The sequence below is a fragment of the Diprion similis genome, chromosome 2 (assembly GCF_021155765.1).
Source record: "Diprion similis isolate iyDipSimi1 chromosome 2, iyDipSimi1.1, whole genome shotgun sequence".
Lineage (NCBI taxonomy): Eukaryota > Metazoa > Arthropoda > Insecta > Hymenoptera > Diprionidae > Diprion > Diprion similis.
The window spans coordinates 18,033,452-18,153,871 of NC_060106.1; the positions used below are offsets into that span (position 1 = coordinate 18,033,452).

Below are 120,420 nucleotides of genomic sequence, written 5' to 3' on the forward strand. Positions count from 1 at the left end.
TAGAAATAAATCGGGTTTACCGTAAGAAGCTATGACAGAGTTCAGAAGAGAAATGTCGTCTGGCGAACGAGTGAAATTTGTTGAAATCCTTCGGTCCCTGGATCGGACGAGGCATTCGGAGTAACTCGAGCATTTCGGGGCGATCATGACTCCGCATGGACCGGATGGAATGAGATTACGCATGTATACGTCGAGTGACGTGACAGGACGCGTATCGGCCGATACTTTTAAGATATTCGTTAATTAAACGTCTCGACAGAAACACCGCTAAGCCTGCGGCCGTCGGTATCGGTTCCCATCAATCGGTTGGCCGTTTGGTATCTCCTTCGTATCCTATCTCTCCTCGCTGACGATGTCGTTACCGCTGCGCGGGATTCGAGATCTTCCGTCGCCGCGACGTCTTACAGAAACGTAACGAACCGATCTGCTCGGGACGCGGAAGCTCGAAGCTCGAAGCTCGAGCATCCTCTAATCCTCCGAGTACAACCCGGATAATGACGTCCATCCCGGTTCACCGCTCGTTTCAACCCACCCGGTTAACGTCTAAGGGCGTAATCTTGAACCTCGGTTTTGGACTCGATGAAAAGCTCCCCTTCTATTCCGGTTTAGAAAATTCACTTTTCTTCAGCAATTTCTTTTTCTTCAATTTTTTCTATCTCCGTTTTTTCGCACGTCGAAATCATGACGAATTCATAATAGATGGTACCGATTGGAGAGGAGGGTTAAAAAGGGCTGCGAATACTTGCAACCAAGAATTTAGAAAAAAAAAAAAAAAATGAAAAAAGTTGTTTTTTCTTCGCTGTATATGGAGTCATTTATCGCTTGAATCCGATTTATTTTTATTTCAATTTCAATTACACTTACAATCTTTTTTCATTGCCCCCTTTTTCCCGAAAATTTATAATATATAATATTATAATAATAATTTGAACGAAATACACGTTTGAAAATTAAACTGAAACCTACATTTCTCCATTTTTTGTTCCTTTTTTTTTTATCTCTTCTCATCAAAGTAATGCACATCATTTTTTACAACAGAAATAACGTAATGATACGCGTCTTTTGTTCTATACAGTATAATTTAAGATCAGCTTTGTAAAATTCAGTGTATCAAGAAATTAAAGCGTTTCGAATTAGTGAATCAAACGAACAACGAAATAGAAACTTTATGCATGAGTATAATTTTGGAGTTGTCGAATGGAGAAAAAATAGTTGTATTTCAGCGTACCGTTACGTAATTTCAAATCGCTGAAATACTTCACACAGTTTCAAGTACTTGTAATAGACGGTGTCAGGAAAAAGTCGGAATTTGAGATAAGAGAACACAGAATTAAATTTTTCCAGAAGATGCATAAATTTCGTCGGACACGATGCGGGTTTAAAGTATTATTATACATACTTTATAGATTTCACGGCAGATCCTGAACCGTGTGAAACGTGTTTCTGCGTAAATTTAAAGATCTTTGTCTGAAAGATCCACGAGATATGTAATAATCTTACAGAAATCGCTTTCAAAACCGTCAGAATTTACAGGATAACCATTTTTCCCACAAATTTTTTATGCATTTGTCATTCCAAATCTGAAGACTTAATAAGATTCGAAATATTAGAAAAAAAAAATCATCCGAAAGCTTTAATTCATTTATTTATTCAATCACGTATCACATCATTGTCGAGAGTGTGAAAAATTCCGAATCTCGATAACGAAACACAAAAATTCTTCTCAACAAAAACGTTAGGAACAATAAAAAAAAAAATGTGCTCGAAAATTGCGACGCAATAGTTTAAACAAACAAATAAACCGTTTAAGTGTCATCAAAGTTAAACAGATATTTCGTGCATAACATAGTTTTTCAATTAAATATACCAGATGAAAAAGGAGCTTATTTTTCAGCACCGATTACTGACCTTACAAGCAAGAAGCTTGATACTTAATTCATAATTCAATTATCGTATAACGAAAATCTGAAAAAAGCTTGCAAAAATTCTGTCAACTGAACTACGGATCAAAAATTAAAAAAAAAAAAAAAAAAAAAAAAGCCGAAAATCGATGAGTTTTGGGGAAAAGTAAAAATTCCAGGCAGCCTCCCCCGAGGGAACGGGTAAAGTTCGTGCCCGTTCGTCAAAGATCGAGTTTCCTCGGGATTGGTCGGACTCGTTTCTGGTTGGACAGCGGCGCGCGCCTCGCGTTCGTCGGATCGCGTCAGTTTCGGCCGTGCAGCCTGTACGAGCTAACGTGTTTCTTTCTGTCCGCGGTGAAATCCGAGAGGCTGATGTGAGAGGCTGGATCCGAGCCCTTGTCGAGAGTGCATTACGCAAAGTACGCACGTTTTTTTTTTGGAAAACCGAGGAAACCGAGAAAAAAACAGAAAAAAAAAGAATATATAAATATATATATACATATATATGTATATGTATAAATATAAATATGTATGTATGTATATACACTGGACGATGAAAAATGAAGTATGAAAAGTTAGAAGGTTAAACAAAGTTTTCAATCGAACGAAACGCGGAGCGGTTTTTTTTTTCAAATCGGAAATTAATACGCATTACACACGCGGGGACAATTTCGAATTCGTAACGCTCCCGAGATTTCAACGTGAAGGAATAATTGAACGTCGTTTATAGGAATTATTGGAGCGATTATTGTATATTACAATATTATATATAAATATATGTGATAATTCGTTGAGTATAGAGAAGCGGAATGTTTGATTAACTTTGATGAAAGAAGAACTGCAAATATAACTGTAACTAGCTGAAAAAACTGCGCAGTGCGATAAATTATATTAATTGTGACAAGAAAAAAGTTGCTCTTTACAAGTCAACAAGATAATTAACTATAGATTGTATATAATATACGCGATACGTGTATAAATCGTCTGATAATTAGACGCTTATGAAGATGAATGTATATGTATAGTTGTTGAAGTTTTTCAAGTTTTGATAATCTACACATACGCGCAAATAGAATAAAAGGTACAGACACAAGAATATTTTGCAATTCAAATCGAACAATATCATATATTACAGTATATAAATAAAATCTTTCGCGCTATTTATATGGTCGAATAAATTTCTGCCTGACGCGAGATCAGTCTTTACGCAAAACAAGTATGACGGGAGAAAAAAAAAAACGAGATAACGAAAGTATCGCTAAATAATTACAGATCGCGGATCCAAACGAGGAGGTGAAAACTTCTTCAGTCAATCGAGGAGATCCAAGCGTATTATATATATGTACTATGCGGGATTGCTGAATGCAGATCAGCAAAACCCGTCTTACTCCTGAAATAAATTCTTTCTTTAACTTCTTCGCGCTCGTCTCGATTCCATTGACATATATCGAACCGCGATATAATATCGCGTTGCGATGCATAATTGGCGGCAATTCGAGTATTCAAAATAATTTCATCCGCAATTACAGCGGAATCCTTTTTCTGGCTGGCTGTTATAAGTTTATTATTATATATCCGTGACGACGCTCAATGGCTCGAGCTCGATATTGCAAAATTGCGGATTCGCCACGGGATCATTAACGCCGGTTCAAGCTTTTACACGGAATGCTTCATTTTAAACGAATTCGCACTGATAAATAAATTCCAATTTCATTTTTTATCAATGTGTAATTTGAAAAAAATCCATGCCTTCCATCTTCTACCTCGTATTCCAGAAATAAAATTATACACGTTCGAACTTTAATTTTGAAATACTCAAAATCAGAGGAAAAATGGAAGATCGCGTCGTTGTTTTCGGTTTTTTTTTTTCTGTATTCCTCGTTTTCTTTTTTTTTTTTTTTTTTATATGAGAAAAACAACTGACCGGAGAATTGTGCACAGAAGGTGTCTTTAATTTTGCACAAAAGTAATTAAAAATTATCTTACCATTGCAGTTATCTTACTAGTGTAAAAAGGTGTAGGATATCGAAGAAGAAAATGAAAGCAAGAAAAATGTGATAAAAAGAAATGAAAGAGAGTGGTAGGGACGGTAAAATTTTATTCCGCGATTATTTAGTCTCGCGAACAAGCGGCGCTGAGCTTTTTTCCCCGAGTATAATACTACGTAATATTATAACGACTCCATTCATGGCCTTATATTCAACTTTTTCCGCAGGCTTTATTCACCCCAATATCACTCGCAATTTTTACAACGTACGATAACAATAATTATTTTAATAATAATAATAATAATAATAATATATTCCAAAATTTTACTTAACAATAATTGTACATAAATATACATAAAATTTTTTTATCGTTGTTATTTTTAACACAAAAATTCTATATCGAACGAAGGATCGTTATTCTACTCGTGAAATTTGTGTTCATCGTGAACGAGTAAATTATAACGGATAAAATCGCATAAATCCTGCTGCAACGATCGTTCGTTAGCGATATATATATATATGTATATATGTATATATTTTACAATGCGGATCAGTTATATGTATCGGCAGAATGCCATGCGTCAAACTTGCAGCACATACGGGGTGGTTGTATTGTTGTTGTTGTTGTTGTTGTCTTTTTTTTTCTCCTTCTGTTCCACCCGCGCAAGATTTATGAGGTTCAAATAAATACGTCACCTACCTACCGGATAAACGCGTTACGTACGTACGTACGTAGACGAGCGTATATAAAGCAGGTATTATTCCTGGCTCGGAATAAAGACGAAAAAGAAGAAGAATGGGAAAAAGGCGCGACTGGATTCTTTGAAAGCAGATTAAACGCCGTTCGTATACCGGGGGCGAGGATATGGCGATATCTTTGGGGGTTGCTCGTAATAACAAACAAGAGACCGAGACTCCTTCGCACCCCAAACATTCACTCGCGTAATTATAGAACCGGAAAATCTCATCGCTGATCTTCTCTCTTCACTTTTCTTTTATCACTCTTTTTCTATCCCACCCCTTTTACATCTGCTCTGCGCAAATCTCTCTCTCTCTCTCTCTCTCTCTCTCTATTTCTCTTGCAATCAATCAATTATTTGGGAAATTAATAATGCAGGATTCGACGAAATCGTTGAAAATTTTTGAGAAAACAGAAAGAAAAAGAAATCTAAAATATATACAGTTTCACGTAATTGTCGGGGTTGAAAGTTCGGATCTCTCGCAGGGATCGGAATGAAAACATTATATCTTCGTAAAGAATTTATCTATAAAAAATGAAAATTTTTGATAAATACGATAACAAATCAAATGAAAATTAATAGGATACTGTGGTAGAAAAATTCGGTATTTCGGGGTCTCCGACTCGTCACGGGGGTTGGTTAAATCGGTTAAGAATCGGGGTCCCGAGGGCATCGATGATAAAACTGAAAATTAGAGACTGTAAAAAATAGAATGTGGAAGGAGAAGGCCGAGGAAAAGGAAGGGCGGGGAGTCTGAAAGGGGGTTGAAATGTGTCTGTAATCGGGCTGATCTTCACTCTCGGCGTTTCCATTGTCGGTCGGACCGACGGACGTGATATCCATTAGTCTTTATCCGTCTTGGACGAGGATGATTTCGGGGCGATCTTAAAGCAGCGGGAGAACTTGGACTCACAATTAGCTGGATAAAGGCCGAAACCAAGGATCCATCGCGATATTATCAACGCGTCAAAGAATTAGAATTAGGAATTTGCGGGACTGCAGGATCGCGAGGATTTAACGCGGGCATTAATTAGGGTTCGCACTTCGCAACGCAGCTGCCGCGCGTTAATTATATTGATACAGGTATATGGGGGGTGGAGGGGGTGGATTTCTTGTGCTTGATGCGGGCAGCTCGAGTTGCGTTTTGTGTGTGTGATCCGAACGCGGTTCACAGCCGCCGGTTCGTGTATCCAATATCAAGGTGGATGATAAGCTCGTAAAGCTACTTGCTGCAGGATCACGAAGATGGAGAGAGAAAGACAGAGAGAGAGAGAGAGAGAGAGAGAGAGAGAAGTTAAGACCGACTATCGATCGACTCTGCATCAAATTCGCGTATAGAGAAAACAGCTTGGGTGCTTTGCCGGGTGGAAGGGTAGAAGGGTGGAAAAGCGGAGGGTGGAAACAGCCGCAGAAATCCTTGAGATTTTCCCTCATGCCGAGGATATGCGACACGGAATTAAACTCTAGAAACGTCTTACAGATATTCGATCTGCTGGTGAAGCGAGTCGTCGTGATTGTGACGATCTTGAAAGAATTATGACGTCAATCGACTTGTTCGAAGATAGTTTAATTCGTCGGAGAAATCTTTCTCTCTGGTGTATCGTGGGAAAGAAAAAATTTGTTAGAGTCTCAGTTTTACAGATTTTACAACGATTTCGTGCTTTTTTTTGATGAGATTGATTCTCCAAGGTTCGGTAAAATCATTTTTCCGTACAGCAGGCAGTAGATATTGTTCGAATTGAATCGAGTGTAACATTTTGAACCCTTTACTTGATCCCAACCACCTAATATATCCTCTAAAATAGTATCGAACGTGAATTTTCCCCAGTGAGGAACGAGAGCTGCCGGGAGAATCGCTGGTGTAGGAGAAACGAGCCGATAAACAATAATAAAAAAGCTCAGGGAATGCCTGGTGATTTGGTTAAAGCCGGTCTTATTACCGATGCGATTCGCCCGATTTCCTCGGCGACGTCGTGCTGATCGAATGATGAAATGACCAAATAAGATCCGATGCGTCGGGCGATTCCTCGTCGTTAGATCGAAAGAGGGTTGAAAAAGCGGAAGACTCGGAAAAAGCTTTGAGGAACTTGAACGAAATTGCGATTTAAACGCGATGATCGTGCAGTGAGTGATCGACCGATTTGACAACTGACCTGTGCGACGTAAATAAAAATTGTGATTAAGTGGAGAGATGATAAGAGAGTCAAGTGAAGTGATCCAGTGCTTGATTCCTGACGTTGAAAACCAGGGAAGGAAAAAAGCGTCACAAGGAACGATGGGGAGAAGAGACGCCGATCGCGTCGGGACGCCGCTTTTTGTCGCCGTCTCGACGATCGTCCTCTTCGTTGCACTTCGGCCCTGCCACGCGACGATCACCAATCAGGAAATAGGTGAGTCAGTTTCACCGAATTCTTTCCCTTCTTTATGATATTCTTAAGAAGATTTATTCCAGCGCAATTTTTGTGAAAAAAAGATAAAGATCATTGTATTGTGATCTAAAAATTCGTCTGTTGTTACAAAAATACAATATCTTGACCGATTTTACTCCTGAATTAGACGCATTGATCCTTCTGAATTTGACACTCGCCGCGAGCTTTTCCCCTTTAATTTCGCACGGAGTAAGTCGGCTTATGCAAATTGATGATTTTATTTTTTTCAACTTTCTCTCGATGTGATTCATTGAGAACGATGACGTATCGCGGCGGCTGATTTATTACCCGGCGGTGTAAAATGAGGATATTTCATTAGCCCTGGGAGCTTTTAATCGTGGAAATAACCTGAGAGAGAATGATGATGAGAAGAGTTCTACGCGCTTTTTTTTTAAGCCCTTGGAATCCGGAGCGCAATGTTCCGTGCCAGTTTTCGCAGAGCACCGAGAGTTCCTGCAGGTTTAGCATGAAATTATAATAATTGCTCTGTCCGCTATTATTCACCCCGTGTAATGTGATATCCTTAATATTATAATATTTCGTGTCAGGCTGATAATACGATACGATAATACGCAAATTCCGGGGCCAGGCTTATACAGATTTACCTATAAAGCGGATTAACCCGCCGTTTTTGATGTCTGTACACTTTTTCACCCTCTCGATATAGCTACCGAGTCTTTTTCATCCCCGCACTCAGAATTACCCTATTTCGGAGAAAAATCCCTCAACGAATCGTTTTGAAGAAATTTAATAGTCTGATATTCGGTGGCAAAAATAACTTGTTGTAATCTGGTAGAAATTAAGAGTTAATTTTTGTTAACAAATACAGAGTTATGCGCAAATTTCGTTTTTGTTTTTCGATTTGTTTCGCTGAATTCTTGTCTAAATTACTCTACTGAAGTCAAATTCATCCTCTGCAAAAAGAAAGACTCGTGTTTCTGATCCTGTTCACGATTTTCCTGCAATCTTACCGTGGCGGAAAGTGACTTCCGCTTGAATACTTCGGCTGTGTGTAGTACGTGTGTGCGAAATAAGCTCAATAATGCGAAACTTTCTTCACGAGGCTCAAGTCCGTTTGTCTTTGATCTTACACGGGAGGGTCCAGGATGTTGGAAGCTGTGCGAGTCTACGTTTAAATTTCCAGGCCTGGGAAATGATTATTCAGACATTGAAAATTGCGGGGCTTTTCTCTCCCCGCGGTCGTGGACACAAAAGCTTCCGCTATATCCATGGTGAAAAAAGAAAACCGCAGGGTGTGCAGAGGGGAGAAATCTCGTTTCAGAGATTGCTGGCATCAGCAACCTTGTGCGAGTATCTCGAAAGTTCGACGTATGCTCCACGCACACTAGCTTTGTATGTACACAGATATATCCATAATAATTCCTGATATTCGGCTAATGAACAGGACGCGTCGGATCAATCGATGCTAAACCATTTCGTCCGGAAATTCCTACCGGAACGATTGGCATGAATTCAGCCCGCAGAATTCACTCAACGCACTAATTTCGTTCGAAGGATTAACGTTATACAGAGACAATCTTTAGACAGATTAGCTCCGTATTTTTTTCTATCTTCTAATTACTTTCTTCATTTTTTATTCACGATACTTTATACGGAAGAAGCTTCTTATCAGTGTCTCAAAAACAGGGCCCGAAACAAAGAGGATTAAATTTTTTTAGCTAAGAAATTTCGGGAAATTTTAGCCACGTTAAATCGTAATTACTTACGTTGATGAATATTGTTGCAGAATTATATTTGTGAAAGAAAAACTTTTCTAAAAAATTTAATTTCTATAAGAATTTTTTCAAAGGTTAAATAAAATCATAAAAATATAAAACAATACACCCAAATCAGACGTCAGTCGAATCGACATGGAATTTTTCCAACTCTCACACACACAGACACACACAGTTTACATACGCATATATTGTTCTTACGCAATTACTTCCCGTCCGTTTTGCAGAATGATGATTATCACCGGTTGAGTACAGGGGAAGAGAAATGGGGCGGCGAAAAACTTTGAGAATGATGCGATCCGATTTCGAGAAAGATTTCCTTCCCTCGCGTATTTCCCCGCGGTATTATTATATGCCTTTCTCTTTTCGTTCTGTTTTTCCTAATTCTTCCGAACAATTGGGTTCGCGGGACGGACGTTTTGCAAAACGGTCCGCGACGTTTGTCGAGCTTGAAAAAATCGAGTCTATAATAAAAGAAGAAACGCAATAGGCGATTCCCTTCGCATTTCCCCCCCTGAACCTGCATCCCTCTAGATGAAAAGCTCGCGTGATAGCTCGCACGAATTTTCCTTCATTTTGAGAAAAACAAAAAGGAAGAAAATGAATAGATAAAAAAGCCAAACCCGGATCGCATAAAAAGAAACATTTCGGCGTGATTTCGTCGCTTCTATCGGCAAATATCTCCTTGAATTGTCGGGAAATTCACCCGCGCAGAATAACGTCCAAGCGAGACCGATTTGGACACCAGCTTTGTCTCCGGCTGGCATATTTGCGCCCAGAAACCCATCTTCCAGGCGATGAGGTATCATTATGCAAATTTCCTAGTGCTGGCCGATAGTGACGGCAGGCTTCGCTGCCGTTGGTGGTTTGGCTTGCAGCGACAGAAACACCACCACCACCAATACCACCACCTACTAATATGGATGACTAGAAACACGTGTTACGGATCGTTAGTATAGCTTGAGTTAAATTAGACGTGTTCTCGACCCGGCCAATCGCACGCCGATTAGTGGAATTAGAGTGACTTATTCGCTACCCGGTTTATACCCACCCTTGACTGTTTCCGCTTCTCTCACCCTCCAATTTCTGCAACCCTGATCCGGAACACGTCTCTCTAAGCCTGATCTCGAAAGCCTTTGGGAGCCACGCGCCTTCGCCTAACTAACGGATTTCGTTGCTTAACGAGGTTCGTCTTCCAAAAATCTAAGCGTTTATCAATTTTCATTCGTGCAAAAATAAAAAATCATTTCATGTGAAATCGCTTCAAGATTGGTAAAAGAAAGGAAAAAGAAAAGTTAACGGTAAGATAGATTTCGATCGTTAGAAATTTCAATCTACGACGATTCATTTGATTTGGAAGAATCTTAGTTCAATGAAATTTAACGAATTTATTTTATTTTCAAGGATTACGAAGTGACTTGAAGTGAAACATCGATATCTAAGCTTCTATTCGGAATTTCGGTAATTTCCTTTTTTTTTCACTTATCTAGAGATCTTTGCAGTTCACGAATGTAATAACTTGATAAATAACTTAACCGCTGCCTATCTTGTAATGAAATTAATAAATCTGAGTATCGATTTTTGGCCAACTCCAAGCTTTTTAAGAAAAAGTAAGCGCAAAATGAAACTCAATCAGAGAGAGAAAAACACTTGCCGCTTTTCTTCGTTACGTATAGCTAACCGCATACCGGTCAGCAAAATCCCTTGCGGATTGCTCTAGGTAGAAGAAAAAATTCGCTTTTTCCGGTCATTAGAGAAAATCGCGGAAGTTCATTTGGGAATTTATGGATGGGTTGGATTATAGATCATGGAAACGAGTTCCGTAAATTAGTTCTTCATTCCGTTGTATAAAGTTCCCTGATTTCTTCTTAGCCCCGGCACGTTTTTTTTTTTTTTTTGCATATTTCAAGCTGATTTCAAATTTCTTGTTCCGCATTTTGCCGTCGTTCAATGATCAACCTGGCGAGTCTGAAAATAATGAGCAATTTAAAGTGAACACCTTGGACAAATTACGGTTGTTGTAATTTTCTCGACTGAATTATGCTGCACAGTGATGATTATCGTTGAATATTTGCGTTTCGTCAACAAAGGATATTTAATTACACCTACTATGTTCCATGCTATTTATTCATTATCGCTCTCACAGTAAACGTATATATGCATACATGCATATACGTATATGTATATACGTCGAATATACCCAGAGTTATAATTATAGCTGCATCGAGTATGCGAACGTCGTTTAAAAATCGTGGCTATAATTACGGCAATCAATTAAAGCTAGGACAACAGGTGATCGATATTATAATTATTTCAGTATGAATAATACATTTAATATAGCGACACCGATTCATTCCCGCTTCGGTAGGTTTCCATTTACATTAAGTAAAAGAAAAGTATATTTTCGCCTCTGCGTATAATACCTAATTCCTTTCTCCAACAATCAGCTATAACACTCTTCTCTAATTTACATTCGCTATATTATTCCGCGAATAAATGCAGCGAACTGACGGTTAGCAGCTACGTTATATTCTTTATTGGAGAATTCTCTTACAGAATACCTAGATTGGCGGTTTGTTATACGTTATATACGGTACCTATAGGTATACATGGTTGTCAATTCAGCGAAGCAGCGAAGCTGCGAAGCTCTGGATGCACATGCATTTTAATTTATCGGGCTGCTCTATTATTGCGCAATCGATAAGAACTGCGGTAAAGAAAACTACACAATGAATAAACTTTCCACGTTTTTTTACGGATCGGAGTTTAAAAATCGAGGAAAAACACATCCAATTCACTCGAAATTCGCGATTGGATCGCCTCTCGTTTTTTAGCCTCCAATTATATTCTTAATTAAACGTAATTTATCTTCAAGTAAAGTGCAATTGTATGCAGAAACGACAGTGGAATGAGGAGGAGGAGAAAATTAAAGTTGATCAACGAATTGGAACACTTTGTGTGATCATGACTCAATTTAAAGTCGAGCCGTGTATCGGACACAAAGTGGCTGAAAACTGGCGCCTCGCCGCAACGTGCAACTGCATAATACTGCCTTGTTCGTAAAACTTTTCATCACGATTATACGGGAAATTAATCGTAATTGCCCCCCAAAGCCGCACATTTTCATCGTCAATTTACTTTTCGAATGAATATGGAAAATTATCAGAATTTTGTTTTGGGGATGATAAACGTGAATTGAATTATTAGGTGCCTTGGATTTTATTGAATTAATTTTTTAATATTAAGAATAAATTGTTGAAATCAAAAAATATAAGAAGAACAAAATACGTTAAAATGAATTTCCCGAAATGTCATTTAAGCCAGTAATTGCGAACCTGAATGAAACAACATTTTTACTAGGTGATAAGAATGAATCTGAGTGAATTCGAATAATTAGAGCTACGATATTAATAGTTTTAAAAGAGTTTTTTTTTTTTTTTTAGTACGTTCGGAATAATCAAAATTCCGGTATTTTCATTCAATTCTGTTCGATATTTTCGGCCTAATTTTTCTCGCTGACTTGAAAAACGTTGTAATACGATGTAATCCTTTCTCTGTTTTTTTTTCAACCGAGTTTAACAATCTCGAACGTTCAAATGTTAAATAATTTTCGCTTCAAATTATTGATATCTTAGCTTGGTGTTATCTGAAATTTGATCAGATTCGTTTTCATCGTACAGTAGACAGTTTCCCGCGTTATTTTATTCCTCTTAAATATCATTCGTGTTAATAACATTCCTGCCTGAACATTTATCTATTCTTCATTCACCGAGAAAAAATAATTTTCCAGGTCAACAGACAATCGCACATTTTCCTAAATAGACTCTCGCGTTTATTGTATAAATTGTATTCTCGCAACGTACCAACAATATTCCGTTTCATTGTATCCATCATACATCAATCAGACTCGCGGACACACGGACGGATTCCGAAAACACGCGCTCCTCCGCACTGCGGTTTCGCTGCATGAAATATTATTCTTTTTCTCCCCCACGAATCCCGCAGCAGGTTCCAAGGGGGATGAGGACCTTCTTTGAGCAGGTGCGACTGTGAGGCGGGATGAAGGGGACGGCATTCTATTGAATCCAGAAACAGAATTTAAGAGTCATCCGAACGGCGGGAAGATCGGAGCTGGGGGAAAGGTGGAAGGGGAAGGGGGAGGGGGGGGGAGGGAGAATGCGGGTTCCGTGGAGTCTGCATGCATCAGCTCGTGGACCGCGATGAGGATGAGATGAAGAAAGAGAGAAGAAGGAGGAGGGGGGGGGGGGGGAGAGCAATGAGAAGAAAAGAGGGTTCTCGCACGATCACCCAGCAGAGATTGTTTCCTTGAGATTTCTGATCCTTCCACCCCCATCGCGGTTTTACAGTCCTGTATTAGAGGGTATTTCAGAAAAAATTGTGCTCGATTTTTTATCATAGCACTCCGTATAAAGTTTATTTAGGTTAAAAGAAAGATTTTGTCAAAAGATGAGCGTTTTAGGTTATGTGGAATATCATGTTTAATTGATTTTTCAATTTTATACATTTTTTTAAAATTTATGAAGTATCGTGAATATGATTTTTTTTTCTTTTTTCTTCCTTTTTTTAATGGTTACATCGATCGTATTATCAATTAAAATCACAAAGAAGACTCACGCTTGTAATATCAAGTATTCAGTTGATGTTTGAATAGTTTATGTGACGACCTCTTCGTTATTAATTCAATCTCATTAAATAGTTATAGTTTGACACACGAACTTTTAATTTAGGAGAATCAAATTCTCCCAGGTGATATATCGTTTTGTTACGGATCGTAATCTTTGGGATGAATATAAATGTGAGGAAAGAAAAAAATTGAAGTATTATAACGTGTTTCTTTACAAATTCAAAAAAAAGTGGAGAAAAGTGAAAAATCAAATGAACATGATCTTCCGCGTAACGTGGAACTCTCATCTTTTGACAGAATCTTTCTTTTGACCTAAACAAACTCTTTAGGGGAATCCGTGGATGGAAAATCTTAAATTATTAATTTCTGAAACCCCTAGGATGTATGTCTATATATATATATATATATATATATCAGAGACTGTACGAACCCTTTTGACAACTGAGATCTCGGTTCAGCAATTTTGATAAGACCAAGATATATTTATAACTGACGGTATATATATCGAATCACATTAAAACTCTCTTCTTCTTTTTCTCCCTTTTTAAACAGCTAGGAGTTCAATTATTATTCATTTGCCGTATCCGGGCGCCCATAATAATGCAGCGCTAAAGGCAACTGAATTTTTTCGGCGTATTGTGTACAAATCTAATGGAAATCGAGTGACGGCGAATCAATTAGATTCAATTTAACGAAATTTTTCACATCGGACGAGTCGGACTAACTTTTGGTAAACTGTAAGCATAAATTTGTAGAACTTGGGAAAAAAAGAAAAGAATTCGATTGATTGGTGTAAACATTTATTCATAGCTGTTAGATTAATGTACCTTATACAGCTAGAATTTATTTGCCTTGAAACGATTTCGAAAAATTGACTTTTAATTTGAACTTTCCCAAATATTTTTACACATATAAACATTTCTAAATTAGCCGATAAATTATTTTTTCCAGATCGAATCTAAAGCGTTTCTTTTTACAATTTATACCATAATTTCAGTACTCTGTTATATATAGTAATTCATTAACGAGACGCAAGCCTTGCTAGTGGCTATAAAATATCAAATCGACTATGAAATTCATTAAATTAATTCCACTAAACAAATTTTCAACAAAGTGTGGATATACGCTGAGGTTGTCTAATTAAAACGAAGAAAACAAATTTAGCTCAAGCCATCGAAGGGGAGACTCTCTCTCTCTAAACTTTGGTTTTCTTCCCACATTAAAAGCCACCAAATTTGCCTCCAAGGCGCGTTTATTCTACGCGCAAGGTAAACTCTGTTTACGATAGAAACTACGCTGCGCTAAGGAACCCAGCTACTGAAAATTTCAGCCGATTAACGCGCGCGTCGAGTAGGTACCCAACTACTTAGATAGCTAGTTCTCGTGTTACCAAGTCTTCCTTTTACAATAGAAGCCTATTCCATATAATACTTTACATATATGACATAATTACAAAGAAAAAAGTACGGACTCAAAACTTGGAATATTATTTTTTTAAGACAATTTTACAATTAGACACGAAGTGTGAACTTTGCTGATTTTCCGATTAAATTATATTACGTAACTGTGCTTCAATATTATTTATTGTTACTCGATCAATCAGTCGAAAAATAAATAAAAATAAAATATGAAAATAATTTTTCTCTTCATCTGAAAATAAAAAAAAAAAAAAAAAAACTCAATTTCACGTTTCCTGCACTTTTCAACTCTGTCACTTGACTTTACACTCGTTTTTCCTCCGGCCTGAACACGTCGCGGTCGCTGAGGCGGCCATTCACGTTGAACAAACTCGTGTTACCGCTCTGGATAATCGGGGTCTCGTTTCTCCAGGGATATCTCGCATGTCTGCGAGCTCATACACGCGGCGATGTATATCAACCCTGTTGCGACCAGGGTGAGTACATAAAAGGCGGACACGTGATAGTGGATCTCATAAAGACTTGAAAATTGCACGTTTTTCCTACAACCAGCTCTTTCGCAGTTCCTTATTGTTGTTTCACTCTTTATATATATATATATATATATATTTTTTTTTTTTATCATTACCTACTTCTTTTTCCTTCTCACCAACGACACAATTCTTCTTCTTTCTTTCTTTCACCTGCTTGAATTTTCAGTCTGCATTTGTCAAATGCTTTTTCTATTTCTCGTGGAATAATAATAATAATAATTTCTATAACTCGTTGAATAATTACACTCGCAGTCATACACTGCGGTTAAACCCAGTATAAATCGGCTGTAAGACTGATTCGTTGCAATTTTTTACCCTGAAAGAATATCTAGTAAGCCATGCGAGTTTTATACACCTGCAAGAAGAAAACTACTGGTGGGATAATATTTGTCCGTGAGAAAAATTATCGGAAATAGAGGAAAGGGAAGAAGAAAGGAGCAGAACTAAAAATTATTTAGATGTTTTTTTTTATTTCTTCTACACCTCATTGTTGGTTGATATAATTTGTGATACAGGTTAAAATGTGAAATATATCAGCGTCACGAACGTGTCAATATTTTTAGTTCATTCAGGATTAACGAACAGAGTTTTTTTCCTCCAGACTCGTTTCTTTTTTTTCTTTTACTTTCTCACACTTTTTTTTCCCTCCTTTTTTTCTTTCAATCTTGGCCATCATCCGAAGAAGAAGGCTCGTTTCACTCCTTAATTAAATTCGCTCTACGCAAGCTTCTTCACCGCGACATCCTCATCCTTCGACTACACCTGATCCTTGATCCTCCAGGACCTCCTACTCGACGAACACGACTCGATCTATCCAGCCCGAATCCGTGGTTTAAGCTAAGCAAAATAATATCCCTCGGTGAGCAATTTGCCAGGAAAAAAAAACTTTAGGAATTTACTTATCACATTTTCCGCTGTATAAATATTTTGCATCGATGTCGCACGCGTGAAAATTGTCTTTATCAATTTTTTCCTGCTCTTGTTCTTCTTTCTTTCATATTTTTTTCTTTTTTCTTTTCATATATTTTGTTTTTGTTTTTCCTTTTTTTTTTCCGTAAAAAGACTGTCGGGCTGATAACTTTGTCACGTGAGACGTGACTGGCGTACAGATTTCCTCAAAATAAGCTAAGGATAACGCGTTATTCACGGCAGTTCACCGTCGTTAAATTCTCTCCGATGCTGCTGCCGCTACTTTTCTCTGCTGCCCGGACCCACGACGTCGTTAAATAGATTTACGAACGAGTACCTGTACTGCATCGTATAACAAAGACCTTATGAAAAACGAGCCCTTATATACAATCCTTAATTTATAGCTTTATTATTTATAAATACATTATTTATAATCATGTAATTTTGTATATCGTAACAAGAATTGTTGGATCTTGAATCTTGATAACAAATTCGAAAAAAAAAAAATAGTTTTATCAATGCAAAAATGTTACAATAATTTTTATTACATTATGCGGTAAGAATAAAAGGAAAATTTTCCTACCTTCGGGGAAATACTTTTGGCGAAATACAGGGTATCGAATGGCTCAATAACGAAGTAAGATGAGAGGGAGATGGGGAGAAGTGGATCATCCTCTTCCGAGGGTGTTAATGTCGCTTGAGGTGTTAATCCTTGACATAATTATCCCGGTAATACGCCGAAGGTTGTTCACGAGCTGATGAATACATGTTGGGAGTGGCAGAGGAGGAGGGCTTCAATTATGCACGTTAGAGTATAATTTCACCCGATATACGCAGGTTCAATACCTACCCTTAATATACGTGTCGAGTGATACCTGCCGCCAGCTATCGTGAACAATAAATCATGCATATCCTGCCGTACGAATTCAAGTTGAAGATTCGCCGAGTCTGGAATTTGCCTGGAGTTTTTCCTCCCGATTATCGCGCTTTCCTCGAATTACAAAGAAAATAGAAAAAAAAAATAAAAAAATAAACAATCTGATTTTTTAGAATTTTTTTAATATTAAGAAACTGATTTACTCGCCTGTCTGATCGGGTTTTTCGATATTTTGTTTAGTGCGTTTTTCTCACGTGTATTCTAAAAGCTTTGCATTATCTTCAATGGAATTCATTCGGGTTATTTTAACCCCGTTGATCTGAAGACACAATTTATAAGCAATAACTGACACACCTTTCCTCAAGTTGACGTACAATAACAGAGGGAAAACCCGTGCGGGAATATTAAGAACACGCGAAAGAGTAGAGAGGAGACGGAAACGAGTTCTGTACCCCAGGAATACCTTCTTTCTCCCGTAGGAGGAATTTTCCTTTGACACCTGTCGCGTCACGGGAGTATTTCATATATTTCCTTTTAAGACGTTGAATGGAGGAGGGGGAGGAGACATCGCGAAATACCTATCCCTCACTTATATATATATATATATATATATATATATAAAATATAATATAATATAATATATATATATATATATAGGTATAGAGAGAGAGAAACGAGTCACATAAGACTTGCATATATACATATATATGTATACAGATGTAGCTGAATTCCCGTCGAACCGTTCGTGAGCAAGTAGGGCTTTAGATCGCTGAGAGAAAAATGGGAATTTCGCCGTTTTCCTTTCACTATTTTTCTTTTTTTTCTAGGTTTTGATATTCTTATTTTTATTTATTCGTCCTGTTTTATCCTGTCCTTTTCGCTCCTTACCTACCGTTCCTCTTTTTCTTTTTTGCCACTTTGAAAGATGGATGAATAACCTATATGTATATATATATATATATATATATATATAACAGATTGTTACCCGAACTCCGGACGCGGCTGTCGCGTATATATGAGAAATCTGAACGTCAAAATTGAAAATAGTACGATTTAGATACGGGAGGCGATTTATCATCGACGAGATGATATATAGAAACTTATCTTCGTATACACTCGCGAGATATCGTCTGTCGCTCCGAAACCCTTGTATCACACATGGATCTTACACGCCTGTACCTAAGATCCGATGTATGCTTAATCAAAACTGTGTAACACAGTTTACTTCGGACGATTTCAAAATACCTATACGTTAATTGATATTAACTCGGAAAAAAAATTTAAAAAAAATTTTTTTTTAAAAAATTAAAAATGAATAACTTAAACTATCCAAAAAGAGAATATTTTTTTGACAAGCTCTCTTTTCCTAACTACTTTGCATCTTGTTCTTCTTTTTTTTTTTCTTCTTTTATTATTATTCTTTTTACACGGAGATTTTGGATTCTTGAGAAAAAAAAAAAAAAAACGAAAACCACGCGTGATATAAAAAACGACTTCGAGTTTAGATGTATCAGCGGAAATTGGCGGTCAGAGAAGAGAGGGAAAAATAAATAAATAGAAGAATGGAAAACGGAAATGGAAGTAAGAAGGAAAAAGCTTCTTCTTTTTACGGTAGCAGCCGGAATATATATATATATATATGTATACATATAACCGCAAATATTTCCTACAGAGGTAGAAGAAGATATCGCGGTCGGCCAATATTGTCTGCACTCTTGTGTTACACATATATATATATATATATATATATACTTTCACAGGGTCGGTCACTAACCTGTCTTCCCTGAACGATTTCCCTCGTCTATTTCCCTGAGTATACCCGCCAAGTTTTGTCCCTGCATTGTATAACGTCTACAGATCTCGATTTGTATTCTTTTACACCTACCTGTACTGAAGATTATTTCTCTTTCTCTGTAAGAAAAAGTAAAAACGGGATCCCAGAAACGGAGTAATTAAAAATGAAATAAATAAAACAAAAAAAAAAAAAAAAAAAAAAAAGAACGGTGCGAAAACAAATTGAAATTTCGAAGGTATATAATTAAAGGAGAATTTATGAAATTACTTCGCAGAAATTCTTATAAATTATATCCTGCTGTAGGAGTCTGCAGGCGAATTCTAAGAAGAATCGTAACGTGGGAGGAAATGAGCTACTAATTATGAGCAATTTTCACGCATGTAGGTACAACATGTAGACAAGCGCGACGAAATTTTATATCTTTTGATACCGAAGAACGAGAACTCCCAGAGCGATTGACAACTCCTGCAACGGCCAGGGTATCCAGAAATCAGGAAATCCTTAGGGAATTTTATATCACCTGGAAAATAGCTGGAAGTCTCAGGGAATTTCATGTCGTATTTCGAATATTCTAATTTTCATCCTGGGTTCATAAAAGATTTAGCCATTGGGTGAAAAAGAAAAAAATTTTTTTTCAACTTTCAGGCAATGGTCATGAACCAGGTCCTGATTTCTTGAAAATTGTACCTGCTAGCGAATTCTTACAAATTCATTTCACAATGAGCTTTGCTCTAGTCAAATATTGAATATTCTTGCTCGTTTGACTATTGTATTTTTGATTTATTGTGTACGTGAGAACAGCCTGGATAAATAATGATTCTTGTCTGGAAAACCTGGAATTGTCAGGGAATTACGTTTTCACAAATAACTGGACACCCTGAACGACGGCGCTGCAGGATTTCGCTTGTAAGGATCGCCGGGAGCTGCATTTTACGATGTAAACTGAAAATTCAGAAAGTCGCAGTTGAGTTGAGAGTTCGGTAGAGGCGAACTGCTTTATTATTAACGAATAGACGGGAGCTTTTCACCCCGGCAAGGCGTGCAGCTTAGTCTGCAGAATCTTGTTACCCGGAATAGCGAGCAATCAACATGCGACCTGGCCTCTAACGCCTTCGAATTAAGGAGAGGCTCGCAACGTGTTGCTGACCTGTAGATACGTGGAGTTGATTAAATCGCTATGGGTTTTTTCGGGGTGGTTATATGAGAGAGAGAGAGAGAGAGAGAGAGAGAGAAGGGTGGTTGAAAAATACGCAATTACACGCTTTCTGGAAATCCGCAATTGACGAAACGGACCCAAGAAACGACGCAGGAATTGCACGATACAGTTTTACGTAATAAGTCTTCCTAAAAGTTTTTGTAATCGACTATACTTTTACAAACTACTTTGGTAACTTAATTGACTTGGAAAATTAGACAGAGATGCAGTTTTTTTGAGTAGAATAATATGCGTGGTACTCTAATCAACATATAGAATAAAAATTTACTGTAGAGAGAAAAGAAATTATTAAGGATCGGTTGATTTTTCTCCCTTGCAATTATTATTATTTCAATTTGTGAAAAATCGAGGAACGATTCAAGCAGATTCATCATTTTCAACTTTTCTGCTGTGCGCGTCTACGAATTCCAATTAATAATAAGTGCAGCAGACCCTTATTGAGAACTTTGAACAGATGTCGTTATATTAACAACGGTTTAATGAGCAGGTGTTGAGAGCATGCACTGCGAGTCATTAAACGTCGTCGGTGATTTCTACGCCACGTTAAAAACACACTGATTACGAATTATTATCGCTGAAAAATCGGGAAAAATAAAAAAGGGATATTCTAAAGCTGATGGGTTTGGTAAATTTCTTTTTTTTTTAAAGGAAAAACGACCTTACAATTGAGTAAAAATATTTTCTCCACTCCACACACACACACACACATTGTTTTACAAATGATTTCATATTTCAGGCTGTACAAAATTGTATTCGCTGCGAGGATCAATATATATGCGTAAAAAAATACTCCGAAACTCTGAAAGTATCCCGAAATAAAAACAAACGTTTTCGCGAGTTGTAATTAGTCTGTATAATTAAATAGCGATTTCTGTACCTACCCAGGATTTTTCGAATTTATCGTTTTTGTCTCGTTGACTTTGTTTACTTACAGAAAACGTTCTTCACCAAAAAATCGAGGCTTGATTACGTTAGTGTAAAAGAAATTGAATGAATTCAAGCTACAAAAAATACAGAAGCAAAAAGCACTGTTCCGAAAAATAAACACCCCAAGATATTCTCTGCAATGGATATTATTATCGAGTTCCGGGCAATCGGAGAGGCTTATGTTGCACATAAAATAATAATATACCTACCCTGACGGTAGTTTTCTTCGGATTTATTCTTCCCCTCGTGGAAAACTTGGGGCTGTTTATTATAACCGCATTACGAGCTGCCAGGCAGATAGCATAACACAACTTCGGGACGGAAAGCTGTTTTTAATAACGGTCGATCCAGGGTTGCTGCTGCTGCTGCTGGTCTCGCAGCGAAGAAGGGGGCTTTCGTTCCTTTTTAGAATAATTAATGGCCCCGCGGGTCTTCCCGGGAAATTGATATTACCCCGGAATTCGGGCCGCTTCGCTCGCGCGAATTCGCTTCACAAAAAAAAAAAAAAGGAGAAAAGTCCGTGCAGGCCCTCCAGAAAGGGGGTGAAAACTCTGATCCATCGCTGTCGCTATTAGCACTCCGGATTTCAACGCCCGTCCTACGATACTTGGATCAATTTTCCCCCTTCTCTCCTCTGCCCCGGCATTTTTCCTCCACGCTTACCCTGATCCCCTTCATTTTCTCGACTACATCCACCTACTTTATCCGTACATCGCATGACGAGGGTCAGGGATCACCTCTCTGTCGCTCTTCGCAGCTGCAGGGGTGACTCTTGTTCACAACTAAGCACCCGAAGTACTCGACGACGCGAGTCGTGTGTTGATACTCTATAATATTTGCGGGGTACTAAGTTTTTTAGTTTTTTTGGTTATTTTTTGTTAACTTATATCTTACGCAAAATTTTATCGCTTCGTCTTTGAAGCTTTTTTTATTATCGTATATGGTGAAATTTTTTTTTTTTTTTTTTTGTTTGTTTCTTCAGTGAATACAATCACGTGCACAAAAATGATCGAAGGGATAAATGAAAGGTAGACTAACAGTCAGAATTATTTATTTGTCTTATACTTGTGTATTTTATTAATTCGTCACTTGATTTTTCTTCTTTACTTAAATCCTCACGACTAGATTTCTTTAGCGTTTTAAGGCAATCGCGAAAGTTCAATTTTCCTGAAACGTTGTTACAACATCGTAAGATCGCGTTTGGTGAGTGATTTGATTCTGGTTCACCGACCTTATCGTCGGCTTCGTTATGGGGGAATTTAATTGGTATGATTAATTAAGCTCACTGACGAGTTATGGAACAACGCAAATGCCCGAGTGATGCGGGGTATTCAACCCTAGGCCAATTGAGCTAACTTATTATCAAGTATCAAGACAGCAATCAATTTAGCTCAAGGCTAGGTGGTGGAGGTATCGCGATCGTCGTCATGTAGGTATAAGGTACAGGTATTCGATCTTTCTCTCTCTGCGAAAGTTTTCTCGACTTGAATTCTCTATTAAAATTTGGTTAGACAAGAAAATTCTGTAGACTGGTTAAAATTAATTACTTAAGGTACCATTCGAGTCAAAGGTCAGGCTTTAATTCCACTGTTCACAAAATTGACCATTTATATGAAGCCAGCGTGTGTCTAATAATTTAGTATCTCGTACCTCCTGTGCGGCAGCCTTTTACCCACAACCCATCAACCAATAAAACCTCATTCATCCCGAGTTCCTCGAACGAATGACAAAGCCGCGTTTGCCCGGTTTACAATGATTAAAACAGCTCGGTGTATTTCTCGCAGCGACTCGTCGTCCAGTAGCGAAAGACTCACTCGTGTCGTCTACACGTGTATCCACCTACACATCTGATGCTGGAAAATCCCCGAGGGCGGAATCATTTTCCCTATGGAAACGCCGTGTTTTATAGCTCAGGCTCATTCTCGCTGACGGGATTAGCTCGAATCTCCTCAACTCCAACTTACTTCAGGCTAGTTAGCGAATATATACATACCCGAGGCCAGGAGAGAAGAAGACGAAAACGAAGACGAAGACGCGGTGGAGATTTGTCCGACGATTTAGTGTCGCGAGGCGAGGAGAAGTTCAGTTTAATTCTGAGAGAGAAAGAGAGAGAGAGAGAGAAAGAGAGCCGCTTTTCACCAGGGGGTGGAGGCGTACGACTTACGTACCGTTGATTGTTCTTAATTGCGTGCAATTACTTCGAATGGGAAATAACAAGATGTTCGTGAAGGAGCAGCTTTTTCAAGCCCCGGTTATGACTCGAGCGGGGGTCACTGAATTTATACCAATTACCGGAATCTCTGACCCCCTCACCCCCTCCCAGTTTCTCACCCACGACCTCCCCTTCTCTTTCTCTTTCGTCGCGACGCGCTTATCCAACGACTCGTTGACAATTTCTGAATGCCCTCGTCACTTTCATGTCGCCGCACTTCTTTTTCATTCAAGACCTGAAAGTGATACCTACCCGGATTAATTAAACGCTGTATATCTATATATGTACTAATTTGGATGAGTAGAATTGGGAAGGAAATTGAGTATAATTTACGTACAAGAGTAATCACCTTTCGTATCTAATCGAAATTAATTCTAAACCGATATCAGATAATGTATATATCTTTATCTAATTCGAAACCGGCGAAAACTTGAAAATTAACGGTTTCCAATTTCCTTGTTTGGAATTTGGATTGCTCGTTGTTAAGTTTGACGAAATTTTAAATGCCCAAAAAGTTGAAGAAGTCCTGGAAGAAACAGGCGGGTTCATTAAAAATCTAATTCTGATAATATTTCACGTAATCCGACAAGATTCTAAACGATATTCGACAAATGTCTGTTACAAAATCACGGGGTGAAAGTAATTAAATTCTATGTTGGAACGTGTAATTAAATTCTACGAAATTTAATGAAATTGAAAAGCACGTCGCAGTGTGATAAATTAAATTTCGTCAAGGTTTGATGTAACCCCGTCATAACTGATACAATTTGACGAAACACGTGAAGCTGACACGCACCTAGCTGCAAAATTTGACGTTCACTAATCCGGCGATTATGGCCAGGAGTGTCACCCCGAAATAAAAACATCCCCGGCTCTCCCGGGGGTCTCTAAAATTCAAATTAAGTCTTTTGAGAACCGTGTAAAAAAATCAGAACCGTGAATCCGGCCCCCCAGGTCATTTCGCGACTAAGTATAATCGTCATTTGATACATTGTGCAGGCAATTATAAAGTCGTATCCCAACCGGCTAATCCGAGCAGCCGCAACCCCATTTTTTCCACTTTCTTCTTTATTTTTCCGGCAGGATGATTCGGGACGAACAAACGACCCTTTTCACCTTACAGAGAGTGCACACGCCGTGTTTCCAAACGGTGAACATCCGGTCCGGGAACTTTCGTCGCTTCCGGTAATGAGCCAAAAATCGCGTTTACGCTCATAACTTTTGCTTCCTGCGGTGTATATAGCTTTTTTCCCTTTTTATTTATTTTTTATCTTTTTCTTCTTTACCTTGCCTGCGACAAAAAAATTCCATCCTGAAAAACGGGCGACAAGCTTGACCCCCGCGTCAAAACCCAAGATCGTCGCTTTGCCGCGTCTTGATTCCCGCACGCGGATTGCGTTTCGCAGAAATTTATACGGTCGCGGGGCTTCTGGGCCGCCGTCGCCACTTCCGTTGTTATGCCCGAAATTTCTTTTTCCCTGTCTTTTTCTCTCGCACTCCGACACACGCGAGTAACTTCCGCAGCAACGAATAACGTCCGCTCTTTTCGTCGGGTCAGGATTTCCGCAGGGAAATCTACCCGCAGAAATTCCGCGGACGAAGGTTTGATCAGCAACGCTCACCGTCCGAACGTAAAAAAGACAAAAAAGAAAAAAAAAAAAAACAACATCAACAAAGGATAAATTTATTTTAAAAGAGGGGAAACCAGCGAAGACGTACTAATTGCTTCCCGCGTAAGTTTAACTTATAATTATCCTGCCCCGTGAACCTCGCGATATCCTCGCACAGGGATTTCGTAACCAAACCATCGTCCCACTAATCTCAATTTATTTTTCCTCGCTCGCTGAGCAGCCCTTGCCTGAAAGGAATAAAAATGGTGAGAGGATTTACTTTCCGGTAATAAATAAATTTCCCCGTGGAAATTTTCACTCGAAAGACGCGATTCCAATTTAGAAACGGATGCGCTCATTCTGATTTAACGGAATCTAGACATTCGGTTGAATAGTGCTTGCGAATTACAGGCGAGGTGCAAGTAACACTTGTAACGTTATTCTAACGAAGAAATTTTCAGAAAAACTCCTCGCCGAGCAATTTCGGAATTTTTTACTCTCGACAAATCTTAACCCAGAATCAGAAGAGCAAGTATTTTTAAAATTCAACTCTTGAAAGTTATTCCGAAGTTGGAAGGTGGGAATTTTTATTTCACCATTTCCTTACGTCAACGCGTTACTGACTTCGTTCTCGCGTGCGATTGCAGTTCCACTTTTACCCTTCACGGATATTTTATGCACCCTGCAACCGCGAGAAACGCGCTTATTTCCTTCAGCTACTCTAGCTACTTCAGCACTTAGTTGGCTAGTCAACTCTCTCACTCCAATTCTCTACTTTTCCTTCTCCTTCCTTCTCCTTCTCCTTTTCTCTCAGCTATTTCTCCGGCTTCTCGCGTACGTCGCTCGACACTGTCTCTTTTACTGCGTCGACGTGACGTGTTCCGGTGAAAGGAGCTCGCGGTGTAAAGGGTGACGGTAAGAAATCGCGAGTCGATTCTGCAGAGGAGCTTGGAAAATTCTACCACCAAGTCCACCTCCTTCGCATTCGTATTACGCATTGGCCCAACGCTTCATGTAAACGTGAAAGAGAATTTGCTCCACAAATTTCAGGCCTCGATTTTGCGTTACGAATCACCTGTCAACCATTGCGAATTGCATCTTGCGTCGGAAATTCCCAGTCACAGTTGCTTATATCAGAATTCTACAAGCCTACAGGAAAAGTATAGAAGTCGCCACTTCGTTGAACAGCTGAGCCCACTTCCGACACGACAAACTACTACTGATCGTGGATAGGTTTTCTTTTTCTTCGTTTCCCCTTTTCTTCAACAGTATAAATCAACCCACCTATATATGTATATAGAGAGAAAATTTTTCAACCCTTGTGAGAGAAAACGTGCCCTGTTTATCAGCCACCGGCTTAGTAGCCCTGAAGTCTGTCGCTCGCTTGGCAAGACGACAACTGTGTTCGCCTCAAGTCACTTCGAGTCGTTTGAAGTGATGAAGTTTTTATTTTATTAATCGAAGATAATCGCAGTCCTGAATTCATGACTCATTTTTGACAAAGACGATCGAGTCACCGAATGGTAGTTATTAATTAACTTTAAACGACGGTTGCTGGATCTCCATCACGAAGTAACCAGACATCCATCAACCGATTTTCTTATTTTTCCCGGACAGCGTCTGGTTGTTAGAAAAAGAAAAGTTGATGCGAGCAGCATCGAAAGCGGGTATCTTGAATCGTCAATTGGGTTGATTAAATGCTACAGCGAAAAACAATGGGAAACGTTAACCGTGCCATCATAGCGAATTAATTGCAGTCCGATCCATTAACCCCCCTCCCATGAACCCCATAGTCAACGTCTCTTTCAATGACTACCGTGTTTCTCAGTCGCGTGTGTCCTCCAATACCATCCGAACTCGTTTCCTCCCGCATGGTGTCAACGTCACTTGAAATTCTGATCCCCTAAACGCTCATCGACTTTTTATACCTGTGAATTAGTCGACGTCGCCAGTTCTCACGAACTGCAGTTCATTGAATGAAATTCGAGAAGAACCGGGCCTGGAATTCTCCATCTATCGATCGGCGGTTGAACTCGGTATTATACGTATGCTGCATAATTGAACTAACTGTGGACTAATTACTACCGACTTCAATTCATTAATTATCTCCCACAAGACGTGCATGTGTGGCCTAATTGGCAGCGACAGGCTAGCCATTTGGCGGCTGGTGCATCGGAAGATGACCTCGAGGTCAGCGAGCTCAATGATCGGAGGTAATTGATCGACTCCTTGAAATGGACTCGAAACCGGCATTATCGTCGTTACGATCCTTGTCCAAAAACTAAGCTTGGCTGCAGCTGACGGCTGCAGTTTTGAGAGTCCTTTCATAAATGCATCGTTGGGGCAGCGGGCGTCGGCTTCTAGCTCGTTAACCACACCCCGGTAACCTGACTAATTACTCTGAGTGATCGGAGGAGCTCTCCCCCACACCCCGAAGATTTCTTCAACTGATTCTCGGCTCCTGACACCCCGTGATTAACGGTCTTAACCCCAGAGCCGGTGGGTAGGCACCCGATAAGTTTGACCCGAGCTGTCCATCGACGATTCCACTACGCCTACCTTTCATCCTTCTCCTTATATATACCGGGGATGATCAAACCGTTGATCAATGACTTCGACAGGGTTCATCGCGAGGGTGCATCGAGATGTGTGGATAACACTCTGTTGAATCCTCGTCTTTCCCAATCCGGGATCAGGTTTGCTCATTTATCGCCATCCGTTGGAAATGAAAATGTGCAAAATTAAATAAAATAAGGGGAATAGAAAGGGTTGCTTTAGTCGTGATATACCGGTAAAATAAGTTACTGCTCGGACATCAGTACCTTTTGGATGTAAAAACGTCGAGAATCCAGAACAACGAAAGATCGAAGTGCATGATGAATTCAAATTTTTAATCTTTTCAACTTTTCGAATCCGAATTTCAACTCCGCCCTGTTTTTTATCTCGATCACACGTCCACGCCGTATATCAGCTTTCTCCTTTGATCTTCTCTCGGTGCAAGAAGCCACCAAGCGAGGGTGTGCATGAAGGGATGAACAGAGTTGCTGCATGGCAAAGCCGCAGATTTTCCTCCCCTCGACCATAGTGGTCATGTTTAATTCGCTGGAGGCTGGAATGCGTTAATGACACCATACACCGGAAACGCCAGAGTCATTGACGCGGAGCGAAGGGACCGGGGACGATCGGCGATCGCGGAATAAAGGCAAGACCGACATCGAATTAACCGCTCGGAACTCGATTAGACCTCGCGGCTCCCTTTGGCGTGACCCGATGACCTCGTTGTACCCGCTCTTGAGCGGCGTTCGACCCATCTTTGCACTTAGGAAACCGTTGATGAAGGTACAGGCAGGTGCCTCCGCCTGACGGGTTAACGCTGCTGCACAATCGGCAATTGACAGATTTATCGACGCCACTGACACCCTCGCCACGTGCAACCCTTTGAACCTGTCATTCAATCTACCACCGACGGAACTTTCTTGAGTCTTGATGGTTATACGATATTCTATATCCGCGACGTGTTGTCCTGCACAGGACATCGTTAGTTACTCCTCGTAAATCACGAGGCGGTCGTGATCGACTCGCGACTCCAAGGCTGCAGCCACCTGAATCTGGTTTGAAGGGGTAACAAACCCCTAATTCAGAAATATAAATATATAAAATAACTTCGTATCTCATCACGTGACTGATAATATAGGAGTCGCTTGCAGGCTTGGGATGAATGAATTTTTTTTTTTTTTTTTGTTTTTTTTTTGGCAATTTCGAGAGATGAGTTGGAATCTATGATCGCGTCTCGTTTCTTCCATCCATCCGCAGTTTTTCCACTGAGCTTATACGTCAGGCCCAAGGCAGTTATCGGCGATTTTTCCGACACGAGGACAATCGTCCCGGATTCGTCCCTGTCATAACGCCGTCGTCGTCGTCATCGTCGTCGTCGTCGTCTCGTTTTATCATTACGGGTGAAAAACTGAGCGGGGCGATTCACATCGTTTCGCGACACATTCGAGAAATGGACTGCAACATCAAATTCGGCGAGGAGGAAACCAAATGACCGAACGATAGAACTGACAAATATATACAATATATTTTATACGACAGAATCCAATGACGGGTAGGAAAAAATGAGAAACGAGACGAAAACGTGCGGCCGAAGAGAACTTGAAAGAAAAAAAAAAGAAAAGAAAAAAAATTGACGGAAAACAAGGTGAGGGTCGGCAAAAAAGTGACGCGACATCATCGACGAGCGGGTTGAAGAGTTTATTTTTATTTTATTTTTTTTTTAACGTTGATTTTCCTGCTCTCGGCAATGAAAATTTAGGTCAGTTTATATCGTATTCATGTCTCAAAAACGAAACGGAATTTTTGATGCCTACTACAGTTCAGACCTGCAGCGATATGAGCGGATCAAGGAGAAGAAGAAAAATCTGCAGAAGAGATTGCGAATGTTGGCTGTGGAAGGGTGGGGAAGAAGAGAGGGATCCAAAAGATAGGAAAATGAAGTGACGGGCAAAGAAAAACGGTGAGAAACCCCAAGGAAAAGGGGGGGGGGGGGAGGAGGACAGGAAGGAAAGCCGAATCTAGGGGACAAACAGCCGATACCAGGTTCCAGTCCTACGAATTTCCATGTCGCGTCGCCCGGTTATCGAGGGTTGAAAATCATAAATATCAAGTACCGGAGGACAGGACACCCTGGAGACAAGGGAGACCTTGCAGTGGGAATAAAAATTCCGCAAGCGAAGAAAATACGGAAGGGGTTGGGGGGGTAGAGTTTTGGTGGGGAGGGATAAGCCCTCGTGGACGTTGGTTGAGCGTCGGAAATATCACTGGGATAGGTACAAATGCAATGGTATATATATATATATATATATTATATATATATATATGTATACGACAACTTGATGTATAGCTGAATTTTTATACCCACCGCGGTGCCGATGTGTTCCTTTTTTCCTTTTCCTCTTTTTCCTCTCTCCTCCTCTCGACTGTTTTTTTTTTCATTTTTTTTTGGGTTTTTTTTTCTTTTTTCTTTTTTTTTTTTTGCCACGCAGCATCGCAAGATGAATCTTTGATATATCACGCATGGCGAGAGAGTTGGCAGCCCGAATCGATATACCTACACGTAGGTCTGCTGGCTGTAGCCCTTCAGTCGGCTAGGATTTCGATCAACAGGATTGGGACACGTTTTTGTCCACATTCTACTTCCTTCCAGCATCCCACAAGTAGCACCAACAGAAGATCTCGCCTAAACGACGAGATCGTCGCGTCTCTTTTGACAGAGTTCCGTGCTCTCACGCGAACGCGATGTTGGATCCTCCCTTCCCCCTCACCCCCCACCCCCTGCTCCTGCTCCTCCTCCTCCTTCTTCTTCTTCTTCTTCTTGTTCTTCTTGTTCTTCTTTGTGTCGTTGTTGTCACCGTTGACAATGTTTGACAGGTGAATCGATGAACAATGAGAGATGATGAATAGGATTTTTGCCCTACGTGTATGTAGGAAGCGTGGTCACGACCTCCTAGATTTGTGGAGAGAGATCAGGGTCGTCTGTTGTTGCCACCACGAAATCCACACCTCGAGGGTTGTTGTTTTTTCAAATCACTCTTTGCGTTTTGTTTCGTCTGCAGAGAGATTTTCTCATCTCTATTAAGAAATTTCCCTTATTCTTTTCACGCCTTTGCGCACGTTCGAAGTCGCAAGATCTTTAGAGAAGCTGCTCAGGTTTACCCTCCGTGAAATAGAGTTCGGATGTGTATAAAATTTTTGAAATTCGTTTCTCAGGATTATGTTAAAGCTGATCAGACGAAAGGATGCTATTTTAATAGCACTGTGGAAAATAATCTTTTGTAATTATATCGATATAGCAATCGTAGAGATGGACAGAACGAATAGATATACTAGATTTTCAGAAGAAATTCAAAATGAAGCATCGATATCTAAGGTCTCGTTTGTAATTCTAGTATTTTATAATTTTTTATTTGAAAAAATCTTTCTAGCTTTACAGTGCAATAAAATCAATAAACTCGTTTCGATTTGTAGCGACCCTCAACCCCCTCATTGAGGCTGCTGATCTTTAGAAGTTTGAAGTTAGATAACGTTATCGTAACGAAATATTGGGGAAAAATCACTATTTTCTTAATTTCACAAAGATATTTAAGGAACTAAGATTTCGAAATATGAGTGTGTTTTGTTTCATTACGGTTTAACTGAATTTCGGACAATCCGAAAATCGCGGAAACGGTTTTACCTCAGCATGAATCGGTATCATAACATCACCAACTTCGATATAACGGATCTTTTCCAAAGTTGCTGTAATTTCACAAGAGATTCTCGTTTCTTCTCATTTCATTTCCTATGTCCAATTCGTGCCGTATCTCTAGTATATACATATAATAACAAACCCCGAGTTTGAGTCATAAATTTACCGCCTGCGCATACAACGTGATTATAGACTCGTGTCCCCAGTGATACCCCCATGCGCATAATCATACGTGGCGGATCTGTGGTGGGTAGTAAAAAAAATTACCGCCACGTACGCAGCTCGTACCGCAGGTGGTATGAAAAGTAATTAAAAAGCAAAACTTCCCCAAACATTCTTAAACGCTACTCTCTTATTCATTGTGCGAATCTCCAGATTAGCCTTCAGTATATTTTTGCAGATCAGCAGATTTTTCGGGAGAATAAGCAACGCGGAGGCTGCAATGCGGACCCGCAGATCACGCAGCTTCGAGTCGCCGAATTTTTTCATTTTGAATTTTATTTTTGCGAAAAATGAATACGCGTCTCGCGTGGCGCCGAGTCGACGAGTATTTTTGAACGAGGGTGTTCGCATTGAACTGTCAAGATGCCGGGGCTGCGAAGCTCTTTCCATTTCGCCGGCCTTTTTCCTCTCCCTCCTTCCCTTTCTGCCTCTGCCTCTGCCTTCTCCTCGATATTGTCACGCGGATTTTTCCCTGCGATTTCTGATTAAACTTACCCGCTGAATTTTTCCCTACCAGCCACAGCAGCACGCGTTCTAATCGAAAATATTCGCGCCTATATTATCCGCTCGCAAAATATGGAGACGCACGCCGGTGAATATATATTTTGATATCGTCTTGGAACAGCGGCAGCCGCACTAGTACTGAACATAAAATATGCAGACCATGAAATTTCAACGGAACGTGATTCTCTTCCTGTTTATTTCACGGACAGAGTAATTTCGGCTTTGTTAAAGGGGGACATAAATTAGATTAAGGGTAGGGAGGATCATCCGACGAATATACTTTATGTACCGAATCGGGCCTTGCCAACTGCTGTAGCGTATTCTTACTTTTTATACGACCAATTCCTTAGCCACTCGAAACCCTTTTCCGGATTTCACATTTTACGAAGATGTCTCGCAACGTCTGTCCGCGTGAAATTATAATTCACCCAAAAGCGTGATCGTACGGATGGAAAATTTCACAGCTTAAAAGGATGGGGGTGAAGATGTTGAAGGACCGGAAAACAGAAGGGTCGCAATGCCGAATTATCAGACTCGCGAAAATCTATGTCGTAGAAATTCAGATTCCGTATAATAGTCGACTTTTTACTTTCTGACTTTTTACACACGTGTTTCAATTTTCATATTTTGAATTTTCAAATTCGATAAACCTGCTTGAAACTTCGATATTGTTACTCAGATTATATTTCCTCGTCTTTCCCAATTTGAAAATTTCAAATCGTCGCCCTTCTATTTTTTAATCTTTCCACATTTTCACCCAGATCCTTCTCAGAGGAGTTTGTTAGAAAAAAAAATGCAACTTCAACCGGATAGCTGCATCCCTACTTCCGGTTAACTCTGCCTCCTCGCTCCAATTGCCCCGCAGAAGGTGCAGAGAGATAGTGGATACCTAGAAAGTTTAAAAGTCTAGGTAAAGTTAACGCTTGACTTCAAAGAAGCGCGTATAAACTGAATGCAACGCGAAAGCATCCTTACTTACACTTGGAACTTTCTAACCCGGCGCAAGTTAACCGAGCATCATTTCTTTCAGCCACAGCTCATGTTTCACAAAGTTTCGAATAACCCTTACCTACAATCGAGAACCGCAATTATACGCGAAAAAATTATCTCATTCGTAATTACAATCAAATGTCAGGATTAAGGAATGATCGCGATAAAAAAATTTACAAGCAATCGCATAATGATTGTGAAAATTCAGCGTTAACGTCTTTCTTTTGTCTTTTTTTTTTTTTTTTTTTAATGAGTCACAAGAATATTAAACTCTTACATTAATAGAATTACAGTTTATATTATATGCAAATCATAATGCATGTATTAAGTTTTCTAATGGACTCGATTAACGCAAATTAGCATATAGTTGCAGAAAATATAAGTGACTTTGAATTCAATACGCGTTCTTATTAAGAATATTTAAATCTTGTACATCGCTAACCACTTATGTTATTGAAAATGCTTAATTTCAGAGTTCTTTTTGGAAAGCTCATTGTTCATTCCCGTCACTTTTTCGATTTCCCAAATTTTTCAACAGTAAATAATACCGTTTCTAAACATCCACTGCGAACACATTTCCATTAAGATTACAATAATTCATGTGGAAATACTCTGATCTCCTACCATTTCAGAAATTACTATTACAGTATCTGGATTATCCCTAAATCCGTACATTTTATTATAACTACGGATATACAAGAAAGCGAATATCGATAGAAAAAGTCTCTCAATCTAAGAATGAATGCCGCGAGGCTCGAATCGGAGAAGATCGAATTTAGGGAGGAGCTACTTTTTCTCCGGAAGCTTCTTGTCGCGTTTATTGGCTCGCCGTCTGGTCGGCTCTATGAGCTTTAATATTTCCCGAGAGCGGCAGCAGCGGCGAAGGCTTCATAAACTGGAAAACTGGCCGCGTTTCGAGAGGAAACATCCCCGTTTTCTTGCCCCCCGTTAGTTTCACCGCAGTTGATCGATAAACTCTTGGAAGACACGCGACGCCTATGCCAGCGTCTCTCTCGCTCTCTCACGTCTGTCGAAAGTTTCACCTCGAAAGACGTATTGCTCGTTTGTTATTTATTACCCTAACCCATCGTACGTAACCTCCGTCAATACTTTGAAGTCACGAAAAAAAAAAAAAAAAAATTCCATAATGCTGTTAATTTTCTCCTCTCATCGATCAGCCGGCTGATATCACCCGAAATTTTATGATGATTGATTTCGCATCCCGTCGAGTACCTCACTTGTCGCAAACTCTCTGTGGGGATTTCAAATCTCTTTCTTCGTCACAAGTAACGGAAGAGAATGATATAGATTTTTTTTTTTTGCAAATTTAATGAATACCAAGTTCTGAAATTTTTTTTTTAAATATTAGGTACTTATTCGGGCAATTTAATTTAAGTCTCTTTAAGATTTTGATTTTGAAGATTCAAAGGCACGCCCGCCGACTTTTTCCTCATCTTCTTCGTCTTATTTTCTCCGTTAGTCAACACCGAGGAGCTTTCGTCCAAAAATTTTCGCATATTTTCGTCTCTGATTTATATTACGAGACCCAGTAGCAACGGTATATAAATAAAACTCTGTAAATTACTCGAGGTACTTTGTATAAAGTAAATGTATATATATATATACAGCAATGAAAATGATGAAAATTTATAACTTTTGACGGAAAGTTTTTAACGTAATAATCGACCGTTTGTGAAATTGTATGTTGCGCCGTGAGGTTCGCTATACTTATAGGTATACCTATACCGTTGAAAAACGAAGCGGTGTAAAGATTTTTACAAAACTTTTTCCCCAGTTTTCTCTCTCTCTCTTTCTCTCCATTCTCTTTTCCTCTCTTCACACCGGTACAACATGGTTCATGTTGTTATACAAAAGTCAATCTGAAGGAGCTTGCGTACATTTGCAAGCAAATAACACCCTCGAGCTTTTTAATTATTTTCAAGTTCTGTTCGGAGCTTTTTGATGCGTGTCTCGAGGCTCAAAAGTTATCGACAATATGTATCTACTCATTGAAATTTTGATGTAAATCAAAAGAGAAAGAAGTAAATTTATACAAAATCCTTCATTATCTCTGCGGTTTTCCATATTTTTATAAACAAATATTGGAATCAAAAATGCATAAGAATTTGAGGTTTGAAAACAGGTGGATTGGAAGAAACCCTGAGAAATCTGATGAAATTTACGATCGGTAACTTTTCTCAAATAGACATACTGAGATATTTGGAAGGAAAATGTAAAAAAAAAAAAAAAAAAAAAAAAGGAACGGAACAAATGGTGGATGGTCAGCTCTCTGGGAATTGGCTTCCTTAACGAAGGGACCAAGTCCTCGTGACCATTCATAATGCTCCATAAACATATTACGACATTTCCTAAACTACCTTGAAGTTCACCTGCAGCACACTAATCCTTTGTGAAAGACGATTAAGCTGAGAGGGAGAAGGTCGGGAGAGATAAATCCTTAAGCGTGGGTAACTGGTTGAACACGCCGTTTAATAACTGTGTTCGTATCCGTTTAAACATGCGTCATATGAGTATACATTTCTACGTGTGAAGGATTGACAAATCCGAGGAACCTGATTCAAAGAAAATAGAAAAAATTAAACCGAGCAAAAGTGGAAAATTGATCTCTGAAGCTAATATATTCCTAACACCTATATATATATAGTTTCGTTGATTATCTAACCGATTTTCTCCGAATAATTCTGATGAAAATTTACTGACCAATTTTATGTAAATGATTTCTGCAGATTTTTTTTCGTTTCGGATTCAGGCAAAAAAAATATTCAGATTCAGTTTCTTAAAATTTTGGAATTTAAACCACGGAGGGTGAGAATGAAAACTGGAATGGCGGATTAATGGAAGACCGAAATATGGAATTTTGAAAGATGAAAAAATTTAATAGGTATAATTATTAAAATTTAGAAAGTGAAAGCGAAGAAAATTGCAAATATAGAGACTCGAAATACAAAAAGGTTAAAACATATATCAGCAAAATCTGCAATCTGTAAGGGACTTTCTTCTAATATTCTTGGCATTATATATCCTGACCTTTTTATTTTTTCACTTCTCACACTTTGGCTTACCACATTCTTAACATTTATAATTCCACAAATTAAATTTTCCGCTTCTTAAGAAAATCAATATTATGGCCCTTCTATTTTTTCACCTTTCTATATTTCAACCCCCACCCACCAATGAATTATAGATTATTGCAGATTATTTTTCTCGACATTGCGGACAAATTATAAGATGACTGATCAGGAAAATATAATTAAGCAGATAACCGCGTTGTTTTCACCTTTCGTTAGCAAACTTTCAAGCCATCGGATATATTTAGGCTCCCTAGGGTTGCGATACACGGAGCTGGGGGTAGTTTATGCCTAGCTTTCCTCCGCCACTTGCTTTAAGCCCTCGATATAACCAGTCTAGGCGTATAAGGTGTGCGGAAGGATTTGAGAAGGGCACGAGAGCGGTCGAGTATAAAAGCTGGCGGCTCCTCACCGTGCCGACCAAAGAGGAATATTATTCAAAATGAAATTTACATTTTTACGACGGCTTCATTTTCTGCCCCACCCTGCACCGACCACCGCCCCCCTCGTGCTGGCATTCTTATTACACATCCAGGAAATAAGAATGGGAATAGACTTATTTACATTCAAGAACTCACGTGTCAGAGATTAATGTCTTGATTACTTCATTCTCGAATAACTTTTAATAATGTCATGTTCCTTTTCCTACCGTTCAAGGAAAGAACCACAAAAATTTTAAAGTCTATGAATCGCTAACTGGGCAGATGATACGATAAAATATATAAGAAATTCTTACCGGTTTTCCACGGTTTTATTACCTGCACAAAAAATAGGGTAAAAATTATCTCAACAAGAAAATAAGAAAAATAAAGCAATGGGCATACAATAACCTCCTGGTCCATTTTTCAAACCGTCCACAGTGTCACTCGACGAAATCCAACTCTTTTTCAACATCGCGATCACTCGATGAAGCGAGGTGAAAATCTATTAAAAACCGTTTTCAAACCCATTTGTATTCAATCTTCAACACTCAGGGTCGAATTCATGATCTGCCGGATTACCGAGCTAATGGAATGACGATTCGTGACCTCCGTTTATCTCGCTATTCGATGCCTTATATTCAAGAAAATTTAGCGAACGTCATTGCACGCGAAGCGAGAATTAATGTAGACGATGATAACGGAAAATTGGGTCAATTTTTACGTCCAGAAAAACGAGCTATGAAGTGTTGAGGAAAACTCGTTACTTCGCGTTGCATCTTTAGGAAAGTTTAAAATTTAGTGAACCATGATAAAAAAAAATATACTCCACGTTTTTCAAAGCCAAAATAAATGTAACCAACTTCAACCTCATCAAAAAATCGATCGACGGTTTCGATCGATCATCGAGTATAACTATTTCAAATTTGGATAAAGCCGTCATCCCATTCAGCGAACACGTTTCGTCTGATAGACGAAACGATAATTTTGTGAATATGAGCTCGCTGAATACAAGGCAATGTATTTCCGTATGGCAAAATCGAGGAATATGAGTAACGACAAATCGGCACGAATGCACTATACCCAATGATTTGCACTAGTTGTTGTATAACTCTCGTTTGTTATGAATCAAATTTCAAACTACCCGTGTCGACATGACAGCTTTGTTTAAATAATCACGTGTAACTCGATACCCTACAGTGCAATGTATACGTATATATTATCAAAGATAGACGTATAGAATATCATATTTGCCAGTGATCGTTGAGCTGCAGCGGATGACGTCACATTCCGACGAGTTTCTTTGGCGGGTAAATTGAATCCAATTAAGAGAACCGTGCAACGTCGCTGTTCGTATATATATATATATATATATATGCTATGTTTAACGACGACAAGAAAAATAAGTGGATAGTATGCTGCTTGACGAGAGAAAAAGAGAAAGAGAAAGAGAGAGATGAAAAAGCACACGCGAACGATGCGTGACAATAAAGATGCACGGCGTACAGTCACGTGTAAGAATCTATCATCCCGTTGAATAAAACGATGCGATATTGCAGTCGTGAGAAGAAAGGCAAGTACTTTATTTTTCTTTTTCTTTTATTGGAGTATTGACGAGGTTGAGTGAATACGTAACGTTAACGTAACGAAACGTCGGTGAAAAAAATTATTATCGAACAATTTTAAAGTGACTTTCAAGGATTTACTTAATTTCGAAGTTTATTTTGAAGTTGAGATTTTTCCTGACGATGCATCGTCAAAGTAACGTTACCAACTTTAATCACATGCGTATAATTGACGAGTTCGCGATTCGTCGGGAAATTAAATCGTCGCGAATAGATATTGGATGCGAATGTCGAGTACCTGCGAGAGCAAAGCCCCGGACATTTTGACTGTAAATTAAAGTCGTATAAACGGTGTTTTAACGACTCGAGGTATTTACGCGCGGTTTCATTCCAGCGCAAAGTACTATCGGTTTGTCAACTTTACAAATAGTTAACGCTGCAACCGGGGCTGTCATAACACAGGCAATAAACGCGAACAATTCAAGCGAACAAATTGGAATAAAGCCGGTGAAATGTGGGTTGCATATTACAAAAAAGAAAAAAGAGAAATCTAATTGAAAATAAATCTTACAAACCGTCACCGAGTTGCTGTTTAATGCGAAAAGTTCAGTGTCGGAATTAGGAAAAAACCAGGGAAAAAAAATAAACTTCATATACATGCACGTAATACCCATCCCCTATGGAATTTGTTAATCGCGAATTTCGTTTGTTCGCAGTTTTTCAGAAAAAGACAAAAAAATCGAAATCACGGGCAAATGAAATTTTTTTTGGCCTAATGAAATCTCTTGGGGTGTATTTTCTGATCTTCTATCTATACATTTTTTATAATACACACCCACCGTACAACGTTTACGAATTAATATGCAAATATTTTTGTGTATATGCAGCATGATTTATTCATTATTTTTTAACCTATTCCGTGTACATGAAATATATATATATATATATATATATATATATATATATACCTATGTATAATGTACATAGAATTCGCGGATTAGTTGGCAACGAATTTCGCCTGCCAGTGACGAAAAATTAAATTTGCATATTCATTATATTATTAATCTAAAAAAAACTCGAGATAAAAAGAGAATATCCTGAAAGGCGTTCGTTCGTTCGGTCGATCCTTCACCGTCTGCCTTGTGATGTTAATAAATCCTTACCAGATTATATGATTAATTCCTTAAGGAACCTATACCTCGCGGTAATATAGTCTTCCAAATTTATGCGTAATAAAAATTCACACAATACACGAGTTGTAACCCCGAACACGGTAAAAAAAAAAAAAAAAACCTCCGATATCGAACGGTTATGGAAATTGCATTGACTCGAAAACTGCATATCTTGGATAAAATAACAATTTACAGAGAGCGTTATTCCGTATACCTACTATGGAGCAATAAATGCGGTAAACTTTTTCGCGATCAGTTCGAAGTTTGGACGATCATCATTCGTAATGCCTGATTAAATCGTAACTTTTCTCATTACTATACCATACGCGAGAAATGTCTTATTCATAAATGCAAGGAAAGTTCGATAACCTCGTTTCCACTAGCCTTTCTCTCCAAAATTTACGCTCGACAAATTCAACTATCAACTGTGCGTATTAATAAAAATCGTGAATTGACGTTATAGGTATTTATATTGGCCACTATACACCCACCCCTGCTCTGCGTCTATTATATCCCAAGAGCCGGAAATTGATGGAAACGTAATTCCATACGACGATTTTCCAATAACCACACGTCGTCGAGCCAATGGTGGCAACGACTTCCGGAAAATTCCGTACCGAGGGACTCGAGTATTAAGAATCTCGACGTCGTTTTATGCGTGTCGAACTTCTTTCACCTCGATCGCTTGAATATACCGCGGATCCCAAGGGTTGGAAACTTGCAACGAATCGCTGACTGTGTACCAGAGACTCGATCAACCATACAATTTTTTTTTTTCTTTCATCTTTTCGATCTCTTCTTCCCTTTTCACCCCTCTTGCCAATGTTAATGGGGTTTGAAATGACGATGACTAAATCCAATCTTGATATTAATACACGTTCAACATTTAAAAGTGAATAATAAATATTTGCATGCCGCATCCATGACGCCAGATAATAATAATAATAATTGTCTTGTAGACAGAATGTAATCGTCGGAATGGTTCTCAGATAACGCAAATCTCGCGTCGCGTCGCCGCACGTAAGCTATATATAGTAGATTCCTCGTTAGTGCTTGCTGTCACGCACTGACCTCATAATGTATACTCTTATCATTGGGTCAAGTGGGATAATACAGCACGCGTTCACTCTGTTGTATAGATAATTTAGCCAGGAACGCGATCCATCTGAATTCAAAGAGGAAAATTTCGCGTCTAGACCGTATTAAAGGGCATTTGTGCTGGAAGATCGAGATATATATAAGCAAAATCTCAGCACGAGACTAGAGCAAAAAAACGAAACTCTTACTTTGACCGTCAAAACAAATAGACTAAACTTACTGAAAACATTATTAAAATACAAGATTGAAGTTCCCGACGTAATATTGAAACTAAAATCATTGTCTTGGAAAATTTTCGAACGAATTCAATGGAGTTTAATTACTAATATCTGAATACACTTTGCTTTTTAAAAATATATTGCTTAATTTCAGACGATTCTGCAGTTTGCGAAATAATGACTTTTACCAAAAACGAATCGTTAAATTAACGTTACGTACTTCATTCTCTTTGATTAAAATTGCATTGTTCATTTGATCTATTGCTCTATAAATTAATAAACACTATATTTTACTACTATTAATAAATTATTATCGTCAAAAATTTATTTATTTTTTAAAATTACATTGAATTATTGCCGAAATTTATAATACCTATTCTTATACTTTATTCATTCGTTTAATTCATACAGATCTTCATATTTAATTCTATTGTTGTGCAGATTATTTTTTACCGATTTCCAGCAGCAGCGGACATCTGCCTTCGAGTACGAAAATCTATCCCCAGCAATTAAAGTGGTCCGTAAATTAACTCTTGTTAGCAAGGAAGACTTCCTCTTCGAATTTCTCCTACTATCATTCTCTCTTTCTCTCTCTCTCTGTTTCTGTCTCTATCCGCAACCGAGGTGAAGAAAACCCGCTTGAGGCTCTCGAGGCTGGTCTGCAATTGAATTAGTCGGACCAGGTGGTAATTAGTTTGCGAAGTACGCGGTGTGTCTCGTGAATTGAAGTGCGAAGAGAGTAAGCCTCGGACTTGAGACGTCTCTCGGTGAAGAAGATCAAGTGTCGCCTCGCCTCGACGCCGGCGCCCCTTCATGCAGAACAATCGGGTCCATCCGTATAAAACTGTAACGTATAACGACGTCGCTGAGCCGCGTCGAGGAAATAAAATAAATGTGTAAAAAAGAAGTGAGATGAAAAAAAAAAATGGAGAAAAAAAAAACGGAGGAACTAAACTATATTTTCCTGTATAATTTTTCACAAAGCCGTAAGACGGGAAAATAAAGTATAATGCCGTGAGAGTTTCATCTTTGCGTAACTTTTAAAATTACGATAGCCTGCAGGTATATTTGACGCCACGGTTGAAAAGATATCAGCCTTGAAAGAAAACATTTTCTAATATATTATAAACGCCGGAAAAACGTCGTATCATGCACGGCTAGCTTGACGTTTTACATATAAGTTATATAATATATAACGAAACGCAAGAAACCGACGAGACGAGAGAGAGAGAGTAAGAGAGAGAACGAGAGATGCGAAAAGGTGAATGAAATTCGAAGACGACTCCGAGGCAATATCTTCTCCGAACTTCTGAAGTCGATATACTGTCATATCCACACGTCAAAACGTGCATTCGTATATTATACCAAGGGAAGAGGGGCGAGGGGGAATATTTTGTAGAAGAACGGTTCTTCACCCCGCGAAAGGTACGGATAGCAGGGGACAAGGGGGTGGAGGCGGAGGGTGACGATGCCGACGAGCCGAATGGCGGCGGAAGGGGGTGAAATCGCGGAACGATGGAAGGACGGAAAGGGGCGGGGGTGGGGGGTGGGGGGAGGAATAATACCAAGAGCGAGGGTGTGACAACGGCTCGCCCCTCTGTCACTGCGAGTTTACCCCGCACAATGCTGACACGCGCGCTTGCACTCCAGGCATAAATGCGACGCCTGCACGGTGGTGGTACCGGTACTCCACCCCCATCCCCGTCGCCCCATCCCCCACCCCCCCCTCACGACCACTTCATGCGTATGCTCGTTGCGTTACAACGCATTTCCAGCATCCCAATTTTCTCTTTCTCCCTTTTTTTTCTGTCTCTTGCTTTAAGTTTGTCGAATATTTTTATGGATAATAACAAGTACATCGCTTTTTTATTCTATTTCTGTGCTCTGTTTGGGTTTATGATCAACCCTCCGTCTTAGACCGAAGAGAGACGAATGACGGTGAAAAATATTCTTTGTGGATTAATACGACGGGTTTAGAGTTTCAATTTGGCTTGAGATATTACTATTTGCATATATGTGTAGGGCTTTCGTATGTGAGGCTTTCAACGCCAAATTGACCTGAGTCTGATCCTCGGTCTCTTGGATTAATTGATCTGCCATTTTTTATATTGTTGTTTCAGCTCTAAAAAGCAATCGAATTATTTTTCAAATTTTATCTTGAACAACTGCAATTACAGTTTGAATAATACAATATGTAGTAAATGTATATACGAAAGCAGAGACGATTCAGGCAAACTTTATGACGAATATGGTTCATTCAAACATTATTATACAGTTAATACCATACACTTAATTTCATTTTCAATCTAATCACACTCCTAAATTAACCTTGAATAACAGCCGGATTTACAAAATCAGTAGCAATTTGCAAATTGCATAACGTATTAGTACGTGTACGTTATACATACATATACGTATAGGTGCTTAGTTAAACCAACTTCATGATCAGGTCAATTGAATACGGTAATCTATTTAAGTTGACGAAGTTCCTCAGTTATCAATTAGCCGCTTCTAGCCCCAAAGTTCTGCGCGCTCTGAATTCACATCATATATGGTTATATTGCCGCAGACATGACAAGGATAAAATTGCGTAAAATTTAGTCATTTAGTAATTTGAAATTAAATTTTTTCACCGTGCAAAACACACCTGCGCCATTGAATGAAACAAAACGTTATTAAAAATTGCACGATATCGGACGAATGGACGTTGTTAGAAACGCTGTTGTAAAACGAAATCTGAGCGAAAGAAAAAAAAAAAAAAAAAAAAAAAATGGCACACGGATACAGAGACGTGCAGAAAAAAAAGATAGCAGAGTTATGAAAATGATGCAAATCGTAAAACCCGTCAACTACAAGCATCAACAAACGTGAAATACAAGAATAAAACAGGGTGTAAAAAGCATGAGCGCATATCGATGAAGTAGGGGACTGAACCGATCCTTTTTTACACTGTTATATAAATATATGTATATGTATACAGAAATACCGTAAACCAGCGAGGGGTGTACCATATAAACGCTACGCTCGATGTTTGTAATATTTATCAGTGTGGTAATAAAAACGTTCACAGTCCTGTATTTTCAATTTAAAAGCGCTGTAAAAACGTGAGCACATTTGATTATTTCGTCACATTTTTCATCCATCGAATCAGCTCTGTAATAAACCAAACTTTTAAATCAGCTTGAAACGCTAAAGACGAAAAGCTACGAGTAAATTAAATAAGAAAAAGCTCCACTGCATATGCGACAATCGTACCGATGCTATGGGGAATCGCGAGTGCAGGGGTGGGACCAGGTGTTGCCTCGATCCTACAATGACCATTGTTGCTCACTGGTCGCAATGACTGTTATTGAAAACCTTTTTACCGCGGGTTGAAGCCGCACATACGGTGGCTTAATGACTCACGCGTCTAATGAATGACGCCTCGTTGATTTTCCGTTAATTTTCAGCCTCAAAAAGGGGTGGTTGAAAGCATGTGGTACACTGCTTTCTAAATACGCGCGAGTTTTGAAAAATTATTAACGTTTCTGCCAGCAGAAAAACAGGGGTTTCAAATTGGAAAAAAAATAAATAAAAAAAAAAAATACTCGCCGCACGTTATGGATGAAGGTACGTGGTATGCATGTATGTACATACCTAATGCCGAACGAGAATTGGACCGGAAATAAATCAGCGCTTCGTAGCGCGGCTTGGACAGAAGGCGAAAGACGTATAGGATCATTAGGGGAAGGAGCGAAGGAGTTATCCACACTTCTTCCGGCATCCCCCGGCGCTGTGTACCGCGGTATCAACGCTGAACTAAACTACAGGGTGAGGGTGGCTGCTGATCTCCAGTCGGAAGATCTCTTGATTGTTTTTGCTCGCTTTCTGTCTCCTCCACACTCTCCCATATCTCGCGCCTCCACCCTCGGCAATAGAATTTCACCCCCGTTTTCCGCTTCTTGCGATTTGATGGATTCCTGTTTACGCTTTTCCCGGACTCCGGAGATACATATAGGTTATATATGTATGTATATATATATATACATACTCCTCGTTGTGCGGAAACATTTTTTTGGCAGTATTTTTCTTACCGAAGAATATAACAATATATATATATATATATATATATATATATATATATATATATATATATATTCTCTGCCGACAGACCAGAGTGTTCACCTTGGACCACTCGTCGCGAGCTTTTCTCATCTTTCCTTATTGCAGACTCCTCCACCTCGATACAATGTCCGTATTAATTGCTCGAGCACTCTCGGGATCGATCCTCTGGGTGAAATTAATCTCTCTGAAACCATGCGGCCTAGACAGACGTAGAAAAAGTTGCGGAAAGCGAGGAGTTGAAGTAGATTTTAGTCCCCTTCATCCCGTTTCATTAAATTGAGCTGAAGCCGCTGAAGGAGGTTCCCTATCCCAAGTGATGGGCCCCAGATTAGCGTGTCCATAAAATAAAAACGAAAGAAAGACCGCAATGAAATATCCGTGCAAAGATCGTTTTTGGGAACAACGTGACCGAGTTGTTCATCAATCTCAAACCAACACAGAGAGTCTGAATAGCTGACTGAAAATAACATTCCAGTTCTGAATTCAATTGACGAGAAGTGTAAAGAGGGGTGTAATTTCGTCGTAACTCGATGAACGGCCCAACGAATGAGAGGAGTAAGCGAGCGAACTGTGAATGGATCTTGCAAGAATCGGGGCCTGCCGTTTACACCAGGCTAACAAAAGCCGCGAATTAGGGTCCGCGAGTCTTTGCCTGTGTGTGTGTGTTTGTATATATGTTTGTGTTGAAAGGGTGGTATCAAGTTGCGCCCCGGCCGGACCGGTCCGATGGAATAATTATGTGCGGGTCTCCTTTCATACGAAGGCCACGTGCACGCGGTTACCACAGCCAAGAAAAGGTCCACCCTTGCACCACGGTGCGAGCATTCTACAAACCGAGTGCCTACTCGCCCCTTTTACTCCGCCTAACCGCGAACTCTGACGCTTCGAAGGCTTTATCGCTCTTCAACAGCGATTCGTGTTCCAGAAAACAAAAGCTCGAGACCCCGAACTGCGTGCTCACTACTGTTATTAACAATCCTAATGTCCACACGCACCCTGGCCTTGTTCACACTGTTCCATATATATTCTGAATCGCTTGGTCTTTCGCGATTATACACGCCTGCCCGAAATCATTAACAACCCTTTCTTGCAGTCGGGGTCACCATGGCGGTACAACGTGGAAAGTGACAGCTGTCAACATTGCCAATGTGGTATTTCGTTGCTGGAAGAGTAACCATTAGAGTGTCAAAGTACAATTAGACTCTCCAATAATCACAAGTACACTTAAGCAAAGTTAGTCCAGCCATTCCTGAACCCTTGACGTTCACCACAACTTGGTGAATTAGGTTGAGGGTTCATGAGACCACCATATGACAAGAACTGGCAAAAAAATTACGAACAATAATTTTCTGACGTAACCGATTTTCCAACAATTTTCTCATCAATTTGTACGAAACCCTTGTAAGGACCGAGCAAAAAGAGTACCTACGTGTCGCAGTTCCTGAACCGGTTCGTCCTTAGACAGCACATAACACTGTTCCGTGATGTTCGCGTGGGAGAAATGATTGCAGTGGGTACCTACAGGGGTAGCTACCGCATCTGAGGGAATGCCAACGACCTCTGGGAGTAGAATTTGAATACGGTAGCGTCCCCCCTATGCTATACGCAAGGTACATACTACCAACATACACACACGACGAGTTGTCAGGACGAAAAGCATGCAGAAGGGCTTTGTCACTTGGAAAAGGATGCGAAGAGTGCCGTGCCATGCCACTCGGTTCCTTGTTAAACTAGAAGGGGACTCGTAGTTTTTCGAGTGTAAGAACACGCGCGTGTACAACCTTCGCATTACGCTGGTCCTCGTCGGAGGCGGGAGGGAAAATTTTACCCCTCTACATGAACTCCTCGGGGAATCGCACGTTGGCGTCGCGTCATGGCGACGCATTCCAATTAAACCGAGTGTAGTGTCACTCATCATCTCTCGTCGGTACTCGCACCCCGTGCAATTCCTCCCCCCCCCCCCATCGCCACTTCCTCTCTCCTCTTTCTCTCTCTTTCTTTCTCGCTCTCCGCACTTTGCCTCCACTTTCTTTTTCCGCAATCTCTTACTCCAGACTTCGAAACAAACCCCGTTTCACTCGGTACTTATACCGCGAGGGTAATTAAGACACGGTGTTCACCGGAAATCCACTCGCGATTCTGCTTTGAGCTCTGGGAGTACCGGAGATTGCCGGGTTCGCTGTACTTGTCATTAACCGTAGAGCCAGCTGATTCAGGGTCCAAATACACGCGAGCAGATGAAGTGAGTCTGTTCTTCAAGGAGCGAATCCATCCCACCACTGGCACCAAAAGTACCTCTATATTCGCGAAGAAGAAGCTTGCAATTCTACGACAAAAGGAATCAGCACACGTCAAACACACGGTTGGAACAAGTTGTGATGCACTTCTCTAGTGTTCTTTGTACGATTGAACCATATAAGGACATCGCCAAAGGATAAAAAGAAAAACACTTGGAAGAGAATAAACGTAGACGAGTGGTATGCTCGACTATGCTAAACGAAATTCCAATATCGTTCCTGAGTCAGTTTGACAAGGAGTTTCAACCAATGAAGAAAACAATTTTATCCTGCAGACGCACTTTTTCTCAAACGTACGAAAGGGGAACCTTCAATAGAAGGACGTTGTGCTTCACCGGAATTCTCGCACTTTCCTTTACATTTTCGCTGCAAAACATGAATCACCCGGTATAATACACATGTGTGCGCATACATTACTCTCCACCGCAGTATATAAACAGGGTAGATAAACGCTGGCCGGGCTGCACACGTCCCCAGCGATTTACATACCGCATGGGCGCCGGCCGGTGGGCCCGGCGTGTGCTTCCATCGAGAGCTTTAACCATCTCCGAGGAACTTTGGAACCTTCGGTCCTCGGGGAGGCCGCCACCGGCGCCGCGGCTACCCTCGTAAATATACTCCGTGCGGCTTAGGAACTCGAGTTCGCCATCCAACGGAGCCACCGCATATCCTCCTCTCCTCGGTCCATCTTCTCTTATACAGAATCCTTCCATGATGCTGCACTGCTGGATGATACCTTCAGAGCAACTTTTGAGGCGGAGCTTTGACGAAGGCGCGCTGGATTCATTACATTACGGAATTGCTCTGGATTACTTCAAGCCTCGTGAAAGCGCCTTGATCCTTCTCGAAGATCAACCTACTTCCTTTCGTATGAATCAGCGATCGGTTCATTCGATCCTTAATTAAGACAAAATTTATTTCTCATATTACTGCAAGTAGTAACGGAATATTCTGTACATTCAGAGTGCAGATTACTGAGGTCCAGGTTGAATACCTTGGAATCGCTTTTAAAGCTCTGGAGTGAGAATGAAGGATTCGCGTAAAATTATGGATGAACTAAGTTTCCACATTTTGAAAATTCGAGGTGATTATGAATTTGACTTTTCACGTTTTTACTCGGATTTCACGCTCATGCAATATGCATAGTCTGTCACAGAATAATTAGCGCCCGCGTTTTTGGAGACCCTGCAGCCTGTTGTTGGCTCTTTTTTTCAAAGGAATATCTTTTTCAGCGTTAATGGTTCGCCGACATGAATTGTCGGTGCATGAAGCTGTCCACATAAATCAGAGTACCTCTATGTCGGTTTGTGCGAAACTTGCGAGTCAGTTGAGAAGCTTATAAGATTACTGAGCGGATCTACTCTGCAAGAACGTTTTCTTGTCAACTTCACGTGCAGTTTTGGGATCAAACCGCTGGCTTTGATAACGAGAAATGTGTATCGAGAAACCGGATGTTTTGACAGTAAATATGAAAGGATCATGTATTTGTACGATGTGACAAGGATTAGCCGTGTTTTCATCTAAACTGAAGAAGAGTAGGATTCTGTCTGAGGGTAATTTTTTCAGAAATTGATTAAAGTGATGAGAACCGTTTATCGTGTCACGTTGTTCCGGATCCGCATCCGCAAAATAGATGCCAAACTTTGATCCCCTCGCGGTATCAAACTTTACAATTAGAAAAGTTAGCATAAGCTTCTTGGAAGACAAACCGAGAACCAAACTTCGAACATTCTTCCCCCTCTACCATTTGGCTGGAATTATTGCAGTAAACAACTAAATTTCATTCTTTAAAAATCGTTAGTTCATCCTTTGACCCCGCTCAGCAAGTAAATATGAGTTTTTCCCGTCTCTTTGCCGAATTTAATAAAAATCCGCGACGCTAAGTATGACGGAGAAAAAAGTGTCTCGACCGAGCTTGGCATTAATATCCGTCGAATGAGATCAACGTTCGAGAAAAGTGAAGACTTGGGGCATCGGGGGGAAGCTTGAATACTCAAAAACAAGATCTTCGTCTAAGGACCACCGACAACGTCACTGCGGGTTTCGTCAACTCCTTTCCTTCCGTATGAAAGATCTGCCAAATTGAGAACCAAAGTGTTTTTCAAAGGCCTCGAAGTGCGGTTGGGGTGAATGAAACCTGTCGAAGCTGTCTTCACTCGAGCTTAACGACCCTCGCGGATCCGACGAGGATAAAATTCGGGATAGATCCTCGTCGCCGGCGAAACGGAGGAAGATGCCGGGACTCCAGGAGCACGCCTGAACCAGGAACCCGGAATTGGTGCCCGGGGAACAAAACACCGCAGTCGCTTTGTGTCCTGGGTCGTGGCATTGTGTCCGGGGTTGAATTCCCCATAATGGATGGTGACGTGGAGTCGCGTGGCCACTCGTCCATATGGTGGCTAACCATGGCGCAAAAAGTACCATCGCCGATAGATTTCGGCGTCGAGAGCTGCGCCGTTGCTTCGTGATCCATATGCCACTGGGTAATTCGCCCATTCATACAAGTCGCCCCAGGTGTGTCGGGGCCTCGGGTTATTTGCGCACTATAACCACAATGCCCGGGAGTCAAGCAGCCTCGCCGTTGATGTAATTAATTCACCGGTAAACACGTCGACGTAATTAGCCATTCGCTACGCTCCGTAGAAAACCCGTTTCGGCCTCGAATCTACTCTATAACTACTCGAATCGTCTCCGCAATGAACCGAACTGCTCGTGTCTACGACAACCTATCCTGCCTAGGTCACTTGTACACGGTACCTACTCTCATCACGATCCTGGAAACCGTGCATCCGGCTTATACAGGGAACAGTTCTACACCAGAAGAGAATTATGGGTATTCTATGCGCATCGAAGCAAGTTGTAACGAAGGCTTGAAGAAGATTCCTCGATTCGGATCTACACAATCTTCACACATGATCTTACAGATCTTTTGTCGAATATAACATTCAAATTTCATTCTAGAATGGTGCAGCGTTGAAAGAACCCATCAACACAAACCAATTTCAAATGGTCTCTAATTCCGAGACTTTTTATTTATTTTTTATTTTTTTCATAATTACAAAATTAATCAAAAGCTATTTTCATTTTCTATTTTCAGTTGCGATGAGCGAAGCCCAGGCCGTAGCTGGAGGAGTTGCCCAACTGCCGTGTGACGTCGAGCCTCCGATCAGCGGTGACAAACTCTATCTGGTCATCTGGTACAAAGAGGAATCCAACAATCCGATTTACAGGTTTGTAAAGATGGAGTTGAAGTCGTCGATGATAGTTGTTATGAGGATGGAATCTGGAAGGGTTCGCAACGCGTTCACGCTCAGGTTCGTTACAACACACGCTGTCGCGAGGACAATAAGGAACGACGACACTAATCTCGGGCAGATTCAAAGGACTCGTGTAAAGGGGGACGCACGCATGGCGTCATTGCGAAGGAAACCAAGCGAGTCCCGTGGCACTCGCAAAAATCGCACGAGCGTGACCGCGTGGAGAGAAATATCCTACGGGGAAAAGGCGAAAGCTCACACAATTTCCCGGCTGCATCCCTTTTCACTGTCTTCTTTTCTTCTCTCATCTCGTCTCTTATGGTGGTGCGATCACCAGTTTTTTATTATATAAGTGCCCGATAAAGAAGTATCGAAACCGAAATAAGCCGGCCAATTCGCGTCATTTCGGTAATCAAAGAAACGGAGCGAATTTTCGCGATTTTTCTATCATTACACCCTCGCAAACATCTTTTATGCTTCCCCGAAGAAATTGCGTAACGTAGAATCCTGACCGTTGTTAATTCTCGGATAACGAATGCTCGGGATTTTTTTTTTTTTTTTTTCATATATTCTGACGAGTGAAAACGCGAACGGAAAGTGACAGAAAAATTCGCATTCTTCAAGATCACAACGTTTTTTCGTCGATTTTTCAGCTTTGACTGTCGACGTCACGGCAACGCGCAAGACGCCACGCACTGGTCTGATTCCAGTATCGGAAACAGAGCCTTCTTCAAGCAGTCCGACAAGCCCGCTAAACTGAACCTTGAATCCGTCACCGAGAAGGATAATGGCCTCTACAGATGCAGGGTTGACTTCAAGCAGTCACCTACCAGAAACAGTAAAGTCAACCTGACCGTCATCGGTAAGTCGCACCCCCAACAAAACCTCGCATCAATTTTCTAGCTGTTTTCGAATTCGAAAGTGCAAAAATTTATATGTCTATTACTCGCCAGAAAAATGGTTGCGATTTTTTTTTTTTTTTATTTATTCATTTTTTTTTTTTTCTTTGAGTCTTTGAATCATTCGTTTTCATTGCTAGCCGAGAGCAGATCGACATCTGATTCCGGTTTTGCATCTTCGGTTGATCCGGGGTCACGTGTCTATAGAAGCCACGAACAAAGCCAGAATTTATTTGAATGCCATGAGTTGGATGCCTCTTCGATCACCCCGGCACCCTGGCATCATGGCGCCGCGATCTGCCTTCCGCTATTCGGGGATTCGCCCGAGCCCCCGATAACGTTTCACTTTGGTTTGGAAATCCGGCGGGTGGTTGGCGTTACCTTTTTACAAGAAAATCGTTCCTCGGTTCGCCTCGTCCGACGTTTGCACCATCAAAGGATTTATTATCACCGCGGTGGAACAGCGAAGGGCTGTAAATTCAGATTTTATCCCAATTTTTCGTTTTTTTTTTTTTTTTTTTTTTTTTTTTTTTTTTTTTTTTTTTTTTTGTACCCCATCATCAATCAATTAATACTGTGAAAAATTATTCCTCGCTCGTTTTGCCGTCGCTGAACGTATTTTTGTTAATATTTGGAAAGAGAACAAATACGAAAACAAAAACCACCCCTACGCGTCTAAACTTTGTTCATCACCCGGGTGAAAAAGCCTGTTTTCAAACGACTCGGCAACAGCTCACAATTAGGTTTTGAAGTCATTACGGAAGAGGAATTGAATTGTTTTTTTTTCTCTTTTTTTCCCGTTTGGTCGTTGGTTTTCATGTTTTTTTTTTCGCTCCTTCTTTTTCGCGTTTTTTATTGCCGTTTTATTCGCTTTTGTTTAGTTTTTGTTCCCATGTGTTTTATTTATATATGTATGGATTCGCCAGTGTGGGCTGTTTGTATAACGCGCCACAGCCACTTTCTGAGCAAAACCGTAATATAGCGAAAAACCCCCGTGGCAACAGCAGAATATATTACGGTCCGGAGAGGATTTATACACGGGAGCCAAATTTATCGATGAATTTCGGTTACAGTTCCCCCCGAAAGGCTGAGCATACTGGACGAAGACGGGACCGCACACATCCAGAATTACATCCTTGGTCCCTACAGCGAGGGTGCTTCTGTCAACATTACATGCGTCGCGACGGGGGGTGAGAATTTCTCTATTATACCTTTCTTCTCATTTTCATCATCGCCAAAATTTATCCCTTGTGTCACGTTGGGCACGAAAACATCGATTTTCTTGTACAAATGTCATATTTCTTCTGAAAATGCGCTGAACCCGGTTATTTAAAGGGGGAGGAGGGGTTGAAATTCCAAATTCGGAAAGTTCGAAAAGTGCGAAAATGAGAAAATTTAAGAATCTGAAACATCGAAATTTCGAATGATCGAAGATCTTCAGCTCCGTGAAGTTTCACCACTTTGATAATTTTTTTTTTTTTACGTTTGGAATCCTGGTCATTCCGATCTTCGGTTTTTCTGATTTTTTACACCCACTCGTTGAGTAAACTACGCTGTGTGAGTATATTTTAATTTGTTGGAAATTATACCATATCGAAACTTTATTTTTCCGAATTTTGATCTATCGCAAATTAACTTTTCGGAACTTTGACTCGTCGATTTCCGACCATTCGAAACTTCGTAGAGTTTCTTCAAAGTTTGATTTCTTTACTTCAAGTTTCGCCACCAAAAATAATTCCGGAATCATACGCTTCCGGAACTTTTCAAATTCGGAACTTCAACTCCGGCCCAAAGGGTGGTAATGAACAAGCTGAAATAACATTCCGCCATGTCAGAAGCTTCCTCCTTGGTGCCTCTGCAGCCAGTGTTTTCTTCATCTGTCAAACTTGTCTTCTCGCCACCGTAATTCCAAGAGGCGGTTAACGAATCGGCACGTGATATTACAGGTCGACCCCAACCCCGAGTAACTTGGTGGGACGAGAGCGTTCTGCTGGACGAGAGTTTCGAAGCTGTGGGAAATCGGAGTGTCCGGAATGTGCTGCGATTGGAGAAGTTGGAACGGAAACACCTTTCCACAACGCTCACTTGTCAGGCGTCCAACAATAACATGGTCACACCTATCGTCGGGACTGTAACTTTGAACATGAATCGTAAGCATAGATTATATATCAACATCGGGACTTCATCGCGACTTCATTCGACCTTTGCATTCCAGTTAAACCACTGTGGGTGCGACTTAGGGGTGAAAACCAACCGCTCAGTGCCGGGAGCACTCACGAAATTGCATGCGAAGTCGTCGGCGCTAGACCGACACCCGACGTCATATGGTCGAAGGGAAATATACCGCTGAAGAACACCAGGCTGACGGTGAGGAATACTCGTATGAGTGTGTGTGTGTGTGTGTTTATTATTATTATTATTATTATTATTTCTTTTTCCCTCCCTCTTATTTTCGTATTTCCTTTATAGCCTTTAGATCAAAGGTATTTGAGGCAAACCACCAGACGCAGTGCGTAAGTTTGTGTACCGAACAAACCGCCTGACGTCCGATGATTGACTTTTAATCAAGCTGCGAAGAGCAAAAAAAAAAAAAAACCAGAAAAAAAGTTTATTTTCTGAGAAATGGTAATGGGGGAAAAAAATATGAGAAAAAAATTTAATACCGGTGCAAGACAAACGCCAATGTATACTATCTTCTTCTCCTCACAAATTAGGAAAACTGAGTCTCGTGTTTTTGTTTCGTACCCAGCCGTATTTGCCACGGGGTTTTTCATCCCCTTTGCAATTACCCCGTTTTCCGTACCTACTACGTTCTCGACGTCCGTGTGACGACCGTCTTGTTTTATATACACTTTTCGTTTCACGCCTGGTCGAGCAGGTCAGCCCGGATGGCAACACGACGACGAGCACCCTGACTTTCGTCCCGAGCATAGAGGACGCTGGGAAGTTCTTGTCCTGCAGAGCGAGCGTCCCCTCAATTCCACACTCGACGATAGAAGATGGCTGGAAACTCGACATATACCGTGAGAGTGAATTTGTTGTTTGTTTGTTTCTTTTTTTTTTTTTTTTTTTTTCTCTCTCACTTTTCCTCGCTATTACTTGGCGGCCTATGGCGGCCCTTTTTTTCTCTTCTTTTTTTATTTTCTCTCGCCACGATACGGAGTGACCTTAATCTCGCGAAGCTATGAGGCCTGCTATTTCTCACGCTCTGTTAGACTAGCCTAGTCTAGTGTTATACTGTAGTTATTCATCGCAGATGTTGTCTACCTTGTTTATTTATTCTATTGTGACGTCATGCTTTGCGCTACTTAAAATTCGCCATCGCTGTAACGCATGTTTTACACATCTTCACAACTTTTCCCAGATTCACCCGTGGTAACCCTTGAGCTTGGTAGCAACCTGAACGGAAGTCCGATCCGCGAGGGTATCGACGTATACTTCGAGTGTAACATCAAGTCGAATCCATGGGTCTACAAGGTCTCATGGCGACACAACGTGAGTACCTACACGATGCCATGAAAAAAAACTTTTATTTTATCAAATTGAAACCCTAATTATACGCACGCAGCAACTAGAGGATGGAATACTTTTTCAAACTATCCAAAACAATTCGTGGGTAACCAGAGATAGCTGGTGACCAAACAACTGCTGTTTCCAATTATAAATTTGTTATACCACAGGAGATTTATCGAGGCTCGTAAAATTTCTCTCTTTCAGATTGTGATTGAATTTTTAGAGCGTGTACTACACGTAAGGGTGGACGGCGGGAGAAGCGCAGTCGATTAGTCGCTAATCGATTAACAATCCCTGCTGCCAATGCGTGTGGCCACATCCACATCGATCGTGATTTATACCTATAACCTACCTTCCAAATCTGTGTTCAGGGTAATCCGTTGTACCACAACGCGGCTGCGGGTACAATCGTTAGTAACCAGAGCCTGGTCCTGCAAAGTGTGACGCGGAGCCGATCTGGGATATACACGTGCGTCGGGAGCAACCGGGAGGGTGACGGGGAGAGCAACGCCCTTAATCTGGACATAAAGTGTGAGTGAAATATCAGCTTGGATCGTCGATCGGATCTCGGTAACCGGCACAAATTTCCTTCCGTTTTTACAGTCGCTCCGGTGTGCAGACCAGGTCAGACCAAGGTCTATGGAGTCGCACGTCAGGAGACCGTCAGGATACGATGCGAGCTCGAGGCTAACCCTACCAACGTCTCCTTCACCTGGAGGTTCAACAGCAGCGCCGAAGCCGTCGACATCGCGCAGGCCCACGTCACCTCGGATCGGGCCCAATCTGTTGTTTCCTACACCCCGATGACAGAGTCCGATTACGGAAGCCTCGTTTGCTTGGGTGTCAACGATCAGGGGGCCCAGCTGGAGCCCTGCGTATACACCATCGTTCCTGCCGGTGAGTGACCACGACTACTACGAAAGCTTTCGATGATCCTTAGTTCGTGCCTAGTTTCAAGGACCGAAGTCGAATGGTGGTTAGTCGGTTTTTCGTCCTTTAAGTCCTTCACGCTGATCAGATAAACGGCGAATTTTGCATAGCTACCATTTTTAACTCATTACTCGTTGTCTTCTCACGTTTCTTCTCACCGTGAGATGGTTAACTCGAAACCAACAGCGTTTTTCGTTTAGCCAATCGTTCGGCAAACGGTCCTGACTTTGACGAGAACGATCAAGACTTGCGGAAATCGGACGTGACTCGACCAGCACTGCGTGGAAGCAGGCAAGGGCGACGATTTCTGTTGATACATTCCCTGCGTCCTTAGGGGGTGAAAAAATAACCCGATTGTATACACGCAGGGCGTTTCGTTCAAGGGCGGAAATTCGGGAGTATATTACCTCGAGACCAACGGGGTGTGAAGGCTGGTCTGGATGGTCTGATCCATCGCGATTTGCGACCGCCTTTGGCACAACCATTCCAGAGATAAGATTCTCGGTGCCATTCTCTCTCTATTTCTGTATCCCTCTCTCTCTCTCTCTCTCTCTCTCTCTTCAATCTCTAACGAGCCCTTTGACGTCCTGAAATCCGACGTGAGTAGGTGTCGCTTTCAGCTGAACATGAATCGGGCGAAGCATGGCCGCATTTACTCAGCAACGCGGATCACATTTCGCGGTCACGTAACTCCCGCCAGACCAATCTTGGATCGTTGACTCGAGTCCCCAGCTGACCGGAAGTCCAGGAAACCCTTTACTCGATCGGAACGTCGAGTGACGGGCGCACCTCACCGTGCATTATGGATCGAACGATTATTTATTCCCTCTGCAGTACTTGGTCGACCCTCCCCAACACCCTGGCACGTTTAACAGGGTTCCCATGCAGCATCACCAGGGTGGGACTGAATAATCCTTCATCCTCGTCCAGCGACGACTGTGTAATGATATTTGCGGGACTATAGAAAGGAAGTAATCTCTATATCTTACAGCTGTTTCAACAGACAGTATTCAGAATGGCAATAATTGTTTCGAATCTTGATGGTCTGGATAAATATTGGAATGATTTGAATTTTCGAAGGGTCGTAATTAGTGGTTGAGGGAAAATTTTTCGCTGCAACCAGTTAGAATCGTTCGCGGAATTCTGACCTTTCGGTAATTTCAACCGTCAGGAATGTCAACCTTCGACGCGTTGGAGTTGATGAGAATTTCAACCGTTTGGACTGATCAAATTCCACGTGACGATACGTTAGAACTTTCGATCAGATCCCGTTTGACACAGTACAAACGGGCGAATCACTGACCGTTGAAAAACAGTCGGAACGATTGGTGTTTTGCCGACGGAATATGGTCGTCTGGATTTTTCGCAAATAGTGCAGCTTCGGTATGAATATGGCTGACTCGTTGCACGAGCTTGGTTTTCGTGTCACGTTCGCGCAGCGACCGCAAAAGCTTGGCAAAGTAGAAGAACTAAAAGAAGAAGAAGAAAAAGTTGAAATGCAATTTTTCAGGCACATTGGATGCCGCCCCCGCGTTTCTCGGGGTAGGTTTTCACCCCGTGGTGACCCAAGGTCTGGCATAAATCTGGTTGCAGGTCATCCGGACAATCCGCACAACTGTTCAGTCCTCAATCAGACCACCGACTCCCTTCACGTCGAATGTACCGAGGGATTTGACGGCGGTCTTCCCCAGGAGTTCACCCTCGAAGTAGACATCGAGACCAGCAACGAACTGGCCAAGGCTGGATCCCTCGTCTACAACTCGACGAGCAAGGTGCCGACGTTCTCCGTCACTGGTCTCGACCCCGGAACCACCTACCACATCATCGTATTCGCGAGCAACTCGAAGGGACGCAGTGAGCCCGTCCGTTTAAGGACGACGACCCTGAACCTCCCCGAACGTCGAACCGGTAAGTTTGCCGTCAGGCAGATAAAAAAATCTTGGCCGTCGCTAGCAGCCGCGTTAGCATCTCAGTAACACGAATTTCTACGTCACCTTACATTCTTGAATATGATTATACCTGTGTGTATACCTACGCAGGGTGGATTAGTTGAAGGGAACTGCAGGTGAGTATTTTAGAAATTGCAATATGGTTGCAGTTAAACGAAAGAAAAAGAAAGAAAGAAAGAAAGAAAGAAAGAAAGACAATTATAGTATTTTCATCTAAAATTCGACAAGTTTGAAGAAGGAGAAAAGTTTTACCGATCATATGTGACATTGTCATTCGAATTATCTATAGCTTTTCAAACCGATTGCCCTACTTTTCAATTTTTAAATTAAAAACAAACTTTAAAACTACTCCGACGTTGTATAAAATCAGTGTAAATTATCTTCTAGAGGTCAAGTTCTAATCGCGATTTTCGAACATTCCAACAAGAACAGAAAAGATAATCTAAAAAAGACAAAGCAATCGTAATAACGTACAGTGAGATGTCTGTTAACGTGACTTACAATTAGCTATATCTTGTCAATGGTAAGAAATAAACAATTGTTGTCGTAGCTCGTTGGATTCGTCTCGATGTCTGCAATGCAATGTGATGAATAAAAACGTGAGATAGAAAAATGATTTGGATAAAAACAAACATTACTGTTAACACAAAGTTCTCTCAAAAGTAGCTATAGGTACAATACATACGGTGAAATGTTTTGTTTTTTCTGCAACTCTTGTAGAATCCGAGACGTTCGCTTATTATTTTCCAAACTATTACACCCTGCAATGCGTATCTGCATACCACGTGTAGGTATTATTCATTATGCACCTGATACCCATAATGCATAAGTATGCGTTGATATGTTACGTTTCATTTTGAGCACTGTTTGCTACGCTGCACGGCCTTGCATCGTAGAAGTAAAATGGGCTCGTATACCTAGCTGTATACTCATGTATATTATACATAATATGCATCATATATATATGGGGCATTCCATGCCAACTCAGTAAACGGTTGACCATAACGTTTTTTAATTTCACCAAGGATTTTTCCTACGGAAACACGACCCCTGAAATGTTTCCAAGAAATTTTCAATTTTTTTTTTTTTTAATCACTCACCTTTACCCTATGATTTTTTAAACCCATCTCAAAAACACCGAAATTGATTTTTATAAAACCAGAAATATAGGGAACTCGTTTTATTCAGTTTTTTAATCATTTCTTCTATTCTTTTAATCTTTTTTTTTTTTCTATTTTTCAAACCGAATGTTTTTTTTTTGGTTTGATAAAAATCAATTTGGGTGCTTTTGAGATGGGTTTAAAAATTAACAGGGTAAAGACGAGTGATTAAAAAAAAAAATTGAGAGTTTTTTTGAATGCCTTTCAGGAGCCCAGGAAAAATCCTTGTTGAAATTGAAATAAATGTTATGGTCAACCGTTTACTGAGTTGGCGTGGAATGCTCCATACATAATACACGTGTACATATAATACACCGACGTATTAAATTCGCACTCAATTCCAGTAGAGAAAACTGTCCTTTCCTCTCACTCGAGCCTCACTCAAAACGTCCGTAGCTGAATTTATTGCTCCGGTCACTCGGCGCTCTGATTTGCCGATAGACCCATTCACCCCATTCACCCTGCGATCCGCATTCGTGTCTATCGATCTTTTATCGGTCCAGCCGTAAGCTCGCCGAATTTAAGCGTCAATTTATGAACCCGCAATGCTATCAATGCCCGTGAAAAGAGCACGGTTACCGTAAAGCTTATACGACTCGAATTTTCGGTTCGCCAAATTTTTGGCTGACAATTTTTTTCCCCTTTTTTGCACGCTTCACCTTACGTCAAACGTCAAACACCTTACCAATCTTTTCCTCCTAATCAATCTCTGCGAAAGTGGCTATAGATTTTTTTCTCTTTTCTCTTGTGACTTTGAAAATGTACTTTTTGTCACAGGAAATAAAATTTGACTCCACTGGGCCGGGGTAGAATTTTTTTTGTGGGCGTAATATTGAAAGTTCCGTCGAACAAGCATTTTAAACGTACATCAATCAGATGCTGCGAACCTTTCGATCTTGTCTCCTTTTTTCCTGTCCGTTCAATTTTTCAAGAGGATATTCAACCTTCGATAAGAATTTTGTCAATACTTTGAAACAACTGATTCCACTGTAAACGACTGAATATTTGACGAACCGTGCCTTGCGCGTATCCGTATCACGAAAAGAGAACAAAAGCTCTCAACATTCACTAAAATATGACAAAATAACAAACCGCATTGACGTTCGATAAGTGTGATAAATATTGATCGACCTGCAGGTGAAGCTACGGCCGTTTGAGTGAAGTCGCGCGTCCTAGTTTTTTCAGAAAAGAAATTAACCAAAATGAAGGAAAAACTTTCACGCAATTATCCACGTAGACCGATATAGAAACGAAAAAATTAAAACAAGAAAAAATCTGTTTTGAAAATTCCCACTGTGGTGGATTAATTTTGTTGGTTTGTTTATTTTTTTTTTTTTTTTTTTTTATCCTCTCACTTTACTAACTTTTCATACACCGTTTCGCAACATTTTCGCGTACCTATAAACTACAGGACAAAAACTCTGTAGCTCGTTGACCTCTGTGTTCCCCTCGACTGCAGACTCGCGTCGAGCGAGATGAGAGCATAACGCAATATAAGCTGTATCACATTTCATCCCCAGGGGGTGCGGAATATAAAGATTTTGACTGGGATGGAATACAAACTAAAATACACACACACACACACACACACACATACCGAACCTCATAGACCTGCGTATGCAACAATGTGCGAATGCGAATCGATAAACGAATGGGAAACGGGGGTGCAAGTAAGCGAATAAACGTTTCAAACTCGCCGCGAGAAACGGGGGTCGGGGGTCAGGGCGAGGCTTGCACGATAACTTCTTGGGCTTTTGTCGGTCATCACATTTTATTAAACATCACCGGGGCTTCGGCACAACATGCGATATTTGGTCACGTGATCCGTGTACCTACCTACCGTACCTTAGAACCTTATCATACCTATAGGTGGGTTTATTCGTATTACAAACTGCAATTCCGTCCTCGTCACGTGTCGCGAAATTTTTGCTTAGATGTGTAGTAAATCGATAGGCCGGGAAAATCGGGAATAGTCTGGGAATTATGGTGGACTGTAAGAAAAAACGAACTTTTCGGACAGTGAATTTAGTTAAAAGTTAATTTTCCGAAAACTTATCGTTTAAGTTCTAATTATTTCTGATAAACGAAGCAATACTATTCGCTTTTAGATCTAAATTTATATATTCGAGGTGCAGAATTTTTCGAGCTTTTTGTCATAAAAGCTACCAAACATTACCCAAATTTCGTGGGAAAAAGTGAGGAAATTTTATTTGAGCAAAATTGTCGCCACACTGATCAAGCATTCCCTTGGTGCGATGTAGCGGTATTTTTGTCTCTCTTTCTTTTTTTGTGTCCAGTATTTTCTCTCGTTTTTTTCCTTCCTTTTTTTTCATATATATATATACTTTGCTCTTCTCAGAGCCGACACCGCGCATCGGTAATGCGTAATGTAAATGTTGAAAGGTTACACGATCCTTGCGTACCTTTATAACGTCAGGGTGGAGAGGTGGAAAAAAGAGGAAAGAAAAAAAAACATCATTAGACCTGTATTGATATTCAATTCAAAGTAAACATTTTCACGTACATAATACTGTGCCGACTAGCTGGCTGCCCGGACTCTGGCTCCATTACCCAGAAACGATATAGATACGCGTATGATACGCCGATACGTGACGCGGGATTTAAAACCGGATGTAGAAAAAAAAAATATACTTTAAAGCGCAGCGGTGATGCGTGAACAAGGATGGATCACTGACGTCAAATCAACGAGCTTTTTATTTTACAGAAATTTATAGAAAATAAACGTAGTGTATGGATAAGCTCGGGTTTCTCAATGCTTTGCTATATTTTTTGCTTGATATTTTTGCTGTGAATTGAAGAAAAATTTAACGTAGGATTACCGGAAACGCCTGAGGATGAATGAATCGTACCGTTGGAATTAAAAGATAGGAGAGACAAAGGAAAAAAATACTTTAAAAATCTTTAACAATCTTATTTTCGCCAATGATAAGTGAACGCGAATAATAGAATCTAAAATCATTAGAATCGTGTAAGAAATACCTGCAGAGTTTGATAATTTTAAACGTTTCAATTGTAAAAAGTCTTTTCGAAAATTTTTGATATGCTTTTAATTTTTATTATTCGAATTTACTCAGTCATTTGTTTTTATGAGATGATAAAGAGTGTTGTTTAATCTACTTTCACCATTATTGGCACATGTAACATTGTTGGAGATAGCTTTTCAAACGTTTCTACCTCTTTTCAAACCCTTTACCGCGATTGATCCGACCCTTTAATTAACCCCGTTAAATTTTTTGCGAAAAATAATAATATGCTATGAATCGTATTTTTACGCGATATAATATCAAAAAAAAAAAAAAATGATACTCTGAAAAATTGGCTGTCAAATCGCGAAAATAAAAGAAATAAATGTCAAATAAACGCGTGGAAAAATTGGCGCAAGCCTCGAAGTGCGGAGGCGAGGGAATAAACGAATATTCGGCAATATCGGGCTAAAAGGAGAGTTTAAAAATTCGAAAAAAGATAAACAAAGATAAAAAAAAACGGTGGCACCGACGAGGGTGGGATCCTATAGACGATGAACGTTCAGGGCAGATTATCCCCGTACCAGCAGGTGAACGACTGACACGTCCGCCATCCCCGGAGAACTGCACGATCCGGGAAGAGAGTCGAACGATGGTGAGGGTGAGCTGCGCCGAGAGCGAGTACTTCGACCCGAACACGGCGACGTACGTCCTCCAGGTCTTCGACGCCGGTTCTCGGCGGCTCCTGGCATCGGCGACGAGTCTGACGCCCAGCATCCTCGAGGTGACGGACCTCCCGGCGGAGCGAAGTCAACTGGGACTCGTCCTCTCCCTCAGGATCATGACGGCACACGCGACGAGCGACGCCACCGTTCTCCACAGCCAGCACTTCGTCCAGGAGGGCGAGACCCTGGAGCACCAGCGATACCCAGGTAGGGATCACATTGACATGATCTGAGATTTCCACCGATATCACGAGTCCGGTCGACGCGGCTGCCCTGCAACGTCGCCTGCTTCTTCTCTGTGCATTCAGCCATTTTTATACAACCCTCTATGTGACCCGTCTTTATCCACCCTGCACCTCACGCGATAAAAATTCTACAAATCCTTCGCTACTCGCGCTCCTCACGTTTCACACATCGACCTGCTGCAGAGTTTTTTTGTCCGAGCTTCGCGGTCTTTCAATTTCAATTATGTGGGAATTAGGGATGGAGGAGGGATAAAAAAAAACGAACGCAAAGTTTAGAGAATAGTAATCGAAGGATGTAGAAGTGCAGTTTTTACAACGATGTTTCCGATGTACAAAGAATATTTCATACCGATACGTACATGCATACCTATGTATTATACATACACAATTTATACCCCTTTTCTTTTGCTTTCTCTCTTCTTTAAGGGGGACTTTTTTATGCCTGCTCACTATGCGCTTCGCTTTTTATTATAACTATACACGATTTATTCATCCTTTCAGTTTCATTTTTAGACTTGTATTATAACGTTATAGCTGCATGCAAATGACACGTAGATGTTACACGCTTCAAATTGAAACGACCAGTACTCGAGTCAATTTCTTTAAAGTAGTCAAATTCGTGATGCATTCAGTCACGCGTGATATAAGTAATTGTTCAATGAAAAGTCAGTGTTGGAAAAGAGATGGTTTTTTATCCGCTCTTTTCAACGAATCTTTACTCGCAACGTGGCTGAATCATAATTTTGATCCTAGTTTGCAAAAGTAATTGACTGGTACATTGGGTCCTTTCAATTTCTATACATGTAATGATATGAGTAATAACTATATTATAATTTACATAACATGTGTTTATATTCATCACGTAATTGTTGATAATCTCGAACAATCACGTTTTGCGATTTCACGCCGTCTTTGCGACTGAGAATTAAAAATTGGATCAATAAGTGAAATCAGAGATTGAAAAATCTCCGTAATCTCCATAAGTTTTCAAAAAATCCAAGGAATTTAATTTTATCGCAGTCTTTTCTTCGACAGCGAAACTTTAGAAAGCCGATGAAAAATAATCGCTTGCAAATACCGCAAGTTTTTAATATAATTTGAAACGAAAATTCAGTGTTTACCGAAACGAAAAAGTGTACAGACGAACCAGCCGCGTATTTATGACTTCGGTGTATAAGGCGGTATTCAAAAAATTTAAAGTAAACTAAAGTTTTTTACTTTTTGACTTTTACCACCCGCGAAAAGTTTCCGCTGCATAAAACATGAAAATGTATTATGCAGCAGCACCCTGAGTTTGCATGTGTCTTGTACACCGCGTTACAGCCCAGTTATATCCGAAAGCTTGTTAAGTTTTGAATTTTGAACACGCCTGGCGCCTTTTCACTTTTTCACATCCTCGTCAACGGTGCAAATACCAAAATCATCTCAACGTCAGTCTCTAACGACTAACGCAGAGCTGTTCCACTTTTTTGATTAATTCGTTATTTAGACGATTCGTTTAACGATTCGATTAACTTTCAAATTGCACGACTTCTGCGTATGTATAACACAAATGTCAAACCGGGGTCGCTGGAGACCCCACACAAAAATTCATTCCGTAGAAACGGAGATATCGATTCAAATGACTTGAAATTTTATCTGGGATACACTTTAACAATGATATTTAAAGAAAAGTTTGTTATATTTATCAAAATGAAACTTTGAATGTGGCAAAACAAAAAAATTCATAAAACAACAAAATACCGAAAAATGGATCATTCTTCTCAACAAAAATTATAACACACTGAATTTTTCATATTTTTTGCTAAAAATTTAGCGAGTACGATCAAAACATAGTTTGAAACAAACAAAAAAAAAATGTATCAAAATACTACGCGATGATCGAAAGCTATTCATTTGCACGAATGATTTGTATTTAAAAAAAAAAACATGAACTAATAAATTTCACGATATTTCATTATTTTTCTGAATGTTTTTCGTATGGAATTCCCGTTTAAGCAAACACATCGATTTTTGTTTTCTTTTAAGCCAAATATTCAAATTTGATACTAGGTTGAACCGCGTGGAGATAAAAATCGAAAAGTAGCATGATTAGTTTCATGGTTCGTCGGAGCTTCCAGCTGCATGAAGCTTCCTTGCAGTAGGGATGTAGCGAGGTTGCTTCGGTCTAGTTCACCTAAAGGTTCCCGTGCGGAGGATGTCATCTTCCCACCATAGGACAGTACTTCTACTCACGCTGATTCGGTAGTAAGGAACAAGGGTCGCCATTGTTCCTTTGACAATGACCAGCATAGACGTAGGCCAGGTCAAAGAAACCTCTGTGAGAACAATGCTGAGATAATTCGACGACTCAACTTTGAAGAGCGACGAGTTTCCGCTGTACCAACGTTTACATACGTATATACATATATGTATATATATATATATATATATATACGTATACCTATCTACCTGCACAAGTATATTGTGCATGAAAAGAGGCATACACGCAGGTACAAACTCCCGGGACGCCGAAACCTGCAGGGTGAAGTGAACGCGAGTTTTAACCCTTCCAATCACAGTGGGACTCACAGCATCCCACCTCAAAAATTTCCATTTCCTAGCCTGATCCTAGTTTATTTACAACTGCTTGAAATCACCTCGTTACTTTGCACAACCCCGAAAACCACCGAGTAACAAATTTCGGCCAGAATCATAGAATTTCTATAGTTTTATCGCTTTTTTATGTCCACTATATTGGATCCGTCATCTTCGATTTAGAGATTGTCAAATTCTGACTACAAATTCGTGATCAGTGACTCCGAAAACCTCTGGGTAACGAAATTTCGGCTTAAGTATTGAGTTGAAAAATGTGCGACTGACAGAGGGTTAAACACAGTCGGCCGAGCTCAGCATCAACTCCTTTCAATTACCAAGTTAATTACTCGGCTAGTTATCAGCGATTGATTCGTATACATATATATATGACCACGAGCATCGCTACGAGGCTTCGTAATTATGAAACGACCAACGACACAATTAGCTAATTGCTTCGAGACTCTCCGTGATGTCACGTCAAAGTGCATTTTAGCGGATGCAAGCTTGCACAATCCCGGTTGTGTATAGACGGCACCCTGTAGCCTGGGGTGCAAATCAAGCCCTCATCCGTGAGTTCGATCGTTTTTAGTTGATATTTATCCCCGTTCAGCTGTTTTGCTTCGATTTTTATTTTTATTGTTTTAAATTTTTTTCCTTCCTGTCACACCAAATCACACGATATCCATTCAATTACACTTAGTGTCGATCAATTGAGTGCTCGTTTATACTCGCGGGCTGAAAGTAATTTACACGCACGGATTCATTCCGTGGCTAGCTTTTGGGAAATTGGGAAAACTCAATCAGCCCTCCGATTTCGAGGATGATATTGATTCGCAGAATTCTCGTAAGCTTTGAGTACAAGTTGCAAAAACATGTTTTACGAGTCACTAATGAAGTACCCGTACTTCAATAAAATCAGACTATTACTTTGAAGCTTCTAGTATTGTATAGTACATTCCTTTCGATTATAGTTCAATAATTATTTATCCATCAGTCACCTCGAAATCGAATATCGAGTTCTACAGTCCTGTAAATATCGCTCATCTCAACTCCTTCAGCCCGAAACCTGCCAATCGCATAAACGTTTCAAGTATTCACCGATCAGTGTTTGTCCGGAACGATTTAATATTTACCAATCAATTAACAGAAAATTGCGTTACCTCCTCAAGAAGCCAGAAAATGGTATAAAAGAATCAAAAAGTCGTTTGTGGTAAAAGATACTCGTGCCAATTATATTTTTTACTAAAAATGTAGCAAATTTTACTCTCCGCACAATATTTTTCACTGATTCTACAGTAAATTCTGCATTTTATTAAGTATATTTAAAAAAAAAAAAAAAAAAAAAAAGAAACCTGCAATTTTTAGCAAAATTTTATCTTTTTCATACTCTTCGTGTTGAACTCTTTAATCCCACACATGCCGCATTCCTTATCGCGCAAACTGTGAAGCATAATCCTTGGGCGACTGAAATAATACTGCAATACCGGGGGTTGAGGAAAGCCGGTCAGATCCGTTCCACGATAAGATTGAGCGTCTCGTTCCCATTATATCATGTATAACGACCCTCCTCCTCCTCCTCCTCCTCCTCCTCCTCCTCCTCCTCCTCCTCCTCCTTCGCGGGGGGCGGAATGGAGAGCGCCGGTGTACTCGGATTGTTTGTTAAGTGGGCAAGGGATTGCCGGGAGTCCGGGGGTGGAATATTAAAGCGAAAGTTTATGTCGACAGCTCTGACACCCGTGATGCTGTCTCTGTCGGGTCCGTTGCTGGGTGCCGTCGTGGGCGCAGCTGCCGGGCTGCTTCTGGTCATCTTCGTGATAGTCCTTGCTGTCCGTCTGCGGTACCGCCCCCGCCCCCAGGACGACAAGGACTCGCACGACGACGGAGGGATGGCTAACCTGGCCGCCCCCAACGAGAAGACGGCGAGCCTCCCGGCCAACACGGACAGCATAGAAAGCTTCGAAAAGAACCCCGACATCATACCCCATGGAAATGGTAAGTTGGCCTTACACGAGTAGCAAGTTGTATTCGAAAGTATTTTTCCCAGCTTTGTGTCGTTTGCTTCGAGAGCTTCGAGAGCTTGCGGAATTACTCTGCGTCCCACTGCAGCCGGGGATCCGAGGAATCGATTCAACTTCGCAGCCTATCGCGGCTTAGGATCCTAACAACTATGATATATGTGGCAATATTATGCGCTAACGCTCTTACAGATAAAGGCTAATTAATTGCAAATTGGTATTTGGAATATAATGCTCGTTGAAAGCCGGTTACCACTCTCCACCCTTGTATGCACCCAATACTGCACCCTCGTACTACTGCAGGGTGAAAGATCTACGAGGTCGCTGATCTATGGACGCGCTTTGCGTGTAGGTAGCTGCTGGTTGTGCGGCATAACAGAAAAATATCATCCTCTTCCATACCTCTGTTCCTGTAAAGTATAGCTATACCTATACACGTACATATCCTCTGGGTATCTCCAATTTATGAGCATTTTCAATTTTTACTCTATCTCGGTGATATTCTTTACCAGCCGATAAATCGGCCGCTCTTTTCTCCTCGCCTTCCTCGGATCTTTCAGTGCATGTCGCGCGGCTTCATATTCTCGTCATGCGAATTGATATCTGTGCATTTATTCGAACAATATCACGAAAAGAAAAATATTACACATTTTAAATCTCTTGTAGTTATTATGCGGGCAGCACTTTTTTGGACCTAAATCTACAACAATTGTTACAAAATTTACAAATCCAGTAATGAGAGTTAGTAGAAAATCCATAGTAAGAGTTACGATTTGCTTATACATAGATTTACCACAATTCATGTAAATCTAACCCCAAAAATATGCTGTCCATATATTCACCATAAAAGATGTAAAATGTGTGTTAAATTTTTTTTTCCATGTACACTAGATATACAGTAAACAGATATTCTCCATTTATTGTCAGTGTGTACAAAACATTCTAAAGCAAAGAAAAAAGCTCTCTATGAGTCTGAATGATTACCATAATTGGCAATGAGTATCGATATTTCTTCTTAAAGGGATGAAATCCAATAAAAATTGTTTTAAACAGGCTTTAACTCTGTTTCCCCGTCAGAAAACTCTTACGCTGAGCTCTGCAAGGGTGCGTCGCCCCGTTTTATCCTGCCGCAGTCTCGTCAGCTTCAGGATCAATCGTCCTTCGGGCCGAATGGGAACAACGTAAGTTGTTACCGAGATATTACCGGCGCATCCCCAGCTCGGGGGCAGCAGAAAGATGTTAAAAAATGCTTAACGAACGCTTCGACGCCCTTGATACCGCAGAGTATCGAGCTCACCTACGCCGAGTTGTCGCTGCAGAGGGGCGGCAGACGCGTTCCCCCAAATTGCTACCAGCCGGTTCCTGTCGCGGGTGTTCAGCGTCCTCAGCTTCTGCCTATGTCCACATTGACGCGTCGCCAGCAGCCCCAGGATCCAACGATTTACGCCCAGGTTGCGACCGGAAAGTCTGTTTACATTCCGCCACCTCACCCCTATCTGACCAGGGGCGTCGACGAGACCACGGCGGAAACGCCTCTTATCGGCCGTGAGAACAAGGTACGCCCATCCTCGAGGTAACCGGAAACGCGGTCAGGCTTAGTCCACATGCGTACACGGTTGGAAACCCCGTCGAGTTTCGATCGGAAGAATCGGCCTAGATCGGAAGTTGAGAGAAGCGGACGAAACTGTGCGAAAAATCTGTGCTGATTTTATTCGCTCTAATTATTGTCGGAAATACGGTAGCAAACAGATTCTCTATTCTGTAACAGAAGACGAATAGAAGCCAGTTCGAGTAGCGCGATTGCGAAGATGTAAAAACGTTGGAGAAAATATTTTCTGTAATCAGAATATTCGAAATTATGAAACTCTGATGTCGCGCTTATTTTATTTATTTTTTGGTATTTTTTTTTTTTTCACCAAGGAGCCGCTTGGCAAAATTCAAAAAAACGGTTAGCTTAAAGGTGAGTTAACACAGATTTGTTCAGGTAAGATTTTTTTAAACGCTCTTCGGCCAATCAGTTTAAATCTCGTCAGCGATAAACATAAAAATCGAGTAAAAAATACGAGAGTTCAATTACGCCGAATATTAAATAATTTTAAAAACGTTAATTGTGTCGATTTCTTAATGTCTTAGCTTGCATAATTTAAATTTGATGAGATTTGATTTTATTACATGGTAAGAATGTTTTTTCGATTTGTATTTACGATCATTGGCACACATAAAATTACAAAATATTTTTTTTCACCTTTTCTTAACTTTTTATACAAACCGATTTATTCTGAAACGTTAATGCACTCGAAGAGTGACGCGATCCAATAAATTGAGAATTGAAATATTGAGACCGTCGATTATGGAAAAAAATTAATGTCTGCTCGTTTACTTTGCATCAAATCATTTCTATATCTATCTGAACATATCTATCTTAGCGGGCTCAAACTCAATAAACAAATTCCGTGTCGTGTAATGCTATGAGACAGAAAAATCAATCGTGGAATTTGAATTTCAAAACTACAGAGCTTCTGCGGAATATTGAGAGAAATAAACTGCCAGAACAATAGAACCCATTTATTACGCTGTCTCACCCATTTTCTCTCACATCATATTTTTTTTCCGCGTAGAGCGCTCAATGCTCTAAAAATCTGTAATATACTTGAAAATTGTAGATTATTTTACACGACCGTGTAATTATTTATTTATTCTTTCTTTTATCTTTTAAGGAGAAAACATCTTTTAAAAAAATATGGGGTAATCGTTCGAGAAATTAGTTCAAAGCGTTTGACATAAATTTGAAAAAAGAAGTAAAAAATTCTGTACTAATGAAAAATTATCTAGGAACGACCTGATTTGTCTCTCTTATGACGATGTAAGATTTTCAAAATTTCAGCTAAACAACACTGACGACCATCTTTAACCGAATATCATTATTATGCGTGTTTAGATAACAACGATCACAGAATCAGCGAATTCGTTATGGCGTTCGGCCACCCCGCCAACTTCAATGGCGCCGGCCACGTGACTCTATAAGACGGAGCTGTAAATTAATAGATCGAAAATCGGGTCTGTAGCGAGGCAATCATCATAGTCATGTCGCTGTGGATGTGGATGTGGATGTGGATGCGGATGTGGCAATGATTATAATACGTATTTTATGACAGCCAGAAATCTGTCCGAATGTAATGGATCAACCGTCCCCAAAAATCTGGTGAACCTTGGGGGGAGAAAGTAAAAACCGAACAAGGAAATAAGATACAAAATCAAATGAACGGGATATCCGGAATGCGGAAACGTGACGACTTCGACGACAAGAGAGGGTGAAACGAGTGTGTAACGTGAAACTCGAGGGGCGCCCCGGTAAAGTGAAGAAGCAAAGAAGCAAAGAAGCAAAGAAAAGAAGGATCCTCACCAAGGAGCGTCCGAATTTCTTTCCCGTCTCACTTACTGTCTGAGAATCGATAAATCTACTCATCTCGAGAGCTCGATATAGGTATATTAAGTGGCTTTTACCCGGTCGACAGCCTCCAGCCTCTTCCCTTTCGATTCCACTTTGCAAAGGATGATTTTTCACCACCTTCATCTCTATCGACTCTTCAACGATCCTTCGTCAGTGCTATACAACTGCAGGACGGCGACAAAATCGGCGAATCGTTGACGGTCTTCCGGTATAAAAAGAAATGTGAAATCTCGAGAGTTGCGTTAGTCATCAGCGACGATTTCGAATTATCTTTCCGCGAAATTTTTCACGGGATTACATTTAGCTTCGGACCATAAAGCGGCTCGGGATTCGCGAAATGAATAACCGGATATGACATTAGAGCCGTAGACGACGGGCTGTAAACTTGAAAACAGAAACGGGATGAAAATGTTCTCCGAGGCCAAAGAAATCCGGTTCACTTCATCCGGTTGAGTAGTCATGCGGATGTTAATCAAGCTGCTGAACCCCGAAGACTATGGCTTAAAATAAAATTCCGTCTCTCGTCCGAAACTCGGCGAAATAATGATGTCTAGCTATAATAACTGCGTACCTTCGTAATGTTTGTACACCTGATTTTTACCAGGCCTATGTAATCGCAGAGGAACGATAATACACGTCATGTGAAGTGTCAGTTTTTCGCTGTATATGATGAAGACAAAAATAAATAGGGAGGAGATAAAAATGGACAAAAAAATATGTTTTACAATAATGCTGTGTTTGTATAACATAATCAGGGTGTAGGTTTAAGGTATAAAGTCGAACTAGATGAAAAATTGTGTGTTTTTTTTTTTACGAACGGTGTGTGGGATAAAAACGCAGACACAGAGAAGGAGAAAAAGTTAATAATAATAACAACAACAACAACAACAACAATAATAATAGAGACAATGAAATGAAGACCGAAGAGAAGTTCGAAGAAAGGAGAAATATATAATAGTACATGTAGAGCTATATATAATATAAGTTTATAGATACACGAAAGGTTTTTACGGTAATACAAACTATAAAAAGATTTGGTAATTTGTTTAACATTATAGTTGGTTCATACATACGTGTATAATACATACGTATAATCCCGTACGTATAATATTATACTAATAAAAAAACAGACTCCCGATGGCGAGTTATAGTTGTATTAAACAAGGATAAAGTGAAGTTTAATTTTCAACAGCGGTTTTCAAATAAGGTGAAATAGTACATAATTAATATATTATATTATACGTAAAGTACGAGGAAAAAAAGAGAGGGAAAAATATTGTGTAGGATAGAAGAGAGAAATTAATAGTAATAATAATAATTATTATTATGATAATAATAATAACTGTGCTCAAAAAGTTTCAATAAAATACAATTTTGCCTATGCTAAAGAGAAAAGAAGAAAAAAAAATATTAACAGAGAAAGGTGAGAAAAATAATAATAATAATAATAATAATAATAATAATTCGTACCATAGTTATTTTTCATATGCTGTGCCAAGGTATAAGATAATTATTGTTAATATTAAATACTTACATATTACATGATAAATATATATTGCTATGACACCGTAATTATTTAAACCGTACATAATAATGATGAGTATAGATAAATAAATAAATAAATAATAATAGTAATAATTATGATGATTAATCGTGTCTATAATAATAATGAGAATAAGAATAAAAATAATAAATATTGTAATAATAATCATAACAACAACAATAATAATAGAGTTTTTATCTAGGAATATAATTTATATATATATATATATATACAGAGATAAAAGGTATAAATTATATACATATATATGTATATATATTATATTATATATGTAAAAAAAGTTATAATCTCTCCGAGGAATGAGTGTTCACAAGCTAGATCGTTGTTCTAAAATAAGCTATAGCTATCGCGGCATGATAATAATTATTTAACTTTTAGAAACTGAAGAAAAATGTACACATATATATAAATATACATATATGCATAAAATGTCTAGCTAGGTATGTATATGTATGTATATATGAATACATCAAATGATAGTATCTATTCAATATTCTATGTAAAACTGTACGCAGACATTACAATTCCACTGGAACTATAATTATACATATAACTAAACTAAGTTTAATTCGTTGAGCAGAATAAAAATTAGTTACTCCTGAAAAAAAAAATCCGATCAACCGGCCATATTCGTTGATTTTAAATTGAATCAATGACGTCCGAAATGTCAAAAAGATACGTTCGCTTTATGAGATGTAGTTGAGAACGGTGGTACGATGTTGGCTGATTCAAAATCGTCGAAATTTGTATTTCCGTTGCCTTTTTAATTTTTACTTTTGTACCTCATGTGAAAGTCATTCGTCACTTGGCAAGAAATTTTCAAAAATACGTAAACGCATTCCGCAAATTGTAATTGTTGAAAGATAAAGTGAAGAGAAGAAAACAAAAACGGAATCAAAAATCACTGTATTATGTCACACAAACAATCATTGCACCGTTAAACTTTCCTCGAATATTCACTTCCTCCGCACCTAATCTTTATTATTACTCTATAAATTCTTGTAAAGTCTAAAAGTGTTTTGCTCATTGTTATAATCCTACTTATTATACGACCCGGTACAGGGTCTAGAATATAATAGCACTTCGTACCATTTATTCGCGATAAGATATTTCATTAAACTCGTTTGCGGAAACGATGCGAAGATAGTAAGATAGTAGCTATATATACATCTTACTTGTTAAATCTGCTTTTTATTCCCTTTTCTGCTACGTTGATCCATTAAATATCTAGTCTACAGACTCTTGGAAGTATCAGGCGACCGCTTAAAACATTTAAACTCAATTTTAACGCACGTAAGAATCGTTTGTAATTATCACTCGGTTTACACAAAATTAACTTCCCAATTATTCGAATGCCGATCAATTCCTGGACTGTTTCCTCTAGATTTTCATGAGATTTTTATCAATGACAATCATCAGTTTACTTTCGCGCTCATACGAGAAATCGCATTTTACATTCGAATCTTTCCAAATTCGTATAACATTTTTTCAACTTTTTTTCATCGCCACTCACGTTCGCAATCAATACTGTTATATTTATAATAATATATTTTACAGTCGCCATCGGCTGATTAGAAACTGCTTCTTGCATTTTGATTATTCTTATTTCACTCTTGGAATCCTCGCGATTCTTTTTAATATCTAATACCTAATATTATCCGGATCCGAATTATTTTCATCAATTATTGGTAAAAGTGAGAATTTTCACACGTTCTTAACTCTGCTTTGTACACACATACGTTACGTAAACTAAAATTTTACAGCCGTAGTAGCTTCTCCGTAATTCTACTATCCCACCAAAATGCTCATTCCCTCATTCATTAATTAACACACGCAGTTATTACATAGATAAATTAATATATTATTAATAAAAAAAAAAAAAATATATATATATATACGTATATATATTACATGTATTATATATATAAAAAAATAGATATTATTTCACTTTTGTATGAAGGACTTTTCCATTATTATTGTTACATTATAATTATAATAAAAACTAATAATATTAGGTTTAAAGGTTGAGTGCCTTCTGTAATCTAAAATACTGTATACTTTGTACTATATTTCGTGTTCGTTATGAATTCAGATGTAAATACAATTTTAAACATGTATAATGACACAAATTTTTCTCTCATTTCGTAGCTACACCAGATTTTTTATACCGCTCAAAGAAACCTCCTTATATTCCAAAGGGTGGATCAAAGGCTTTTATCCAATCTATAATTTAGGTAAGTACGTTTATCCTCTGCAGCACTATTACGTATAATTTTATTGAAAACTCAAGTTAAAAATCAGTTGCTATTTAAAATTATATATTCTATTTCTTTTTCTTATATTTAAATCGTCGTTTGTTGAAAATCAGCTACAGAATTTACATTTCCGTAGAATTTATCGATCTGCACTGAAAATACCACTCCAAAATTTCTACCCCTGGGGAGCAGAAGAATTATTGCCAACCAGTGAGAAAACGAGAGAAGATAAGAAAGAAAAATATATATATTATATACGTTTGAAGAAGTAAATAATTTTCAGAGTGACAACTTCACGCACGTTTGTTATTGAGCGATTTATTTCACATCGGAAAATTTTACTGCTGCTGCTGCGGAAACTCGAACGTGGTAAATTACACTGTGCGGTAAAGGCTGAAAATTGCACACCTTGTTCCACCAATATTCCCCCCTTCACAAAGGGAGTCAAATTGACTGTCGTATATAATGTCAGGGTGAGGTAAACCGCCGCGCGAATACTGCGCCGTCTTTCGTCCTCGGAATACTTTAGCAAGTTGCAGAGTAGGGGAGTAGAGTGTTTCAAAAAAAAATAATTTGCGATTTTTCACCATGGCATTCCATAATAAGTTTGTTCAGGTTACAAAAAAGATTCCGTCGAAAGATAAGCGTTCTACGTTATGTGGAAGATCACGGTCAGTTGATTTTTCACTTTTATACATTTTTCTAAATTTATGAAGAATTGTGAATAGAATACTTTTTATTGCTTACAGCAATCATAATATCAATTTATGTCACAAAGTTGATCCACACTTGTAATATCAAGTATCCAGTCGATGTTTGAAAAGTGTATCTAACGACTTTTTCATTATCAATTCAATCGCATAAAATAGTTATAATTCGACATGAACTCTGAACTTTTAATTTAGGGGAACAAGATTCCCGATTGACATATGATCGTTGGATCAGGATCGTGATCTATGGGTTGAATATAAAAGTCAGGAAAGAATTAACAATTGAAGTGCAACAACGTGCTTTTTCACAGATTCAAATGGGATGCTACGGTGCAAAATCGCAAAATATTTTTTTCTGAAACACCCTAATATATATAATAATAACGGTTATGTCGCTACTGCGGTGGTTACGCGTAGTCGTATGCTTTCTTGTTTACTATACCTAATCAGAGTTGTTTTGGAAGCCTTTGCATTCAAACTCGCTCATGGGCTGGCACATTGACAGCCGTGTGTACTTTGCGCTTTCCACTCGCCCCACAGAATTTGGCAGAAGTCAAATCCCGGCCGGATAGAAGGCGAGACAGAAACTATACAGCAGCGAGGAGTTTGCTTGTGTCAATTTGACTCAGTAAATGGAAAGCAAACCCGAGTTGGGTCCTTCCGACGAAGTTTGAATTAGGTTCTTGGATATTCATGCGCGGGAAATACCGGACGAATTCCTTCGCCGCAATCTTGGAATGAGAAATCTGGGTTAATCCGAGAAGTAGGTGTACGTACGATACGGACATGGCAGGCATCACCGAGGATTACATTGATCCGCAAGCGTTTCTAAGGATTCCGTCCTGCGACGCATTTGCATTATACATTCAGACTGTCACTTACAATCAGTATTATACAACCAATGCTGAAAAGTATCCGCAACTTGCGATTCTTGCCATTCTCACTCCAGCGTCGTCTCTTGTCACATAAATGCTTAATGATGACCAATTTTTATTAGATATTTAACCAGAACTGCACAGCTGTAAAAAGTAAACTACGGTACCTTCGATACAATTTAACCCGTAGCCCGTATCTGTAAGAATTAATTAAAGTCGGTAGTTTATCCTCATTTCGTAAGCATGCATTAGTTAACCACACGTGACTGCAATGAGTATTTAAATGTCAGCTGGCATCCTGCTGGTAAAGTAAAGAATCCGGAAGTTGTCAAATATCGGTGGCAGAGAACTCTGGAAGTACGGAGGTTACAATTGAAATGCCTTCCGGTTTGAAAAAGCGACTTTTACTGGATTTAGGTAACCGTAATTTGGAGACAATGACGCTGTAATAAATGACAGTAAATGAGTGAAGTAGCCTGCCATCGTAATCGGTGGTCACGCAAGGGAAAGTGATTTTCATAATGGACCCTCTTACATATTCACAGCAGTCAAGCAACTGGATGCGAGGGGTTTTACCAGACATCTGACCGCGGCATAGAATTTAAATGAACAAATTAGTGTTCTCTCAAAGCTAAATTTTTGCGGCAAACCGATTTGCGGAACGTCGAAATTTTCACCACGCAAGTTGAGTAAATTTTATTTTTTTAAAGCTCTTTTTTCAATTGGACATCGATAAAAACCTACTGTTCAAAAGTATTCAAACTGATGACGGTGATGGGATTGTGCAAATATAGCTACGTACAAAAACATTCGTTCGTCGTCGTCGGTGTCTGTGCAGTGAGTGCATAAATAAAACGGTGAAATTAAATAGCGCAGTAGAAATGTCAAATATTTGATTTAGAGCGCATTACCATACAGTGTGTGAGTTTGAAATGGTCGCAGTGAGAATCTGCACTGCAGCTGATTAAAACGCAAAACGAAAGAAACGAGGAAAAAGTATAGTATACCGTATTACGTATATGTAATAAACATGAAAATATTTTCTCGGTAGAATCCAATAGAAGAAAAACAACTATCAGATACTTTATTCAAAAGCTAAAAAAAGAAAAAATAGATAATCGTGGGCTTCAGTAATCGATACATGATAACCAAGAGCGAAGACGCGTCGAGCGTTGCATGACTAGGTCCGGTCGTAACTTGGGGGAGGAATTTTCCGAGCCAACGGTAGCTGGCCATTGGCCGGTGATTGGCGGAGGGTAAAATAGCGTGGACAAAGCGGCGAACCCTGGGAGCGGGAGAAGTCGGCGAGGCGGCATTCGAGGGTCGAGTTATGCCGGGTGAGGATTGAGGAGAAGCTGTAGGAGTGTCGCGAGTATCATCGGCAGCAGTCGCTTCTGCGGGGCAATTTGTCCGTCGAGTGCGCGTTAATCAATACGGGACCAGTCCGTAGAAATTCCGTTTTCCAGCCGCGACCTCTGACCTGCAGGATAAGACAGGAGAGCAATGGCTGACTACGTGTTCGACGCCACGAGGCAGGACGTCCCTGAAGATGGGCTGACCGCCGAACAGCTTTTCGCCGCTGGCGACGGCCTGACCTACAACGACTTCATCATCCTCCCCGGGTACATCGACTTCACCGCGGACCAGGTCGACCTTTCGTCCCCGTTGACCAGGGGGATCACCCTGAAGGCTCCGTTGGTATCAACGCCTATGGATACGGTGACGGAGTCGGACATGGCCATCGCCATGGCGCTCTCCGGCGGCATTGGGATCATACACCACAATTGTTCGCCCGAGTACCAAGCGACGGAGGTGCAGAAGGTGAAGAAGTACAAGCACGGATTCATACGGGACCCGGTCGTTCTGTCGCCTGATCATACGGTGGCCGATGTGCTGAGGGTCAAGGCGACGCACGGGTTCTCCGGGGTGCCGATAACGGAGAGTGGGAAGATCGGGAGTCGGCTGGTCGGCATCGTGACCTCTAAGGACATCGACTTCATGGAGGACGTTGCGACTCAGCAGGGCGAGAGACTGGAGAGCGTGATGACCAGATTGAAGGACCTGATCACCGCGCCCGCTGGAGTTACTCTTCAGGAGGCCAACTCCATCCTGGAGATGTCGAAGAAGGGGAAACTCCCGATAGTCAACGAGGGTGGCGAGCTCGTGTTCCTGATGGCACGGACTGACCTCAAAAAGAACAGGAGCTACCCGAACGCCAGTAAGGATGAGAACAAGCAGCTGCTTGTCGGCGCCGCGATCGGATCGAGGGACGAAGACAAAGAGAGACTCAAGTGCCTCGCTTCGGCCGGGGTGGACGTTGTCGTCCTCGACTCTTCCCAAGGGAACTCAAAATTCCAAATCGAAATGCTGAGGTACGTAAAATCCGCGTATCCAGAGCTCGAGGTCATCGCTGGGAATGTCGTCACCTGCGCCCAGGCAAAGAACCTGATCGAGGCTGGAGCCGACGGACTAAGAGTAGGGATGGGCTCGGGCTCGATCTGCATCACCCAGGAGGTGATGGCCGCCGGTAGGCCGCAGGCTACCGCCGTCTACAAGGTTTCGGAGTACGCGAAGAGGTTCGGGGTCCCGGTTATCGCCGACGGAGGGATCCAGTCCATTGGGCACATCATCAAGGGCCTTTGTCTCGGCGCGAGCACAGTGATGATGGGATCCCTACTCGCCGGAACCTCCGAGGCACCTGGAGAATACTTCTTCAGCGATGGAGTCCGGCTGAAAAAATACCGGGGAATGGGCTCCCTGGAAGCCATGGAGCGTCGGGACACCAGGGGATCTGCAATGGACAGGTACTACCACAACGAGATGGACAAGCTGAGGGTCGCTCAGGGTGTCAGCGGGTCCATCGTCGACAAGGGTTCTGTCCTCAAGTTTTTGCCCTACCTGCAATGCGGGATCAAACACGGCTGCCAGGACATTGGTGCCAGGTCTGTTTCCGCCTTGAGATCGATGATGTACAACGGGGAGATCAGGTTCGAAAGGAGAACCCAGTCTGCGCAGCTTGAGGGCAATGTTCATGGTCTCTTCTCGCACGAGAAGCGAATCTTCTAGACCTTTTTATCAGTGCCAAATATCAAAGTCATGCATGAAACTTTGTGGCGAACGCGGAAACATGCATGTAGAATTGATTGATCCTGCGTATCGGTTGCAGTCTTCACTCAAGTTGTGGAGAAAATTATTAGTCGATATATTTCATCAGCGAGTACTAACGGCGGTACGAAGCCAACATGGCCGCCGTTTACACACTTGCGATTTTATTCCGAGTTCACGATCACTTTCAGCAGTCAACGGTAATAGAGAAACATTGAAAGCGAAAGAAAATTCGGCATAAATAGTTTACATGTGATTTTAACTTTGATGAAAGCTTAACAATTGAGATTTTAACTCGTGAAATTTACTCATATACGTGCGTGGTCACGTGTTGCCTACAATTTGTTCTTAATAAATGTGAAACTAGTTGTTTTTCTGGTCATATCTTGAATATTTTTACATCAAATTGAATTTCATGTCATTTTTACAAGAGAAAAAATGCCGAAGTATTTTGTACTGAAAATTTTTATTCATATCTCGTTTTCCATTGTTAATAATCTTATTGTAATACTGACCGGTCATCACATATGACGTCCATTGCTAGAATTGCTATTCTATCAGACCGTGCATAGAGTGTAACCGTTATTAATGACATGATAATATGTAACTATGTTCAAGCCTAAACCTGAAATGTACCTGCATTAATATTAAACAGATATCGTGTCAAAACATAGCATCGGTGCTGACAATGAGTGCACCATATATTTTACACAATTGTAATCAAACGCGTACGCGGAATTCTCCCATTCTATAGGTATGCATACGTGTAAACTGTAAGTACCAACAATAAAAATATTGAACGATTGTTTGCAACTCACGTACTAGCGTGATTCACCATTTTAGGATAAACGAATGCATAAACTCATATAGTTTCAGAATTAACCAAATGATTCACTATAATGAAATGATCAAATTATTATGTTATTACTTTGTCAATGAGATAATCGTTTCGTTTTTCAACGGGATGAATATTTTTCGATGCACCATAACAGGATTGTCTGCACATTGGATCAAACTGTCATCATGCGTACACGCTACACCATTTTTTATAACTGAAGTTGGGGGCTGTTTGTAGGAGTGGGCAATAATGACTCAAAAGTTTAAACATTTGTACTGATCTAGGTTCATCGGCAAAGATGAAAATTTATGCGTTTAGAAAATGATGACTTGTCACAGATGGATGACTCGACGAACCCTATGAATATGAATAAATTCTTAGAAGACTCAAACAATCAACAATTAATTATTGAGTGTTTAAATTACAATTGAAAAACAAATGACTAGTAACCACCAATGCAATAAACAGAAGATTAAAATTCTGTGACAAAAGCAGATTAAATTACATTATCCAAACTTGACAATAATAAAGAAACATTGCTTGGTTAGATTTAAAGTTTATTACAAAATTAATGACGTTTTAAATCTTGTAAGATGATTACAAAACGCTAAATATTATTCGATTTACGAGGTTTAGGATTTTTCCTTGCAGATGATTTGCGAAGTAAATAATAATAAACATTCGTAACAAATCTTAATGAATTTTCATTTCAGTCGTCAGTGTAAAAGTCTGCTTTCTTTTTCGTTCTCTTTCTTCAGTGCGCAAGGGGAAAAATTTGTTGAAAGTTTTTTTTAAATATATGAATGATTCACTTGAATGTTATTGTTTGCTTAGATGATAACAAAGTTTAATGCTTAACGTTACAATTGAAAGCAACTTTATTAATCACCAAGTTTTTGTAATCTGCGGAGTGCCAGACAGCGTTGAAGTTCTCATATTGATCACATTGTGATGCAATGATTAACATTATCAATTAACAGATCCCTAATCTAAGCATCACTGTCGGTAAATCTTCAGAATAAACTCTGTCCAGAACGTTGAGGTGATTGAGAATATCTTTCCACGTGATATCATCGTTACACAATGTCTCGATTACAGTCAAAGTTTATGGATAGAAACACGCGGAAATAATTCATTCCTCATTTATTCACCTCAGTATCGCAGATTCGGGAGCTTTTTCAACTCACAGCAGTTCCTCAAAATAGATACTTTAGTTATAAAAGTTTAGATTTAAGTATTTCATATACCATTTTGTTGCGGAAATACGGCATGTCCTTCTGACTGAAAGTCAGTCTCTTGTTGGCACACAAGTACTCGGCAAACATGCATGAAAATACTCCGCAATCGCTACCGTTCATCTGCTGGGGTATATCTTTGACATTCTCTAATTTCCAGCCCGTCATATTGTAAGGCTGCTTCTTTTTGTCCAAACTCTCATCTTGGAGATATTGTTTCAAAGCATTGAGGCACTTAAGATTACTCCCACCCATACTGTCGAAGTAACGAATAGTTTTGTCCCTAAAATCGACGATTGACATGCACCAATGCATTCCAAGATGTATAGGAACGACGAGCATTTCTTTTGAGAATATATCAACCTTCCGTGTCCATCGTTTCAGCGACGAGTGCCCCCCGGAAAGTAGTTTTGGGTAGAAAAATGTATTCATCACGTGAACTTTAGGGAAATTCCCACCACTGTTCCCCCGAACGATCAATAAATTCATGTAAAAGTTGATTACTTCGTCGTTCAGCCAGTTCAAGCCAGATAGGGTGTGAATGTCTTTCCTCGTAATCTGAAGCCCAAAGCCTTCGACCAGAACCTGATTCGGTGGGTGAGGAATGAGGGCATGCTTGATTTCTTGGAGCATTTCGTTCGTAAGACTTGGGAGTGGTTCATCTTCCGGTTCTTCTGTATCGTCGAGAATTGGTTCGCATAGCCTCAATGAACGGTGGAACTGTTCTTCAAGTACAGCTTCTCTGGTCAGTCGGTTATGCTTGGCAAGAAGATCCTTCTCTCTCTTCAGCTCTTCGGCCTGCTTCTGACATTCTTGAATGCGTGCATCATAACGTTTTGAAACTTCTGAGACATAATCGTTTTTTAGAACTGCTTTCGATCCGAGTAAGTCTCGCAGTGTGTTCGTGGTGGTGTTTTTATGACCAAAGGATTGTCGAGTGATGTTCGAACGATAAAGAGGCAAAGAAGTTTCATGTGTGGTCACATTACCCAGTTCCATGGATTTTCTATGATTTCGATCATGTTCGACAATCTTTGTCTCTGGGACGGTATTTCTATCCTTGAAATCAGTAGGCCTATACCACGAAGAACTTGAGGTAGGAAAAAGCAGCTTGGTTGATTTGCCCGGCGTCTGCCTTTGGCACGGTTTGTACTTTTCCGAATGTATCAATTCTGTAGGATCTTTCGCACATCCTTTTGCCTTGGTAAATTTAGTCACGTCGATTTCCTGTATTCTGGCTGGAATATAATTCTGCAGTATCTCTCCATACTGCTTTTTCTCTCGTAACAAAGATGTCTTTGCCAACGTTGACATCCCGCTGTCTGTAAATTTGCTAACGTTTGGATTGCTATTCTTTGCAAACCGGTCATTCCCAGAACCATTGCATTTTGCGGAGTGGGGAGTATACGCGTCTTTCTTGGGTGGCTTCATGCTTGTCGACAAGTTTGTAGAACTGAAACCTTCACGATTTTCGTTGTTGATTCCGTTTTGTAAGTTTTTGGTATATTTTGATTGATAAACTGATTCTGTAGATATTTTTACACTGCCGTCATCCTCGAGACCGTAATGATAGTCTCTGAGTTTAGTTTTGAGACTACCCATTTCGCGATCACGACACTGCTTTTTAATTGGTATAAAATCTTCGCTCGGACTTGACGAATCAGGTATCTTTCTTTTCCGGCTGATTTCATCTGCATATCCGAAGAGCTTCTTGAAGTAATCGAACACAAACATAATGGCCAGTGATTTCGACAGGTGATAAATTCAAAAGCAAACTCTGTCTCTGTAGTATCAAGTCCATTCGGTATAATTTCACTCACGGCACTATGTCATTGGGAGACGGTCGTAGATCTGCAAATAAAAATACAGTGAGTTAATGAACGACAGCATATAATCGCAAAAAAATTTTACATGCACCACTTTAATATATTCCAAAACGCTTAAACCCCTTTTTCACACAGTTTGACCTTTCAAATTCACAGTTTTATTTTATAAAATAATTAAACAGTTTAAAGATATGAATTCTCCTTGCTTTTCAGCTTGCACCAAACGCTGATTCTCACCTTTTTCACTGTAGCGATGTGGCTCTTAGGTGACTCCAGAAAAATTTTTATTTAAGAAGCGCCAGGCACAGATGAGTTTACCGCGTCGTATTAGCCATTGGAAGGAATATTTCACATGCTGAAAAACGAGTATTATCATTCCTGAGTTTTGTCGAGGATAAAAGAATTGCATCTTCTTACAATCGAACTGCAAATGTTTCAGGACTTGTTTAGTATATACAAATAAGAAATTCGAGGAAATGTTTATACCCCTACCCTGAATTTTTTTTTACATCGCGCTACATCAAGTAAGTTTAAGAAATGTGCAAGAAAGCAGCCTAACCTAACCTAACTTTTTAAGGAGCGTCAATCATCCGAAGAATCGCCCAATTCCAACATCTTTTCAGGTGAAGATCACAGCTGAAATTTCTGGGAGTAATAGTGGGAGAGAAGTAGACGAGAAGAGAAACTTACACACCAGCGATAATTGCTGTGGGCATCCTCAGTTTAGTCATGATAATCGCGACGACTGGAGTCGCGTAGATTTTCGACGTAAATACAGCGTATCGCGTCACGCCTGTGAAAGACGCAAGTTTGGATTTAAATAGAAGTTATGCACATAGTCGAAAAAGCATGTATATAGGAAAATTGTATTCTAATGCACTCCGCGTCAAGTGCAGGCTGTTAACCGAGCGGAAAGCCGAAATGCTACAAGATAAACACAGATAAGCGAGGCGTTTGCACTCGGCACTTGCGCCAAATAAACTACGACTAAACGGAAAGCGAAACGATTTGGCTGATTTTTTGTACTGCGGTACGCACAATTTTTAAACACTGAAAGTTTTCGGGATTGTAACGGTCATCCAACTCGTTATTGACTGGAACTCGGACACCTTTGCGTTCTCTGTTAATCTCTATCCGGTCTGTTGTGTTGGTATCGCCTATTTTCTCCTCCGGAGTCCTGACTTTCCATCGTTCCGGTTCCGGTGTTCTTAAATCTACTGAATTCATGCTAACTAGCAGCAGCTTTTTTCCTGGTTACTTTTTTGACATCATGGCGCTGCTAGTGGTTTCTAGCCTTGTTGGTCGAGCCAGCGCGAAATTCAAATACCAATTTTGGTCTGATGCAACTCGAATTATTTTTATGCGAACGAAAAAAAAAGAAGAATGATATTGTAATACTATTATGTGTATAAAAATCATTTTCAAGCAGATATCAGACATTTTATGCAAGTTAAAGTTTAACAGTCTGAATTGATTGATCTGGCATTTTGAGTAGTGCAATCGTCTTTTCAGATTGTAAGATCTCGATCTTTGCACAAATTGATTCTTCATTACCGTAAATAAAATGTCCGTACGATGTAGAAATAACTTGGAATGCGATGTATAAAAATTATTATTATGCAAACATTGCAGTAGTTTGGGCAAACAGCATGCAACTCTTGAGGATTGTAAAAAATCATCACAATAGAACTATCAAGTGTGATGAACGCACAAAATGCGAAGTGCAAAGCAAAGCGTTAAAACAGCCTTTCAGATAACGATAAAACGAATTACCCAATCAAAACTTCTGATTACAAACATGATGAAGTAAACGAAATGCGCCTTGATGGTATTACAGCTGAAACGTGTTAAATCCTGTTGAACTCTTCCGAACTTTCATCCACAATAATGCAATCCAAGGAATTACAATTAACTCCTAGCTTTGCAGCAGTGATTTCAGAAATCCTTTTGATGAACATTATGAGCTGCGGTGATAAGATTCCGTTGATAGATGAGCTTTGACTTCACTCGCGATAAGGGGTTCTAACCAGGTAACGTATTCGTATTTAATTTAATGTCGTCAGCCACCGAATAATACGACCTACATTTGAAACTGTTATAATTTATTCTCGGAAGGCACAGGAAATCGATAGGCGCTCTAATACAAGCAATGCAGCACGCATCCGAATGCGATCATTAACCCACTCTGCTTATACGAGGAAATTTTTATTCCCCACTGCCCGTGTAATTCCTCATTTGAATTGGACTCGAAAGGATTGGAACGAACGTCCTCCAGGTTCGTGAATCACTTCACAAAATTGCATCATATCCCAATCCTGCGCATGATGTAATCCAGTCAACGAGACATCCCAATGCCAATTAGCAACTTACCACTACAAATTTACTACACATCCTTAAGATCCTTCAGAAAGATTAGCCTGCCTGTGGTGGCCTGTAAATGATGTGCAAGAATTTTTTGCCCACCAATTGATGAAAATCCTGTTAACTATCAACAGTTGATAATACTAAAGATTTGACCTCCAAGAAAATGAGCAATTATCGATCAATCATTAAAATATACCTTTTGAGAAACGGCGTTACTTTAAAGTTGATCGGTGGGTCGTCTTACTTGGATTGGGCTGCAGCCTGTGCGTTACACGAGGAAGATGCTTTTGGAGTGGGTGTTCCTTGTGGAGGGAAAATGGAATGACTCAAAATCGGCGTGACAAATTACATGGTATGGACGGCATAGTCTTAGCTTTCAGGAACAGTATAATGTGCCATCCAGCTCTGCTATGTTCAGATCATGCGATCTCCGGTCCCGAAATTATTTTTGGAAACTGTATCTGAAAGCACGATATACCTGCAGATGTATATCCGCTTATTGAACTATTCCGTTGTCAAGCAAGTAAACATTCCGTAACTCGGCGAGCGCTCACGGACTCGCTGGAAAGACCTAGTCCAACAGTCTTCAGTGTACGTAACTCGATTCTCGAGGTATAACATTCCTCCAGACGATTTCGCTTACGTTGAACAGATACGGTAGTACAACAAAACAGTCCGAAAGATGATGATACAATTTAGTAACGCTTACAAAGCCACCTTGAATGTGGTCGGAATCTGGTCCAAGTGTTTATGTGAATCTGTGAATTCACAGAAACATATAATAATAAATCTTGATGGGGTTTTTGCGTAATTATTCTTGATCGGAAAATGAGTGGATTTGTATGAAATAAATTTATTCCAATGATCGAGGTGAGTAAATCGTATATTGTAGATTTTTTGATTATTAATTATTTTAATTGTTTATTCAATCTAGTAACGCTGTAATAAAAGGCTAATTAATGACTCAGCTGTTTGGTATAGAACGTTTTTACGACCCTTTTCAATGCACGATGACAAGAAAATCGCGCAAATGGATTAGGGAACAAAAATTCATTGGTATTACGCTTTCTCCTCATCCATAAAGACCATGAACAATAATTACATCGTCTCAAAATTGTCAATTATCATAATTTCAGACCAAAAATGAATTCAGCCAAGAGACATAATGACTATCAAACAAATTAAAATGATACCAAATTAGAAAGGATGGAGGACGACCGAGGGGAATGCGGCTTGTACTGTCCGGGAAGTTACACGAAGCCAGAATTTCGTCCACCGGAAGGTTTTAACATCCCTAAGTACGTGGCGGGTAATTTGAAAGTGCGGGCATCGCTGCAGAGAAGCACGCCTGGACCTCGAGTTTTGCGTCCACCAAAAATTCAGCACACACATCGTCCAATGGAGATGCCAACGTGCCGTGACAACTTCGCGATAGCGAAAAAATTTCACACCGAAAATTTGGAGCACCAACCGCTCCCAGATCGGGTCGACGACCGAGTCTTCGCCAACATGAATTTCGGCCGAGCGCGGTCCTGTGGCTCGTTGAACTCCTACAAGGCGCACAAAAAGTACCAGGAAGTGACACCCAAGGTGTTCCAACGGCGACCGCGAAACCAGGGTCTCAGTCAGTTGCCCGGTCCGCTCCTCGGCTGCAAGGTACCCGAGACTCGAATGGACCTCGCGATTTGCTGGGACGCGCCGATCGACCCGATCTACGAACCTAGAAGGCCGGTTCACATCGACGGATCCGACGGCGGTCCGGCTCCGGGGATCTTCACGCTGGTCCAACACCCGGCCGAAAGTTTCGACCCGGAAATCTACTCCCCAGATTTCTCGCGACCCAGGGCGGCGTCCGCTGACCCTGGAAAATTTGAACGCCTCGTCAAAGCACCGCCTTGTCAGCCGGAAAAGCGGTGCAGACCCGCGACTTCCAAAGATCAAGGATCGCGAAGTGGTTCTCCGCGACGCTCGCCCTGCGTCGACGACGACTCTGTCGCCAGGAGCAGAATCAGCGTCCTCACGAGATACAAAACGGAAACTGAAGAAGAAGACGACGAGGGTCGGGCCAGGAAACTCCTGGAGGGATCGAGCAAGTGCCACCTCTGCAAGGGGTTCGGTGACATCCGGCTGTCCGAGGCCGAACTTGACCTCGCTAAACGCTACACCAGCTCACCTCAAGTTCCGAGACGGGACAAGCGGAAGCACGCTGGTTATCTCCGGAACTGCTCTGCCTGTGAACAAAGAAGCAAAGACGAAGAGAAGGAGCTACACAGGCGGCAACAGCGACTACAGGCTTTGCATCCTGCGGGACCCAGGATGGGGGGCGGTGATGATGCCCAGAGGAACGGCCTTCCTACGAGCCTCCACGTGCCCAGACCGAGAACCCCCTTCGCCAGGAGGTCCTTTTGCATCGACACCCTTACTCCACCCTTCAGCGTCGTCAAGGGATGTCGAGACGCCGATTATCCCGAACACTGGCGGCTTACCACCGTCTATCAGCAATCTTACAGACCGCCTCGAAATCACAAAACCGCCCACCCATGTCGGATGAAGAGATAATGCGAAATCGTTGCTCGTGTCAAGTTCCGGCTGTCAGTCGCTGAATATAGTCAATCAGAATCTCGGTTTGAAACATACCAAGAAATATCGTAGGTATATATTCGATAAGTAATCGAGCAAAGCGATAATCGAAATAATTCACCCTTTTCAACAAACAACGATACCCAGAAACCAAATATCTTGATATTGCAAAAACCAGTGCATGTGAAACTCACTGCTCAACACCAGTAGATAGGCAACTGAAGTTACATTTTTGACATTTAGGCATACAAAATGTAGCTTTAGTTGCCTATTTGTTGGCGTTTGTGTTGCTATATCAACACAATGTAGTTTCTTTCGGTTGCCTATCTGCTGGCGCTTATCGGCGAATTTTGCAGAACGTTGTCGGCATACTGCTCCGAAATTTCGACATTACGTAAGGGCGTACTAATTTGAACGAATGTGAAATGGCGGTAAAATTTTTTCATGGATAAAAAAAAACAGAGAAAGTATGTACTCGGGGGGTTAAAGTAGTTTCAAGTTTTATTATTCGATGTCTGCACAGAGTTAGAACGCTGATTATCGTTGTTAAAAACTTCTGCAGGTATGTTCCCCTCGAGTCGATAAAGCTCGCCTAAAAATACAGTCTTCTCCAATCTTTCCAGAACTAATTTCTGCAGGATATTCATGAGGCTTGGAAACGGTTCTATGACTTGCTGAAAATCTTCGCGGGATAAAACGTACAGCTCGCATATCTCGACCGCCACAACGCTTGCAAGCCGCTGATCGTTCTCCATTACCAAGGATATTTCACCAAAGTGCGCTCCATCCTTCAGATGGCAAACCTCCTTTCCTAAACTTGTGTATATAGCAACGGTTCCAGAAGCTATAAAATACATCGCGTCCCCGGTTGTCCCTGCCTTGAATATTATGTCATTTGTCAGGAAGACTTCAGTGCGTAGAGACATTGCGATACGTGATACGACGACTTCCGGTAAACACTCAAAAAATGTTACTTTTTCAACCAACTTCCGAGAGTTATGCAACGTTAGCTCCTACGAACGTAAAATTAGCATCTCTTGAGTGATTGTCTCTTGAAACATCAGTGCCGATCCTTTTTTTTTAAATAAGAACGGCGAAATACGGAAACATTTGTCATTTAAAAAATTTGTCCTTGCAAAAAAATCTCGTATACCTACCTCTTTTAAATGTGGTGATAATTGCCGCATGATACTTTTCTCCAAATCAATAGATCTCTGTGTACAATATTCGTAGTAGGTGGTCAGACGGTGTTGAATTTCAGGAGGTAGTTCCTTTTGTCTCATATATGTCTGCAATTGCGGCACGAGTCGTGAATAGTTGTTATTTGTGCCTTGACGAGCGTGTGTCAGCTGAAGCCACTGCGCTGTTGAACCAGATAAACTATTATCAGTCTTCAGATTATTCACACCGGTATCGCAATAAATCTAAGTTATCAATTTGGTGCAATAAGAATTATTGAATACTAGGAAACACCTGCCTATTACGTAGATGTTTCCTACTCGACCGCATATAGACAGGACTACATCATACATCACATCTTCTACCGAAATCATCTCATCAGATTTCAGAGCGCAAACCATGGCTGAAACTGCCCTGTACAAGGCCATATTATACTTGTAAAAAGTGTTGCCCTGCACCACGTTTGGGAGAGTAGTCCAGTTACTGTGAGGAAAACAATAGTCATTTTAGGAGCATCACTTTCATTGTTCGTCCGAGCCACTATCGGGAATTTAGAACTCGCATAGATATTGCATGAAACTTGCTGTCGGCTTGATAGAGTTCAATTATAGCAACACTCACTCGAGATCCTTGCCAGACTTAAGATACTGTCGCCGAACAGTTGCAGAAATGTAATATTCGGCACAAGCTGCCCAATGTAGAATTAATAAAATCGAGATCGATATTGCCAAGGATTTATGTGTTTGGAATGACATGTGATAAACCTGAAAATGGCAACAAAAATTAATATTACAGAATCATATGAGGACAGATGGAAAAAAATTAACGCGATGAAAATGTTTCCCAAATTTTTACCATCACGTTTAGTAAAACTTTATTTTCATTGGTACAATTGCGTTATTATGATTAACAGCACTCACCCGTCGCAGGCGACGAGCATATACTATGAGGGTTCGCAATTTCAAAAGCTTGAGCATTTGAAAGTGACGGTACAATTGTTGGGATTGTGCATCCATTCCTGACAAGACCAAGTACAGATCCATTGGTAAGACTGGCAATACGTCGAACCAGAACCAGCCCATGATATATTTACTGCAAGCGTATGACCATGATGCAATTAACTTATTGTGCTTGTTTCGATAAATTTTTGTGATAGATTTATATCTCAGTTTGTCGGTAAATTAGTACCGTGCAACAAGTCTTGGTTCCAACACAACAACGTTTGTTCGGAAGTCGTGGTGTCCAGTCATAAACCACAGTACAATATCGGTCAATAAAATACTGTTCAAGAACACCGCGAAGAAAAACCATTCCCCGATTTCTATATCACCATGAAAAGTAACGTGAAACGGTAGGACAATCATGGACGCGATCACCACTAAAATCAATAACGATTCCCAGAATATCCTGCGCAATAAAACACGTTGCTATAAGTTCAACAAATTATTATTCATTGCTTTTGGGCATATAAATAAAAAAATTATTTACAAACTTATTAAACTTTATTCGTGTGAGATTTTGAGTAATTTTGGCGTTCAATCGCTTAAGGTTTGCAAAGAATTTGAATTGGAGTTTGATTCTAGTATACCTGAATTCACTGAATGGATGTATCATGTAGGCGTATGAATTCAAATGTCTAGTCTGTTCGTATGAGATTGCAGCTTTACTTCGCAAGCAAAACTGCGTTCGGGGATGCATTTGCGACACCAAACACTTCCGACGAAACCATCGCCGAATTTCAGCGAACCATCCGTTGCCTACTATCACATTCCTTATCTCGTCCCATTCAGGGGGCATTTTACATTTGTGTTCGGTAACTGGAAATGTCTGATAATCCATACATGAATCGTCGAATAGATATTCAAACAAGCATCTCTGTAATTTGGAGCTCAAGTTATAACCAACAATTTGTTGTCCTACCTTATTTGCATTCGTGTTTGACTGCTCCTTAGATGTTGGTACAAGCAACATCAAATCCATTTTCGTTAAGGTAATTAAGCGATAGTAATTATGCTATTACTATTATGTGATATTACTATATTCCCAGAATAATAAGATAGAAATACTAAGTTTTTGGTGATCGATGTATACAGTCCCGCTTACTCCCTGGCTACAATTATTCATTTGTTCATAATCTACATGATCTACTAATTCAAATTTTCACAAAAACATTTCTGGTGCTTCATGTTGAATTTTAAATGAGAGTAAATAATTACAAATTTACAAAATTTTGTTCTTTCTTCGTTAATATTTTCAATAGTCACAAAAAAATTACGAAGCTTCTTTATATAGGTCAAAATCCAATTTAGAGTATTCAAAATATTCGTACAATTGCTCTATATAGATTTGATATAACTGAAATGTTTATTTCGCATTCGCAATTATTCTGTACGTTCTTGAAATAAAGTTTTTTTTTGTGGGAGAGCTTAATTGAAAAGGCATCTCTCACCCTTTCAAAAAAGTAATCTGCACTCACGCGATGAAATATGTGAATTTTGGCCTGCAAGCCGATGATTTGATGTACTGTCTTGTAACCCAAATTGCTCTACTCTCAGGCGCCTTGATATTAGCTTCTGCTACGTCTTGCTAGAATAGAGTTGACAGATTCGTGATTCTGAGCGCTCGACATCCCATCTGATCCTGGGCTTTCGACGATAATCAGCAAGAAAGAAGTATCTAGAAGTGAAATGGAAAAGTGGCTCCAAGAAAATTTATCCGGCTTATTGGACTTTCCAGTACCAACTGATTTAACATCGTTAGTAAAGAAATACAAGTTTATTACAGTGTTTTCCATAAGTTTTTAGGTTATGACTTAAATTTTTCATATGGTAAAATAATTTTTAGGAAAATATAAAACGTTCCGCTAATTTACACAGATACTCGTAGCATCATTGCTCTTTTTCTTATTACAATTCCGAAGAATGCTTAATTTAAATGTTTTGGTAAACAAAGTTTATATTATCACTGGATATCGCTAAACCTGCTGGGTAATTACAACTTGTGAGCAATGAACACTGTTGAATTTTCTAACTTACAGGTACATTCTACAAATGCAAAATGCAAGAGACTTGGATGAATACCTCAAAACTTTGCTCGACTATGATAACCCAAAGCACAGACAGTTTGTTTCGGAATTGAAAAAACGTCAAGGTAGTGTACTCAAAATATCAAAATCCATTGACCTCACATGTTTAGAAATTTTCGCAGTTTTTGCTGCGCGATTGATGTATTCATTTTTGTTCAATAGAAATAATAAAGATGATAATGTTTTCTGTAGCCGGGAATAACGATCTTATGGGATATAAGAAATCGAGCATATCAGAAACTTCAATCAATCCAAAGCAAAATGACAAGAAAAAAGGCAAATCTAAAGGGGCGAACCAACAGACACAGGTTTGTTTTCAAAATTGAAAGTCTCTTGCTAGCTCAAGCGGTTCGACTGATAAGCTTATCTCACTGAAATATATAATAATTTTATTTATCAGAAACAAAAATCCTCTCATTTATTGAATACTAACTAATAAAATTCCTCTCAGAATTATGTACGACAAAATTGTTTAGATGCAGGAGAATATAAAGCCAGAGAGGGTGGAGAAGAAAAAGACAAAATTCGTCAATCTCTATTCACCAGAAGGTCGAGATAGAGAGACGATAATGTTGAAAGGTAATTGTTGTAATTCAATTGGATGATAAGGTAAAACGTACAGTAATTTTCTTTGTGATTGAGAGATTTTTTTCACAACAGGTAGACATAAGTGTAATTGCGAGGCCAAAAAGCACAGCTTAATAAATAACTGTATCAGTTGTGGAAGAATAGTCTGCAGCCAAGAAGGGGCAGGACCCTGTTTCTGTTGCGGAGATCTTGTATGTTCACCTGAACAGCAAGCACTTCTTTCAAGCAATAGCAGGCAGGCTGATAATCTTTACAATAAACTAATGGATCAAAAGCCACCCAAGGATGTGGAAGAATCCCTCAAACACAGAAACAAACTACTTGAATATGATCGTAACAGGTAAGTACATCCAATTGAATGGAACGATATTACAAAAAGGATCAATGTTCACATAATTTTAACAAATTCAATTACTCTCACCTCTTCAGTGCACGGAGAACAGAGGTCATTGACGACGAGTGTGACTATTACCAGACAAATAGCGTATGGCTTTCAAATTCTGAACGAGAAAAATTAGAGAAATACGAAAATGATGTCAGAGCTAAGAAGTATGGGTCACGTTTGAATAGAAAAGTCACTCTTGACTTTGCTGGAAGAGAAGTAATTGACGATGCTGCCTTCACAGATGAAGCGAATGATCAAGTCTTGCGCAGTATCACTGAATTTAAGTCTAGTAGTACCACTATGTCTAGTAACGCATGTCCAACCATAGAATTCAATCAACCATCGGTAAGTATGATTCTTAGCTTCAAAGATACCGGGCTTACCTTAAAGGATATGAAAAATTATTCGAATGTATCATAATTTATTTCCTCAAATGTATGAAGTATTTTTTTCATGTTCTAGTATGTGGACGTTGGAATGTTGGATTCAAAGAGATCGAAGAACCTAAATACTACTTCATTTGGCTGCAGTCGAATACAGGACAAGGAGTTTTTGGAAATGGTTGACGAAGGCCTATGTCTGAGCATGCATCAACCTTACGCATCGCTTCTTACCTCCGGAATCAAGACGTACGTTTATTTTCTTTCGGTGTTATAAAGAAAAAAGAAAATTCCACGGTGTTATGATATATTTGGGTTTCAGCCACGAAGGGAGGACATGGTATTCAGCACATAGAGGCAGACTATGGATAGCAGCAGCTTCAAAAGTACCGTCAACCGAAGAAATTACTGCGTTAGAGAATAGATATCGCGTTTTAAAAAATGGTTGGTTACCGTTCGGTTTTATCTAAAATCAGTCATTGGATAACGCGATAGTTGAAACTGCAATATTTCAATTATTTGTTTCAGAAAGCATCAAGTTTCCCAAAAGCTATCCAACTGGATGCTTACTAGGCTGTGTCACAGTGGTCGATGTTCTCTCTGAAGAGGATTACCGTAAAAAATATCCCGACGGGGATAGCGAGAGTCCGTATGTATTCATATGTGAAGACTGTCACGAATTGCCAGTAAGATTTCCTATGCAAGGCAAACACAAAATATGTAAGTATTTTAGTGTCTTTGAAAAAAAAAAAATAGCAACGTGTGCACTACTTTGTCCCCTCATTCTATTCCACAACGATTCCTTGCAGCTTATTTCATATTTATGTGGTCTAAGATTGAACCATTTAGTTTTTTGAATTTTGGAACAAATTTTGTAAAGAACTTTCGATCGCCCTATTGTTTTTTACTTGTAATATTGCCCACAGATAAATTGGATAGCAAAATACACCGGGCAGCAGTTAACTCTTTGCAGAGGAAAATGAAGCTTCAAGCTGGGACCTAATTTTCAAATAGTCACTGTAAAACGCCCAAAACTTTTGAAATAGCCAATGGAAAATAATAGGCGTTGTATTTAATATTTCCTACGAGCTTACTTGAGGACATCCCACCAATCCTTACTGTCAAGGTACTCCATGATTTTATCCAATGTTACAGTTATTGAAGAGATACATTAACGAGATCATTTGTTCCAAAGGGTTGTAAGAACTTATATGATATTGATGATCACACTAAACTTATTAAAAATAATTAAACAAATGAAAATACAAACAGTGTACTTACTAAACATCCAAGATTATTGAAATTTCAATAAGTTTTAAAAACTTCGTTAGTAAAAATACATATTTTATTATTGTACAAGTCCTATTATTATAACATATGTTTCATAACTCACAAGTATTTGTTACAATAATTTATGCAAATGCAGAAAATCGCCTAAAAAGATTAACGAATAGATAATCGATATAAATCTTGTGATAAATTTTCACTATTCTTTGTTAACGTTGAACGTATAGCCTTAGCTAAAGTATACATACGTATCGTCGCGTAAAATTTGAAACCTTCGCAACAGATTGATTAGTTCCATTCGTATTGACCTTAATCCACTACTAAGATCGGTAAATTTTATTTTTTTTCGTGCTTAGCAAACTACTTTTAGTTGAAAGGATTAAATTTAAATTCGTCAAGCAATCTATTTCGTTATACAATATTTTTAAATTGCAGACACTAGTGTCGTTTTCAGTTTGACTTTTCAACAATTTTGCTTTGGAGTTTAATATCCATATTTGGTTATATTTACTTATAAATTATATGACTATGTTTTGAAATGAAGTTTATAAATACAACATACATGCGCCAAAGATACGATTATTAGTTAATAAATAGAATAAATAATGCAGTGTGCATGTGGTGATTACATACGAATATAATGAACATACATATTTCATTGAAATGGAATTGAAAGGTCTCATCAACTTAATACTAAAATCTGATTCAAACTATAATCATACGTTAATGTGATTAGTTGATAAAAAGCCTACGAAAATAATTATCAAGTGAGCAGGTAAAAAATGATAATCTTGTGTAATAATATTTGATAAACATTCTCTTACGACATAATTTTTTTTTTCTTGTTTTTACCAGTTCGCCCCAACATAACGGTTGAAAATTCAGCGGGGAAATACACTGCTTACTTTTGGACTATTTTGGCACCTGTAAAAAAATTCCAGAAAAAAAGAAACAAGTCCTTAATCTTATCATTTTGCACTTTGTCCCGGTATCTGTATCGAAGATTGTAGCGAGTTTAAGAAATTATTTCAGTTTTCTGATCTCTGATTTCTGACTACAACTTTTACACAGCTAATTATGTTGCAATTGATACTTGGCCCAAAGTAATCCGGCAAACATCGACTAGCCTACATTTTATCTATAAATTTGTCCTCTCGGAGGATGCTATATAATAATCTTGTTACTCTTATATATATGTTGGAGAATCTTTTAAACTAGCTCCACACGCATCACAGTTAGAAACATTTTTCTCATTTACAAGAGTACATTGCGGGCACTCCTTGCCTCCGCTGGCAAGTGGCTTATCTTCGTTACCCTTTCGCCTCGACTTTCCGCACATTTCACAAATGTCCTTGCCGAAAGTATTCAAATAAGTGCACGTAGAACACTGCCACTTAGTCTCTTTCTGATTTTCAATATCCTGCTGGTTTATGTCAAGGTTTCGCATAGAATCGCTTACTTTTGCAACACGATCGATTTCGGTGGACCGTTTTTTGTGCTGATTGGGCAAGGTTTGGCTATACTTTTTATCCCTGTCAATAAAGTTGTATCGTTCTTGATATGTTCGGTCTCTAAGTTCCTTGTTCAAGTCGTCGAATGAGGATTTTTTTTTAGGTGGAAATGACACTTCTTCATTGCCGGCTCTGCCGTTAGTAGCCAATCTGTCGAGTCCCTCAAAATTGGAGCGGACCTTCCGTTGATCCAAATGATTCTGAGCATATTTCTCCTCCTGATAATTCGACGAGTCCTTGAACGGCTTTTGCCGAAACCTATATAAATCAGATTCTCGCTTATGCAAAACATCTTCCCTGTCTCCCAAATCCTTCGAATAGCCAAGACTTTCTAAATTTCTATAGACAAAATCCCAACTACTGAACGAATCTTTTTCAGGACCTCCAACGGGTGATTTCAATGTTTTCTTCTCGACTTTAGCATATTCATAATTACTTCCATCTCCAATTTGCCCTTGGCCGGTATCTGCTTCATCGAAATCGGGCTTATAATGGGGAATTGTGTTTGCTATTTTTTTGTTATCCTTCTTCTGGTAATTGATAACTGGCGTTGGTGGATCCAGCTCTATCAATTGGCCTGTCGGTACCCCAGTAGGATGGTTGGGTACAGGCGGGCAATATTCGTTCGCGTTAATACCGCCGAAATACTTGCTGTCAGTTTTAGGATGCCCGTAAATACTGAATCTGTTACCAGAGTTGTAATCGACCGGTTGAAAATACTGTAAGTTCATCTGCGGCACATTATTATCCTCCAAATATTTGTATGCAGTCTGATAAGGAGTTGTATAAGTATTGTAATTATTCACAGGGAAATTGTAAGGAGTGGCAGATATCAAATCGATAGTGTTTGACGGTATCTGCCTGTAGTCTCTGTAATTTGCAGTCTTTACACGATTGTGGTGCACCTTTTCAAGAAATCTGTAATTTAACGCACGTATTGCTTGCTCAGGTGTTCCGACATGGTTTTCTCTAAATTCCAACACTTCAAGCCATGAAATGGTAAAATTCTGAGATACACTCTCCCAGATCTGTTTTAGTATCTGCAAATACGAATAGTTAAGTTACATTCCGGTAGACTGAAATGTCAACAAATTGATAAGAAATTGAATTATTATTCCATTTCTCTTATGTACCATTGAAAACTGGCATTACCTGGCACTCAACAAAGGCCACAATCGCGTCTCGACTAACATTGGAGACTTTGTCTGGATCAATTGGACCTTCCAGGATCAATTCCCCTAGGGCTGCATGTCTATAGCCCATCAACTCGAACATGAGTTCCGCTCCAATCAGATTGACATCAACTTCGTGTTTGTAATATCCACTGTAAGTCTGAGAAAATAAATTTCTATGTTACATTAAAAGTGTACAAAAACGATGTGAGAAGTAATTCAGACTGAGACTTTAAACTCTGTTCCTGCAGTTTGAAACTGACCTTCAAATTCTTGTATTCCTTTCTCCAAGGTTGAGCAAGCAAGTTAGCAGCATACAAGGCAATCGCATTCCAAGCATTACAGGCCCTGTACCCACTAAAATCTTGTACAGTTGCAGCGGATCTGTTGAGTATATCAGCTGTCTCTTGGAATTCGTATTTGTTGTCGTTCGGTACAAGGCATAGGAATTCTTTGATAAAACCTGGTAAAAAATATAGATATTTATTTGAAAAGTTTTGAAATAATCGCAGAAAGTTCCGAGTGTTACAGATGACAAATCAACTATTTCACTCATTTAAAACGAAAAAATCTAGTTTGCATAATGGATGAGACAAATTCCAGGTTGTAAATCAAATTCTCTTGCTTTCCCAAGCTCTCCAAGTTTGTAACAAGTATTTACTCTCTATATCAAATTATTCACGTTTAGTTGAATCCAGCATTGAACTGTCCGCTATACCTTCGAGCTTTTGACGCTGCTGCAACTTTAACGGGCTATCGTCTGTTTGCAAGTAAACAAGATGGCTTTGTTCGAGCTTGATGCTGATGTCCTGCAACCGATCTCGACTTCTTCGAGTCAAATCTTCAGCCATTTTTATATGCTGTAACAAATTGATTAGACGGTTGTTACTATGCAACAAATCCAGAAGCTTCATTGCAATATTTTCATTCTTAATCATTTACAAACTGGTCCATACTGCTCGATGATTACGATCGTGTTTATGAAATATGACACACCTGACAAACGAGTGTTTTAACATATTCCACATACTTTATCGATGAAAGAAAAACAAGCTTTTCAAATTCTGAGGCTAACAAAAGTTGAAATATAAAAGTAACTATAATTGGTGAACATCTTATGAAGGTTTGAGAAAAGTTTTGATTAATTTTGTCAGATTGGGGTTCGGGAACTTTGGATGACAGCTGTGGGCATTACAGAATGAAAAGTACACCTGATTCGCGTGAACATCAGAATATTACGAGCGGTGTCCGTACCTTTAACTTGAATTAAGAATCGACGATTTGGAGATACCAGTTAAAATTACTTGAGGGTTATGTTGGTTTATACAGTGTAATAACGGGAAGCAGCTGTACAAGTTCTTATCTAAATGAAGTGCGATTAAAGTCACATCCAAAGGACTCGGCGACATCTCGTCGTCGGATAGATAATTTATAAATGAATCAAACCTGATAACAGCCCCGGGATCTCGAAGAAAAGCCCGATTCAAACTGCCGAAGGCTCCAACCTATAAATAAATGCTATATTTAGATGCCATGCCACCTTAATTGCTGCAGCTACTAAGGATATCAACGTTTTCAGTAATTAATAAGGCGGCATTATACGTTGGAGGCATTTTCGATGCTTGATATCCGCTGAAGGTACGCATCAAACTTTTTGCGTATTTATTTATTTTATTTCTTTATGGTTATGTTTTTAACTCTCCACTTTTCCCCAGAACTTCAGGTCTGTGGCAGTCATAAAGTCATGATTGCGAAGACGTGAAAGGGACCCCGTTGCGCCGCAATGACAGCTGTTTTTGCGCATCCAACAAGCTGCGCAGTTCGCGATTTTTTTAAATCTAAGTGTCTAACTATAATTATAGTCAGTCCAAAGAATTTCACCATCTGACGGCACCAAATGGAAGCCTTTTGTACCATTTGGAAGAGTACGATTGTGAAAAAAACTGCCGATTCTTTTGATGGTAACTGTGATGTGTTAAGTGAACGCCTAAGCTGTATGCAACAAGTCATTCGTTCATGTATTGCTGTAAGATGAGCGCATGGAGTGGGTCGCCAGTTTTTGTCTTTTCCCAAATGCAAGTAGTATCTTATTGTCAGACGTTTTCAACACGCATGGAGTTTATTTGAAATTATTAAGAATCTTTCTTTCAGAAGTCAACACTGTTTTAAAACTATTAGCGATAACGATTCTTTCTTTTCTTTGAAAACATTAAAATTGAACAAACTTCTTTAGATGAATATAAATATTTTCAATGGATATTAATTTTCCTCTACTGTATATGAGTATGTTCAAGTACTACCGCTATTATTATTCGGCAAAGAGAAAACTACACAAAGTTAGTTCCGGAGAAAAACAAAATGACTAAATGGTTGGAGATAAAAATCCGGATTTCTTCAAAATTTAACTATACAGAGTGCCGCAGAAATTTTCAAGGAATTTATACGGTCAGAATAAGGATAAAAATTTCTTTTTAAACTCTTGAGCGCCCTGTTGTGGACTTAGAACTGATTTGGCCTATTTATGCTCATATTATTTGGGCGCTACAACTACGAAATCATACCGATCACCCCATCGTTAATATGCCCCCTTTCACCGGTATGAATAAGTCTCATTAGATCCCCTTGTAACGCGACAGGTAGTAACTAGACTTCTGATCATGCTGACATGTTACTACAATATTATTGATCATAAGTGCCGCAAGCCAAATTTACCGTGAAAATGTCAAGGCTTCTTCTCCACAGGCTTGCAGAGCACTGCGGAAACGTCATTTTAAATTACAGGTGCGGTTGAAGAAAAATGTCACTGAAATAAGGGCATGGCTTTTGAGCGAATACCGCATTCTCCGGTGTGCCATGCGGCATATGCATTTGCGCGAAGAATATGCTAGGATGGGTCCGGGATAGATCATGTCATGCGAGTTATGATGCAGCCTGAGCGAATGATCTTCTCGAGTGTAGGAAGTTGTCGACATTTCTAGTATTATCTATTATTCGCACTTTACGTCCAGCCCGGCATTCCACTTCTGCATGTAATATATTGATATCTATTAATCATATAATATATTACTGCACTTAACGGCTGCTTGCATTTGAAAATTCCATCTATTCCGCGCATGACATAGTTACGTTTCGTAAAACTCTTACACATCCTTACAGACTTTTAACACCTATGATAATAAGTGTGAAACCTTCAGCTGACACTCGGCTAAGGTTTCGCAAGGGATTATGATTATGCATTGTTACTGTTTGCGGCAGCGAGAAGCTTCGCCCCCGCCAATTTCATCGAGATGAGTGCGTTTTATTAGAATTGTATCCTAGTACCTCTATCGTTGTAACGGGCGTAGATACCTCAAGCATTACTCGTAACACATCGGTCTTGAGTTAGAGGAGATAATTTACATTATGTAATTATGAACAACAAAAAAAAACATCGGGGTCTCATTATTCCGACTAAACAAAAATGATTTGTAATAAAACGAGTGTGGCATAAAAAATCCTGCGGCAGTAATATCTGTGATTTATATCTGTGTACTTGTACACGATCTTCTCATATTACAATTCTGCCTGTACGATTCTAATTCTGTACGCTTTATATAAAAGTTTACTTTTAAAAATCGATTCACAATACTTCAAGGACACCTTGATTGGTGACCATGATTTCTGTCGACGTAAGGCCAATTCGTATATTCCACGTTTAAAAACTAATGCGATAATATATTGGATGAGAATTTTTAATCGATCGGAATCTTCATTGTACACGTAAGATCTGACGATCAAAGAATTCGACGTAATGCTTTTTCGCGTCTCCTTGCAAATATATCTCGTGACATCTGAACAATTACAGTATAAAATATTCTGGATTTACATGCCTGTAAGTATAGTAAGAACAGCTTAATATCCCTGTTTAATCGGCTCGTAACATGTGATGTAGCTTCGAAATTACATGATGAAAAAAACTCGCAATAATGTTATAACAAATTATGAAACGTTACGAATTTTTATTACATCCTTGAAACGTCCATCAATAACATCCAAGACCAAAACTTAAAAGTAACGTACATCTGTACAGTGTGTGCAAGCACGTATATTCGTGGGACAAACCCGTTGTTATACTCGCTTGTAATATAACGCAGGGATCGCCGCTATTCATGAGCGGTTATATTCTGTGCAGACATTACCCACATGCATACAGACGGTAAGGACAATACATCATATTTACGTGGCCATAAGAGAGTTCACTGAGCTTGATGAAACGCCTTTGTGAATATTCAAGGCAGCGTTCTTATTCTGGTTCAAAGGTCAGTGGTTTTTTTCATTGCTTACAGCACAACGATGCTCATTATAAATAATTTGGACGCATGTGATTTTGTTCAACTTCTGCGGATGTTTAAAAGTTGAGTGAAGAATCCTTCCGCTTGATATATTTAATGCGACAGGAAAGGTGAAGAAATAAAAAATGAAAATGCCGAATAATCTCTATACTGTCAAGTGGCGAAATTTTCATTGGCTCGTTATAATAAGAGGATATAATTTACACGGACGTCTTTGATTTATTGACTTGATGCGATAAGTGATCGAAGTATTATCGTGGTGTGAAGAACTTTGAAAGAAATGTAATATGAAAAAAAATATACTTCGATTACATATTTGTCGCTAAGTTTAAAGCTGACAGGAAATCACGAATCATTCAAATTAGCTTATTTCGTAAGAATTAACTTATAAGCACGGTATAATTTGGTCGTAAAAATCAAAGACCATTTCAAACCAAATCACCTCGTCCTCATCGACTCTTAATGCGTGACATGTATAGCTATGTATAGCTTTATCGAGTGTTTCGAGAAGGATTTTAAAAATCCGAGAGCGATAATAACGAATGTGACAAGCAAACGTTCAGCAGAAGATAAAAGTGTAAGCATGAATATGTATATATGTATGTTGCTTTGAAGTATTTATTCTATCGAGAAATCAGCTTATGCACACACGAAAAAATGTACCTCCGTTAAAAAACAGGTAAAAAAAAATCGCCAAGGACGGATCGTTTCTCAAACTACTTGAATGTGGCATGTAAATAACGTTCTTCTCATTATAGTCTCCTAATCCGCAGTAGAAATACCGAAACTCAATTCCGTATACATTTCCAGATTTACACCAACTTTGCCTCTCGTCCATGCGTTATACTCAAAGCTCCGCTACGAACGTAATTATACCGACCGCAAAACGTAGAAAACGAAGTTTAATTTTCATTTCGCACGGTAAGGCGGCTTGATAGTGAAAGTACCTAAATCCTGAATAAAGTATCTCTAGGATAAAGCAATCTGCTCGATCAATTGGGGAGATAATAAGTCCATTTTTTACAATTTACACCTGAAAATCCACGTAACTCTGGTTTCGAAGTACTATACGTACGATTTCATATCCGGATAATCCCGCAAGTGTAAGAAATTCGAGATTCGTTGCTCCGACTTCCATCCGCAGAATACATTTTAGCGCCAATTCGAGATTTAACACAAGACCTTAGAGTCGGGGATAGATTGTGGACTCTGAAAATACGTGGAACTTGCGATTTCGTTGCCCTTGCCGTGACTCGAGGTCCATATTATGCCTGTAATGTGAGACTTTGTAATTGTGCGAAAAAAGTAAAATACCGCCCGAGGGTAGCCGCGATTATCTCGCTCGTCAAATTCGTCGAAGATTTTCGAGCGATATAATTAGGCGTACAGTGGTGCAATTACAATAATGTGATAATTGGATACTTTGCAGCCCTAGTGAGGAAACCTGCATAGATTTGCATATGTAGGAATGCGTAAACTTTACGCATGAGCTTTACAAGGCAGAAGTGTTTCCACTTATTTCTAGCTTAGCTGTACAAGCTATGCATAAATCGGCATCAGCTGTTAACTGAACTGTAAATTCTACTGACCAGTTGGATGTAACTGCAAAAGTTAAATGCGTTACGTTTATATGTTCCTGTATATTAATATGCCGCATTGCGTGGTCTCCGATGAGTGCATATTTCCGTCATAACGTATCGTATACTATGTGCAGTGGATTTGCGAAATCAGAAAAAAAATTTCTCCGCTGAAACAAATAAACTGAAATCCTTTCAGTGTTTTAATTATGCTCATTAAAGTACGAATTTAGCATACGTTTATAGGCTCAATTTTTCACACGGCTAATAAACTCTCTTTGAGATATGAAGGACAAAAACTTTTTATCAACATTCCTATCTTCTTTCTTTATTCATATTATTATCACCATGGTCATTTGAATAATGATCTAAGCCAAAACACGTACTAAACCTTTTACAACGCGACGTTCGGACCCGATTGGCATGGAGTGTAATAAAAAAAAAGAAAAAAAATAATAATAAAAAAGAAAACAAACAGGGCAAAAAAATAATCTCCCATCGTTTCGTTCCGATCAATTAATTTTGGCGCAGTTTCGTCCACGGATCTTTATTTTATCTATGTATCCTTGCTGTGTATCTCGATATACTATGATTATATTGCGAAGAAGTTTGCCTTGCATTTTGAAAAGTTGACTTGAAATTACTATTATATCTATAGAGACAGACTAGCGCTCGGTTATAGCTGATATAGATTATAACGCGGACGCATCTCTGGCTAAAATTTTTTTAATCACCTCCCAAGCCGCGTAGGACGCGATTATTGACGTAATAACATCAATAATTCCTGGATGTACCCGACATTTAGAGATTCAGATACCATTGCAAACTATCGCAACGTGAAAAATGATCAGGTAATTCTGACCTACATAGACGCGAGTATTACACGCAGGTGTAAATACGTACACTGTTACACTTTGATTAGCCTAGATGCGCCGAGGATGAACACACTTGGCAAAAGTTTATTGTAAAGTATATTTTTGCTTATGAAAAGCGGATAGGTATCTTGCGTCAACGATGCTCCTCCCGGTCACTCGACCAGTTTAAAGCCACATAAACTGGATTTCTGCCGGCACGTGCTGGGTTCATATATTCATCTTCTTATTACGTAACGAATCTGCCGAGGTTGGACATACACAGTGTGTAAGAAAATATGTACGATACTTAACGGGTGCATGAATACGAAATAAAATCACTCCTTCATGGGTGGTGTTCTTGTTGTCAGATTTACTACTTCTGTCACCTAAGACCTCTCGAAATCCCCGGAAACTGTGTACAATTTTCGTAGTAAAATTTCAATGAATCAGGATGTATCTTTACCCACGACACTTAGAGACTGATTTTTCAGAATTTCTTATTCGCAGCCATGCGCGTCATTTGCGTTTTTTCAATTTATAGCCCCAACTGGCCGAAGTTTGTTGAATTTTCTCGAGAAGAAAAATAAGCGCTGATTATCGAGATTGTTGGCATGAATCGCTTATAAATGACTCGCTTTCAACATATAATGATAAAATCACATAGCAAGGAATATAATTTACTTAAATGTTAAACTTCTCGCGTGATGAAACTAACGATCGTTTTTATAAAATTGAATTTTAACTTTTTATCCATGCGAAATATTTCTTTAAGATTTATATATTTGACAAATAAGTTCATACATTTCAACTTCATTTTGACGTCATGTAAATGTAAGATATAAGCCTCATCATCAAACACTTGATCAATTTATGTATACAGACAGAAAAAGATAGAGAGAGAGATATTTATTTCGGCAAGTGATATTTATTTGACAGAGTCAAATACGGCAATTAAATATAACGAGAAAACGAGTCACATGAGAAAATATCATTAGAAGCCAAAACAGAGAAAAAAAACGACCATTATCCGTTTAAAGATTTGCGTTATCAAGTTAAACACCATTTATTTGGTAAACCTGAGAAACTCCCGAAGAGGCAAACAATTTTTTTTTAGCAGCACACATATTTGGCTTGATTCAACAAATCTTTACTTTGTGTGCACATAATCAAACTTGTTGAGTTATTCTCTTTGTCAACTATAGGGAAATGTCAGAATATTTAGCAAGACGTATGTTATGATTATAAAAAACTGAAATATCAAATTTGTCAATCAAGTTCAATAAATTTTATTCGACACGCCACGCGTGGGTTTTTTCGGAATAACGTTTTAACGGATCTTTGCGAAATGTCGAAATTACCATATTTTTGGCAGCGCTCTACTGTAAGTACGATACACGCCTCACTTTCGGTTACGAATAGAGACTGCCGTCTCACGCCTGTAACACCTTCGAAAGTTATTTTCCTCCCTTTTTCATATTTCAAAATTGCCATTTTGTTCTTTGACTTGACACACTCGGTAACACACCTGTGCTGAATTTTTTCTTCGGTGTATAACAGGAACAACAGTCCCCGGGGATAAAAATGAAAGTGAAATAAATTCCGCTTGTACGAAATTATGGGTGTAATAAATTCTTCCAAGCCGACGCGACGATAAAATCGCCGAGCTCTTCAGCCGGTGAAGGCACTTAAAAATTAAACACCCTATATCCGTGTCTAAATATCGGCGAGATCTTCACAAGGCGATGTCGAACTTAGCAGCTTTATAAATCTTCCTACACCAGTAGAAAAGAACGAGGATGGTCAGCGATGGAACTTTTCAACCGACTATCGCTTATCTAGTATTTTCTCGAATTACAACTAACGGAATGCCGGACCTCCGTGGCTGTCTTTTCCTCATAAATATTCATTCCGCCTCTGACAGCAGGGAGCCGTTTTAGAACATCTTACATGTACGCGACCTTCTTAGCTTTTGAACAGTGGTTCGTTCATCCGGCGAAAGATTACGTGTTTAACTGATAAATTAACATTTCTACACGACGGCCAACCTGCTAAGCTAATTTTTCGTTGCCAGACTGCGCAATAAAAATTATATACTTATAAACGTATACACGTGTATATCCAAGTGTGTCTAAATATCCTGAAGGTGGATCTTTTTGCAACCCACCGCAATGAATTGGGAAATAAATTTTGCAAACTGGCCATTTAACGTGTCTAATCCACGTTTATTCACCGCAGCACCAATTTATAATCCACATTTTTACCCTGCACTCGTAATCGCTAGGAATACGACACGCTGTAGGCACCACCAGCGTATCGTGAATAAAAATACAAGTCCTATTACGAATTGCAATGGATAAAAAACGTTTCTCTTCAAGTTCGTCTCACATGAAGACAATATTGGCACTTATCTAACAGAAGCTTATGTATTAAATTGATACAAGGTGGGTGGGTGGGGGGGACTTTGAATACTACAATGAAAAATTTCACATTATGTTGTACAGAATTTTTATTTTTGTTCATTTTTTTTACATTTGAATATTATAATCGTGAGATATCTTTATACAATCAGAAGAATAAGAAGAAGACAGATGGTCTTTATATTACAGATTCCAATATCATTTGATCAAACAGCCATCCAATTCGCACCGGCACTTTACGTGCACACGGGCTAGATTTTATCCTGTGCCGTACAAAAATTCTCCGACATGGTTGCAGCTTTTCTTTCGATTATATTTATTCACATATTGACTTATTTATGCATATATATACATACATATACATGCATATATATACACATATATATATGTATTTATATATTTTTTTTTTTGGTCTTCTATATGTGATCGTAGTTGCAGCGTGATCCCATGTATTTGTAAGCGGTTTTTATAATTTTCAGCCAAGATGGTCATCGCCCGTGTGCACGTCGATTATCGTCACGTATCAACTGGATGGAGACCGCGGCGACGCTTGAAGCCGCTCATTGACGTTTGCCAACGAATTTCGGAGATGCTGGATCCCACAGTGTTTCCTCATCGGGGTGAGCCGCATTCCACTCCAAACTCTTAAGGATTTCTTCCGGGATTGCCGGGGGACGCGGGATGGCGTCACCTTCAGCTCGGAATCCGTCTCCGTCAGCGGAGTAAACGATAGATATGACTTGTCCGTCCGGAGCCGTGTACCGGTATCCACCCTGTACACTTGGTGCGGGCTCACCGTTGGGTCCTGCGGGCTTGGGGACGTTGGTTTCCTCGACCGTGATTCCGTTTTCGGTATCGAATCTGTATCGGTAGCCACCGTTGTCATCAGCCACGGAGTCCTGATTCAAGATCCTCGCCGTTCCTTCCTTGCTGACGTACTGCGGGTTAGTTGCACCATACTGAGGCGCTGCGTACGCGGAAGCCACGAGGGCGAGAGCACAGATCTGTGGGTAATTGGTAAAAGGGTGTCGATTAGTTACAGGCGTTCGGGTGTACGAAGATTGGGGATATTGTACGGATAACCGATTTCCCGTAAGTTTAGAAATCACAATTAGACAAACAGCGACAGAGAGTGCAATCGATTTGGAAGTCTTTAAAAATCGGACTCATGGATGAATTCTCGAATCTATTTACGCTGCGAAGTTTTTATTTTTATTTACTTCTTTCTGTTGTCTTAGAAATATTCGTAGCGATATAAAAGTGAACTTACGAAGAATTTCATTTTGAATTGCTCGTCTTGGTAGCTGCACAGGAGGAAGATCGAACTGTGATTGACTGATCATAGGACGATCCGCATATTTATACGGTAAAAGTGAAACTCCCCTCCTTCGCCGCTCTGCATCGGAAGATTTGGGCCGGTGGGTCCACCGGCGATTACGGAGCGGAGAATCTTCTGCTGCCGAAATTATTCCTCGATTTGACCTTTCTCGCCGACTAATTCGATCGATTGTATAACCCATGCCGACGAATTCGGCAAACGCATGGTCAGCGTAATATACCGCCCATCATGCGTATTACGGCGGGGATTCTGGGTGTCCTCAAAGGCCGATTCTCGTGACACCGAAAAGGAACGACACAAACGATTCGTGAGGGGATCTCGAGGTCTCTCGATTTGTTAACTCCCGGGCCGAGACACACCCGGGACCATAAAACAGGAGAGGAGCAAAAGAAGACGAAAAATAAATAAATAAAAAAAAAAAAAAAAAAAAGAGGAGGAGGCGAAAAAAAAACTTCGGTAGGAATACTTAATCGCCAGAAACCGGTATTGACGCGCGGGTTGGTTTCACGCAACCTGCGAACTTCTTTAATGTCATCGAAATGATGTCGTGCACGAAAACGATTTCATGATACACAGGCACCCATTCAGATGTTCATTACCACTGCAGCGTCTTTGGTATGTGCTCGGTAATTTTACACGTCACATACGTAATCGTGTAGAAAGTTTTCGTATAAATAGCGGTAGATGAGCTGCAGTAGGTACATTGTGAACCAATCTCGACTTGGATCAACATGAAGTTTTTGGTAAGACATCGCATCCCACGATCTGCCGTACAAATTACATTGAATTCTCACGAAACTCACGACATCATGGATCACAGTGAAATCGTTATAATCGCGTAAAGGATCAACTTACAACAAGGATAATAATTCTCAATTGTGATCGTCAGTGAGCGCGGTTTCTCTTGTCCTCGTAAAGTGCGACGACGTGACGCGTCGATCCTCGTGGAAACGGCACAAAAAAACTGCGCCTTGATTATCGTTGTAAATTTGCCGCGTCGTCCTTCCAACAATGAATTACTGTTACCTCACTTACACCATCGTCACCATCATCGCTATCATCCTCACTGTGAACCCGTAACGCCGTCCGTCCGACCTCTTCCGGACGGATCTGGAGCCTCTTCGCCATCACCCAAAATCCGAACACCCTAATCACCATCTCTGCTTTGATGCACATTTCAGATCGTATCTCTTGGCCTGGTGGTGGTCGCCTCCGCCCAGTATCAAGGAAACCAGTATAAGGAGTCAGCTTCACCCAACGCCAGGATCTTGAACCAGGATTTCCAATCGTCTCCCGATGGCTCTTACCAATGGTCATACGATACTGACAACGGAATTGCCGCGGGTGCGAGAGGAGTCCCTGTGAACGCAGGGCCCAACGGTGAGGGTGGAATCGAGGAACAGGGTAGCTACCAGTACACGGCTCCTGACGGCCAGGTGATTGTCACCAAATACGTCGCCGGCCCAAATGGCTTCATTGCCGAAGGACCCCATCTTCCGGTCGCTCCACCAATACCCGAGGCAATCCTCCGCTCTCTTGCGTTCAATGCAGCTAACTCCCCGAAAGAAGTACGCGACTACAAGACCCCACAGGTCGCGTACCAGCCGACCACGCAACAACCCTTCAGGTTCTCTCCGACCCCCTACCCAGTGGTTTCCCAGCAACCCAACTACTACAATCCTGGATACAACCAGCAATCCTACCAGCAGTTTGGACGCCAGTAAGCCGCGGGATGATTTGATGTCGCAATCATAGTGTAGAAAATAGTAAATACATACATGTATACATATACATATTCTTTTTATTGTGATGAATAAACGCAAGTGTTCTGATCAAATTTACGTGTCATTTTATAAACCCCAGAAACACAAAAACCACCACAACAGAATTTTTGAAAAAAAATTATGTATCTGCTTTCTGTCTGTCTAACTATTAATGGCGGCCAATTCAAACTGCAATCGCAAGCGATTTCTCTTATCAAGTTGAACGTCAATGTTGTGTTTAAAGTTATTAGTCCTAGCATTTTGCAGCATTCGTCATATTTTTGGAATGAATCAAGTGAGGTTAACTGAAGTTTTTGTCAGGCTGGAAATTTTTAGGACAAGAAAAAATTTATGGAAGTTACTGCCAACGAATTGGACGCTCAAGAATTCGGGAAAAAATTTTGAATCGTCGTAGAATCAACAGCCCAGAAAATTTCAAGGACGCAGGTATCTCGAATATTTGGATCCTCGGGAATCTGAAAAAAAAATCAAAGACAGCGTAGGACTGACCGTAGAGGAACTGCAAGGAAATTATTTCATCATTCGATTGTAATTCTTGATCCGTTACTCGCAGCGCATTTTGAATGCGTGTGATAGATTCCTTTAGCAACATTACGTCGATCAAGAGTATCAAAGATCTGATCATTAGCGTTAGTGTTTTGGATAGAAAATCTTTCGTCTACAAATCGATTTATACGATCTTTTCTAGGCTAATGAAAAAAAAAGGTGAAATTCAATCTGATTCGTTTGATTACAGGTTACGTGAAATAGAGACGATGGTGACAACACAACATCAATCGTCGTGCGTCGTATCCTGCAGAGGCATGTTGCACCTGTACGCAGACCGACACTTCAGTCACATTTCAAAACTAGTTTAACAATTATCTAATGAAGTAGTTCACACCTATTTCTAAAAATATAAATTCAATTTGTTATGGAATGTTATGTCACATTTCTGCAGTACTCCTTGTTTTACACTTTAAATCTATTTAGCAATTCGTTGAATAACTACGCACTAACACCCAGGACCATTTACTATAATTAGGGCATGTTGAATAAACACCAACTTTGAGCTACGAATTTGTGATTTTTCTTCCCCACCTTTTCGAAAACCCGTTGCAGATTTTATGTGTTTCGACCCTAATATAAGGTCAGTTGTTCATAGGGTGAACCTTGAATATTATGCGACTTTGCGGAACTGATCTAACACCCAGCAATACGAAGGGGACATGCAAAACAGCGACGGAACGATGGCAGAGCAGTTGCAGAAAATGTCTCTCGTTTATTAACTCTAAGGCTCGACCGTTGCTTGTCAGCATGTTCGGACTGCGCTCAATCGATTCCTCTTGCAAAATCAAGTTGATATAAGGCATCGAAGGGTTGTTGCCGACGTTTTTTGATACAGTCGAAATTTTCACAAAAAATCAAGAGGAGTAAGCATTACTTTTTTTGGGTTAAAGAACTTTGTTCTCGGAATTCGAAGTAGGACACTCCCTAGACTGATTGGATCACGAAGGACGTGATAAATACATCAGAAACAGCGTAGGACCAGCAGCAGAGAAATGACGATGACAATTTCTAGTTTTTCGGCTCTAACTTTTGATCCGTTGCTCGCAGCGTATTGGGACAGCGCTTAATCAATTCCTCTCGCAAAATTACGTCGGAATAGTGCCTCGAAGAATTAATTGCAGCACTTTTCAGGATAGTCGAAATTTTCGCCAAAAATCCAAAGGGGTAAGCCTTACTTTTTTAGTCATTTTCGGAGCCGAAAATTTTGCGTCTCGGAATCGATTTGTATGACCATCTCTAGAGTGATTCGACCCCCAGGAACTCAGAAAACACATCAAAAACGGCGTAGGACGAGCAGCAGAGAAATGACGATGAAAATTTCTAGTTTTTCGGCTCTAACTTTTGATCCGTTGCTCGCAGCGTATTGGGACTGCGCTTAATCGATTCCTCTCGCAAAAATACGTCGAAATAGTGCCTTAAAGAATTGATTGCATCACTTTTCAGAATAGTCGAAATTTTCGCCAAAAATCCAAAGGGGTAAGCCTTACTTTTTTGGTCGTTTTCGAAGCCGAAAATTTTGCGTCTCAAAATCGATTTGTATGACCATCTCTAGAGTAATTCGACCCCCAGGAACTCAGTAAACACATCAAAAACAGCGTAGGACCAGCAGCAGAGAAATGACGATGAAAATTTCTAGTTTTTCGGCTCTAACTTTTGATCCGTTGCTCGCAGCGTATTGGGACTGCGCTTAATCGATTCCTCTCGCGAAATTACGTCGGAATAGTGCCTCAAAGAATTTATTGCAGCACTTTTCAGAATAGTCGAAATTTTCGCCAAAAATCCAAAGGGGTAAGCCTTACTTTTATGGTCATTTTCGGAGCCGGAAATTTTGCGTCTCGGAATCGATTTGTATGACCATCTCTAAAGTAATTCGACCCCCAGGAACTCAGAAAACACATCAAAAACGGCGTCGGACAAGCAGCAGAGAAATGACGATGAAAATTTCTAGTTTTTCGGCTATAACTTTTGATCCGTTGCTCGCAGCGTATTGGGACTGCGCTTAATCGATTCCTCTCGCGAAATTACGTCGGAATAGTGCCTCAAAGAATTTATTGCAGCACTTTTCAGAATAGTCGAAATTTTCGCCAAAAATCCAAAGGGGTAAGCCTTACTTTTATAGTCTCTTTCGGAGCCGAAAATTTTGCGTCTCGGAATCGATTTGTATGACCATCTCTAGAGTAATTCAACCCCCAGGAACTCAGAAAACACATCAAAAACGGCGTAGGACCAGCAGCAGAAAAATGACGATGAAAATTTTTAGTTTTTCGGCTCTAACTTTTGATCCGTTGCTCGCAGCGTATTGGGACTGCGCTTAATCGATTCCTCTCGCAAAATTACGTCGGAATAGTGCCTCAAAGAATTTATTGCAGCACTTTTCAGAATAGTCGAAATTTTCGCGAAAAATCCAAAGGGGTAAGCCTTACTTTTTTGGTCTCTTTCGGAGCCGAAAATTTTGCGTCTCGGAATCGATTTGTATGACCATCTCTGGAGTAATTCGACCCCCAGGAACTCAGAAAACACATCGAAAACGGCGTAGGACCAGCAGCAGAGAAATGACGATGAAAATTTTTAGTTTTTCGGCTCTAACTTTTGATCCGTTGCTCGCAGCGTATTGGGACTGCGCTTAATCGATTCCTCTCGCAAAATTACGTCGGAATAGTGCCTCGAAGAATTAATTGCAGCACTTTTCAGAATAGTCGAAATTTTCGCGAAAAATCCAAAGGGGTAAGCCTTACTTTTTTGGTCATTTTCGGAGCCGAAAATTTTGCGTCTCGGAATCGATTTGTATGACCATCTCTAGAGTAATTCGACCTCCAGGAACTCAGAAAACACATCAAAAACGGCGTAGGACCAGCAGCAGAGAAATGACGATGAAAATTTCTAGTTTTTCGGCTCTAACTTTTGATCCGTTGCTCGCACCGTATTGGGACTGCGCTTAATCGATTCCTCTCGCAAAATTACGTCGGAATAGTGCCGCAAAGAATTAATTGCAGCACTTTTCAGAATAGTCGAAATTTTCGCCAAAAATCCAAAGGGGTAAGCCTTACTTTTTTGGTCATTTTCGGAGCCGGAAATTTTGCGTCTCGGAATCGATTTGTATGACCATCTCCAGAGTAATTCGACCTCCAGGAACTCAGAAAACACATCAAAAACGGCGTAGGACCAGCAGCAGAGAAATGACGATGAAAATTTCTAGTTTTTCGGCTCTAACTTTTGATCCGTTGCTCGCAGCGTATTGGGACTGCGCTTAATCGATTCCTCTCGCAAAATTACGTCGGAATAGTGCCTCAAAGAATTAATTGCAGCACTTTTCAGAATAGTGAAAATTTTCGCCAAAAATCCAAAGGGGTAAGCCTTACTTTTATAGTCTCTTTCGGAGCCGAAAATTTTGCGTCTCGGAATCGATTTGTATGACCATCTCTAGAGTAATTCGACCCCCAGGAACTCAGAAAACACATCAAAAACGGCGTAGGACCAGCAGCAGAGAAATGACGATGAGAATTTCTAGTTTTTCGGCTCTAACTTTTGATCCGTTGCTCGCAGCGTATTGGGACTGCGCTTAATCGATTCCTCTCGCAAAAATACGTCGAACTAGTGCCTTAAAGAATTGATTGCATCACTTTTCAGAATAGTCGAAATTTTCGCCAAAAATCCAAAGGGGTAAGCCTTACTTTTTTGGTCGTTTTCGAAGCCGAAAATTTTGCGTCTCAAAATCGATTTGTATGACCATCTCTAGAGTAATTCGACCCCCAGGAACTCAGTAAACACATCAAAAACGGCGTAGGACCAGCAGCAGAGAAATGACGATGAAAATTTCTAGTTTTTCGGCTCTGACTTTTGATCCGTTGCTCGCAGCGTATTGGGACTGCGCTTAATCGATTCCTCTCGCGAAATTACGTCGGAATAGTGCCTCAAAGAATTTATTGCAGCACTTTTCAGAATAGTCGAAATTTTCGCCAAAAATCCAAAGGGGTAAGCCTTACTTTTATGGTCATTTTCGGAGCCGAAAATTTTGCGTCTCGGAATCGATTTGTATGACCATCTCCAGAGTAATTCGACCTCCAGGAACTCAGAAAACACATCAAAAACGGCGTAGGACCAGCAGCAGAGAAATGACGATGAAAATTTCTAGTTTTTCGGCTCTAACTTTTGATCCGTTGCTCGCAGCGTATTGGGACTGCGCTTAATCGATTCCTCTCGCAAAATTACGTCGGAATAGTGCCTCAAAGAATTAATTGCAGCACTTTTCAGAATAGTCGAAATTTTCGCCAAAAATCCAAAGGGGTAAGCCTTACTTTTATAGTCTCTTTCGGAGCCGAAAATTTTGCGTCTCGGAATCGATTTGTATGACCATCTCTAGAGTAATTCGACCCCCAGGAACTCAGAAAACACATCAAAAACGGCGTAGGACCAGCAGCAGAGAAATGACGATGAAAATTTCTAGTTTTTCGGCTCTAACTTATGATCCGTTGCTCGCAGCGTATTGGGACTGCGCTTAATCGATTCCTCTCGCAAAATTACGTCGGAATAGTGCCTCAAAGAATTAATTGCAGCACTTTTCAGAATAGTCGAAATTTTCGCCAAAAATCCAAAGGGGTAAGCCTTACTTTTTTGGTCATTTTCGGAGCCGAAAATTTTGCGTCTCGGAATCGATTTGTATGACCATCTCTAGAGTAATTCGACCCCCAGGAACTCAGAAAACACATCAAAAACGGCGTAGGACCAGCAGCAGAGAAATGACGATGAAAATTTCTAGTTTTTCGGCTCTAACTTATGATCCGTTGCTCGCAGCGTATTGGGACTGCGCTTAATCGATTCCTCTCGCAAAATTACGTCGGAATAGTGCCTCAAAGAATTAATTGCAGCACTTTTCAGAATAGTCGAAATTTTCGCCAAAAATCCAAAGGGGTAAGCCTTACTTTTTTGGTCATTTTCGGAGCCGAAAATTTTGCGTCTCGGAATCGATTTGTATGACCATCTCTAGAGTAATTCGACCTCCAGGAACTCAGAAAACACATCAAAAACGGCGTAGGACCAGCAGCAGAGAAATGACGATGAAAATTTCTAGTTTTTCGGCTCTAACTTTTGATCCGTTGCTCGCAGCGTATTGGGACTGCGCTTAATCGATTCCTCTCGCAAAATTACGTCGGAATAGTGCCTCGAAGAATTAATTGCAGCACTTTTCAGAATAGTCGAAATTTTCGCCAAAAATCCAAAGGGGTAAGCCTTACTTTTTTAGTCATTTTCGGAGCCGAAAATTTTGCGTCTCGGAATCGATTTGTATGACCATCTCTAGAGTGATTCGACCCCCAGGAACTCAGAAAACACATCAAAAACGGCGTAGGACGAGCAGCAGAGAAATGACGATGAAAATTTCTAGTTTTTCGGCTCTAACTTTTGATCCGTTGCTCGCAGCGTATTGGGACTGCGCTTAATCGATTCCTCTCGCAAAAATACGTCGAAATAGTGCCTTAAAGAATTGATTGCATCACTTTTCAGAATAGTCGAAATTTTCGCCAAAAATCCAAAGGGGTAAGCCTTACTTTTTTGCTCGTTTTCGAAGCCGAAAATTTTGCGTCTCAAAATCGATTTGTATGACCATCTCTAGAGTTATTCGACCCCCAGGAACTCAGTAAACACATCAAAAACGGCGTAGGACCAGCAGCAGAGAAATGACGATGAAAATTTCTAGTTTTTCGGCTCTAACTTTTGATCCGTTGCTCGCAGCGTATTGGGACTGCGCTTAATCGATTCCTCTCGCGAAATTACGTCGGAATAGTGCCTCAAAGAATTTATTGCAGCACTTTTCAGAATAGTCGAAATTTTCGCCAAAAATCCAAAGGGGTAAGCCTTACTTTTATGGTCATTTTCGGAGCCGGAAATTTTGCGTCTCGGAATCGATTTGTATGACCATCTCTAGAGTAATTCGACCTCCAGGAACTCAGAAAACACATCAAAAACGGCGTAGGACCAGCAGCAGAGAAATGACGATGAAAATTTCTAGTTTTTCGGCTCTAACTTTTGATCCGTTGCTCGCAGCGTATTGGGACTGCGCTTAATCGATTCCTCTCGCAAAATTACGTCGGAATAGTGCCTCGAAGAATTAATTGCAGCACTTTTCAGAATAGTCGAAATTTTCGCCAAAAATCCAAAGGGGTAAGCCTTACTTTTTTAGTCATTTTCGGAGCCGGAAATTTTGCGTCTCGGAATCGATTTGTATGACCATCTCTAGAGTGATTCGACCCCCAGGAACTCAGAAAACACATCAAAAACGGCGTAGGACGAGCAGCAGAGAAATGACGATGAAAATTTCTAGTTTTTCGGCTCTAACTTTTGATCCGTTGCTCGCAGCGTATTGGGACTGCGCTTAATCGATTCCTCTCGCAAAAATACGTCGAACTAGTGCCTTAAAGAATTGATTGCATCACTTTTCAGAATAGTCGAAATTTTCGCCAAAAATCCAAAGGGGTAAGCCTTACTTTTTTGGTCGTTTTCGAAGCCGAAAATTTTGCGTCTCAAAATCTATTTGTATGACCATCTCTAGAGTAATTCGACCCCCAGGAACTCAGTAAACACATCAAAAACGGCGTAGGACCAGCAGCAGAGAAATGACGATGAAAATTTCTAGTTTTTCGGCTCTAACTTTTGATCCGTTGCTCGCACCGTATCGGGACTGCGCTTAATCGATTCCTCTCGCAAAATTACGTCGGAATAGTGCCGCAAAGAATTAATTGCAGCACTTTTCAGAATAGTCGAAATTTTCGCCAAAAATCCAAAGGGGTAAGCCTTACTTTTTTGGTCATTTTCGGAGCCGAAAATTTTGCGTCTCGGAATCGATTTGTATGACCATCTCTAGAGTGATTCGACCCCCAGGAACTCAGAAAACACATCAAAAACGGCGTAGGACGAGCAGCAGAGAAATGACGATGAAAATTTCTAGTTTTTCGGCTCTAACTTTTGATCCGTTGCTCGCACCGTATTGAGACTGCGCTCAATCGATTCCTCTTGCAAAATCACGTCGGAATAGTGCCGCAAAGAATTAATTGCAGCACTTTTCAGAATAGTCGAAATTTTCGCCAAAAATCCAAAGGGGTAAGCCTTACTTTTTTGGTCATTTTCGGAGCCGAAAATTTTGCGTCTCGGAATCGATTTGTATGACCATCTCCAGAGTAATTCGACCTCCAGGAACTCAGAAAACACATCAAAAACGGCGTAGGACCAGCAGCAGAGAAATGACGATGAAAATTTTTAGTTTTTCGGCTCTAACTTTTGATCCGTTGCTCGCAGCGTATTGTGACTGCGCTTAATCGATTCCTCTCGCAAAATTACGTCGGAATAGTGCCTCAAAGAATTAATTGCAGCACTTTTCAGAATAGTCGAAATTTTCGCCAAAAATCCAAAGGGGTAAGCCTTACTTTTATAGTCTCTTTCGGAGCCGAAAATTTTGCGTCTCGGAATCGATTTGTATGACCATCTCTAGAGTAATTCGACCCCCAGGAACTCAGAAAACACATCAAAAACGGCGTAGGACCAGCAGCAGAGAAATGACGATGAGAATTTCTAGTTTTTCGGCTCTAACTTTTGATCCGTTGCTCGCAGCGTATTGGGACTGCGCTTAATTGATTCCTCTCGCAAAATTACGTCGGAATAGTGCCTCAAAGAATTTATTGCAGCACTTTTCAGAATAGTCGAAATTTTCGTCAAAAATCCAAAGGGGTAAGCCTTACTTTTTTGGTCATTTTCGGAGCCGAAAATTTTGCGTCTCGGAATCGATTTGTATGACCATCTCTAGAGTAATTCGACCCCCAGGAACTCAGAAAACACATCAAAAACGGCGTAGGACCAGCAGCAGAGAAATGACGATGAAAATTTCTAGTTTTTCGGCTCTAACTTATGATCCGTTGCTCGCAGCGTATTGGGACTGCGCTTAATCGATTCCTCTCGCAAAATTACGTCGGAATAGTGCCTCAAAGAATTAATTGCAGCACTTTTCAGAATAGTCGAAATTTTCGCCAAAAATCCAAAGGGGTAAGCCTTACTTTTTTGGTCATTTTCGGAGCCGAAAATTTCGCGTCTCGGAATCGATTTGTACGACCATCTCTAGAGTAATTCGACCTCCAGGAACTCAGAAAACACATCAAAAACGGCGTAGGACCAGCAGCAGAGAAATGACGATGAAAATTTCTAGTTTTTTGGCTCTAACTTTTGATCCGTTGCTCGCAGCGTATTGGGACTGCGCTTAATCGATTCCTCTCGCAAAATTACGTCGGAATAGTGCCTCAAAGAATTAATTGCAGCACTTTTCAGAATAGTCGAAATTTTCGCCAAAAATCCAAAGGGGTAAGCCTTACTTTTTTGGTCATTTTCGGAGCCGAAAATTTTGCGTCTCGGAATCGATTTGTATGACCATCTCTAGAGTAATTCGACCTCCAGGAACTCAGAAAACACATCAAAAACGGCGTAGGACCAGCAGCAGAGAAATGACGATGAAAATTTCTAGTTTTTCGGCTCTAACTTTTGATCCGTTGCTCGCACCGTATTGGGACTGCGCTTAATCGATTCCTCTCGCAAAATTACGTCGGAATAGTGCCGCAAAGAATTAATTGCAGCACTTTTCAGAATAGTCGAAATTTTCGCCAAAAATCCAAAGGGGTAAGCCTTACTTTTTTGGTCATTTTCGGAGCCGAAAATTTTGCGTCTCGGAATCGATTTGTATGACCATCTCTAGAGTAATTCGACCTCCAGGAACTCAGAAAACACATCAAAAACGGCGTAGGACCAGCAGCAGAGAAATGACGATGAAAATTTCTAGTTTTTCGGCTCTAACTTTTGATCCGTTGCTCGCACCGTATTGGGACTGCGCTTAATCGATTCCTCTCGCAAAATTACGTCGGAATAGTGCCGCAAAGAATTAATTGCAGCACTTTTCAGAATAGTCGAAATTTTCGCCAAAAATCCAAAGGGGTAAGCCTTACTTTTTTGGTCATTTTCGGAGCCGAAAATTTTGCGTCTCGGAATCGATTTGTATGACCATCTCTAGAGTAATTCGACCTCCAGGAACTCAGAAAACACATCAAAAACGGCGTAGGACCAGCAGCAGAGAAATGACGATGAAAATTTCTAGTTTTTCGGCTCTAACTTTTGATCCGTTGCTCGCAGCGTATTGGGACTGCGCTTAATCGATTCCTCTCGCAAAATTACGTCGGAATAGTGCCTCAAAGAATCAATTGCAGCACTTTTCAGAATAGTCGAAATTTTCGTCAAAAATCCAAAGGGGTAAGCCTTACTTTTTTGGTCATTTTCGGAGCCGAAAATTTTGCGTCTCGGAATCGATTTGTATGACCATCTCTAGAGTAATTCGACCCCCAGGAACTCAGAAAACACATCAAAAACGGCGTAGGACCAGCAGCAGAGAAATGACGATGAGAATTTCTAGTTTTTCGGCTCTAACTTTTGATCCGTTGCTCGCAGCGTATTGGGACTGCGCTTAATTGATTCCTCTCGCAAAATTACGTCGGAATAGTGCCTTAAAGAATTTATTGCAGCACTTTTCAGAATAGTCGAAATTTTCGTCAAAAATCCAAAGGGGTAAGCCTTACTTTTTTGGTCATTTTCGGAGCCGAAAATTTTGCGTCTCGGAATCGATTTGTATGACCATCTCTAGAGTAATTCGACCCCCAGGAACTCAGAAAACACATCAAAAACGGCGTAGGACCAGCAGCAGAGAAATGACGATAAAAATTTCTAGTTTTTCGGCTGTAACTTTTGATCCGTTGCTCGCAGCGTATTGGGACTGCGCTTAATCGATTCCTCTCGCAAAATTACGTCGGAATAGTGCCTCAAAGAATTAATTGCAGCACTTTTCAGAATAGTCGAAATTTTCGCCAAAAATCCAAAGGGGTAAGCCTTACTTTTATGGTCTCTTTCGAAGCCGAAAATTTTGCGTCTCGGAATCGATTTGTATGACCATCTCTAGAGTAATTCGACCCCCAGGAACTCAGAAAACACATCAAAAACGGCGTAGGACCAGCAGCAGAGAAATGACGATGAGAATTTCTAGTTTTTCG

General features: G+C 40.0%; 9 protein-coding genes across 17 annotated transcripts; 5 read left to right on the plus strand and 4 right to left on the minus strand.

Moving 5' to 3' along the window:
• Positions 1-6,323: 6,323 nt before the first annotated feature.
• LOC124416501 (nephrin-like) lies at positions 6,324-70,295 on the plus strand. 6 transcript variants are annotated; one of them, XM_046897631.1, is made up of 16 exons: positions 6,324-7,019; positions 49,959-50,091; positions 50,772-50,980; positions 52,091-52,207; positions 52,964-53,167; positions 53,233-53,384; positions 53,896-54,040; positions 54,382-54,512; positions 54,902-55,061; positions 55,134-55,427; positions 57,054-57,368; positions 62,144-62,485; positions 66,826-67,092; positions 68,193-68,296; positions 68,399-68,671; positions 70,054-70,293. In XM_046897631.1, the coding sequence occupies exons 1-16, from the start codon at positions 6,821-6,823 to the stop codon at positions 70,129-70,131; spliced, it is 3,123 nt and encodes a 1,040-aa protein (XP_046753587.1). In that variant the 5' UTR covers positions 6,324-6,820; the 3' UTR covers positions 70,132-70,293. The 6 variants fall into 6 exon arrangements, with proteins under 6 accessions (XP_046753587.1, XP_046753586.1, XP_046753585.1 ...); XM_046897630.1 differs by having other exon boundaries at positions 62,141-62,485; positions 70,054-70,292; XM_046897629.1 differs by having other exon boundaries at positions 68,193-68,671; positions 70,054-70,295.
• A 6,793-nt stretch (positions 70,296-77,088) lies between these two features.
• Positions 77,089-79,877, plus strand: LOC124416506 (inosine-5'-monophosphate dehydrogenase-like). Its single transcript, XM_046897641.1, has one exon. It carries the CDS (start codon positions 77,471-77,473, stop codon positions 79,031-79,033), a length of 1,563 nt encoding a protein of 520 aa, XP_046753597.1. The 5' UTR covers positions 77,089-77,470; the 3' UTR covers positions 79,034-79,877.
• Positions 79,878-80,057: 180 nt separating this feature from the next.
• LOC124416505 (sentrin-specific protease-like) lies at positions 80,058-84,123 on the minus strand. Of its 2 annotated transcripts, XM_046897640.1 has the most exons (4): positions 84,010-84,122; positions 83,662-83,764; positions 83,209-83,326; positions 80,058-82,996 (listed from the first exon to the last, which is right to left on the minus strand). In XM_046897640.1, exon 4 carries the CDS (start codon positions 82,877-82,879, stop codon positions 81,125-81,127), a length of 1,755 nt encoding a protein of 584 aa, XP_046753596.1. In that variant the 5' UTR covers positions 82,880-82,996; positions 83,209-83,326; positions 83,662-83,764; positions 84,010-84,122; the 3' UTR covers positions 80,058-81,124. The 2 variants fall into 2 exon arrangements, with proteins under 2 accessions (XP_046753596.1, XP_046753595.1); XM_046897639.1 differs by having other exon boundaries at positions 83,666-84,123.
• A 1,819-nt stretch (positions 84,124-85,942) lies between these two features.
• On the plus strand, positions 85,943-87,910 carry LOC124416508. Its single transcript, XM_046897643.1, has 2 exons — positions 85,943-86,209; positions 86,472-87,910. Exon 2 carries the CDS (start codon positions 86,542-86,544, stop codon positions 87,892-87,894), a length of 1,353 nt encoding a protein of 450 aa, XP_046753599.1. The 5' UTR covers positions 85,943-86,209; positions 86,472-86,541; the 3' UTR covers positions 87,895-87,910.
• Positions 87,911-88,409: 499 nt separating this feature from the next.
• Positions 88,410-91,074, minus strand: LOC124416281 (potassium/sodium hyperpolarization-activated cyclic nucleotide-gated channel 1-like). The gene is made up of 8 exons (XM_046897211.1): positions 91,015-91,074; positions 90,683-90,921; positions 90,283-90,501; positions 90,015-90,186; positions 89,716-89,858; positions 89,393-89,577; positions 89,073-89,278; positions 88,410-88,928 (listed from the first exon to the last, which is right to left on the minus strand). The coding sequence occupies exons 1-8, from the start codon at positions 91,072-91,074 to the stop codon at positions 88,410-88,412; spliced, it is 1,743 nt and encodes a 580-aa protein (XP_046753167.1).
• Positions 91,075-91,710: 636 nt separating this feature from the next.
• LOC124416507 (activating signal cointegrator 1) lies at positions 91,711-94,814 on the plus strand. The gene is made up of 10 exons (XM_046897642.1): positions 91,711-91,849; positions 92,132-92,244; positions 92,372-92,487; positions 92,656-92,758; positions 92,840-93,107; positions 93,197-93,497; positions 93,615-93,781; positions 93,855-93,976; positions 94,061-94,252; positions 94,459-94,814. Exons 1-10 carry the CDS (start codon positions 91,782-91,784, stop codon positions 94,533-94,535), a joined length of 1,527 nt encoding a protein of 508 aa, XP_046753598.1. The 5' UTR covers positions 91,711-91,781; the 3' UTR covers positions 94,536-94,814.
• Positions 94,815-94,859: 45 nt separating this feature from the next.
• On the minus strand, positions 94,860-99,254 carry LOC124416503. 3 transcript variants are annotated; one of them, XM_046897637.1, is made up of 7 exons: positions 99,105-99,226; positions 98,949-99,007; positions 98,757-98,849; positions 98,221-98,362; positions 97,766-97,965; positions 97,483-97,662; positions 94,860-97,370 (listed from the first exon to the last, which is right to left on the minus strand). In XM_046897637.1, exons 4-7 carry the CDS (start codon positions 98,351-98,353, stop codon positions 96,006-96,008), a joined length of 1,878 nt encoding a protein of 625 aa, XP_046753593.1. In that variant the 5' UTR covers positions 98,354-98,362; positions 98,757-98,849; positions 98,949-99,007; positions 99,105-99,226; the 3' UTR covers positions 94,860-96,005. The 3 variants fall into 3 exon arrangements, with proteins under 3 accessions (XP_046753593.1, XP_046753591.1, XP_046753590.1); XM_046897635.1 differs by lacking the exon at positions 98,757-98,849 and having other exon boundaries at positions 99,215-99,254; XM_046897634.1 differs by lacking the exon at positions 98,757-98,849.
• Positions 99,255-107,241: 7,987 nt separating this feature from the next.
• Positions 107,242-108,095, minus strand: LOC124416282 (endocuticle structural glycoprotein SgAbd-1-like). Its single transcript, XM_046897212.1, has 2 exons — positions 107,952-108,095; positions 107,242-107,685 (listed from the first exon to the last, which is right to left on the minus strand). The coding sequence occupies exons 1-2, from the start codon at positions 107,961-107,963 to the stop codon at positions 107,242-107,244; spliced, it is 456 nt and encodes a 151-aa protein (XP_046753168.1). The 5' UTR covers positions 107,964-108,095.
• A 516-nt stretch (positions 108,096-108,611) lies between these two features.
• LOC124416284 (endocuticle structural glycoprotein SgAbd-2-like) lies at positions 108,612-109,744 on the plus strand. Its single transcript, XM_046897213.1, has 2 exons — positions 108,612-108,763; positions 109,202-109,744. Exons 1-2 carry the CDS (start codon positions 108,752-108,754, stop codon positions 109,742-109,744), a joined length of 555 nt encoding a protein of 184 aa, XP_046753169.1. The 5' UTR covers positions 108,612-108,751.
• Positions 109,745-120,420: the final 10,676 nt, after the last annotated feature.

Excerpts from the sequence above, each read along its gene's own strand:
- LOC124416507 (XM_046897642.1), top strand. The coding sequence starts at position 91,782 with ATGGAAAAGTGGCTCCAAGAAAATTTATCCGGCTTATTGGACTTTCCA. Across the intron at positions 92,488-92,655 it reads GGGCGAACCAACAGACACAG|ATGCAGGAGAATATAAAGCC; the intron begins GTTTGTTTTCAA and ends AAAATTGTTTAG. Across the intron at positions 94,253-94,458 it reads GCAAGGCAAACACAAAATAT|ATAAATTGGATAGCAAAATA; the intron begins GTAAGTATTTTA and ends TATTGCCCACAG.
- LOC124416505 (XM_046897639.1), bottom strand. The coding sequence starts at position 82,879 with ATGTTTGTGTTCGATTACTTCAAGAAGCTCTTCGGATATGCAGATGAA.
- LOC124416508 (XM_046897643.1), top strand. The coding sequence starts at position 86,542 with ATGGAGGACGACCGAGGGGAATGCGGCTTGTACTGTCCGGGAAGTTAC.
- LOC124416503 (XM_046897635.1), bottom strand. The coding sequence starts at position 98,353 with ATGGCTGAAGATTTGACTCGAAGAAGTCGAGATCGGTTGCAGGACATC. Across the intron at positions 97,966-98,220 it reads GCAGCGTCAAAAGCTCGAAG|GTTTTATCAAAGAATTCCTA; the intron begins GTATAGCGGACA and ends ATTTTTTACCAG. Across the intron at positions 97,663-97,765 it reads AGGAATACAAGAATTTGAAG|ACTTACAGTGGATATTACAA; the intron begins GTCAGTTTCAAA and ends TTATTTTCTCAG.
- LOC124416281 (XM_046897211.1), bottom strand. The coding sequence starts at position 91,074 with ATGGATTTGATGTTGCTTGTACCAACATCTAAGGAGCAGTCAAACACG. Across the intron at positions 90,502-90,682 it reads CATCCATTCAGTGAATTCAG|GATATTCTGGGAATCGTTAT; the intron begins GTATACTAGAAT and ends TTTATTGCGCAG. Across the intron at positions 90,187-90,282 it reads GAACCAAGACTTGTTGCACG|TAAATATATCATGGGCTGGT; the intron begins GTACTAATTTAC and ends ATACGCTTGCAG.
- LOC124416506 (XM_046897641.1), top strand. The coding sequence starts at position 77,471 with ATGGCTGACTACGTGTTCGACGCCACGAGGCAGGACGTCCCTGAAGAT.
- LOC124416501 (XM_046897628.1), top strand. The coding sequence starts at position 6,821 with ATGATAAGAGAGTCAAGTGAAGTGATCCAGTGCTTGATTCCTGACGTT. Across the intron at positions 54,041-54,381 it reads CTGGAAACTCGACATATACC|ATTCACCCGTGGTAACCCTT; the intron begins GTGAGAGTGAAT and ends AACTTTTCCCAG. Across the intron at positions 54,513-54,901 it reads AGGTCTCATGGCGACACAAC|GGTAATCCGTTGTACCACAA; the intron begins GTGAGTACCTAC and ends ATCTGTGTTCAG.